Source organism: Girardinichthys multiradiatus, chromosome 10 (assembly GCF_021462225.1).
Source record: "Girardinichthys multiradiatus isolate DD_20200921_A chromosome 10, DD_fGirMul_XY1, whole genome shotgun sequence".
Classification (NCBI taxonomy): domain Eukaryota; kingdom Metazoa; phylum Chordata; class Actinopteri; order Cyprinodontiformes; family Goodeidae; genus Girardinichthys; species Girardinichthys multiradiatus.
In genome coordinates this window covers 23762175-23905077 of record NC_061803.1, presented here as the reverse complement: position 1 = coordinate 23905077, position 142903 = coordinate 23762175, and the positions used below count along the sequence as shown (strand labels likewise).

The window sequence follows — 142903 nt, the reverse complement described above, 5'->3', positions numbered from 1 at the left end:
CACTCAGACGTAGGTGCGGAGACGGTGGTTATCGGGGACGGTTTGGGGCCTCGCAATGCCTGCGAACTTACGATGACCTGAATGACGAAGTCCTTCTGGATCTTAGTGTCCTGTAGCCGCGTCTTATCTGTGAGCAGTTTACCAGAGAAGAACCAGCGCTGGTGGAGCACGTCGATGTCCTCCTGGGTCTGCAGCTGCTTCTTCAGCTGCCCGATGGTGTCAGCCATGCTGGTGCTGAGACGTACATCCTTTCCCGTGGACAGTCGTACCTAAAGAGCAGCGTGGGAGTCAGACAACTGAACAACCACAAATACAAATCTTCTAACATTGTTAGGCCTTATTATACACATTTCATGGATTAACCCAGACACGAGACATTTCATTTTCATTGTAGTTAGTAACCTTGAGCTGAAATTCTTTTTTAGACGCTACGGGGGGTTCAGGGCTGTCACTGGGGTCCTCATCACTGCACTCTGAGATGAGGTTGACAGGGGGCGCTAGGCAGTAAACTGGCAGCTGGTAGCGGTTCCCCAGTTCATCGTAACATTCAGTAAGAGTCCCTGTGAAAGGATGGGAAAACTAATATCAATGTGCAGAAATATGACAAAAATATTTAGATGGAAATCTGAGGATGACTTTCCAGCAAAGTGCTTAGTGTCCTCCTCACCCTGCGGCAGTGTGATATTGGCTCCGTCCACTATAGCCTGGGCCAGCTCATGGTCGTTGGACTCCAAGGCCACGGCGGCGGCTTTCAGGGCATCCCAGATCTCCTTCCGGCCCTCAAAAGCCGGGGCCGTGTCCCAGAACTCATCCCGCTTGCTCCGCAGCTGGCCCTCCGTCATTGGGTAGTCACTCTTCCACTTGAGACGATCTTTTTTCAGCGGCTCGTTACGTCCTGTGATAAAAGCAGGTGTTTTTGTGTTTTTAGAAGAAAACATTGTCAAGAACGAAAGCAAACATCCACAACAAGATAATTGGGTGACATCTGAAGCAAATTTGATGCGATGGATTTTATTATCGGAGTGAATCCATGTCACACTTCAGGTTTGGGGTCACCATTGCCTTCCTTCATACAAACATGCACTACTTTCTTTGGTCAATCACATCAAATCCCAATAAAATAAACTGAGGTTAGCACTTCTAACATGTCAAAATATAAAAAAGTTCAAGAGGTACATATACTTTTCCAAGCCACTCTTTAAAGAGCCTGAATGTGCTCTGTCTAGTTTCCTGAGAACACAATTTGATTGCGTTTGTATTTTAGGAAATAGAAGTCTTAATGTTTGCAATTCAGACATTCACAAAGACAGGAAGCCACTGCTCTGTTGCACCAGTTGTGGTCAAGTGAGTCTGTAAACAGTAAGGGTAAATAATATCCGATAACTGAAAGTGAACCTTTGGTGTACAAGATTTTAGGTTTAATGAACACGGCCATGATTTTTGTTGAGGTTCTTCAACAATATGGAAACATGCTCTTTGATCCGTTTTGACAACACTTCTGTAATTGTCATAACTAAGTTTAAAGGTGTGGGACTGATTGCAGATTATTTGCTGGTTATAACCAGAGCAGAGAAGATATGAAACCACAGAATAAGATTCCAATTTATAAAAGAGAATAATAAAAACAAAAAGTGATAGAGAAATAGGATCTGTCACCAGAGATGGCAAACATTCCCACCTTACACCAACGTGTCACCCCAGTCTAAAATTAGCAGGTGGTGCAGAGTTTGCAATCTACATGAAGCATGTGTAGCCTACGTGTGTCTGAGTAACCTTACCTGCGCTAGCCACCATCCGTATTAAACAAAGCACAGGCAGGACTTGACATTCTGTTGCTTGCAATTGTTTACTTTTTTAGAGAAAGGTTACAGTGATCATATGATTAAAAATGGCAGTGAGTCATTTGGGGGTTTAGTAAACAGTTCCTCAAATGTTTGTCTAAAACCCTCTTTTTGTTTTAAGCAAAATGTTCAGAAAAATGTTCAGGATATATTCGAGTGACACAAAGGTGCTTTCTAATATTCCACTGAATTGATCATATGTAGGTTATATTTTCCTAAGAGGCAAATAGGGCTAGTAGCTCGGTCCAGATTTTGTAATATTTGACTATGATCAGAATAAGGAAGCAGGGACAACATTCAAGATGCACTGAGAAATCATCAATAAGCCAGTTTTCAGCTTGAACGCCACCGACGAGAGAAAAATAGGAACGTTTTTCATCCAGTAAACTCGCCACCAAGAAGAAAACATTCGAATAAAACCATTTTCTACAGACAGAGGCATTTGATGGTTCATAGGGAGCACCTAAGGTCCGGGTTTGTTAAATGAATAATCTCACACTTTCACAACCTCTGCATTAGACAGATGGAGGACAGCAAAACAGCTTCCAACACTTGATTTGGTTTCCAATAAGCTCATGATAAAGGTGCCAGCTTTCTACTCCAGATAAGGGAACTACTACCAATAAGTTCAGAGAACCTCACTTAGACAAAATCCAAACTAACCTTTTAAATTCTCTATAAGGAGCAAAGATGTATATTTTGTTTTGCACACATCTTTGAACTTTGACTCTCTCTCTCTCCATCGTATTTCCATTTAACAAATGAGGAATCTGAGGGTTTTGTTCACAAGAGGTTAGATTTCATTCATTTCAGAACCTAATAAAAACCAGCGCTTATGGAAAAAATTCCTGACATTTAAAGGGTTAAACTTTCTTTTTCCCATGAATGTTTCTTACAGTATAGTCTGCACCTAGTGAGGATGTAATTTAAATTTAAAAAAAGCGTTTTTGGGGTGGATACCGCTTCACAATATGTGAAGTTTGCCTTTCTGAAGACAACCAAAAGGTAACAAAAACAGCTTACAGTTAAATTACACATTCAATCCCCAGAACAATCAACACTTTTCTTTAATGCACAAATGCTAGTAAGAAATGTATTAAAAAACTGGAGGAAGTTGGACAAAATGACTCATTGTAAATCAGAGTGAACAAACAAAAAAAACTTTCCAGACAGCGATTGTGATTTTATTCTATTGTCCTTCAATTTAGAATCACAATAAAAACCAAAACAGTAAGCTAGACTGTGTTAAAATGAGAATTTTAAGTGAAACCACTCGCTTAAAATGTTTTGCTCCCAAAATTACTGAGAAACCTCAGAGAACTCAAGTTGAAGAAACAAAGTTGATGGGAATAATTGTGGTTTTATGTTTGTGTATGGAAAATGGGCAGTAACAAAAGGAAGTGATTTGAAGAACAGCCCCGCAGAACCCAAATAGACCGATGAAGCAATGCATTACAGACAGATGAAGCAATATCAAGCTGTTTTGCTCCTGCTGGGCTTGTAAAAGCAGGGCCCACATGAGGAGGCTGCATTGAAGTGGGCTGTATTCATGAGAACTAATGAACGGTGTCACGAACAAACAAATAACAAGCCTCTCTGGTGCTATATTTCATCAAAACAACACAGATAAAATGAATAATAATAAAATCAACAGGTGGTTGTGACAGAATTATCTGGCTCTGCTGTTACATTATGCAGCTAAAGTTGCTATGGCCTCACAAAGACATGTTTACACATTGTCCTGGATCTGAGGTGATTAATGAATGTTGGTTGATTTTCTCTCAACAGTAAACAGTTACACAGAATAAAGCTAACAACTTGCATTAAAACAAAAGCTCCTGCTATTTTTGGATGTATGGGAAATTTTAAACCACCATAAATAATGCAACTGGTTTACAGCGGCCTTTCAACTGTATTCTTGTCATTTGGTAACAGACAGATGAAATGGAAAACAGCACAGCTGAAATAAACTGCACAACAGCTGAGGAGTACGAGGAGATTTTTCTGTGTTACAATCAACAGACGTTTCCCTAAACAGCACCTGACAGGGCAATATTTTGGTTTGATTTACTCCTAACCAGTCTGCTGGTTTATGACATGGGTAACAGTATTGGTGAGACATCAAAACAAATGTTGGCTGCTGAGAGAAATTGTCACATTAAAGTACGAATTACCCGTCAACATCTTCCTTAGGGATGTAACTGAGCTGGCACCCAGAATACGTGCAGTCCTGAAAAGGTGCATACTCTGAGTGATGCTTTGTGTAGAAACATAGCCGTGGAATATAGGGATATCTTGGTACTGTACTAAAAAAATGCATCTCTTGCTTTTTGGCTATAAATCCATCACTGCATACAGTCAAAAGGTGCAGCTGAAACCCGACTGAACTAAACTTTGCCGTAAAAGTTACATTAAGCAGCATAACTGCTAGTAAACGGTAAACAACTGCATTTTGCTATATTTTGAAACCGAAATCCATTATTTGTTGATTCTATGAAACCAACAGTAAAAAAATAGTACAAACAGCTTAAGTAACCATCCCAGTTATATTCCTGTTTTGTAGTTGGCAAACTTGATCAATTAGAGATTGTTATATCACAGGATGACTCAGTCTTATCACAATACCACTATTTATGATAACGATAAATATTATGATTAGAACCAATCCCTATTGGGATCAGGATGGGGTCCCAATAATGCCATTTTTAAATAATCAGTATACGGGTCCTAATACCTGTTGTTGTACTGGTGTGAGTTTATATTGGCTGCAACCCCATTAAGGCATTTGGGAACAGTTTGTTGTGTAGTCAAGTCACAGGTGGCGGCTTGGAAACCTATTACAAGTCCAACGTATTATTTTCCTGACAAACAATTCTAAATTTTCCTTAATCAAAGACCCAGTTGAGATCCAGTAATAACATATGTTCTGATTAATAAGCAGACCTTGCTGAGAATGAACGATTCACACCAGCCACTAAAATCCATCTCGAGTGGTAAGATATCAGCTGCTTTAAATAAAAATGAACAGGTCGGCACGCCACACAGTGGAGCTGTCAGCTGGGTAATGAGCAATCGTCACAGATCACAATTCAATTAACTTGCATCAAAATATCAAGTTGTGTTTTTTGGACTTTAAAACTGGAAGATCTTCATTTACATTATAACAGAGAGTTTTATTATGAGAGAATTAAAGGACAAATATTGTGTTCCTTCACAAAGCTCTGTATCAGTGCACAGACACTAAAGACTTTAAAAGCTTGAGAAAAATGTCCGACAGCATCAGCTGCTATACGACCCGTCTCCGGGCATGAAGCTCCAGAAACATAGCATGTCCAGATATCTACAGGTCAATAAAATCCCAGGTTGTGATTTTTCTTTTTCGTTTGAAAGGATTTCAATGAGTTTGTAAACTGTGCTGCTTAAGGGGAATGACATCAACGGAGGGTCCTTCAGTGCGTCTTAGAATGGATTGGGTTCAGACTGCTCAACTAATGCACTGTGGGCCCAGTGTGAGCATGTCCAGGAAAAACTTGGGCCCCTAATAGGAGATAGTTGTAAAATCTCTGTGCTTATATGTGACAGAAAAAACAAAGCCAAAAGGATAAGAGACAGTAATAAACAATCAAAAAAAGCCATAAACTGTCAGGTACAACCAGACACAGAATTAATATCAGCAACTAAGTCATATAAACTGGCTTTATTGAACATTAGATCTCTGTCAGGAAAATCATTTTTAATCAATGACTTCATTACTGACCACGATCTTGATGTTAAGTTTTTAACAGAAACATGGTGACATGAATTTAATGAAGCTCCCAGTCTGATAGAGGCGACGCCTCCGAACTACAATTTTCTTTGTGAGAGCAGACAGCAAAGAAAAGGTGGAGGGGTGGCCACTTTGTTTAAAGATTTACTAAAGTGTAAAAAAAGTATTTCTGGGCAAATTTGACTCTTTTGAATATTTGGCTCTCCAGGTAAAGAGTCCGGTCTGAACAATGTTCTTGAATATTTACAGGCCTCCTGAGTCCAAAACAAACTTTTTCAGTGATTTTAATGAGCTTTTATCTGTGATATGTGTTGATTATGACTGTTTAATTATTGTAGGAGACTTCAACATTTACATGGACAATCCTGAAGATAGAAGTGCAATAGATCTATGTGACACTCTTAGAAATGTTGGTTTGACTCAACATGTTAAACAGCAAACGCACAAACAGGGACATATTTTGGACTTGATCATCACTAAGGGTCTAAACATTTCCAAGGTGTCTATGACTGATGTTGCCCTATCTGACCACTTTTCTGTTATTTTTTAAAGCATCATCTCCAATGACTCAGTTTGCCAAAGAGACATGATAAGAAAACGCATCTTTAAGGACGGTGCTGCTGAAACCTTTAACCAGATTTACTCTTCTACCTTCACTTTGCCCTGTAACACTGTAGATGAGTTGGTAGAAAACTTTCATTCTAAAATCTCGGACTTCATTGATTCAATTGCTCCAATTAAAGTGAAAGTTGTTTCTGGGAAGAAAATGTCTCCGTGGAGAAGTGCTCTATCAGTCAGAAGTGAAAAAAGGGAGTGTCAAAAAGCTGAATGCAAGTGGCGAAAGACTGGACTCCAGGTTCACTATATTATCTATAAAGAGTGAATATACAGATATAACCTACAACTGAAAAATGCAAGGGAATCTTTCTTTTCTGAGATCAGCAAAAACATTAACAATGCTCGTCTATTATTTGCCACGGTCGACAGCTTAACAAACCCTCCTATAACTGTAGCATCTGAACTCCACTCTACCAGGGCCTGCAATGAATTTGCTAAATTCTTTACTGAAAAAACCCAAAAGATCAGAGGGGCAGTCAACACATCCACATCAACTCCAGTACCAATGTTGTCTCCAACTAGAACTGATTTTGACAAAATTTCCCAATTTCACCAAATAAACTACTAAAACTTAGAAGAAATCGTACAGCAACTAAGCTCTTCTTCCTGCTGTCTCGATCTTTTACCTACAGCTTTCCTTAAGAAAGCTTTGCTTGTAATAACATCTGATTTAACACAAATAATAAACACGTCCCTTTTGTCTCGTGTTTTCCCCCAGGCCCTAAAAACAGCAATTATCAAACCTCTATTGAAAAAGAGCAACTTGGACAAGCTGCTACTACAGAACTACAAGCCTATATCAAACCTCCCCTTCATCAGTAAGATTATTGAAAAACTGTGTTTCAGCAGTTAAACAACTTCCTAACAATGACCAACCGCTTCGATGTCTTCCAGTCAGACTTCCTGCTCACCACAGTACAGAGACTGCTCTTGTCAAGTTGTTCAATGACAGACTGTGGAAGAACCAGAGTGCTGGTATTATTGGACCTTAGTGCAGCATTCGACACTGTTGATCCCTCCATTTTATTAGAGCGCCTGGAAAACTGGGTCGGCCTTTCTGGTACAGCACTCAATTGGTTTAAATCCTACTTGAAGGACTTTTTTGTGTCAGTAGGTAACTTTACATCAGAGACTGCAAAAATCACATGTGGGGTTCCCCAAGGGTCCATCTTAGGGCCCCTCCTATTCAATATCTACACGCTCCCCCTAACTCAGATTTTAATAAACAACAACGTAAGTTATCATAACTATGCAGACGACACACAGCTATACGTTACCATGTCACCAGGTGACTATGAACCCATTCAAGCGCTGGGTAAATGCTTAGAAGAAATCAATGCATGGATGGGCCAGAATTTTCTTCAGCTCGATCAAAACAAAGCTGAAGTAATAATGTTTGGACCAAAGGAAGAGCGCTTAAAAGTTAGCACACAGCTTCAGTTAATACAGCTAGAAACCACCAGTCAGGCTTGAAACCTGGGTGTAGTGATGGACTCAGACCTGAACCTTCAGAGGCACATAAAGGTAGTAACTGGATCGGCCTTCTATCACCTAAAGAACATCTCCAGGATTAAAGGACTAATGTCTCAGCAGGATCTTGAAAAACTAATTCATGCGTTCATCTTTAGGAGAATTGATTACTGCAACAGTGTCTTCACAGGTCTGCCTAAAAAGTCGATCAGACAGCTGCAGTTGATGCGGAACGCTGCTGCCCGCGTTCTCACTAGAACTAAGAAAGTGGAGCACATCACCCCGGTTCTAAAGTCCCTACACTGGCTCCCTGTAGCTCAGAGAATAGACTTTAAAATACTTCTGTTAGTCTATAAATCACTGAATGGCTTAGCACCAAAATACATTACAGACTTGTTGTCAGTGTATCAACCACCCAGACCTCTCAGGTCTTCTGGCTCAAATCTACTCTGCATACCCAAAACCAGAACCAAACATGGAGAAGCAGCTTTTAGCTCTTATGCTCCACTAATCTGGAATAAACTCCCAGAAAACTGTAAAAGGGCTGAAACTCTAAGTTGCTTTAAATCAAGATTAAAAACATATTTGTTTAGAGTTGCCTTTGACTGTGCCATCTAAGCATAATTAGTTATGTTTTCAGTCCAATTTTACTTTCATTTTCTTATCCATCATTCTATTCTCTTTATTTAATTTTTTTATTACCTCTGTTTGATTTTATCATTTGATTTGTTTTTCTGCGTCTGTATCTGTGTTTATTTTCTTTGTGATTGTTTGTATAGTGCTTTGAGTGTCTCGTTGCTGAAAAGCGCTATATAAATAAACCTACCTTACCATAACTGTTCCAGACCACCAATGAAGATGTTTTTTTCCATTATTTACAATAGCATTACAGGATTCTTTAGTTTACAATCTGTTTGCATCATGTGACGTATTCTGAGCATTGTGCTCACATATCCCCGGAAAGTTGTTTGTAATGTAGTCATTCAATTTTACAACAACCCAAGTAAATAGCTAGATTTAGGAAGCAGAACAACTAGGGACTCTAGGCTCTGACCTTTAAGAACATTCAGCCCCAAGTAAGAAACGGACCGACTCTTCATTAAAGCAAGGTAAACATTTAGTCCAGTTCTAAGATCTTAGGCTAACATGTTCAAACGCAAGAGACGTTCAATCGGATTCAAGTCTGGACTCTGGATAATCAGTTGAAACTGTATCGACCTTGGCTCAATTTTGAGCTTCATGGCAAGGCTGTGAATACTTATGTAAATGTGATTTTTTTTGTTTCTATTTGTAATAAGTGTGCAACAATGTCAAACAAACTTCTTTCATATTGTTATAATGGGGTATTGTGTGTAGAATTTTGAGGAAATAAATTAATTTGATACCATATGGAATAAGGCTGGTACATAACTAAATGTGGAAGTGCAGCGATGTGAATACTTTTGGGCACTGTAAGCACAATTCCCTTTGACTTCAGTAAATACTTGGGAATTTAAGTCATGATAAAATCTCTATATACTGTCCAAATTTTCCTCTTTAGTTTTCCCGGGGTGTGCCCCACTCCGCCCAGTGACAGTTGGAGGTAAGATACCAGCCCCCCGCAACCCTGCGAAGATAAGGGGTTTAAGACAATGGATGGTCGGATGGATGGGTGGGAGCTCAGATAAAATTTAGATAAAATGGTCTAAATTTGCCACTGAGAACAGCCTTTCAGCAAGTTATGTCCACAATTAACTTCAACCACATGTTACAAGCCCAAATTATCAACAAGTCATATTAAAACTGGGTACACATGCTAATATTAGCCTAGTAGTTTAGCAAACTGCCAGCAGGAGGAAGACATGATTTTATTGAAGACTGTAGATCTATGTGTCAAGGCAGAAATATCATGAAAAACAAATGAAAATGACATGCGCATTCTTGTTCTGTTTTGACAGGAAAAAAAACAACAAAAAACTGCAGTTTTCTTAACGGAGGTATCCTTGTGGTGGAGCAGCATATTAAGGCTGACCTGCAGAAACTGGTTGGGACAAAATATCTGTCAATGTCAATAAAAAAAAAAAAAACAGGGAGTGCAGCGTCTGAATGTCATTGGCGAGTGTCCGTGGCACACAATGTAGGACATTAAACCTTAACAAAATGCAGAATGGTATTTGCTGCATTTTACATAGGGTTGCAGGACATGAGCAAACATTACGTAATGTGAAACTTTTGGTGAATGTTGCAAAACTGATATGACTTTCAATAAATAAAACAAATAATTAAAAAGCAATGTCATTCCACTTTGAGTTCATAGCAAACATAGACCCCAGATAATGAGCAGTCTGTCCAGCTATGGAAAAGAAGATTGTTCATTATTTCCATCTAAACAACAAGGGTTTATTGAAAAAGTTGCTTCTGGCTGATTTTAAAACTACTGAGTTTTAAGCAGGAAATAACCTTCAAGGAAGAAGATCCTAATCAGGGCATCCCTTGTTGTTGGAACTACAGTGAAGAGTGTGTTTAGTTGTTTCTGGAAATTGTCAGTTCCTAGCAGGAGGACAAAAAGCATATCACTCCAGCCACAAAAGTCAGCCCGTTACATAATTAAAGAGATAAATTGAACTACTTAAAGAAAGAAAATTCCTTAGAAAACAGCATCAGTAAACAATGAATCATTAAGTCAATATCCAGTGATAAAGAAACGACAACAGAAATTGTAAATTGTTCCTTTGCTTTAGTTGTTATTCATGTTATATTTTTAAAAAACATATGTGGAGAAAACAGACTTTCTTGAAGAAACTTAATTTTATTGGTATAGTTCAAAAAAAGATATTTACAAATGCATATTTGATTTTTCAGAAAGTAAACGGGGTTGCAATTTGATTTTTAAATACTTTTTTTAAAACTTTTTTTTCACAAAAATAAAGAGAAAACAATAAAGTGGTCATTGTAGAAAGTCCCCATACCAAATTAAAGAACCCATTAACCGGAACGGTAAATTATTAAAAGATGCTACATGAGCCATTTAGTGCTTCTGACTGCCTGTGAATCTACATAAGGTGTGCTGAAGGAGTCCCGAAGGACATCTTGTAGTTTTTCTTTTTATAATCAACCTGTTATCAAAAGGAGTGCATGCAGATATGAATCAGCATAAATATCAGCAGAATATTATCTTCAGGCACTGCCATAAACCTGAAGACAACTTTAATTTTAAATAGCTTCTAATTGCCCTCTGTAATCTATATTGGGGCTTTAAAGACATGATGGCAGCGCCCTTGTTTACCTTTTTATGAAGCTGACGGCAAAGATTTAAAAAAAAAAAAACTGCAACGCTGTTTTGAAAATTGGGGGCAACTATTAGCATCTTTAAGAAAACGAAAGGGAAAACAATCTGCATTCACTCATGGCAGACATTGAGATTCTCAGTCACTCCAATTTAACCTTTATATTTAAGTGCAATATAAATGCATAGCTCAAATACTTCAATATGAGTTAATGTGTGAAATCACAGCATCTTTTTCTTAAAAAATGCAGATAAATAAAACTGTCCTGATCAAACAAAACCAAACCCAAATGCACATCTGAGTGAAAAAGCAAAGGCCTCGATTACGCTACTCTGAATTTCTTTTAAACTAATATTTTTCCTGTTTGTATTGTACAAATATCTCCAGTACTATTGAAAATCTCCACTACGGGAAAGGGAACAAAACCAAAACATTTTCCTCACCAAGAATCCAGTTCTGCAAGTAAAAGAGAGATGCAAACAGCCAGGTGCCCCTTATGAACTCATCAAGTTCTCATCCGTAAGTGTGACATCTATAGAAGAGTCTCCAGCTTCTTAAAGGCCAATGTCAAAGATGATGGACATCTGTAATAATCTCAGAAGCATTTAAACTATGCGTGTAACTCCATACAGAGAAAGATTGTTCTTAAATGGAAAACATTCAAGATGACTGCCAATATTCCTAGCAGTAGACATCCCAGCACATTCACCTTCAGGGAAAACAAGCTGGAGCTCAAAAAAATGTCAAACATCCAAGGAAGTACATCTTGGACTCAACATGCCTCAGCTAAGTGAGCTTAAGTCTTACAACTAGACAAATACATGACAGGTATTGCTAGTTTGTCACCAGGATAGAGACTCCTAAAAGAACGCAGAGATCTGCTGGAACCTAATTCAGAAAGAGCAGATCAAACAGGACCATAATGCACTGCTCCGTCAGGTCTTTCAGTCTGTTTAGCAATTTATGCAAGAGTCAAACCTGAATAAGTTAAATCCCAAACCCGAAGCTTGGCTGAAATAGTATTATGATCCAAAACAAACAGACTGAAATGCTGTGGCATCGCCATGCATACATTATTAAATGCATATGTCAACATACTAAAGCAACACTGTCAAATAAATAATAAAGTCAAACAGTGGATGATAGTTTCGACAAAGCTGGTTTTACGCCATTAGACCAAAATACAAACGACATGTTGTGGTACCTCATGGGTTGTTGCTGCTATGAGGTTATATTTACTAAAGTTTAAATTCTAGTTCAGCGGTCAGCAACCCGCAGCTCTTCAGCCTCCTTTTTGTGGCTTCACTGGCTTTGACAAAAGGAAAAAAAACATGTCTACCTGAAGGTGGCTTCTTGAGGTTGCGACCCATGCGGTAAGCCAACAATGAATACATCCCCAACAAACAAAAAAATCTCAGACGCAAACAGTTTAATTCTGCATGTACAGATTCCTTACCCGTCACCGCCAACGACGCTGGCTTACCTGTCCAAAGTCCAAATATAACTCCTGCCTCACAAATGAGAGCCTACAGTCTTGTGTGAAGATCAAAGTCACGTCCTACAGCCCTGACATAGGGAAGATCAGCATGGAGCTTCAGAAACAGAAGTCACATTAAACACATATGAACACTAGCCTTTAATTTGCTATTACTTGAAAAAAGAAAGCTTAGACACGGGGTTGATGTAGTTTTTTAATCGTATGTTCATGTGCTTTGCTTGATTGAGGGTCGCGAATGAAACCCAAAGAGGATGAGCGCATGCTGAAATGGACAAAAAACGTTTCTGTGTGTACGTTTAGTTTATTAAAACAGCTAAGTTGCAACTACGTTTTTAATATCAAATTGGACTATGCTTTATTTAAATTTCATACAAATACCAGAAGGACCTAAAAATGCCTGCATAGTTCAGTGATTAATTTATTTTAAAGTAGACCAACAAATGAACACTGCACTTCTGTTTGTTGAATTCTATTGTTGTAAAAGGTACATTTATATTTAAAAAAAAATTTATTTGAAAGTTTATTAGCTGTGTTATCTTTTGCGGCTCCAGACTATTTTTTCTTTGGTGGTAGAGGAAGCAAAAGGGCTCTTTTGTTAATAAAGATTGCCGACCCGTGTTCCAGTCAGGTAATTATTGTACCCACAACATGTAGAACCCTTAAAACCTAGTTACAAGTTACTGTATAAAGCAAATCTTTGTGCGTATCACTGACACTTGGCTGAAGTGAAAGTTGAGCAGTAAGTCCCACTTTGTTCAGTTCAGCTGTGTGGTTCCTGTGTTTAGTCTAGTTGTAAATATAGCATTTACCCGAAGTGCCGCATCTACAGTCCGGATCCTGATGCCATAAACATGAATGTAAAATAAAGTATGGGAACTCATCTGTGTAGTGCACAAGGATGGACATGAAATCTATATCCTTGTGTGAAAATTTACAGACACTGATTTTTTTTAATGATCTGAATTGCTTATAAAATGTTAAATTGTTGTGTAACTGTCAACAAATTCAACATTTTAGACAATAATCAAACTAATATTGGCTGAAGAGGGGGTTTGGAAAAAGGCCGCTGTAGATCCACCCCTTAAAGCAACAAAATCCTCTCATATTAATATCATGAGGCTATTACAACAACCAGCTCCTACAGAGCCTCAATGTATAAAAGCAGAAAAAAATGCTACAGCATGAAATCCTGGACAATACTTAATCCAATCAGGTTCTCGAACAGGATTTCAAACCAGTGTCATACGTTTCCATTGCAAACAAAATAGGTCCCAGTGCACAAACTATGGTTAAACTGGGGAACCGCAGAGTACTTTGTTTTTCTTCGTGAAACATGACGTAACCTGTGGGTGGGTGAAAGCTGGATAAGATAGAAACAAGTATAGCAGCAAAGACGAAAGATGTACCCTGGTCTGTGGACACTAAAGAATTGCGCGCAGGTCATCAAGCCATCTTGCTACCACGGTTTCTTTGAGCGCTGTGTAACCCACACTGTTGACGCATGCTTGGTCCCCAAAACTGATGGGAACACACATCGGACCTCAACTGAAGGCCAAAGTTCGAAAACACCCAAACCAAACCGGTTCGAGAACAAAAATGCAAAGTGTAAAACTTTCAGGACCCTTCTTCAATAAACCTTTGATGATGTTGTGGCTTTTAAATGAGGCTATACATAAGAACTTTTCCACATTTTGTCATGTTACAACCACAAACGTCAATGCATTGTTTGTGTAATTTAATCCCAACATGAATGCAGCCATTCTGTGAAGGCCTCAGAGGTTTGTTAGAGAACATTAGCGAACAAACAGCATCAAGAGGACCAAGGAACACAGCAGGGAGAAGGTTATAAAGTGGAAAACTGGGTTAAGTTCTAAAGCAATATTCCAAGCTTTGCACAATCAACTACAAAACCGTCTACCTAGACTCTCATACCGAGCAACAAGGGCGTTTATCTGTCAGTGACTGTCGATCACATGTTGGGTAGGACCAGCATCACTAGCCACCGCATACATAATAACCAATTTCTCCAACCACTAAATCGTTGTAAGCTGGGCTTATTGTGTCAATGACCACTAAGGCAAGCTAGCATTAGGTAGCGTTAGCTTACCCTTACACGTTGTCTAGCTCGTATCCCTCAGTTTGATAACACTCCATGGCTTCCCCGTCTTTCCTGTATTTATCCAGAGTATTTCCTCTTGCTGCCCTCAGCCTTCTCTGGCTCTCTTATTTCATTCCAAGTCTGGCAACAGTCATAGACTGAGCAGTCCTCCATTTTTGTTGCGTTTGTGCCATTACAAATCACATCAAGTTACTTTTCCGGACTGGGGGGCTGCCTTGCTGTTGATGATCCCGCCCACATTGAGATAGTACATAATTGTAATAGCAAACAAACCAAACTGTGTAGAGTAAAGCCGAACCGAGATGAACCGTGCTGAGTAAGTACTAGTGGAAAAGGGCCATTTGTCATGCACTCCACAAATCTGGCATTTATGGAACAGTGTCAGGAAGGAGAACCTTATTGTTATTAAATTAGACATGTTGAAAATTTCTCTAAAGTTGCTAGGGAACAGAGAAAATGTGGAAGAAGATCCTCTGGTCAGGCGAGACCAAAATTTGACTTGCTGGGCCAAATGCAAAACTATGTGTGGTGTAAAACTAATGTTAAGTGTCACTCTGAACACACCATCCATGCTGGTGGCAGCATCATGCCCTGGCAGGAGAGCTGATTGGGAAGATGGATGGAGCTAAATAAGGGACAATAGTAGAAGAAAACCTGGTAAAGGCGGCAACAGACTTCAATGGGGTGCGGGTACACCTTCCAACAGAACAACCCAAAGCATGGAGCTGGAGCTACAATAAATTGGATCAAAACCTGATCATGTGTTAGAATGGCACAGTAAAAGTCCAGAACTAAATTTAATTGATCATCTGTTACAGGACTTTAAATGCTCCTTTTCTACTGTTCTGAGGGAGCTTGAGTTATTTGGCAAAAAATGGCTTGCAAAAATTGTAATTTCTACTCGTGCAAAACTGGCAGTGACATATCCCTAAAGATTTGGGGCTGTACTTGCAGCCAGAGCTGGTTTCCCGAAATACCGACTCACTGGGGCTGAATACTAATGCTCACCAGATCTTTTACATTTTTCTTAGAAAATATTGAAAAACATAAATCCTTTTATTCCCTTTTACAATAATGTGCTACAGGGTTGTCTATCACACAAAAATCTCAATAAAGTATGAGCCAAATGTTGAATTAGTTACAGGATTTTCATTACAGCACTATCACAAAGTCAACAGGCACAGTTTTTCAGTGGTGACAGGAGGGAAGCTAACATGCTGTGCAGAAAAGTCCCAACACATTTACAGCAAGTGAAGCGATGAACGGGAAGTACATGCAAAGTAATGAACAAGTATACTAGGAAATTACCTACAGTAAACTGGCAGAAACCTGTTTCAGATCAAAGGTCTGGTTACAATTAATGACGCTGAATCCCAGGAAAGCCATCTCACTCTGTTTACTTATTTACACAAATGCATAATAAAACGGGGCAGATCAGATGTTAGGGGCAAATGGTGACCAATAAGATTGAAAAAGGCCCGTTTTAAGAATAACGTTTATGCATTTCTACATTATAAAAAGTAAGCACAATCAATCTCACCTCCTCTTCCACCGTTCCTGGATGATCCTCGGTTTTGTGAATTTTCCCAGTATCTCCCCACGCATCCTCCCATGGTTGGAGCTCTGCACTTTGCTCCAAGAGTTTTTACTTGATGAACAGGGGACCCATCACAGACCAGGTTGACGAACTGAGTCCGACAGGGAGGGGGAAGGTGGCAGGTAGACCGCTTGAGACTGATATACCATCCGTATCCACAATGTGGGTATCCACCGAAGGCGTCTCAAAGCTCGGAGCCGTTTTTGTAAGGCAGTTAGAGTGCTTCCTCGACTTATAAGCGAACCGTGTTAATGTTTAAACCCGACAACACGTCATTAACAAACCGTTGTTTTAGAGTGTTTGAATCTACGTGTCTATATTCCAGCAAGCGTGACCATTTGAGTTACTTGTGAAACGGTCGCAACACGTAGCTTTCACGCAAGCTAACCGAGCTAACCAGTTAGCCACCACATCAGTAAGCACAAACTTCAACTAACCAGCATCGTTTTGGAAGCTGGAAGTCCTACAAACGCAGGGGAAGTAGTTTTGGTTTCCCCCGAAGTTCAGAGAGACGAGGCACTATAGTCTCTCGAAGATGTCTCAAAAGCACTACCTCATTAAACATAGAAAACATTTCTTCTCGCTGGTGAAAGGTGACTTGAAGCGGTGAGCTAAACGCCACCGAACTTTTTGAAACGCATGCGCATAAGCAGAGGCAGATGGGTTTATTTTTAAAGGTAACTGCTGCGTTCACCTTATAATACAGTTGAACGAACAGAACTTTTGTTTCATTCGGCTTTCACTGTATTTACTACATTTATTCTACAGGTGGGAACTAATAAAGAAAGACGTTGAAGTCATTTCATTTTGTTTTAATGGTTTCTTACCTAATCTCATAAGACACTGGTGAATATTTTTGCCTATTTCTAAATACGAACACGAAGAGCTAAATATAAACAACGGGAAGAAATTAATGCGAAGTTTTTTTTTAAATTTAAAAGTAGCTTTGCATTCTTCCTCAGTTATGTTTTGATTTTAAGCTTTCGAGTTTTTGCTAACATTCCGTTTATTTTGTCAATATTCAGTTTCGTTCTACTTCTGTAAAGCTGCGCTAAAATCGTAATGCACTAAGGTGCTATAGCAAAGGTTTAAATGATAAAACGTCCTTTATGTACTTCCTCGTTAATCTTATTTTGAATTGAAGAAAAGCGTGTAGCAAACAGTGTTTTTCAGATAAGGTATGGGAATACCAAACAATTTTCAGCAACCCTCCAGACATTCTCCGCCCTGACATTTATACAGAATCATGTTGCCCTGTGTAAGTAGCTGACTTCGAATCTGGATCGATTTAATTGGCTTTGTAAAGTGAATTGAGACGACGTGTTGTAAATTGGCGCTTTATAAATAAATTGAACTGAATAGTTATGAGACATAATCTCATAATTATTACAAACCTAAGTGATGATTATGAGACATTTTTTTGTTCATCGTAATAGAGGAAATGAGCTGCTATTTCACTAAATCTGGTGTATGGAATTCGGACAGTAAGTGAATGCATCACCTCTTTCAAAAGATGTTGATACCATCATTTCAGATTTCATAAATACACTTCTTTCTAAAAGATATCAGAACAATTAAAAGCGCGTCTGTCTGTTCATTTAGCCATTTATTTTATTTAATATAAAGTGACGTAGACTTGAGTTGTTCGGCTCGAACTTCTCGCGCATGCGCAGTCCCCAGCGGAGTGGCAGAGGCACGATGGCTGCAGAAAGTCCATTGCTGCTCTCTCTGGTGGAGGAATTTGTCTCCGGACTACAGGACAGCAAGGCAAAGGATGCTGCGACAGGTAAACAAGCCTTCTTTGTACTTCGCATGATGTTACAGCAAAGGAGTCAGTATAAAATCGACGCGAGGGCTGTGCTTAAAGGATGCGCAACACGGCTTGCTGTGTTAACTAGCTAACGTAGCACCACAACATCCTGTGTGGCCATATAGCAGCGTCGTGATACAAAACAAGCTGTTCTTTTCTGTTTTTTCGCACTGAGGCAGCATGCTATAAGGAGTTTTATAGTGTGCTGTCGCTGTTTAACCGCATGCTGCATGCTAGCTGCTGCTGATGTGTTTGTGTCCGCATGAAAAAGAAAAGACATTCTGTCATTGAACCCTCTGAAATTACCTTTGAACCTGCCCGGATTTTCTGTCGTTAACGACAAGAGATAAGTGTGATAGATTTTGAAGTTTGGTGACTTCGGCTGCAGGTTACTAAACTTGGTTTTGTTTGTTCAGGTGTCAAAGATGGACAGTTTACAGTCCTGCAGCTGGTGGAGGCACTCGGGTGAGTTTTCAGCTTATTTACAGAGAACACAAAAAAGACCACGGTCCCACTTTAAAAAATATGTCTAACAATTGTTTTTAGAAATGGCTAAAGTATGCAAATACTGTTTTCACACTGTAATAGTAACATTTCTCCTGCCCTCAGTTTCAGGTAGATGTTTACATACGCTCATGATCATTATTAATGTCATTAATATGGGGCTAGATTGGTGCAAAGTTTACATATATACAAATATATACATACGCTGTAACTATGCCTTTTAAATAATTTGTGAAACTCAGATGATGTCATGGCTTTGTTTTGCTTCAGATAGGTTAATTTACAAAATATTAGGTGAATGGAGGCACACCAGTGGGTGTATTTAAAGGCAGCAGCTCAAACAGATTGCTTCCTTGGGTGACATGATGGAAAAATAAAAACATAAAACATTAGCCAAGACATCACAAAGACAACCATGGAGCTCCACAAGTTTGGGTCTTGTTTCTGCTCAAACAATTGTGTCCACGTATAAACATCATGGGAATGTCCAGCCGTCGTACAATTCAAGAAAAGAGAGTCGTTCTGTGTTCCAGAGATGAATGTGTTTTGGTGTGAAATGTGTGTATCAAGCTCAGAGCCTTTTTAAATGGCTGACTGAAGCTGGGAAGAGAGAGTCCTCATCCACAATGAAATGTGTCGGGTGCAAACAAAGGCTAAAAGTTCACTCGACAAAAAGAAGGTATTACTCCAAACGCAACATAAAAGGGCAGATTACAGTTTGAAAATATACCCAACGACGTAGACAAAATGAAAAGAAATGTAAGATTTTGGTCATAATGACCATTATTACAACTGAAGAAAAAAGACAGATCCTCTCAAGCCTAAGTGAGCAATCCCAACGTGCAGCATGGGGGTGGGAGAATCATGCTATATGGTTGTTTTGCTGCCAGAGGGACTGGTGCATTTAACAAAATGGATGGAATCACAAAAAAAGAACATTATGTGAAAATATTGAAGGAACATCTCACAACATTGGGACAGTGACCCTAAGCATGCCACCAAGTTAATTACAAACGGACTTAAGGACATGTCAGTGTTTCAGAAAATGTGTGGATAGAGCTAAAAGGGTTAGCGAAACCAAGCTTTCCTACAAACCTGATTCAGTTACATCAGAGCTGTCAGAAGGAATGGGCCAAAATTCCAGCTAACTATTGTGAGAAGCTTTTGGAAGGATACCCAAAATCATACAGTCCTATAGTTTAAAAGACAGTTCTACCAAGTACTAAAGAAATAGTTGTAAACTTTTACATTTAAAAAAAGTAAAAAACAAAAAAAACAAACCAGTATTTAAAACTAACTATTCTGTCATTTAGCAAAGAAAACAGTTACCGTATTTTCCGCACTATAAGGCGCACCGGATTATAAGGCGCACCTTCAATGAATGGCCTATTTTAGAACTTTTTTCATATATAGGGCGCACCGGATTATAAGGCGCACCTTCAATGAATGGCCTATTTTAGAACTTTTTTCATATATAGGGCGCACCGGATTATAAGGCGCATAGAATAGAAGCTACTGCAGTCAAACGTTTGACTGGGGTTGCGTTATACATCCACTAGATGGAGCTGTGCTAAAGAGAATGTCAACAGATAAGTCAGATAAGTCAGTCAGTCAAACTTTATTAATACACTACAAACCAGCGTTCTGATAACTCCATTCACTCTCATGGTAAGGTCTCCTCTACATAGAATTCTATTGAATAGAGCCAACCGCACGTTAGGAATGCATTGGAGTCTATGAAGTTGAAATCAAACGTTAGTTAAAACGTGAAAGGGAACTTTTCCCTGATTCAGTAAACACATAAAAGAAACAGTTTGATGCACTAAATCAAACGTTAGTACTGTTAACCTTTCCTGTTTCTGTCCCCTGACCGTAGTCTGATGACACAGGGGAGACGCTTTCTCCAGGGCCGAAGTGACTAGTTTCCTCGGGGTTAACTCCCTCACTCATACGTTGCTGAGTTGAGCATGAAGAAACAGCATCAAAACACTGAGTTGTTGACGAGATTCGGGGTTCTTTTTAATGACTTTGCAGCACGTAAAAACACAGGGCTTACAGACTCATACACAGCTGCTCCGGTCGCCGTCTCTACCCACCCCACACACACAATAATACCGACGTCACTCCTTCACTCTTGATTCTCAGCTACGGCAGCACACAGCGCCACCTCTGTCCGGAGGAGTAATGTCAACATCTTCCATACACACACACGAAACATACACCCCACACACTGTGCTTCTAATCACATATAGTTCAGGCAATTCCTGCAACAGTACATTCAAACGTTATACACACACAAGTGGTGTTGGACTAGGAGTAAGCACAGTACAGGTGTTTACCGCTATTACTTCGGCGACACCCCTGACTACGGTAGCCGTAATGCTGCAAGTGGTGCGGCTTTGTAGTTTACCAGTCGTACTGAAACATTTTGACAGAGCGCCGTGTACAACCAGTATGGATCAACCAATTAACCAATTGATCCATATATAAGGCGCTCTGGATTACAAGGCGCACTGTCATTTTTTGAAAAAATTAAAGGTTTTTAAGTGCGCCTTATAGTGCGGAAAATACGGTATGTATTTTTACACAGTATATGTAAATATTTGGTTCCAACTGTGTATACACACACCCCGGCTATTACTTTGTTTAAAAGTTTGTTTTCTAGTTGCATCTTGAGGCTAAGACTGACCCATGGGCTTAAATTGGCCTGCTGGATCCATTTCAAAGGGACTTTTGATTTGTGTTTTGGGCTCATGGACCAGTTGTACTCTGCGATTGTGTCCAAGTTGCAATTATATCACTGTTGATTTGAGGTGAAAACCTGGTCGCAGTCCTCCTTTTTCATTACTCCATCCACTTTGTGCAATACATCAGTACCACTGGCAACCTCGCAGCCCCACTGCATGATACTGACACTACCATGCTTTGTAGTTGGTCCGGTGTTCTTAGATCTAAAAGCCTCACCTTAACTCAGCCAAACATACTTCTTGTCATTGAGGTCAAACGGCTCAATATTTTTTCCAAATGTTTCGCCTGAAGACATTTTGCTTCTCCATGTCTGCAGCATCAGATTTTGGTCGAGCTTAAAGATGTTAGTTTAGGAGCAGGAGCTTCATTCTTGGTTGACATCTTCTCAGTCCATATTGATGTTAAACTGGTTTCACTGAGGACTGCCACTGGTGTTCCAGCAGTTTCCTGTTATTAAGCAGGCTTGAGCCTTGGTGGTTCTTGGGGTTGTTCCTGAACACCCTAACCAATTTTCTTTCATCTGATGGTAAAAGTTTGGGTATTCTTACAGACCTCGACAAAAATATCTTTATTGTACCATATTGAACCTATGAAGATTTAAAAAATCCATTATAAATATAAAGTATTGCACCCAGTTCTCGCTTTTAAAATTACTGTTGTCATCTTTCCATTCTTTAAAGAGGAATAGTTGAAATGGATCTTTAAAAACTCTAAATGAAAGCCTTTGATACCAGTGATGACTGTAAGTAGATCTTCTGATCAGAACTGTAAGGGCTATAGTTTGGTCTTAAATTGAGGAATAGGCTTTACTTTAAATCAGAATTGCTCCAACATTAATATATTTTCCTTCTTTCCTGATGCAGGCAGAGCCTGACTAGTTCCCAGCCTCTCACTCGAGCTCGAGGGGTGGAGCTGCTCTCTGAAGTTTTACAGGAGAATTATGCAGAGCTAGCAGAGAGAGAAGGTACACATTGTCTGCCTTTACTCTTCCAGTACCATTTAAATCAACAATGTAGGAAAATGCATGAACCTAGGTAGCCATTTTTGTTACACCCAGCAAGTTGATGTGATGAATTTCACTCCTTCTCAGTTGAACTGCTCCTCGCCTTCTACGAAAACCGCCTGAAGGATCATTACGTCATCACACCGCCTGTTTTACGAGGGCTTCAAGTGCTTGTAAGTTTCTGCTGACTGAATTTACTGCATCGACAACGTGTCAGAAATAAATGACAGAAGTGTGAAAGGAGTAACCAACTGCTTTGTGTGGGTTTGGCTTTTTTTTCCCCCAGACAAAATCTAGAAAGTTGCCTCCAGGTTCAGCTGTGTCGATGCTGAGGTCTTTGTTTCAGGATGTTCATGTACAGGTGAGGCTCATGCAGGGCTGCATGATATTAGAAAATCTATACCTATTTTCTTCTTTCCTCTTTTCCTTGTCTGTGGTTCCATCACTCTTTGACCTTTAGTGTTTTGGGCAAGGTTATTAGTGTCTGGTGTGCGGATCCGCTGCAGTGAGACTCTTTCCAACTGGCTAAATATTACATTAGCTTGCAAAATGAAAAGTTTATAACACTTAGAATATGTTCGCCAAGAATTATTGAAATCCAAACACTTTGTAATATGAATATTACACACACTGATATTGTGATATCAGTGTGTGTAATATTTGCCATGTATTGGGCAGTCTCTCTGACATTTCTGCCCATTCTTCTTAGCAAAATAACCCAGACTTAGTCAGATAGGATGAGAAGCATCCATAGACATCAATTTTCAAGTCATGCTTGAGATTTTCAATTGGATTTAAGCCTGAACTTTGACCGGACCATTGAATATAAAAAATAAATCATCTCATGTCTTGCTGGAAGATGAACCTCCACCCACTCTCGAGTAGTTTGCAGCCTTTAACAGTATTTCTTTAAGTCTTTCCCTCCATCCATCTTCTCATCAACTCTGACCAGCTTCCCTTGAGAAAAGAAGCATCCATAGAGCATAACGCTGCCACCTTCATGGCCCGTGGCAAACCTTACACAGCACTTAGTTCTAATACCTTTCTTTTCATCAGTGGCTTTGTTACCTAAGACCGGATTTGTAGACTACATAACTAATAGACGTCCTGTCAGCAGATTCTCCCACCTGAGCTGTGGATCTCTGCTGCTCATCCATAGTTACCATGGGCCTCTTGGTTGCTTGTGGACGATGGCTTGAAAGAGTTGGCAGTTTTATGACAACTCTATGCCGGACTGACTGTATGCAGCATGCTATCCTAATTTACACAAACCCTTTACCCGTGCAATATTGGACCACACTCATTACAGTCTCGGTGATGTTCGTCTTTTGCTTCGCAAGGCACTTCCTCTTGAATGAAATATGTTTTTAAGCTCAACTTAATCTCATCTGATGTTTACTACAGTGTGTCTCTGTTGTCCCCCAGTCACTGATGCTTGCAGAGAGAGCGTGCGTATACAACATGCTCATCAACCTCATGGAAAGCAGGGAAGATGGTAAGGGATAACTGGCTGATGAGTCAAGACAGTAAATTATTACCTGATCAAAGATAGAAATCTGCAAATTAGATATGTTGTCTCCTGGAATGTGGGATCTGGGCTATCAGACCATCTCTTTATGTTGATATATTAATAATGTAGCATGTCTTAGAGGAAAATGCTGTGTAAGATTGGGGAATCATTAACATTGTCTGCCTTTTTGCAAAATTCTCAGATTTCATAGAAAGTATCATGTAATAGTGCTCCAATGTGGGGGTCCCCTAAGAACTGATGAGACTTTCCTATTTTTATGTTCCACAGAACTACAGGGTTTGGGTGCTGATTTCGTATTTGGTTTCGTCCAATCAATGGATGGAGAGAGGGATCCCCGCAACCTCCTGTTAGCCTTCCAGATTGCCAAAAACATTGTTCTCCGGAGATACAATATGGGTAAGAATAGACGGACCCTCCCACCCCACAGTTTTTTCTCTGCTGTGTCTCTCTAAGTGTTCATGTAACTGTTGTGGCTCCTATTATTTTCTATTTCAGGCAAATTCACAGAGGAGCTGTTCGAAGTGACGTCCTGCTACTTCCCCATAGATTTCTCCCCCGTAAGTCCCTGTTTATTTAGCTGGCTAGAAGTCGTAGTTTGTAGAAGAACGGTAGTGTTACAGACAGACATATTATCTGAGACTTCTTGTGGCTTCAGGCAATCTCAGGAGAAAACAAAATAAATTGTTATTGGCTCCAATTCTGCTGGTAGATGATTGCAGCATATGAGCAGATAAGGTCTCCTGTGGTAGGAAAATTTACTGGTGGGATAACGTTCCTCAGTTGCCAGATTGATGTGAAATATAGACTAGTGGAGGGTTGTTAGGTGCTTATCTCTTATTACAGTGTTTAGATACCATTTTCTTGTCAGAATGGCTGTTGTGAAGACACATTGTGGAGTGTGAGGACCATGGGTTAATATAGGTCTGCTCTGGTAAAAAAAAACAACCTTTTTTACTCCGATTTGTCTTCTTCCACTAATCTGGGATCGGGTCACGGGGGTGATGAGCGAGTGTAACTGCGAGTCCTCAGTCTCTGCTTCTACCAGGGAAGGTGTGACAGCAGAATTGAGGAGATCCTTGAAATGCAAGATAATGTCCCCCGTCCAGGTCAGCGGCTCCCCACCCCCACTGTAAACAGTGTTGGCGAAGCACTGCTTCCCTCTCCTCAGGTGCTGGATGGTTTGCCAGAATTCCTTCAAGGCCAACCAATAGTCCATCTCCATGACCTCACCAAACTCATCCCATGCCTGAGTTTTTGCCTCTGCTACAGCATATGCCGCAGCATGCTTGGCCTCACGGTACCCATCAGCTGCCTCAGGAGTCTCACAAGCCAGTACCTGGTTGCTTGTGGTTTTAACTGTTCCGACTCGCATTTAGGAGACTGTCAGTTATTGATTGGTTAGGGGGCGGTGCCACTATTCACAGCATATTTAGGAGTTGAAGTGTGTGTGCATGGTTGTTTGTCCTGTGTATCTCTGTTGCCCTGTGATGGACTGGTGACCTGTCCAAGGTGTACCCTGCCTCTTGCCAATGACAGCTGGAGATAGGCACCAGGCCCCTCAACTAACCCTACACATGTTTGCCTGCATAGTCATTGGATGTATTTTGCCTTTAGATATGAAAATAAGTATTGCTATCATGATGTATGACTCTGAAAACCCTTTAAATGTAAAATGTTTAAAATACATTTTAATTGGACCGTAACCAGTCATTTTGGGAGTTTGATAGTGATTAAGGAGAAAAGAATGTACTCACAGCCAGTTTTAATCATCTGATGTTATTATTACCAAACCCAGAGAATAAATCTGTTACATATTTTCGCAAGTCAAGTGACATAGTGGTACTCAAGCTAGTTCAGAAGGTACCATTAGTTCTCAATATGCATCTGCTGGAAGTAGAGGATACATGTATGAGATCAAAAATACTGAACATGAACAGCAGTTATACAGATGTGTGTTGGTAAATGGGTCATTAGTCAGATCATTGTTAGAGGCAAACTATAATCTGACCAGATCTATGTTTGAGCAGATCTTATGTATTTTGTGTATTTAACATACAAATAGTTAAAGGGCAGGGCAACCAAAAAATCAATTTGATGGGTGTCGGCTGGGCACACCCTGGACAAGGCAACACAGACACACACAGGACCAACAACCACGCACGCACACTTATAGAAAAGATCCATTTAGAGAGACAAATTAACTTAACAGTCATGTTTTTTGGACTGTAAAAACTTAAGCAAATGAAAACTACAAAATATGGCGAACAAATAAGCAATTAGTCCTTTTACAATTAATGACAATCTGTTGTGAAACATCTTTGCAGATATTGCAATAAAACAGATAGAACTGCTAACTAACCTTTCCTATTGTCTTGTTAAATACAGATATTGCTAATCGTTTTCAGGCCGGTTATAAAGAGCCGCAGGCTGCAGAGCCCTGTTCTACATAGTGTAGGGATCCCCCTCGACCCTCGACCCTATCAGCTTCCCTCACTGTTCTCAGCAGGTCTCTTGTCTACCATAGTATATCATCCAGAGATAAATGTTTATTATTGAACAGTCTCAGTCATGGGTTTACATGTTTATGTTTTTTTTTGCATTTATTGTAGTGGGTTTTGAACACTATGACTGAATTTTTCACTAATGAACATAGTTTGATTGTATAGCAAACTACAGCATTTATGAAAAAAAAAATAGCCTCATCAGCAACTGCAGCTAAATTTTGCAGACATATGTGTTTCATAATGCCTTTGTATAACACTCCTATCATCGTGTCCAGCCACCCAATGACCCCCATGGCATCACCAAAGAGGAACTTGTTCAAGCTCTGAGGGCCGTCCTCACTGGAACACCCAAATTCGCAGAGGTAGGAAACCATTATCAAAAAAAATCTGGATTTAATATTGGCCAACATTGAATTTTAAGAATTTCTTGGAGTGCTGGTTGTCTGGGTTTTTTTAAAACTCCTTCAGAACCGTGTACCCCTTCATTCTTCCCGTTTTATTCTGCTTTGGAGTTGCGTGCACTGCCTTCCTTCTTTCATAGGACACCATTATCACACTGACATTAGAGCTGTTGTAGAACCTTTCAGGGTCTGAAGGGGTTCTGTTTTACAGTTTCTGTTACCCCTCATCATCGAGAAGCTGGACTCGGAGGTTCAGAGCGCCAAGCTGGACTCGCTGCAGACTTTGGTGAGAAATGCTCCTTAAACTGTTTTGCTGCATGGAGACCAAAACAGATTTAGTTGGACTGTAAAACAATGTTTTAACAGCTTATCATACTTGCTGTATTTCAGGCTGCTTGTGTGGGACAATATGAACACAAGGACTTAGCTGAATTCCTGGAAGGACTGTGGTCCTCACTGCGCAGAGAGGTTTGTTTCAAACATTTAGATGTAAGCAGAAACAGTCCTTGTGCTTAGGCTATATTTGTATTTATTAGAGTAAAGGATACATTTTTTTAAAGAAAGGAAGAACATATAATCATCATCATGTTTTTTTATCTGTTCTTGCTTGTTTAGTACTTTTTTAACCTATCAGCTTGGATGTAAAACCTGTTTTTTATCATTCAAGCTTCGATCAGTGTTAACAGCATATTTTCTATTGGCTCATTTTACAAAAACTCCATCAGTCTAATGTATGAGATTAAAGTAAACTGTCTGCGTCTGCATCATACACTTGACTCAGTCATTGCTCTTATGGACTCACTGCAGGTGTTTCAGACATCCAGCGAGAAGATTGAGGCGGCAGCCCTCACTGCGCTCACCGCGCTCACTTCCTGTCTGTCTCGCTCTGTGCTCAACTCAGATTCTGAAGACTCCCTCAGCACCTTCCTGGATCTTGTGCTCAGAGGTGAGCTGCAGTATTTTATGTGATGGACAAAAATAAGTTCTGCATAATTGTGAAGTGAGACAAAAAGTCCCAAGGAGTAGTTTGCCTCAAGCCAAGCAGGGAACGTTTGGAAAAATGTGCTCTGGTCAGAAGAGACCAAAATGTAACTTCCTAGGTCTACAATCAAAATCTTTGTGTGACAGAAAGCTAGCGCTGCCCCTCATCTTTAACCACCATCCCTAAGGTGAAACATGGTGGCAGGAGCATCATGCTTTCAGAAAGCTTTTGGCCCACAGACGCTGAGAAGCTGATAGAAGTTGATGGAAGAAAGCTATTTAGGAGCCAAATACAGAGGAACCCTGGTTGCCCTGGAACAAATGAGCAAAGATTTAAGTTTCTAAATGTGCAAACCTGGTATAAAAAACATACCCCTAAAGAGTTGCAGCTCTAGTTGCATCAAAAGAAGGTTCTACAAAATATTGACTGCACACCACTATCTTCAGATTTTTATTTGTGAAAATTTATGAAAATCATACACAGTTTTCCTTCCACTTCACAATGATGTTCTACTTTGTGTTGTGTTGCTTATGGCTTTAATGTGATAAAATGATTTGACAGGCTGAGAATACTTCTGCAAGGCGCTTCATCTGTTTTGAACTAAAACCACATGTCTTTTTCCAGACTGTAAGCACCACCTGTTTGAGCCTGACTTGAAGCTGGTGTGGCCCAGTGCGAAGCTACTTCAGGCCGCCTGTAGCGCCTCCTACAGGGCGGGCCACATTTTAACAACCACCGTCATGCCCCCTCTGGTTGAGCAGTATAGCAGCAGAACAGAGGTATGACCGAAACAAACAGCCTTGTTTGTTAATTAAGCTTCAAAATAAGGGAGGGATATGATGATTAAGTGTTTTTTTTGTTTTTGTTTGTTTGTTTGTGTGATCTGTAATTATTTTCAGGTTTGTATGAAAATTAAATCAGGGTTTTGCTGACATCAGATTAACACACTTGTCTGTGCAGTGTTCCCACAGACGGACCTTGTTGGAAGTTGTGCAGCGATTCATCCAATCAACAGCTTCATGTCAGTCTGTAGATCACGGTGAGTGCTGCTGTGACTGCATGAACAAACGGCGCCTGTTTGCCACCTCATCTCACTTTAGTTTCTGCAAGTGTTTTCCCTTGCATCTGTTCATCTTGTGTTTCGATGTTATTTTGAAATGCACATTTATCTATCTTAGATAGGAACTTGGACTTTTTCTGCAGTACTTTTAGTCGAGTTGAAACCTCTCATATCACACTCGAATATTATTGGTATAATAAATATTCCAAAAATTATTTGGTAACTGCAACAGATTTGCACAAAAGTCCTTGAAATAAATTGATGTGGAGACTCATTGATCCCAAGATGATCCATGTTCAGTTGGTAGAGCTAGAGAGTAGTGATTGTTATTCAGAACGTTGTGGTATTGTTCATCATGCCGTGACAAGGTTCAGAGAGCCTTTGGAAGAGAAACAGGCCCGAAGCATCACAGATTCTCCACCTCACTTGATTGTGAAGATTAGTGTGTCTTTCCTTCATGTACTTATCCTTGTTTTAAGCCAGACCCACATGAAGTGTTTGTTGCCAGAAAGGTCAGTCAGTCTCATCTTACCAAAGCACACAGTTCCACCGAAGTCAGTAGAGTTTGGCACCATAAACGTTAAACACAAGTTTATTGATGTGACACCAGGACAGAAAATGTATTTTCCTACCATATTTTCACAGTTCCACTTGCATTGAACGTTTTAAACTGTAGTTTAGTCAAATAGCTTTTTTCTTTTAGGCATTTCCTATGTTGAAGACCAGTACACATCTGTCTTACGTGAATGGCATGTTCTCGTATATTTTTTTGATGAGTGACTGAGAGAAATGGACCTTTGTGTCACCCCGTGTATACGTCGGGATAACAGGAAGTCAAGGCTTATTAATAAAATGTTCTTAGACACTCATCATCCTGAAGTAATTACAAAAATGTTTCACTTGCATTTATTTTACAGGAATTGTTCGAGATTCAAGTAGGTGTGAAGGGCAATGTGTCTGCATGAAGCGTTGCATTTCTGTTTTTTACACTGTGGTTAGACAAAAAGGCTTTTGATTCTGATTTCTCTTTAAGAAGTGCAATATAAGGAGATGTGGGAACAAAATGAAAGATATTTTTTGCTGCCTTCCTGCCCTCAGTGGCCATTAATTGTTTGTGTTAGGAGCAGAGATGTCACGCTGTGTTAGAGAGCTGTCTCTGTAAAACAGATTTTAAATAGTTTAAAGAAAAGTGGATTTGGAGATTATATTTTGAACTGTCTTTAGCATCTCGTGTTTGAAGTTAGTGTGGTTTAAACAGCTGACATTACAGAAACATCAGCCTCCTTGTGTGTGTATTGTAGATAATGTAGATTCTTACCTTTTTTGATTTTAAAAAAAAAAAACTGCCAACATATGTTTAAAAAGGAAGAAGCAGAGCAAGGTCTTCAGCCTTCCTGTTATCTGTTGAAAGTCTCTCTTTTGCAGCTTGAATGAACCACACGTCTCGACATACAAAATACAGCTTCCTTTATTTTAGCTCCTTTGAGAGCAATCTATGTCCTATCTAACTTTGTTTTAAAGCATCACTGATACGGAAAATGGCTATGCCACATCCACATCAATGTTGTTGCACAATGTTTTGCATGATACCTTTACTGATGGGAAAAACATGAGAATCTGCTAATTCCGGTGACCATCTGATCTCTTGACCCCAACCCCTCCACCCCATCCTTTTAGATGAGAGTTTGTTTTCAGCGTACAAACAATCTCTGTGCAGCATGGTGTTTTCAGGTCTATCTGAAAGCAATTCTAGTCTGCAGATCACAGCTACCTCTGTGCTCACCTCACTGGCCCAACAAACGGGTAAGAAACACAAAAAGAAACCTCCTACATGCCTGTTAATTTGATCAGCAGTGTTTAAAGAAATTGAAATGTTCTCTCCCCTTGTCCTAGGTCTGCTATTAGACTCTGACGTCGAACTTGCTGTGGATCACCTGACCAGTCTGCTGCTGACAGATGAGGATGAAAGAGTCAGGTCAGCTCTTGGTGTTAGTTTTCCCCCATTGGTTTCTCCCAGTTTGATAATTCCTTAACCCAGTCCGTAATGGGTTTGTCCCATCTCTGTGTTCAGTCTTGCTGTGGTGGAATGCGCTGGAGCCTTAGCAGAGCAGTACCCTTCTGCCTTCATCACTAAACTTATCCCAACATTAAAGAAGGAGATGTTTTCTGGTGAACAGATAACAGTTCTAGCACACTGATTGAAATCCACTATCTTTGAATTCTCACAGTTTGCATTAAAACAACTCATTTCCTTTGTTTTAGACCAAAGAGGGGTATCTGAACTACATTCCCATCATCCAGTGCGTCAGCGCTGTCTGTCTGCTCTGGCTGCAGTGTCTATCCGAGCCAGTGTGGTCCAGGAAAGCACACCCGTCCTCCTGGACCTGCTCAGCTCAGCACACATGGGTAATCTGCCTACATAGATGCTTTTCTAGATTCAAGAAAGCTTGAATGAAACACTAATGTCGATCATTTCAGATCACACTCGTTTCTCTGTGGACGAGGTGGTGCATGCCTGCCGGAGCCTTCAGAAGATAGCAGAGCAGGTTCAGGATGACGAGGGGACGAGCCTTTGCTTTCATGACATCATCATCCCACGCCTGCTGTCTCTGGCACTCCAAGCAGCACTGCAGAGTGAGCAGCGGGGTTTCATTAAGACTCAGGCTTAGATAACACAAAGGTATCACGTTGAAATTCAAACATTTGTTTGGAATGTGTGTGTTTGACAGGCGAGGGGTCCTCTGGTCGTAGTAGTCCGCTACTAGAGGAGGTGGTCCTGTCTGCTGTGGTGTCTGTTATCAGTACTGCCTGCTCCCGGCTGCAGACCACGTTAGTACCAACACTTTTGCAAAAGACATTTGACCCGCTTTGTATAACTTTGACCCAATGTGGATAAAAAAAAAATACAATAAGTTTAACAACAATAAATTCTCGTTTTAAGGTAGCTGAAACTACCGTCCTGTTAATTTGCTCTCACTGTTTCCCTCCAGCACATCTCCCTTTGTTATATTTTATTCCCCTTATTAGTAAGCCTTTTTGATTTGTTTGTGCAGTGTGCTGATGTTAGTCAGTTTTCATGTGCGTGTGGTTTCCTGTCGGGCTGTTTCGTGTCACCAGGTTTGCAGAACAGATGGCTTCGAGGGCCGTGTCTCTCTTCCTGGATGGGGACGTCTCGTTTTTACCCGACAACTCCTTCCCCTCACACATTCAGCTCCTACAGGTATGTTACAATCTCCCAAACTGTACAGTTTTATTTGCCTTGAATGTTTCCACATTTTGTCATGTTATAACCACAACCTTTAATGTGTTCTACTAAGGTAAAACACATTAAGGTATATTAGGGTATGTATGTACCAGATTTTAAATTTTAGCCCATTGTTCTTGCAAAAATTGCTCAGACTTAATCAGACTGGATGAAGAGCAACTGTGAGCAGTTATTTTTAAAGCTTGCCTCAGACTCTCAAATGATTTAGGTCTGGACTTTGACTGGGCCATTATAACACATGAATAAGCTTTGACCCATTATACTATATTCTCAAAATATTAGCATATTGTGATAAAGTTCATTATTTTCCATAATGTCATGATGAAAATTTAACATTCATATATTTTAGATTCATTGCACACTAACTGAAATATTTCAGGTCTTTTATTGTTTTAATACGGATGATTTTGGCATACAGCTCATGAAAACCCAAAATTCCTATCTCACAAAATTAGCATATTTCATCCGACCAATAAAAGAAAAGTGTTTTTAATACAAAAAACGTCAACCTTCAAATAATCATGTACAGTTATGCACTCAATACTTGGCCGGGAATTCTTTGGCAGAAATGACTGCTTCAATGCGGCGTGGCATGGAGGCAATCAGCCTGTGGCACTGCTGAGGTCTTATGGAGGCCCAGGATGCTTCGATAGCGACCTTTAGCTCATCCAGAGTGTTGGGTCTTGAGTCTCTCAACGTTCTCTTCACAATATCCCACAGATTCTCTATGGGGTTCAGGTCAGGAGAGTTGGCAGGCCAATTAAGCACAGTGATACCATGGTCAGTAAACCATTTACCAGTGGTTTTGGCACTGTGAGCAGGTGCCAGGTCGTGCTGAAAAATGAAATCTTCATCTCCATAAAGCTTTTCAGCAAATTGAAGCATGAAGTGCTCCAAAATCTCCTGATAGCTAGCTGCATTGACCCTGCCCTTGATAAAACACAGTGGACCAACACCAGCAGCTGACACGGCACCCAGACCATCACTGACTGTGGGTACTTGACATTGGACTTCTGGCATTTTGGCATTTCCTTCTCCCCAGTCTTCCTCCAGACTCTGGCACCTTGATTTCTGAATGACATGCAGAATTTGCTTTCATCCGAAAAAAGTACTTTGGACCACTGAGCAACAGTCCAGTGCTGCTTCTCTGTAGCCCAGGTCTGGGGAATGCGGCACCTGTAGCCCATTTCCTGCACACGCCTGTGCACGGTGGCTCTGGATGTTTCTACTCCAGACTCAGTCCACTGCTTCCGCAGGTCCCCCAAGGTCTGGAATCGGCCCTTCTCCACAATCTTCCTCAGGGTCCGGTCACCTCTTCTCGTTGTGCAGCGTTTTCTGCCACACTTTTTCCTTCCCACAGACTTCCCACTGAGGTGCCTTGATACAGCACTCTGGGAACAGCCTATCCGTTCAGAAATTTCTTTCTGTGTCTTACCCTCTTGCTTGAGGGTGTCAATAGTGGCCTTCTGGACAGCAGTCAGGTCGGCAGTCTTACCCATGATTGGGGTTTTGAGTGATGAACCAGGCTGGGAGTTTTAAAGGCCTCAGGAATCTTTTGCAGGTGTTTAGAGTTAACTCGTTGATTCAGATGATTAGGTTCATAGCTCGTTTAGAGACCCTTTTAATGATATGCTAATTTTGTGAGATAGGAATTTTGGGTTTTCATGAGCTGTATGCCAAAATCATCCGTATTAAGACAATAAAAGACCTGAAATATTTCAGTTAGTGTGCAATGAATCTAAAATATATGAATGTTAAATTTTCATCATGACATTATGGAAAATAATGAACTTTATCACAATATGCTAATATTTTGAGAAGGACCTGTAGCTCTGTTGCTGTGTTTAGCATCGCTGTCTTGATGGAAGGTGGATGCCAGTCTGAACTCTTCTGAAACTTCTAACATGTTTTTCTGACAGGATGGCCTTTAAGGAATCCTCGTTATTCATCTCATAACTGACCGACCTCCCTGTCACTGTTGGGGAAAAAAGCATCCCAAAGCATAATGCCGCCCACTTACCTGTTTCACAGTGCAGATGGTATGTTCAGGGAGATTTGCAGTGCTAGTTTTTCACACAGATGGACCCTATGTTTTAATCACTTGACTTCTGAAGGTAGTAAGTTACAGGTTCTGTTTATGTGTATGAGAGTAAAAGCAGTTGGATACAAATTCATGTCCCAGGTTACAGGTTTTTACCACTTTCTGTTTTTTTTCCACCTGTTTGAACACCTCACATTGTACTTCACCCTGAGTACACCATCCCCACAGCACGAAGCTGCCACCACCATGTTTTACTGTTAGGATGGTATGTTCACTCTGAGGTGCAGTGTTATTATTCCACACAGGGCGACTATATTAACTAAATTGGTAATTTCTTATTCCAGTTGGTTGCGGCGTAATTTATTTTATCTTTATCAGAGTAAAGGCGGCTGAATACAAATACATGACACAGTTTGCATCATTTCCAACTCTGTTCCAGTTGTGTGCTTCTCACATTAAGTTCTAAGAAAATACATTTAGGTTTGTTGTAACAAGACAAAATGTGATCAAGTTTTAAGTGGTAGGAATACTTTTGCAAGGCTCTCTATATGAGGACAAAATATTTTACTGTCTGTATCTGGTTGCAAACTGAGGTTTTTCTCTCTTCATTGTATCCCATTGTTTGAAGTGTGTAACATTTTCCCCAAAAAGCAGCAGGAGGAATCATGGCGTCAGTCCCAGTTGGTGTGTCTGCTCATGGCCTGTGTGTGTTCTTTACCTCGCAGTGTGAGTCTCAAACCAAATTCTGCTTCTGATTTTACTAAGACAAATCTCAAGAAGGTTTCTGTTTTGAATTTTTTGAAGCTGGAAGTGCTCTGTGCATCCTGTAGGTGGAGATTCCCCAGGTGGAGCGGTTGCTGTCCCAGCTGGAGGAGCTGAGCTGCAGATGCAGCCACCCACTCTCGTACACGTCTGCTGCCAAGTGCTTCGCTGGCCTGATTAACAAGAAGCCTCAGGGTGTGTTTTGACTATTTACTCTCAGGTTTTCTATGAAATGATGCGTAGAAATGAATATCCTGTGATGTTAATGTTCTCTCTGTAGGTGGTTCTCTTGACAGCTTAATTCAGAGAACAATAAAAAGAGTGAGCAGTGAGTTGGACTGTCCCTCCTCCCCTTTGCGCACTCAGGCCTTCACACTTCTGATCTGGGTGAGCATTGCTCTGTTCCACCATTTTATTTCTTGTTTTAAATCAGCAGTTCTTACAATCTATAAAGACAATATTTTCTGTTCTTTTTCTATTGAAATTGTGTTTGTGTTCAGGTTGCCAAGGCTCTGCTGCTGCGATACCACCCTTTGTTTTCAGTGCTGACCGACAAGGTTAAATTACTGACCAATGCTTTGTGCCAGTGTTTAATAAAAAATGCACAGGTTTTAAAAAATCCGACCCGTTCTGTGCAGCTCTTCTCTCTGCTTGACGACGCCGACCTCGGCCTGATGGCTGCAGACAGTTTCTTGCTGCTGATGAGCGATTCAGCCAACGTCCTGAACCGCGATTGCCACGCCGACGTCCGCATCATGTACAGACAGCGCTTCTTCAGCGAGAATTCAGCCAGGCTGGTGCAGGGCTTCAACGCTGCGCCACAAGGTAGGAGGCTGGAGCCCTGCAAGGTGGACTCATCTACATAAAGGCACTTGTTAGAGGCATATATGGTATTTTAAGTTGGGCTTTTAATTAAGATTTTGCTTTTATGAATATTTTTTTTGAGGTTGCAACATACAACTTATGGGATTTTTTTAAAAACAACACCTGGATGCTCAAGTTTGAATTTATTCTAGTTTTTTTAATATCCTGCACAGATTCAAACTTATTCATACAGACTGAAATCTATACCAACATCCCCACAACACGGTGAACACTGGTGTTCCGGCACATTTCAGTTCAGAGAAAGGTTGAACTTCGGTCAATTTTCTTTTTTCTTAGGGGAATATTTCTGTCAAACGGTTGAAACTTGGACAAAATTGGGTGTTGTAACTGAATCTTAAACCCAAGCACACATTAAAACTGGTTCTGGAATAGATAAAGTAGGTTAACATATTTTAGGGGTGTATGTACATATTTGAGCCCGTATGAATAATTCTGACCCTGTGTGGATAAGAAGAAAACAATAAATTAACAGTAAAAGTCATTAAAATTCATTAAATTAGTAATATCAGTCCACCTCAAAAAGAAATGGTACAAATAAATGTTTAAAAGCCCCAACTTAATATGACATTCAGGTTAATGTTCAGTGAATGTACATTTGTGACCAGAATTGTATGTTGACTGTTTAAGTCTTTTAACTGGAATGTCTTTTTGCTTCCTTTTTGTTACTTCTGCTGCCTAACAGAGAAGAAACCCAACTACTTGAAGGCTCTGTCTAACATAGTCAATAAGCTACCAAAGCAGGTCCAAGTCGCTGAGCTGCCAGCAGTAAGTGCCATGTGAAAGGTTTATTCCCTGTAAAACAACTAAAGGAGTAGTTGGCATATAGACTAATCTGAAATGTTGGTAATATTAAGTTTTGTTTTTTTTTGTCTTATGCCAATCTAGCTCCTGTCTCTGCTGCTGGAGGCCTTGACGTGTCCTGATGAGGGCGTCCAGCTGTCCACTCTGTCCTGCCTGGATCCTGTTCTCATAAACCCCCCGCAGGTCCTTATACAGCAGCTGGAGGCGTTGGTCAACAGGCTGCTGGCGCTCGTCTGTAGTCCAAACATGGTGAGTCCCAGTCACCGTCCCCTCTGTACGACACACAGTGAAACCACGTTTATTTCCACAAAACGGTTCAGCTTCAGGAAAGCAGTGAAGCTTGATTTACAAATATATAAGGATTATGCCAGAACATGGCCAACTTCTTTGTTTGGTTTGTTTCTTCACAGGAAATACGCATTGCTTCAATTCGATGTATTCTTGCTGTCTCCCATTTCCCTGCACACGAGGTAAAACTCTAAATTTGTTTATGTTTGAGACAACATGTTAATATGACTTGGATTTATTTTAACCAAAACGCAAAGACAAATACAAAAAATAGATATCACATTAGCTTTGAATTATATTAGTCTTTTTTTCCTCCTTAATTTGTATTTGAAAAATACTGAAGCAATTATAGATTGTACAGCACCCTCTGTGGTTATTGGCACCTCTAGTAAAGCTGTGTACAAAAATCATAAAATAGATGATTTGTTATGGAGACCTGGTGACCTGAAGATGCCACCGTTTGCTGAGGTTCACTAACAGTAAGCTTTTTTTATCTTTCTTTGCCTCCTGCTGTGTGTGTGATGGCAGGATAAACTTGGGTCCTCGTCTAGCCTTTATTTTTCACAGCTCCATTTATTGTGAGGGCTTTTTTTGCTGTTAAGAGAGATTCTTATTTAAAATGTGGGATTGAAAAAAGCTAATAAAGCTACTTTCTCTAAAAGGTTCATACGTCTTTGGAAGAGAAACAGGCCCACAGCATTACAGATTCTCCACCATACTTAACAGTAGGCATTAAGGTGCTTTTTTACATATTCATTGTTCAACTCCAAACTCACCTGGATTGTTTGCAGCCAAAATAATTCAATCTTAGTTTCTTTGGGCCAAAGCACACGGCTTGACCTGAAGTCAACCTTTTTTCCCATTTTGAAGGCTAAGAGAAATGGGTGTGTGTCACATCATGTTTATACCCCAGGTACATAGGAAGCATTACTACTTTAAAAAGAAGAACGAATTACAGAAATGTTTTAGTTAGTGGGAATTTTGTGTTAAAAATGCAATTCCTTTTTAACTTGGGATTTTTTTTTTTACCCATTGAATGAATATATTCACATTAGGAATTGAATAGAAATAAAAAAAAACTATATTTAAAAATATGTTTATTCTTGGCCTTTATCAGGGGTGACAATATACACGGAGGGCATTGTATAAACACAGAGACGGCACAAACATCTCGTCTTTGATTTCTTCCAACAAATGATGAAAGTCGCTTAAGGAAATTTTAATAACTTTATTTTTAAAGAAAAAGTCTGTGTTCTGTTCATGGAACTTCTCAGCGGACCTTTGGATTTATACTTTAAAATAAAAGACATGGACTGATAGATAAGGTAGGAAACCTGCTGTCACTTGTTCATCCCCCTATTTAAACTGTCTGTGTGCGATTGAGGTGTTGCCGTTTCGAGCACGCGTGCTGCGAGCGTTGGCTCCGCCCCTGGATGACAAGAAGAGGCTGGTGAGGAGAGAGGCGGTCCAGGCCAGAGGAGAGTGGTGAGGATCACATTCTGATGTTTCTGAAGGATACATTTCCAGTCAGACTTATTGAAAGACTCGATTTGTCACTGAGGTGTTTAATGTTGCCTGCGCTCATAATTTGCAGCTGTACCATTTTAGTTTGTATCTGAATTAATCTTTACTTTTGGGTTAAAGTCTTGTGTAAAAACGTTTGATACATTTTCTTACAGGTTCCTCTTAGGAAGCCCTGGTGGAAGGTGATCTTGCACCTGATCTCTAGTCATATTCACAGGAAATAAGAAACTCCAGAACTATCTCATTTATTCAGAAAGATGCTTGTTGCAGCTGCCTGACTGAACAAAGAGAGCTTAATAGACTGTTTTGTAGATCCATGAGTGTGGCTGAGGGGAGTTCAGTCCAAATAAGAATTATGAAATGTCTGTTTGTTGGTTATTATACCTGAGCTCTCACAGGACACCTCAGAAACCATTCAATCAATCAAAATGCTCCAGACTGAATAATAAATAATTCATTATGCATAGAACCAGGTCACACAGCATCAGCAAGTGTTTTCTGCTCCAAACTGTATCTGTCAGTACTCTAACTTGATCGCCATGGTAACCTTTATTTAAACGGTCAACATTGTGCATTGTTTTTGTTTGTTTTATAAATTAGAACTTATTAAACTGAATACATTTTTAGTGCTGCACTGTGGAACATGGCCAAAGACTTTTTTTAATGAACTAAAAAGCAATAAAAATAATAAAAATGTCAATATGTAGATCCGTTTTGACCTCAAAGACTTTGGCTCCTTTGATGTCCTGATCTGTCAGTAAATAGTATTTTTAGCCACTAATCAGGAATCAGACATTCTGTTTTAGCTCTGTGTGCAGATGAAGGTGAAGATATCACTGGACCTCTAGCACACTGAAAGCCTTCAACGTTCGGGTCTACAGAATGTTTAGATGTGCGGTAAACTCCCAGCAGCAGCTTGAAATGACCTGCACACTGCTGCTGTATGCATCCTCTGACACATCGTTTTGACTTGAGTATTCACACCCCACTTTATCACATCTTTATTGTTGCCTACAGACTAATGTGTTTGTGTCTTAGACCACCATAAAGCAGTACATCTCTCTATCTACCAACTTTTAACATCCAAATAGATATTTTTCCGTGTTTCTTCTTTGCAAATTAGCTCAAACTCAAGTCAGACTGGATGGAGAGAATCTATAGGCAGGAACATTTAACTCTTACCACAGATTGTCATTTGGACTTAAGTCTGGACTTTGACTGGGCCATTTTTGGAATATTGTTGGATATAAAAATTGACTGTGGACTACGAATTGAACTATTGAGTAGTCTTTTGGAGCCTCTAACAGGTCATCTTCCAATCAACTCTGACCAGCTTCCTCATCCCTGAAGAAATATGCTCTACTTTGTGTTGGTCTATCACATAAAATACATTATTTTGTTGTGATTAGAAATTCAGGTACTGTAGGCAAGGTTTAATCTGTCTAATTTAAGATTTTATTAAAAGTGTTCTTTGTAGTTTACCCTATAGCTGTCTTTTTTTTATTTATTAGCCCATAATGAAGAAACTTGAAACTAGAAAATAACAAAACTTGTTTTATTAAAAAAGGGCGAAACTGGAGCACAGCTCCTATTGGTTACTGATTACATCAGAATCCTTTGTCATATCTGTAAGGCAATTACAAATCCAGCTTAAGTTACTAATAGAAGCACTGAAATGAAAGATGCTAATATGAATTCTTTCACAGTGCATCATTTGCTAATTGAAACTGACCGAACAAGCAAAAAAAGACTTGATAAATGAGTCAAAGAATGATGACCAAGTGAGTTGTTTTTGTTCACTCTTCTCCTGAACTGCTGAAATGTATGAAGTTCATCATTTTTTCTTTCTTTGGCACCAGAAGACAATGGGTCAGTAGTGCTAAATAACATTCCATCACTCTCCTCAAAACATACAACAGCAAGTAAACATGATCACGTTTATCACAAGAAACTAAATGAATCTCCCACAAACTTACTAAACACTTGGATCTGCCCCCAGTTCACAACCCACAGTTACAACAAACAAGACATTTAAAATGTGCTTCCTCTGAATAAGCAAACAGTGATGATGCTCTGATTCAGATGCTGGCCAGCAGCAGCTGTGTAGTCTTCAGGCCAGACCAATTGTGACAGGATATGACAACTGATCCTAAATAAATGAGTCACATTTAGTTCCTAGTATTCAGTGCACAGAGCCAAGCTGCACCTTCACCGCCAAACCGTTTCAAGCAAATAGCCTATGGCAGGCCGGGAACTTCTCTCTGAAATGAGCAACCCGTCACTAGTGGGAGTGAGTCATTTCGGATATAGGGGGAACAAAAAGGTTAGATGGCCACAGGGTCGCTTCTGGTGAAGGTGCAGTCCCACGTGATGCCGTCCCCACTGGGAAGATGGCTGGAGGGTAGGAGGACCCGTGTGAGCCAGTGACTGAGGAACAAAAGTAAGATTGAAGTGAAAAATAACAGAAGGTGTTTCATAATGAAACAGAAAATGTCAATAATGATAAAGGTAGGCTTTCAAATTTAGTAAGACTGAAAAGATGTGGCCTAACGAGCAGTATGTGAGGTTGTCACTAATTAAGCATTTTTTACAAGATTGCAAACAGTAGTGTTAACTTTATTTGCATTATTGTCTGGTAGGACTACATTTCGGCACTTTTTTAAACCATTCTGCAAATGGGATTTGTACATCAATATATTTCTAGCTGAGATTTCTTATTAATCCATAATGTCCCCCATTGTTTAGGGGAATTCAGCATTCAGGTTATGAAAATAAATCTCAATGTATTACTTATTTTAAATTGTATTGAAACAGAGACCCTCTTAGAAACTAGACTGCAATGGACCATTTCTTTCTGCCTTTTAAAGATGGTTCAGTTTATCTGTTTATTAATATAATAATAAAATATAAAGATGGGGTAAGGCTGTCTCACCTCCTTGTTTCCACTCCAAAAAATAACTTCCAGTTGTTCAGTCTCCCATGATGGTATGGGTTTCGGAACACCTAAAATGGAAGAAAGGAACAGTTCAAAAACAACAGCGGCCATTATTGTCTTTTTAAGAATATTTTTAAAGCAATCAAAGATAAAAGGTTTGATGAGGAATTAATTTTCACAGAACATCGGACTCATCCTTCATATTAGAGTACCTTCATTTCTGGCTACAGATTTGAAAAACAAAACTAGTTTCAACAATCGGGCTCTGCACTGAAGATCTGAGGTAAGACTTTCCAATCGTTCCGTCTCGATAACGCTGCCCTGACTTCTTTCTCGTGTGCTCCTCCTTGCACCAGTAAAAACGTACCTTCCCCTTTTCCTGAAGCCTTCTGGCCTCCTTGCGGTTAATGTGGCGTTCCACGCTGGTCTCACCTCTGCTGATGAGCTTGGCGTGCCACAGGGTGAGACCTCCAAGAGCGACTGCAACCGAGCTATATGATCACACACGGATAGGAGACACGATCTAAACCCGAGCTAGCTACGTGAGGTCATCAAGGTTTGGTGCAGAGTGTTGCTCACCTGGTCAGAACCCAGAGGAAGATGATGCACTTATAAGCAACACTTTCACGAGGGCTGTGATCTGGAGGAGGAGTCTGAAAGGAAGTCTGAAACGAGTAAAAATTGTTGTATTGCCAAACTAATGTCTAACAGAAGCATATTGTTTTCCTAGATGTATTTCCTCTTGATCCATAAACTTTATATATGATAAGATATAAGAAAAGTAAAACTGAGTGAAAAAGCTTCAAAAGTATAAAGAAAAGCATTCATGACCCTGGAGAACCTCTGATTAATAACATTTTGAATAGATCACAAAACATATTAGAACTAAGAGTCTTAAAACGTGTTGCACACAACTGCACATCATCTGGACCTTTTGCCTGACTCACACAAACAGCTGTTTACCTTTTAGCTGGTGTTCTTTTCAGATCCTTAATTAGATCTAGATATAAGAACAGAGGATCGTTTGCAGGTGTCCTGTTTCCATCTGAGCTCAAATTCTGCCTTCTTACTTCCATCTCACAGATGCTGTTGCTCAAAACATCTCATTAAAGCTCCTCTGTTAAATTGGGCCACACATCAGAGCAGAGGTCGCCACCTTTTACAATCCAGAGCCCTCAGTTTCACTCAGCAGTATCAGTTTTTTTTTTTTTAGATATTTAATGAAATACTTAAAACATACGGAGCCCGCGAGGGAACATGGGGAATTTTTTTGCGTTCGTTCGCAAAAGTTGTTAATCACCTTGAGAAAGCTGTGCATTTTGGAGCAGCAGCACAGATGACAAACTGCTCATAAAACAAACAGCACTGATATGGTTTATTTGTCATATGCAGGTTAACACGCAGTCAACAATACGATTAAATGCTAAGAATAAGAAGAATCGTTCAACTTACTATAAAACAAAAGTGGTGTGCAAAAAAAGTACACATCATGTAGCAGCAATAAGCAAATAAAGTGTCACAGATGTGGTTTCGTGCAGTATTATTGTCCAGAGTTCAGTAGTTTGACAGCTTGTGGATAATAACTGTCTTTAAGTCTGATTGAAAATCCTTTTATTTAAGGTCGATTTTAAAATAAAACTCAATAAATCTCAAAAACGGGCCTCCCACAAAGTATTGCGTGAGAATGCAAAAAGTATAGCGTCGGGACGCAAAAGAAAAAAATTCCCCTGTGTCCCCTCGCGGGCTCTAAAAACACTTGATGAATTTGGTTATTTTCTAAATTTTTACATTTAAAACATTTCTTCGTTCTTTATCGAGTTTGGCCAAAGTTAAGACACACGTTGTAGGACCTAAAATAACCAGAGGCGCTCTGGAACTGCAGGAGGCAGATCTCACCTAGGTGAACCTCAAGACTTTAGTGAATAAATCCAGTTACAGTGTGGCTAACCTTCACTCGCCTCACCTCTATAGCGTTGTAAGCCTCTAGAAACAGGTTCCTGCTGCTGATGCTGCAGTAGATGCAGCCCAGGGTCATGTAGAGGCAGAAGGAGAAGAAGTATCGATGATTCATGTGGCCCACACAGTTGTTCAGCCAGGCTGGGAATGCGTTCAGGTCAAACATGCACAGCAAGTGTAGAAAGTAAGAAATGCTTCACATGTTTCATTCATTCTCCACAGAGTTCTTATGTGCTGAAAGGATACGACAGTGATGATCCATCTTCAGAATACATCTGCAACACAACAAAAAAAGCTCTTCAAAAACAGGTTAATAAGAACACAAGCTGACTCCGTTTAGCAGCCATCTGCTGTAGTAGAAGAAGATGAGCTTACATGTTGCAGATGCTGCAGTGATGGGTCCTTGGTGGTTTGGGTGTAATGCATTTCTTACAGATGGAAACAGAGGGAACATCACATTTATCCTGAAACACGTGGACAAGGAACAGATTTAGCAGAAACAATTATTTAAAAGCACTATTTTTAATTGCACTGCCATAGAATTTAATAGGTAAACGAGTCTCAAACATTTACCTATTAATTAAACAATCTCATTATCAATCTAATATTAATTCGTTCCCTTTACCATTAATAATTATACATTCATCAGAGACCAGGCATTAGCCTATTTCTAAACGCTGTAACTAGTTTCTGTCAGAGATAAGGACACGTCCTGCAAGGCCTAAGAGAAATATCAACAGGACCCACTGCTTGAATCAAAGTAGAAACGTATTAATCAGACTAAAATATAAATTACAGGCCACAAACAGTTCTGCTGAGGTGATTCGGGACTGACAAACATAAGCAACAAACTGGATTGACAAAAGCTACCACAAAAAACAATACTGGTCAAAGGTGATTAAAAGGCTTTGGCGAAAATCTCAACGCAAAACACAGAAATCCTTTTCCTTTAGGATGACGGGGAATGGAGAGCAGAGAGGACTGGCAAACACACAAACCATGTTTTCTCCAAACGATTGTGTGGGAGCAATTGATCAGGAAGCCCCACAGACGGCATGTTCCTGTTGAAGTTGAGAAATCTGTCTCTAATCTTGTCAGTCAGAATAAAAATATTTCTTCCGGACGTCCATATGATGTCAAAAAGAGCCCCACATTACTAACTCACAGATTTCGGATATGTACTGCTTTAAAAAGATTATTTAATTCAGAATCACATCATTAAATAATGTATCAACCAATATTTTCTGTGATCAAACTAATCAAAGTTTCAGCTTGTCATAAAAATCAGAATTCCACATTCTGAATTTGTCAGCTAGGAGGAGAGAGTAGTCCTCGTGGTCTTAGTGTGCAGGAAAACCAAATGTTTTCTGTTGCTGAAACACACTTTACTGGAGGTGACACTGTTCATGACCTGTAAGGTCTAACATCTTAGGCTTCCTCTATACACACAGCTTACAAATTATTTCGTCCAAGCAGTCCTTCATGTTCATATGCCTTAAACAATTTCACATTTTGTCATGTTTTAATTAAACTCAAACACTGGGGTATATCCCTACCAGCTTTGCACATCTAAAGACTGAATTTGTTTTCCATTCTCCTTTGAAAAATGGCTTAAGCTCAGTCAGTTGGGATGGAAAGCGTCTGAACAGCAAATCTTGCCACAAATTCTCAACTGGGTTTTGGTCTGGACTTTGAGGGGAAAATTCTAACACACGACTTTGCTTTGATCCAAATACTGCATCTCCATTGAAGCGGGCTGTATGTTTAGGGTTGTTGTCCTGCTGGACGCTGAACCTCCGCCCCAGTCTGAAGGCTTCTTCTTCAAGTATTATCCTGTATTTAACTCAATCCATCTTCCAATCAGCTCTGACGGCTTTCCTGTCCCTGTGGAACAAAATTATCCCCGCAGCATGATGATGCTGCCGCCACCACCGTGTCTCACTGTGGAATTGCTGTGTTCAATGTAATGTGCAGTGTTAGTTTTCTTGCACACATAATATTTTCCTTATTGATAGGTGATTTGTGAAGGTAACTGACTGCCCTGGATTTTTATTTAAACATATCAAATTAAAGAGGGCTTGCATCCAAATATCCGCACAGACTTTTCAGATGTTACCATTTCCTTCAAGTTGAGCATAATTGTGTTGTTCTTTCAAATGAAAACCTAATAAGATACATTAACGTTTGTGGTTGTATCATAATAAAACATTAAAAGGTATAAATACCTTTGCAAGACACTGTACATTATGCCTTTCTTAGTACCTTGGGTGGGTATCCAGGGGTGGTGGTGGTTGCTTTGTAGTAATGGAAGACCACCAGAATGAGAAGCCAGTGGCCGCAGCAGAGATGCCAGGCGGTCCAGTGCATGGGGTAAGTGGTGAAGATTGTTGGTAGGACAAACAGGTAGACGATGATCACAACGGAGGACGTTAGCAGGACAACTAAGCACACAAACACCTGGCAAAGCAGGAGAAAAGAGAAGTTAAAGAGACACGAAAGAAGAGTTATGGATGAAGGAATCAATTGGAACAGAGAGTTTACCACTCCAAAGCAGTGGGTAACATTGTCCACAATCCAGTACACCGGTTCAAATGCACAGTCCAGCAGCGTGTCAGAGTTGGTGAGGCTGTTGTAATACAGGGAGCGAAGCAGCAGCTTAATGTACATCCAAAGCTTCGACAACCTGTGGCCAATCAGCCCTTTGCTGCCTCCAACCCAGCCACCTTTCTGCAGGCGGCACGGTCGGCACCAGCGCAGCGCCAGTTTCATTGCCCGGGAGAGCAGCCACCTCCAGCTACTGCCCAGACGCATGCCACCGCTGCCCACTCGCCTCCGGAACACTCTGCCTTCCAAGCACACACAGACACACAGGCACACAGACCAGCAGTGAGAAACACAGGCTGCGTAAAACAACAACTCGTCGTACTGAAGCCGGACAGTCACAGAGTTATCCATCTTCTTCCTCAGCTTGAGTCTAAAGAGCTCAGAGTAGATGTAGAAACAGGAGGACTAGTGGACGGTGAAGCAGCAGGAACACAAAGGAACGTTTTACCTTTCCTAAAGAGCACTTGAGTCTAAGAAGCACAGTGAGGGCATTTCCTCTACGACACCTGTCACTTAAAGCTAATAGAGACAGGGGCTATCAAGTGCTGAGGTACGCCAGTCAGCCCCCACAAACGAACTTCTCCTTTTAATAATTCAGAGCCGACCCAGATCTGCACGATTAAACATTCCTACAAATTAGGAGGGGAGAAGCAGAGTGGTAACCCTGTAAGGAGGAGGAAAATGCAACATGATGAAAGTGTCCGGAGGAGCATAAAGTGGCTATGTGATCCTGAGACGTTTCATCAAGGGGAGTACTGATAAGACTTACACAATTAAACTGGCACCGACACAGTGGCTCACAACAATCCATGGCCTTTTTGTCATGTCACAAACACATACTTCTGTGTATTTTTGGGGAGATTTTACATGACAGATTAACACAGAGTAGTGCAGAACCACCATACATGGTTTTCTAAACATTTTACAAAGGGATCACTGAAAGGTCTTGTGTGTATTTGTACTGAACTACATCAGACAATCCTTTGTAGAAACACCTTTCACTGGGATTACAACCTTAAGTCACTACCAGCTCTACACATCTAGAGACTGAAGCTCAGGCTCAGTTAGATTGAACCGAGAACATCTGGGAACAGAACATTTTTAATTTTTCCACTGATTCTCAATTGAACTCAGGTATAAGCTTTGATTGGGCCATTTATACACACAGTTAAGCTTTAATCTAAACCATTGCCCTATAGCTTTGGCTGTATGTTTAGGGTCGCCGCCCTGCTGGAAGGTGAATTTCCACCCCCGTCTCAAGTCTTTCGTAGACTTTAACACGGTTTTCTTCCAGGGTTGGACTTTATTTAGCTCCATCCATCTTCTCATCAACTCTATTGGCTTCCCTGTTTATTCTAATAAAAAACATACCACACAGCATGATGCTGTCACCACCAGAGTGGAGATGTTGTGTTCAGGATGACGTGCAGTCTTACCTTTCCATTACACACCATGTTTTGAACGTAGGGGAAAGCTTTTTGGAGGGGGGGGGGGGGGGGGGGGGGGAATAAACAACGGCACTCTTTAAAAAGGTCTTGTCTGCCAGAACACGAGGTCACAGTGGATTTTTCTTGCTAGTTCTTTTTAGGGACTATTGTATCTTGAGCTCGATGTTGGCAGCATTCGCCACCGGTGAAGCCATTTGGACTGCATGATATAACAGCTCTAAACATAAAGAAGTGAGAGAAATAAACGGGGGCATAAGGAGAGAGAGGTCTGCACAGATGGGATATCAGTAGGATGGAAAACAAAGGTGTTAACAGTCATATTATTTAGGAAGAAGGGACATACAAGGTCACATTGCAACAGAATCTTATATATATATATATTCACTCATACTGTTGTTTATATGATTTTCTGCAACATTCATTTAGCAAATGTGTTGTTGTTTTTTACGCTCAGACATCTGTTCCTGAATATTTGATTTTTTTTTCTCAAATCTGACACTTAAGTAGCCTCTTACTCATAATGGTTGGTTAATGATCTCAGTCTAAATAGATAGAGATATTTTGCCACCTAAATGCAAATGAAATCAAGGACATCTAGTGGTTGAAATATTATAGATTTATCTTTGCTCTAATTGTGTAGGCCTAGGTCAGTGCTTCTGAAATGTTTCAATCCACTTGGTATAACTGCAAAGTACTTTTACATACACTGTTGACATACAACCCTTGGCAGAAACTGTGTAATTACTGCTCTAAGCAGATGTTCAGCAGGAATAGACCAGTCAGAGATAACCCTTGAGTAAGGACCCCCTCAAAAAAATATGTTTCACTATATTTATGTGAAATTTTTAAACAAAAATATATAAAATCTAATCTAAAGCTTTTATTTAAAAGAGAAGAAGAACCATTTTTCACACTGCTGCTAAACTAATTGGATGTATTAATTGCTATTGGTAGAATTCTGTACCATTTATTTATAGTAAAAATTTGGAACAAACAAACATAGAGTAGCAGCCATATATTATCCCTTTTTGTCCTTCAGCTTTTTATAACGTAACAAACGTCTAACAACTATTTGCTGTTGTTTTAATAGCGAACAGTGTTAGCAAAAAAAGAGTATTAGGTGGCCCTCCCTTAATTTCCAAACCACAACTGTCTGTTTTTCATGACTGAAAATATTTCCAAACTGCAAAGTTTTCCCTACTTGTGAACGACTAATGGCTAAATGTAGGTGCCTTCTATCATCCAGCAGATCAGCAATGGGTGGGGGAGGGTTAACGTAGTTGTTTCAGAGGTAATTCAACCGTATCAAAACCAAAATGTTTTGAAATAAAACAGCTTTGAGTCATTTGTGTGATTATTTCTTAATGAACAGCCATCCAACTGACAGAACACCCAAGCAAAAGCAGTTATTCCATATTTTTTGTAAACATGTATATATATTTTTCTATCATTTATCGCCACGCTCATCTTGCATTTCTATCAATAATCAAATGTATATACTATCCCAATAATCACAACATTAGACAGCTGGTTGGGTTAACACGCTTTGTACTAGCATGAAGAGAATAACATGTTCACAGAGCTAATGTTAAGGTCTCTGCTTCTTTCAAACAATGGTATCTATGGGCAGTCTAACGCTGTATGAAGCCAGAAGACCCACTTTAAAGTCATTTAACCTCCTGGCTTGTAAATGTGTAACACTGTTAACCACAGGCATTCCTTCAATTAGTTACAGTAATGTTACATTTGCAAGTTAGCTAGCCATTAGCTGCATGAAACCCCACATTTGTTAATTGTTCAGTTCTGATAAAAATAAAAAATAAAAACATAATACACTTTCTGTAAATACATGAACAATGGCGGACCTTACCTGTTAGGAAGAACTGCAGCGTACTGTGGTCAAGACATGGTTTCATTTAACAGTTACGACGGGATTTTCACTAACTGCAGAAAGACAGTAGAAAGCGGCGAGACGGACAAAGCTCGTCCATTTAACAGATGATTCACTACCTCAGCACGTTCCTTGTGTGAAGGAGGAAACAAAAATGAGAAAAGCTTAAGATAAATTTGCACTAAACACCAAGAACTGCCGCGTGTGCGTAAAATTAGTTAAAGTGAGACTTCTGTCTTTATTGCTATCTGCTCTGTAAAGGAGACTCAGAAGGACACAATGTACCATGGGAAATGGAGTCAAATTTGCAAGATTGGTATTTTACAATATCTCTTAGCTCTTGTAAGCATCGTCCTGAATAACCATTTGAGCCATTATTCTACTGTAACTTTCACTCCGCTGAATTAACAATTACAAGTATGGTATTGGAGCTGATTATACAGATACGAAAGCAAATCGTCACCAAATTTCAGCCTGAACCAGGAAGTGCAGTGTCATGTGATGTAAAAAATGGCTTCGGTGCAGTGGTAAGATGCTTTTTCTTCTGATGAAACCTGTAGTTATAGACACTGAGCTGTTGCTTGCGTATTTGTAACGTGCGACGTTTAATACACATCTAGCGTCAAACTATTAGCGGTGTATTTTTAACCCTGTTCTACAGTTTTTTTTTTAATTATTATTGGCTAAATCACGCTAAAGACATAACACGACAATCCGTAATTCATCGAGGCATCAGGCTTCTACATAGTTTTTTACGTTTCTTTCCGTTTGTGGTTTTAGAGTAAGCTGGCTATTATACATAATCTAATAACCACTGAGTGCATTAACTGTAGTAGTTTTCATTGATGAATGAAGTTGCTCCATCTGTCTTTCTGTTGTGCAAACAGGCGTTCTCGTGGGCGTAACTATGAGGCAGAGCTGCAGAGGTGTCATCATGAGGCGGTCCCTGTCGAGTTCGGAGACTACCATCCTCTTAAACCTATCATGGTATCACTTGCCTCCTACTGTTTAGCCTGTGCGCAGATGAGCTGTACAGTCTAAACCTGTTGGTCTAATCCACGCAGTCCTTTCGTGACATAAGTCATGACCCTTTCTATTTCATCCAGGTCACAGATACCAAGACCCGTCGTGGAACACGTAAAGGCAGCACCTCATCGTCATCCTCCTCCTCCTCTTCAGCACCCGCGGACCCTCTCAGCTCCATGCTGGATGGGACAGACCCCCTGTCCATGTTTGCTGCTGCCTCCTCCGGCGAGACGTCGGCCATGTCCCACAGCAGCTCCACTGGGGTTAGTTCACAAGCTGACCCAGCAGAAGAGGCAGGAGAGGGACATTTTTCATATTCTTATAAGCTCCAAATGACTGGACATATTATGCTTCCAGGATCTTGGGAGGAAGAAAAGAAATAAAGAGGAAGAGGTGCTTGGAGCAGACTTTGAGCCCTGGTCAACAAAACGAGGAGAAATCCTGGCCAGGTTCACCACCACTGAAAAACTCTCAATTGTGAGTCCAAAATATTCAGAACATTAGAAGATTCATAAGTAAAAGCTTCTTGGATGTACTCACACTCTGCTACGGTAACGTTTTAAAGCTAAAACCAAAATGTTTGTCTTTCTCTTTGCAGAATCTCTTTATGGGCTCTGACAAAGGTTAGACTGGCGTCTCTCTCTCTCATCAGCATGTTAACTCTAAACTACAAAGAACGACATTAGATATTTCAAAATACTGATATTAAACTAAACGGGTCCTGCTGACTGACACACACAGTTTTGGAACATTTTGACCACAACAAGCCAAAGGTTGGGGTAGAAAGGAGGCAAAATTTCAAGCAAAGAACTGCTCCAACTGATAAGCATGGGAGAGGATGGATCATGATGTGGGCTTGTGTTGCAGTAATATAGGAAACATGTTGGGCCTTTTCTAATTTTGCAGAAATGCAATATTTGGTTATAGTGGGTAACATCCTGCATTGCATCCATCTGTTGAGCAAACGAAAACACTTTGGGATTTATTCATTTTTACTCATGCTATTCTTTATATAAAGCTGCAAACAATTTTAGATTTCAGTTGAAAGTTGATAAGTGTCTCTTGTCTACAATGAAAAGCTCCCAATCCAGGATCATCGGCTGTTTCAGAGAAAGTTCGCACTCGGTTGGAGGAGCTGGATGACTTGGAGGAGGTTGGTTTGCACGCAACCTCGTAGTAGGCTTTAGTACTCTGGTACTGATAGTACTTTAGTAGTAGTGTGCTTCACCTGCTCATTTTGCTGCTCACAAATGCTTTATCTTTGTCTGTCATTTTGACTAAATATGAGGAACAGAGCTGTGTTAGAGCTGGAATTTGATCATTTAATGTTTGTGCGGCTATCAGGGTTCCCAGAGGCAGCTGCTGAACCTCTCTCAACAGGATTATGCTAATCGAATCGAGGAGCTCAACCAGTCCCTGAAGGAGGCCTGGTCCACTGACCAGAAGGTCAAAGCCCTGAAAATTGTCATCCAGGTAAATGCAAGTGCCGGAAACTCAGACTGATCCTATTCTGGATTAGATACACTGATTTGTGCTCTGTGTTCCAGTGCTCCAAGCTTCTGTCTGACACGTCTGTGATCCAGTTCTACCCCAGCAAGTTTGTCCTCATCACTGATATCCTCGACACTTTTGGTGCGTAAAATTCCTCCCGGCTTCCTTCTTATCAGTTGTTGTTGTCAAGGTTCCAGATAATTTTCTTGTTTGTTCGTAGGTCGCCTTGTGTATGAAAGAATCTGGACAATGTGTTCAGACCCCAAACCTTTGCCAGGTAAGCACACCTCAGCATGAATCAGGACACACATATGTGTGTCCTGCCAGCTTCTGAGGTAAGATTCCCCTTAAACATTTTCAAATTTTTGTCACGTTAATGCCACAGACCTCCATTTATTTTATTGGGATTTTAAATGCTAGACCAACATAAATCACAATCCAAAAGGTGTAGTGTTCATTTGATATCAGACCCCTTTACTTTGATGCCTCCAAATGAAATCCAGTGCATCCAAGTGCCTCCGAAGGTCACCTGCCTACTGTGTGTATTTTAATCTCAGGATAAGCTCAGCTGTTCTGTGGAACCATCAGAGGTTTTGTTTAATAACATTAGAGAACAAACAACATCATAAGGACCAAAGAAGGTAGCAGTCAGCTCAGGGAGAAAGTTTGGGAAAAATTCAAAGAATGGTTGGGGTTTAAAGCAACATTTTTGCCACAAACCATGTTGGGAACAAAGCAAACATGTGAATAAAGGTGCTCTCTTCAGAGGAGACAAAAACCTGTTTGTCCTGCATGGAAAACACTATGCGTGGCAGATAAACCACCCTAAACACACCATCCCCATGGTAACACATGGTGGCGGCAGCATCATGCTGTGGTGATGGTTTAATTCAGCCGGGGCATGGAATCTGGTCATAGTTGATGGGACGAAGAATGGAGCTTCAGGCAAGACAATAACCCTGAACATACAGCCAGAGCAGTGTGGGAATGGTTTAGATTAGGACTGCACAATATATGGAAAAAGACATTGTTATCACATTATCACTGAATGCAATAGTAGTATTGCAAGAACTGCTTGGACTTCAGTAAAGAGTAGTAAAATGTAAATGTTCCATGGATTCAGGCTCTATGCCAGTGGTCTTTTTGGTTATTCATATTGTTTGACAAAGCAGAAAAATGTTTTAGGAGGGCACTGACATGTTCTGTTGTTGTCATTAGGAAACCCTCTACAGTAGATGTAGCAGCTGTGCCCATCATTCTTACCTGCTGCTAACCTCTGAACAGCCGCTCCATCTCTCCTTGGCAGCTGAGCTCCAAGCACACCCCATTACCAACAGGAACATTCACCATTATTGCCACATGTTTTCCTTATATCATACAGTCCTGGTTTAGATCAAAGCATTGTCAGGTGTTAAAATGGCCCAGTCAAAGTATAGATATCAATCCAATTGACAGTCTGACAGTTTGTTCATAGACGCTCTGTATCCAGTCTCTCCACTATTTTGCAAACAAAAATGGGCAAAAAGTGCAACCCGATGGAAACGTACCCCAAAAGACTTGCAGCTGTAATTTTAACGAAAGCGGTTATGACTCAGGTTGGCTGAATACAAATGTACGCCACACTTTTCAGATTCTTATTTGTAAAACGTTTTGGAAACCATGCGTCATTTCCCTTCAAATTCACAATTCTGAAGCACTCTGTGTTGGTATGTCATTTAAACTCCCTATAAAATGCAATCAAGTTGCAGTCTGAACACGCTAAAGGTATGAAGGGGTATAAATACTTTAGGTGGGCACTTGAAGCTTTTCTCATGTACCTCCTGCCTCAGACTCCTTCACAGCTGAAGATGTGAACGATACGGCTAAGGAGACGTGCCTTAACTGGTTCTTCAAGATCGCCTCCATCAGAGAGCTGCTGCCCAGGCTGTATCCATCACCACTTTCTGCTTCCAGGAGCTCTTTTCATACAGTCTGCTTTGATTTCAGATAAAAACCAAACTTCTAGGTCAGAATTTCTGTTTGGGGATATCAGAAAACATGTCCATAGAGTGTGCGGAAGGATCTACATATGGCTTACATAAGAGTTTCTATCACCTGGTTTCTGCTCTTGACAGTTTTATTTACTGATTCACTTGGAAGCAGATGATCCTTGTTTGGGAACCACAGAAAAAGACTCGAACAGTTGTATTAAACTTTTGATCAGTGTGACTCTTTAACCTCTGAGCTTAGATATGTTGAAACTGCTATTCTGAAGTGCAACAATTTCCTCAGCAAATTGTAAGTCTCTTCCAAGATTGCTTCTTTATGAAAACTTATAAAACTTCTGTAATTTGACCTGTTGCTGTTCGTTCACCCTTTCTAGAGGAGTTCAGGAGACCCTTCCTCGGTTGACCGCCATGATCCGTGGAATCGGAGACCCTCTTGTTGCCTCGTATGCCAGAGCTTACCTCTGCAGGGTGAGTCGCCTTTCCACTTCATTTCTTTCCACCCTCTATTCTTCTGCTCAGACCCAATGCCTTTCTAAAATCTAGGTGGGCATGGAGGTGGCCCCACACCTGAAGGAGAGTCTAAACGCAAACTTCTTCGACCTGCTCACCACCTTCCGGCAGATCAGTGGAGACAGCGTCCAGAAGCAGCTGCACATACAGAGGGTGGAAGTACCGGTGTACCTTACGCTCTACTCACCCGCCATTAACTGGATCTTGCAGTGTATCGCATACAGAGCTCCAGAGGTAATTACTTGTTTGTACTCAAACATAACAGCAGCAGATATCGGATAAATAAAAGCCTTTGGCACAAAAAAAAAAAAAAACATTCTTCCCATCTTTTTTACACATCAGCAACTTCTAACAGAGATGATGGAGAGATGCAAGATGATGGCAAATAAGTAAGTACATCCAGCACCAAATGATAAAAAAATGGGTTGCTCTATACCGTCTGTTGTCAGGTTGAGCCATCTGGAGACGTTAGAGAAGCAAGGTGAATACAGTTTGGACATGTTTAGGGGATGGAAGGTGTGTATATTAGACAGATATTGAGCATGGAGCTGCTGGGAAGATAGAGTATGGGAAAACCACAGAGAAGTATCACGGATGAAGTGAGGAAGTATATGCAGAGGGTTGACCTCCTCTGGCGACCCCAAATGGGAGAGAAAAACAAAAACGTTAATATTAAGTTAACTATACAAGTTTCCTGCATGTTTATATATATATATATATATATATGTATATGTATATATATATATGTATATATATATATATATACACATATATATATGTATATATATATATATATATATATATATACATATATATATGTATATATATATATACATATATATGTGTATATATATATATATATACACATATATATACATATATATGTGTGTATATATATATATATATATATATATATATATATATATATATATATATATATATGTAGGAAATCCATAGTAAATTCAAGCTTGTGCACTGACTCTAGATTTTGAAATTCATCAACATTGTTTGTTGTATCATCATTTCAGCCTAAAAAAAACATTTAAATATTTCATTAAAAATTATTTCACGAGTTTCACAGTTTTTTTCCCCCACAGTGCCTTGCTTCTCAACTCAATAATGAGAGCGTTCAGACCAGAGTTTGTTGCAACCAGAGCCACCGATTTCATCAGTATGATCAAGGACTGCGACGAGTCTGGATTTCCAAAGGTCAGAGAGCAGAAATCGTTGAAATATCCTCATCTGTCCTTTTAATGCACATTTAATAAACTTATAAATTAGTTCAAAGTGGGTTAAATTTTTCCTCCTGTCCAAGTTGTGGTCTTTGAACAAACCGTTTTAGTTTGTTTTCCTGTGCAGCATCTGTTGTACAGATCTCTGGGTCGCAGTCTGGCCTGTGCGGATCCTCCAGAGTCTGAGAGGCTGACGATCCTGAACGACGCTTGGAAGGTCATCACCAAAGTCCGAAATCCTCAGGTTCTGTAACTCCTAAGCAAAGAAAGCCCCCAAAACCACTTATGCCAGGTACTTGTTTCAGATCATAACTCACTCATTTTAGTTTTTGTTTCGTAGGATTACATGAACTGTGCTGAGATCTGGGTGGAGTTCACCTGCCGACACTTTACTGTAAGTGAAACTAGGATGGAAATCGATGGCGTCCACTTTTCTAAGTGTTTAAAACCTTTTTACTCTCTTCCTCGCAGAAACGTGAGGTCAACACGGTCCTGGCTGACATCATTAAACACATGACTCCTGACCGAGCGTTCGAGGATGCCTACCCTGAGGTAGGCTGGCTTCAACCGGATGTTTCTTTCCTTTCTATCTTCTTTGTAATCACCATGGTGTGTTCCCGCTCTCCATGCAGCTGCAGTCAGTGATCAGGAAGATCCTCACCTACTTCCACGATTTTTCCACCCTCTTCTCCATGGTTAGTGGTCGGAAACACTAGACAAAACCGTTGGCTCTTACCTTCTCCATTTTTGACTGTTGTTCCCTCCTCCGTCCCCCAGGAGCGCTTCCTGCCGTTCCTCGACATGTTCCAGAAGGACAGCGTGAGGGTGGAGGTCTGCAAATCCATCATGGAGGTCTTCATCAAGTAAGACCAACACATAAATTAACTGGGATAAAGGAATTTATTTAGTTCAGTCAACAAAGTCATTGGATTTGTCTTTATTTTTTCTTGCAGACATCAGCTGGAGCTCACCAGGGACCCGGTCATCCTCAACGCCATGCTGCACATCTGCAAAACCATGCATGACTCTGTTAAGTAGGTTAAACCGTACTTTCCTCTCTAAAGTTTAACTTGTGTGGTTTTTATTTTTACTGTTGAGCCTTTTTTTTTTGTTGTACCTATATTAACAGAAAAATGTGCCCATTTCTCTAATGGCAGATACACTTATTGCCAAAAGTATTTGGTTGCCCAACCAAATAATTGAATTCAGGTGTTCCAACCACTGCCATGGCCACTGATGTTTGAAATCCAGCTCCTAGGCATGCAGACGGCTTCTGCTAACATTGCTCCCAGGAGCTCAGTGAATTCCAGCAACATAGTAAAAGTCCAGCCATTAAATTTTCTTGCTACTAAATATTTCACAGTCAACTGTTAGTGGTATTATGGCAAAATTGGAAGCAACTGGGAATGGCAGCAACTCACCCGTTAATAATTAGTCCATGTATGGTCATTAAGTGGGATCAGAGGATGCTGAGGTACATAGTGCACAATATCACCAACAATATCACTAAGGTGCATTCTGGTTGGCTGCATTGGGTCAATATGGTTCCCGTTACTTTATGGTAACTGTTTGCTCCTTCCTGTTCCAGCATCCTTCAAGCACCAGTGAACACAGTAGGGTCCTTAAAGATGTGGATGAGCGGGTTTAGTATAGAGAAACTTGTAGTTGGCAGCACTAGTGGCCTAGATTTTGTTGTTTTTTTGAAAGTAGGCAGACAGGAAGTGAGGTGAAGAAAAAGGGAAGACATGTAGCACAGGTCGCCGGGGTAGGAACTCGAATCAGGGACGGCTGCTTCGAGGACCAAGGCCTCTGTATATGGGTCGCACACTGCCGCTATGCCTCACGCCGTGCCCCCGGTGTAGAAGAATTTGACTGGCCTGCACAGATTCCTGGTCTGAACCCAACATTGTGGATGAATTTGAGCAGAAATTTAGAGCCAGGCCTAGTGGTCCAACACCAGTGTCTAACCTCACAAATGCACTTGTGAAAGAATTGTCAGTAATTTAAACAAATGCACTCCTAAACCTTGTTATAGCTGCAAATGGTGCCATTCTGGTGAACGTGAGAAACATCCCATTAAGAACACTCAAGTCCATATGTGTGTAAAGGCAGACGAACAATACTTTTGGCAATACAGTGTATTTTATCCCAGTCATCACTCAGTAACGTATTCTCTTTTCTTTTGTTTTTGGTTTTTTTTGTCATGCAGCTCTCTCACTCTTGAAGATGAGAAAAGATTTTTGGCTCTGCTGATCATCGGCTTTGTCCGCATGGTGAGACTTCTCGGCTTTACTTCAGGTTCACTGAATAAAAGTTGTTTTGTAAAGACTACTCAGAATAAGATTTTTCTCAGTGTGTTTAGCAAATTTAATAAGAATAAAAGCATTTCTGTCATTTTTATGGAGTGTGTATGGACCATAGTTTTTGTTACTGGGGCAGCAGGATGTTGACAGTGGTGCTCAGGATATTGTTTTGGCCTCATCTTCATGAAATCAGCACCTCTGATCATAGGAATCTATTTTTATTAAGACACGTCTGTGAACACCAGCAATGCTTTAGTTTAATCAATGGTAACCTTCACATTTATTTTAGAACCCAGGATTGATCCCCAGCAGAATATCACTGGAAACAACAAACTGCCTTAGTTTGTAATCAAAGAGCCACATTATTCACAGGAATGCCAAGTGCACAGAAGTGGCTTTTAACATGATTTACATTTAATCATTAAGGAAAATGCCATGATAAGAAATAACGGTTTTACATAAAATTAGCCGTCTCTCGGAACCCCTTAGTATTCCTAACAGGGATTGTACAAAGTGTTGAGCACAGAGGCACCAACATTGGCACCCCCTATGGTTTTGTTTTAAAAAAATATTTCTTTCTGTTCTGGATAAATGAATACTGAATCAAATAAAAGTTATAATTTATCCAGATTTATTTTAAGGCTTTATACACTTCTTTACAAGGAGAGCTAGTAAATGTGGCCTCTCCTTCTACCCCACTATTCAGGTTTCCTTCGGTCGGGACTTCGAGCAGCAGCTAAGTTTCTGCGTGGAGGCCAGAGCCACATTCTGCAACCTGGAGCCAGTCCTGGTGCAGCTCATTCACGTCAGTAAAGAGTCTCCATCTTCACTCAGCACATACCAATGCCCGCTTTTTCACAGTCAGTATGTGACCTTGTTATTTCCAGACGGTGAACCAGCTGGCCATGGAGACCAGGAGGGTGATGAGAGGGAATCACTCCCGGAAAACCGCAGCTTTTGTCAGGGTGAGTCAGACTCTCGACTCTTGTCTCAGGGTGGTTTACTGTACGTTCTTTTAAGGAAGTTGGATAAAGATTTTTTGTTTTTGTTTATGGGTGTCTGTTTTTATCCCTGCTGTCCAGGCGTGCGCAGCCTACTGCTTCATCAGCATACCGTCTCTTAGCAGCATTTTCAGTCGCCTCAACCTCTACCTGCTGTCTGGTCAGGTCGCATTGGCCAACCAGTGTCTCTCTCAGGGTGAGCAGATCTTCCATTTTGGATTTTAACGCTGGAATGTGAACTCTTTCTGTACTTCAGCTGCATCCTTGTTTTCCATCCAACCTTATTTCAACTTTTCCAAATCTTCTGTCTTCCTTTACAATGCTTTGCTAAAGTATTCATACTATTTTACCGTTTGCACTTGTTGTCATGTTATAATCACAAACCTAAATATATTTTACTTGGATTTTATGTAATAAACCAACACAAAGTAGTGCATTATTGTGAAGTGGAGAGAAGTACTTGTATGATCCTTTGCTGCCAAGCAAGAACGTAACTCTTCCTCCTTTACTTAAGTCTTGCCGGGAGGGATACAAACGAAAGTTTCTAAAGTAGAGATTCAAGATGAGAAATATTTTTAAGCTGAAAAATTAAGCCTGATATTATTTGTAACCCCCTGTAACGTTTCTGTATAAAGAGCTATCAGCTCCAATATGTCAGGAGTAGCAGGGCATCATAAGAAGTGTTTGTGAGCTAAAAATCACCAATAGGGATACCAATAATAGCAGGGTCAGTCTGATAGTCTGTTTCCAAGTAATATATGGGAAAGCTGTGGGCCGTCCGAGAATGGAGGAGAAAAATGTAAAAAGATAAAAAAATATAAAAGATAAACAAAAGATAAAGATACAAAATATATATATATATATATATATATATATATATATATATATATATATATATATATATATATAGATAGTTATAGATATATATATATCTATAACTAAGATATAGTTATAGATATATATATATATATAGATATAGATATATCTATATATATATATCTATATATATAGATATATAGATATATATATATAGATATATATATCTATATATATCTATATATCTATATATATCTATATATAGATATATATGTTAATATAAAATAACAAATACGTAATAATCATATAGGTGACTTGACAACACCAGTAGTGTCCAAAAGTGCAACGTGCAGCTAAACAGAAACAAAATAATTGCATATAATCATATTTTCAAAATAAACACAGTATTTATTGATGGTCCTATGGAACCAGCAGTGGGAACAGTAGTATCTGAACCAAATTAACAGTTTTTTGACATTTACAAACATAATTTATTAGAGTTTATTGGAATTATCACAAGGTGATTAATTAGCATTCCTATCATTTTTTTCCCACAATAATAGTATTGATACAATTTTTGCCCATCCATCATTTAGGGTGATTCTCCTGCTGGAAGGGTAACCTTTCCCCAGCTTCACGTTTCACAGGTTTTTCTTCCAGGACTGCCCAGTATCTAACTTGCCTATCTTTATATCAACTCTGACCAGCTTCCCTTCACATGCTTAATGAATGCATCCCCACAGCATGATGCTACAACCACCATGTTTCATTGTTTGAACTGTGTGTTCAGGGTGAAAGGCAGCATTAGTTTTGCCCTACACCTTGCATTAACCCAGTTTGATTTTGGTCTCCTCTGACCAGAACACCTCCCCTTGCTGTGTCCTCTACATTGTGACATGTGGGATCAGCAATGTTAGTTTTCAACCCCTTTTCTTTGATACCCCTAAAAAAAATGAGTGCAACCTTCGAACCTGTTTTTTGTTGTGACCTGAGCTAACCATCATCAGTTTTATTTGCCTTGTTGGACCTCACGTTCTATATCAAAGTATATAAATTATTTCTTCTTATCAAAATTTCATTCTAAGTTTAAGGAGTACGAACAGTTTTGCAGTTGTTGTGTTTTCCATTTTTGAACCGATTTCCATCCCTGTGTTCCAGCGGATGCGTTCCTAAAGGCAGCAGTCAGTATCCTTCCAGAGGTTCCTCGCTCCATCAGTGTGGAGGGGAAGCTTCGATCCTCTGAGAGCTTCCTGCTGGACTTTATCAACAACTTCTTGGCTACGCTGCTAGTTGTCCCGGTAACACCTTCATTTTATTTATTAACAGAACAAAATTTGGCATCCTCCAAAATCAGGGCATTGACAGCTCATTGAACTGTAGTGGTGAATCAGACGCAAGTCAGATGAATCCTTGCGTGTGCTTCCAGGACCATCCAGAGCACGGGGTGCTCTACTTAGTCCGCGGGCTGCTCAACATGGTCCAGGACTACACCTGGGAGGAAAACAGTGATGCCAAAGTGCGGGTTTACATCAGTGCCCTGCCACTGCTCGCGGCTATGTGTCAGGAAACCTATCTCTATTCCATTCCCAAAGGTAAAAACACACAGACAGAGAATGTCCTGCATTTTAGATAATATCCTTATTGTAATATGCAGACTTCACTGAGGTTAATTTGCACACATAATCAGATCTGCTCATGTCACTTCTAATTCAAACCACCTGTATGGAAAAGCATTATCCAGCTAGAATCTAACTTGTGTTTCCCAGTGGACTCCAATGAGACATTATATGGAGGAGACCCAAAGTTCTTGTCAGAGATCAACAAGCTGTGCGAGACTTTAATTGGACAGATTTTGGACCATCTGAAGGTGCTCACTCGGGATGAAGTAAGATCACACATAGAAGTCACCCACTTCTAGTTTTGCCTTGTTATTTTTCACATACGTGGACAGTGCTAAGTGAAGGTTATTTTGATTGCACTGCCTTCTGGTAGGGGTTTGACAAATCCTCCCCTGTGGCTCTGCAACAGAGCGTGCGACGTCAAAGCGCTCTGGCCTTCTCCCTCTTCGGGGTCCTGTTAGCCCATGGTGATCTGAGGAACAACAAGCTGAGTCAGCTATCCATCAACCTGTGGAACCTGAGCCACAAGCATGGATACTGCGAGGCACGGGTTTCTGTGAGTTTGCATTTTACAAACTGAGCAGCTCTAAAGTTTCTGTACTTTGTTCAGATCATAGAATCATTAAAGTGAACTTAAACTTGCTTTTAAAGCAGCCATAGAGTAATCTTATTCTGACTTATCTTGTCCTTGTGTGTTTGCTCCAGGTTCGGACTCTAGAGTACATCAAACATCAGGCTCAGCAGCCTGACATGGCCCACCTGTCAGACACAATCCAGAGGCTTGTGCTACAGTCACGTACCTGAATGTTTGCGCCGTGAAATGGCTCCTGAAACGATTCAGTTGTTTTCATCAATGTAAATAAAAAGACTGAATCTCAAGAGATTGAGCTCTACTCACAGTGTTGTAACAAACCAAAACAGGTTGAAGCTGCAGTCTCACATTACAACCACAAACATCAAAGAATTATAAATAGATTTTAAGTGATAGATCGGCACAAATTAATGCATAGTTGTGAAGTCAAGCTAAAAGGATATATGGTGTTCTAAACCTGTAAAGTGTGTTGTCTTTGTATTCAGCTCCCTTTACTCTGGGACCCCCAAATAAAATCAAGTGCAAACAGTGGCCTTCAACAGTCACCTAATGAGCAAACAGCCCACCTACTGTATGTGTGGTTGAATCCCAGTATCAGTACAGCTGTTCTGTGAAGACCTCACAGGTTTGTTAGAGCGTACAGCATCATGAAGACCAGGAGAGACCCACAGCTCAGGTGGCAGAATATGTCAATAGAACGACACTATCACTGTCGCACGCCCAAACAAATAACACATTTCTAACCCCCTCCCCATCCCAACACGCCTACACAAATTGGCAGCAACAGTTGTTAAGAGATTACTACCATCAGCTGATACCAATGTTGTGCACATTCATTTTGCATCCCTAATCAAAACTCAGAGGCTGCTGGAAACATCGAGGTAACAGAAAATTGATTGATTGGTACAGATGTTGTGGTAATATTCAATAATAATTTTTTTTAAAGAATTTTTTCAGCACTAGAGGCCTTTATTTTTGATAGTAGGCAGACAGGAAGGAGGGGCAAAGAGAGGGGGAGACATTCGGCAAAGGTCGCCGGGTCCGGGATTCAAACCCGGGACGGCCACTTCGAGAACTATAGCCTCTATATGTGGTCGCGCGCTTAACCCCTACACCACCAGCGCCACACCCAATATTCCAATGATAATTTTGCAGTTGCAGGTTTTCTGGAATGAGCTGTTCAAATATTTTTATCATTTAACTTTTTATTGCCATTTTCCAAAACTGCTTACATACAGAACAAATATGAACAATTCACATTCAACGTTACACTAAACAAAAACAAAAAATCTTGCTTGGGAGTTATTCTTCTAATAATCTTCTTGACCAGTGCTGTTTGTCAAGTTCTTTTCCTATCCTTGGTCGCTGTTTTGCTTTTTAAATAATGTCCATTTCAACCACTTTTCTAACATTTGTGTTTGTTGTAGTCTTAGGCGATGTGTCAATTTTTCCATTGTATAGATTTCTTCTATTATCTCTCTCCATTGTTCGTGGCAAGGGGATCCACCTTTCCCTCATTCCTCGTAACAGCTTTCTTGCCTGCTATTAACATTATCTTGATCAAATACCTTTTACTCTTATCTTTTTTTTAATGTTAAAATTACATATATAGTAACATGCTACTCATAGGGATATCATATCCCAATATTTTCATTACTGTTCCATGTACAGTTTTCCAAAATTGATGAATTTCAAGACAATTCCAAAATAAGTGTGAATGGTCTGCATCCACTGTTCCACAATTCCTGTCTGTGCCCTTATATCTGTTCTTGACTTTAGGTGTGATTAAAAATCAGATTTTTCCAGGCAAACTACCTCCATATCCGCAAACTGGTGGTTGTCTGTGTCTTCCACATATCCTCCCAATCTTGGTCTGTAATTGTCATGTTAAGCTCTGATTCCCATTTTTCTTTTATGTATTTTGTTGAGTGTTTACCTATCATCACTTTTTGATATAAAGTAGATGCGATTTTAATTTTCCTTCCATTGAATGAGTTGATCACAGTTTGAATCACTCCATTCGCTTCTACAGAGGGGTTCCCCCTGATTTCTGCCCTGTAGTAATCTCGCAGTTCTAGGTATCTGTAAAATTCGTGTTTGTCCAAGTCATACTTGTCTTTAATTTCTTGAAAACTCTCCAGTTCCCCATCCTTCTGAAGGATACACCATGCTGTGAGCCCCTTGTTTACCCCTTGTTTAAATCCCTTATATATTGCTGGCTTAAAATCACTATCATAAGCTACTGTGGAAATATAAATGCCTTATCATTAGTAGGTAAAGCTAAGATATATTTGGGATTTGCTGCTTATAGATTGATTATTATTAGGAGTTTTTAGTTATGCTTTTGAGAGTTAGAAAAATCCTTAAACAGTAGCTTCTAGTGTGGTCACACAATGAGTGTTTATTATTCAAGGTTAAAGCTTGCAGGTGTTTTCTGTCTGTATCGTGAGAAGCCGGCAGTATATTAGGGAGGCATGGTACTCCTCCCTGAAGATTCCTGAAGATGTGTGAGAAACGGACCTTCAGCAAAAGAATGTGTGAGAAAACTGAGAAGGGCTGCACAACAAATGTAAAATGTATATTTCTGTAGTATGTGTATGTTCAATAAAAGAACGGTGCAGGGGAGAGAAAAACAGAAGTGTTCCTGACTACACAGAGACAGCACCTCTCTCCCCGGCCGGGTGAATCAGCTTCAACCTCTAGTCCGTGTTTTGTTTTCTTAGACATTTAAGTTTAGTTCTTCTCGCACAGAATTAAGATGCTTTGACCAAATAAACGAACGCGCAGGAGTTTAGAAGGACAACTCCAACACTACCCAACTGAGCAATTTAATTTCTTTATCTTGTGTTTTTTTTTTTGTATTTTGAACCATATTTCCAGTGTAAATTTTGTAATTGGGTCCATGTGCTTTTTTATCTTCTCATATCTATCTTCGTCTCCAATAATGCCATATCCATATCTTTCCATTTCACAGTGTAATCTCGTGTAAACCAGCATATGACATGCCTGAGCTGAGCTGCATAGAAGTACTCCTTTAGTTTTGGGAGGCCCATACCCCCTCTGTCCTTCGGTAACTGGAGAGCTTCATATCTAACTCTAGGCTTTTTGCCACCCCAAATAAATCTTGATATTATCTTGTCCCAGGTCGCAAATTGTCTTTGGGGGACCTCTATTGGTAGTGATTGGAATAAATAAAGAAGTCTTGGCTGCATGTTCATTTTGATAACTTCAATCTTTGAGTTAAGATCTAGGGGTAGTGTTGACTGTCTGTCTGTCTTTTTGTATATTTTGGCTCATTTTATCATAATTTGCTTTGTAAAGTGTAGATAGCCCTTTAGTGATATTAACCCCAGGTATTTAATTTCCTTCATATTCCATTTGATGGGAAATAATTCCTGAATTTCTTTTGATGGAGTATATACTGTAGTTGAGTATTAAAATTTGTGTTTTGGATACATTCATTTTATATCCCGAAAGATATCCATACTTTTCTAGAAGATTTATCAATGCCGGTAGAGATTTATTTGGTTGTTCAAGAAAGGTTATTACATCGTCTGCAAAAAGCCCTATTTTGTGTTCCTCTCCCTTTACTACCACTCCCTTAATTTCTTTTTCTTGCCGGCGATTCGAAAATGTGTGAGTTTAAGGATTTTTTGCTCTGATTTTTTCTGAAATTCCTATAGGTTTTCCATTGAGGGTGTGTTGACTTTGCGCTGCTCCCGGGCGTTTTGCGTGAAATCCATTAGTCCCACATCAATGAGGGTGACATTTTCTGAATCGCGAAAGAGCATCCTACGTTTTGATACATAATTTGCGCCAGTAGAGTGAAAATTGAGCGAGTGAGGAGAGTTTGTTTGTTCTTTCTCAGGTTATCCAACAACCAAGAGCGTACACTCTACCAACTGACGAATTCCACCATAGGCTTACATTATAAAATCAAAAACATCAAAAATCTTGCCTAAAATTTGAATCGCGATTGTAGAAGAACCGTAAAACATATCAAAAAGCTGAATCATTTGAAGATAGCTTAATGTCTTGTGATCATTTTAAAAGTTGAATGGTGTTTCTAGCTGAAAGTATGCAGAAGTAGTAAGCTGTGAAAAAGCGCAAAGTTTTAGCTGAATTTTGCAGAATTTTGCTGAATCTCCATTCATTTCAACGGGACAAAAATTGGCATAAAAAGCTGAATATTTCAAAAATTATAATAGCTAAAGTTACCAACAGTCATGGCATAATTCTCCAGAACGAGCCGAACGTTTTGATACCAAAATAGTTGAAATCGGTTGAAAAATGTAGGACTAGTTACGCGCAGAAAAATGAACGGAAAATATAATAATAAATAAAATAAACAAATAAAGAAAAACAGAAAAACAATAAACTTGTCTTGACTTTAGTATGATCAAGATAATGTGCTCTCTGTGTGCTGAGTTTGATGGGACTACAACATGCTATAGTGAAGGTATTGACCATTTTATACATACTTTAATGGTGGAAAAATGACAAAAAAATCTATTTAAGCACATTTTTCCTACATAAGAGTTGTACTATGATCCAAGAAATGTAGTATGAAAAACGTGAGATCACATACACATAAAATTATTTTAATGACGATACCCCTCTCCTTGGTGACGCTATTGAACATTTCTCCATCATCGCCATGCATTTGAGGAGCAGCGAGCTCTGCATTGAGGCCATTGCATGTCCCCCAGCACAGTTATAGGCTCTTTTTGAGGAAAATACAATTGTAGCTCACTGTCTGCCTTGCTGTGGTTGCAGAGAGGTGTTGGTTTTGTAGAAGCAATGTTCTGCTGATGAGTTATTGACCCGGAAAAGCCGAATCTGTGAATATCTTTCTAACTTTATCGAAGTCTGTGTAGTTGCCTGGCCATGGAAACAAAATTTGGACCCACAATTTTTTTGCGAAAGAAGTTGTGCATCACCATATATATGAAATGATCATTGGGCAAAGTAACCCTTAAAATATGTTTTGAAAGGTTTCAAAATGCTTTACTGTCAGCAAAATGCTGGACCCACTGTAGTGTTCTTTCATTTTTCCAGATGTCTAAAACGCTCTGAAAGGGGCTCATTCAGATAAATCAACTTCACCTCAGTCCGCTGCTGTCCAATCCTGATGCTTCCTGCATAGTCATGGGTCTTTGTTTTGGAAAGAAGTAACTTCTTTGGTGTCCTTCGTGAGCCCTGGCTGAAAGTCTTTACCCACCAAGTCTTTACAGTCACACCTATCTGCTGCCATCCCTCAGAAAGCCCTGCACTGGTGGTGACCCAGTCCCTTGGTAAAGAAGATGGTCCTGGCACTTACTCGAGTTTCTTAGGTGAAGTAAAGCTTTCTTGACAGCAACTAACCTCCAACCCCTCTTTTTTTTTTTACTGATTCAATAACTGGCTGGAATATTCTCACATGTGAAGCCGTTTTAATGCAGAGCCATGATGACATCGTGCGTTTCCTTGGAATTTGAGCAAAATGCCAAGAAATTCCAATTCCTTTTACATCAACCATTCTGCTTTTTTTCAGCTGCCTTGACCTCAGAGCCAACAGTAAGATCATTGAATTTATGCGTTCAGGTCACCTTGTAGTAGGGTTAGCACACAGTGCAAATGAGTGTTATGTGATCAGATTAATCTTAATTTACTTTGTAATTATTTGCATCTGAGCACTCTTCATAACATTCTACATTTAAGGCAAATCGCTGCGACATAAGCTGAAGCAGTGAAGTCGGTCCATCTCCAAACGTTTACCCTCAACTGTGCACTTCTTTTCTGATCTGAACCCAAAAGGAAGCATCAAATAAAAAAGAAAACATATGAGCCAAGTGTGTGACCAACAGCATTTTTGGTGTTTTATTTTACTTCTGAACTCAGAATCTGCTTGCTGTAAATCAAACACTGTTCAAATTTGAGGTTTAGCAAGGTCTGACGAAAAGTTTTCAAGATGGCTTGAAGCAGCTCAGCAAATTGACTCAAACAAAAGGGAACTCAGTTTGAATGTGAGTGAAATGACTTTCTTCTAAAGATGCATTCGATAGATATTCAAGGTGCAACATAATCTCCGGTGTATTCTAGATCCATGAAACTAGAGACGAAACGCTGACACACAGCTGTGGCTATAAGTGTTTTAATTTACATCTGACAGGACAGACATAATGGAATAAAGTTGATGAAAAAAAGTCATCAGCAGCTACACCTTGGTTTGATAGAGCTCTCTGGGGCTGACTGACAAAACATTTTGAAATTTGTAGTGAGCTCATGAAACCCTTATAATGAACAGGTTTGTTGCACTTGTAATGCCATCCTCCCCATGTAGATGCTAATCATTCCCATCTCCTTGGAGCGGGATTGGACAGAGAGAGCACAGTTCACCTGATGATCTTACACACCTAAACAGCAAACAAGAGTCCCAAACTACCAAAAACAAAACAAGATGGTTAAAGATAAACTATATTCGTACAACGGTTCAACAGGAGGAGAAGTTGCAGTCTGGTTTGCTCAGTCCAGAGAGAGCTGATGGGGACGTTTTGATGGAATGACACTCGTTCTAGTTTTGCACTGAACTGTAGGGATGATGGGACAGTTTGTCAAACAGCCTGCCTTTGAAAACACGGACCAGCGCCTCGACTTGACCTTGTTTGTTAAGGGGCAGCATGGAGGCGGGATGGTCTTCCCTCTTTTGATTTTTTTTTCCTCAAGAGTGTTTGTTCTCCCCGTTGTGGTCTGTGGGCTCAGTCCAGTTCTATGGGGCTGCTGTCCTCGTGGGCTTCTTCGGCACCGTCGTCCTCTTCCCCAGAACCCATCAGGCTGTTTAACAGATTTCCTGCCAGATTCAAAGTACCGATCAATATTCTTTCATTAGAAAGATTTTAGCTGAGAGCAGGACCTTTTAAAATATTACATACATTTTTGGTTTTTAGGCTTTATATTGCATATCAACACAGGTCAGTTTCCACTGTGCACTGAAGTGGGGTAAAGTTCAATCCCACCCCTTTCAGTTAGCTTATAATAACCGTGGCAGGAGGAAGGCAGCTAAGGTTGTCCTTTGTAAACTCTTAAAAACAGATAGATGCTGGACCAGAACTATTTGTCTACAAGTCCAACACAGTCAGCGTTTATTTCCTTTATTCTGGGGGATTTTGCCTTTAGATTGAAAGTTGTTTAGTATTACAGGTTCATCCCAGTTTAGAGTACTATTGAAAAAATCATTTATTTAAGTTATATAGTTTAAAAAGTGAATCATTATACAGATTCATTTCACACAGTGATATAATTCAAGCGTTTATTTCTGTTCGTGTTGATGATTATCTTTTCCAGCTAATGAAAACCCTATATTTAGTTTCTCTGCAAATTTAAATATTACATATGACCAATGAAAAGATCTGTAATATAGAAATGTGTTATAGATGCATTATGGCCTGCAAAATCATGGTGAAGACTGTTGATCTAGCAGTTATTAACACCATCCACCATGCTAATGATTACTTCATCCTCAGTAAGTGAGACAGCGCTGGAAGTAACTGTAGAACCGGATCTGTGTTTGAACTGTTCATCTACACCTTCAACTTGTATGTTAGACCCAATCCCAACCAAACTTTGATCACCAGCCTTGCTTTAGATATGATTAATCTATCCTTAGTAAATGGATATCAGTCAGGTTTCAGAGCTCATCATAGCACTGAAACAGCTCTGTTGAAAGTCATTAATGATATTCTTATGGCCTCAGATAATGGACTTGTTTCTGTACTGGTTCTGTTAGATCTCAGTGATGCATTTGATACAGTCGATCACAATATTCTCTTAGAAAGCCTGGAATATGCTGTAGGGATCGGAGAAACAGCACTAGGCTACCTGGCTCTGTGTTTAGCTGTGGCACCTTCCTGGAGGGGGACATTGGCCAAGCTGTTGCTGCTGGCAACAACTTAATGCTCTCCTTATACAGATGATACACTTGGCCCTGTCTTTCAGTGTTAAACCCCATCTCTGCTAGACATAGCTACTGGCTGAGCTTCTACTGGGACTAACTGTATGTGCTCTCTTTCATACTCTAGACTTGAAAACTGACTCAGAGTTCATCTGCTTAGCTGTCTTTTTCTCCAAGAGGAAGCCACTAAAAGAGCTACAACCATTGGCGATTTACTTTTTCCCATAGAAAGTACTCCTGGATCAGTGTTTTTTTTGCCTCTGCTCTATTCTATCAAACCCCCAGTCAGTCGAGGCAGATGAACATTCACACTGCGCCTGGTTCTGCTGGAGGTTTCTTCCTGTTAAAATGGAGTTTTCCTTTCCACTGTCGCTACATGTATGCTCAGTATGAGGGATTGCTGCAGTCAATGCAACTGACCGTCCACTGTCTCTACATGCTCATCCAGGAGGAGTGAATGCTGCAAGTCACTGACTGGATGCAATCTGCTGGGTTTCCTTAGACAAAAAACTTTTTGGTGCAATATAGATAAAACTGAATTGAATGTGGCAGTTCATAAATTGCTGTATCCTGGAATAATATTGAAAAATTGCATGGAGGGAAAAAGTGTGGCATTAAAACCTCACAGTAATAATTGCAGCATGCAGCATTGTGAAGCAAGGCCAGTTGAAACGTTTGGGGGAGATTCCCAAGGCACGGACTGAGGCTGGAGTCAGTGCTTTAATATTCAACACACACGGTATCCAGGACATGGGCTGCAACTGCAATATTCCTTGTGTTAATCTGTGCCATCTGCAGGTGTTAGTCCACTGTGTTTTATCAAAGCGAAAGTCAGAGCAGCTATCTACCAGGAAATTTTAGAACACTTAATATTTCTTCCTGCTGACAAGTTTTATGGAAAAGGTGATTTTATATTCCAGCCAGAACTGGGACCTGTCCACCCAGCTAAACGTAGCAATGCTTGGTTTAATAACCATGATATCTCTGTGCTTCACTGACCTGATCCCCACAAAGAAGCTATTCTCAAGATGAAGATGAGAGACACTGGGACCCAACAATGGCTGACCTAAGGGCAGCTATTAAAGCAATAATAACACCTCAGCAGAGCTAAAGGCTCATCACCTCCGTGCCACGCTGCACTGATGCAGTAATTCATAGAAAAGGAACCCAGGATGGATTTACTTTCAGTAGGCTGACATTTCCCTATTGAACATTTCCTTTTAAATCAGTCTTTTGTTACATTCACTGTGTGTAATGATTCTATATAGAGTTTTCCTTTTTGAACTGAACTTCTGAAGTTAACTTTTTTATTATCCAGTACAACTAGACTTATTATTATTTTGCCATCTTCCTCCTATCATCTCACTTGATTTGGGCTTTGTAATTTTTTGTTTTGGTTTCTTCTCATAGAACAGGTCTGATGTTTGAGGGTTATAAAACTCAGTCAAAGATGACAACATAACTTCAAGGGCATCTTCGCTTGGTTACACTTAATCTCCATTAAGAAAAGCTGAAGTAATGTAGCAGGTAGGCAGCAGTAAAACTATTAATGTGATTGCTTTAATGATTGTGGGTTTAGAAGACCAGTGTGTGCTTTTTTTAGAACGGACATTATATCAAGGTTGAACTAATGTTTAATCTGATGCATAAGTTTAAAATATTAACCAATAAAATGGCAGCACACAGTATGTGATGTCTGAGCCATAAAAAATATTTACAGTGTTAAAGTCAAGCAGAAACCTTGAGCGAAAAAAGAGTTATGGAGACTTTTGCATGGCAATGTATACAGATATTTACAGTAGTTCTTAGCCTCATACAAAGCTTGTTGGCTTATTGTTTGGTGAAGGTACAAACAAACACTCTTCAACTCACCCAGCAGCCCACCGTATGATGGAGACTGTTTAGGTGGGACTCCAAAGAAAAGCTGTCCTATTCTGTCAAGATACTGAGAAGACGGCAGCATGTGCAGAGAGAAAGAGAAATGAGGAAGGGAAAAAAATGCTTTAATATACTGATTTGTTTTAGAATTTTTACCAAACCTTCAGGCCTCGTCCACACAGAGACAAAAAAAGTATCAAAAACGATTTAAATTAAAATGTATGTGAACACTGTAGTATGTAAGGACCCATTGGTGGCGCCAATATACTGCCACAGAAACCGACCAAAAACAGTGGACAGAAACGACGGGCATGAGCAGGCAACTCATGTGAGAGAAACACAGCAACATGGTGGCAAGGGGGGCGAAGGTCAGGTACAGCGAGAGTTGGAGCATGTACACATGAACTGCCGTTTTGAAATCTTTCCACTCTGGAACCTGCTTTCCATGGATCCGTGTGGACAAAATGCCAAAACAAGGAAATATCTTTTTCTTTTTTTGTTTTCCTTTCTTCTCTGTGGATAAATCTAAGCTCATTTCCATGTGAACAGGGCCTAAGTTACATCAGACCAATAATGAAACAACTCATGGGTGTCAAAGCAATACAAAATACCACTCACCTCATTATACATGGGATCCCTCTTCAGGGAAGGTTGATATTGCTCACATAACACTGTAAAAACTGTTAATTTACCCCTGAAGGACAAAAAAGTTCCAATTATTGGACATCAATAGTCAAATCTATTCTAAACAAAGTCTTTATTTAGTCTGACAACAGAATAATTATCAAGAGATTTGTTCTCACCCATCCACTGCCAGCAGCAGAAACCAGATAAAGTTTAGTAGAGGCTGGACGAACGGAGGGCCCTTCTCTATGGATGGGTGTTTCTCTGTGTATGTGCTGAACACCACGGAAGCGCTGTTTTTGTTCTTTAGGCAAAGGAACCTGTAGTGTTCAGCAGTTCAGAGAAGGGAAGGACAGAATTAGGGCTGACACAAATTAAAACAGTGGAGTAACAAACAAAACAAGGCCAGGCCTTTGCAGGTCGGATAAATCCTTCAGCATAATAAAAACAACGATTCTCCAGTTTCGCAGTACGGGTGTCACTGTTAACTTACTGAAGGACGGCTTGCACCACAAACATGTCGACCTCACTGCGATAGCCTCGTGACGATGAATACTCCACCAGCATCTCAGCACAGCCCTCCCCATCGGATGAATGCAGGAAATGATACCGAGACTCACTGTAATTTTGCTCTAAAAATACAAAGCAAGACAAATTAGCTCTTCATCCTAGAGCGATGACGCCGTGTGAAATGTTGTGGGAAATGTAGGAAATCGGTACAATCAACTATGAAGTACATGCACATTACACCCGCCTCTGTGAGAGTCTTAAGACCATTTCAGACCATTATTTTAAATTCTTCATTGGCAAGAATAGACTACAGATAAAGTGCACCTTTATGCAGATGATGTACTATTAATTGTCTATTTGAGGCAGACTGTTGACAAGCTGCAACTTGCCTTCCAGCTGCTGCAGTTATTTGCATTATTCCAAGATCTCTGATATTAAAGCTATTTCTATTCATAGGGAAGACCTTATTAAGAAAGTATCCTCATATAAATATTTGGGTATTTGGCTGGAGTATAGCCAGAGTGCACATTGAACATTATCCAAATTGTCTTAATAGTTCAGTAAATGGGCTTAATTGACCTGTCTTAATTGTTTAGGCTTCATTTCTTTTAGGGCTGCAACAAACGATTATTTTGCTAATCGATTAATCTTTCACTATTTTTTGGATTAATAATCTGACAGCAAAAGGTGCTTGTTAGGAGATTTTTTTTACAGTATTTGAACGAGGTAAAGCTAAAACTATACCACTTGAGGAGTTCTGGATAGAGCATATTTACAAAGGTTTTTCATCTTAAATGCAAAATGTATATATTTGTACAATTTTGGACTAATTACTGATCTGAGAGGGTTGTTCATTTAGAAAATGGTATGTTTTAATACTCCAGTTAATTATTTGATTATTAAATTAGTTCACAATTATTTCATAATGGATTTATCATGATTAATCCAATTAGATGTTTCAGTCCTAATTTAGTTCCATCGTTTTGACTAGAGTGACATCACATGCACGTTGCTCTCACAGCGCTATGATGTTTAGATTCTGTTTATTATAGAGTTGCGAGGTTCACAAACAAACCTAACCTACTGACTCGATCTTCAACAGAAAGATTCATTCTTTTTGATGTCATTTTGTTTTTTTGCCTCCGTTTCCCACAGATACACACAAGCAAATTTTTGCATTAAACAATATTTTTAAGTATGCTGATGTTTCCCCGAGGTCTAATAGATCCAACACAACCAAAAAAGTAACAATCCCAACCATGCTGTGAAACCTGGGTGTTTGCAGACATTGTTAATTAAGACTTTATTGTCACGATAAATCTTAACTCTTATCAGGATAACTTTTTTCCACTAAAAATTGCTCACCCCTAATGCCTTAACACATCACAGCCCAAGGGGGTCAATGGGACGCACCTTATTTGTTGTGAGTTAAAAAGTCAAAACGGCTAGTCTGACCAACAGAGGGCACAGCAACATGAATAAGCCAAGCAGCAGACTTTAAAATCTGTTCATTTCAGATATATAACATCTTAAATAAAATTTCTATCATTTTTTCAGTTTGAATTATTCTAATCTGCATCATTCCTCGCAGAGATTTTTTCCAAAATAATTTGTTTTACCCTGATTTAAAAAAATGAAGCCGGTCTTCAATGGCTCGTAAAAGTAATGGATCAACAAAATTGAGCTCCCTTCAAAGAGCCATCATTCCCATCTCTAACTTATCACTGTTCTTTACATTTTAAAACAAATGCCTTGTACTGAATGGATCACTGTACTCTAGATTCTCCTTTAATACAAACACTCTAGTCTCACTACTGCGTTTCAATTGTATAGCCAAAATCACATTATTAAATACTCATTGACAAACTGCTCACTTAAACAGTGTGATGTTTGATTGACAACAAACCCATTCAATCCTGATACTTTTTTAAAGTTCTACAATTGTATTTGCATTTTCTGCAATTTAAAAATTACACTGAAGCATAGCTGCAACTGAACAGCCAATAGAAAGTTTGAAAAGAGTATTTTAAAATAAAGAGCTCTCCAGAAAATGATCACAAAGGGGTGATATAAGAACCCCAAAAATTCACTTATTTTCTTGACAGTTACTTAGAAAATAAGCCATTTACCTTTCCATAAGATGACAGCAAGCAGCTGGTGGAGTTTTGGGTGACCTAACTTGCCAGATCCTCCTGTGGACCATTTCAAGGCTCTGGAAACAAATGCAACTCTCTCTGGAGAGTTTGGGTCCATCAAGCTGAACAGCTTGGCCAGGTTTTCTGCACCACAATTCACACACACACACACACACACACACACACACACACACACACACACACACGAGTAAAAAGGACTTTCTCTAATTTCACACTATTTAACATTTGAAATCAGAAATGTGGTGACAATGGATCTAAATAATTTAGCCATGTCTGACGCTGATTTGCACATTAGCAACACCAAAACAAAAAGAAATTCTGTTGAAATGAGCTATCTGTAGTAGTGACATTTCTTTAAGATGATGATATTTTTAGCGTACACCTCACTCCCATGACTCTCGCTCATGCGATGAAAGAACAGCAGGTAAAAAATATGCAGACAGCTTGACAAAGAAATCTTACTGGTCGGTGCGTCAAATCTTTGGTATACTGATCAATCTGCAACTCACCTAATATTTCATCCTCTACCTTTGTATCGGACTTCTCCAAAACCTCCAGCACCAGCATGGAGAGATCAGCTGCACTGTTTTGCTGAAAAGCAATAAAACAGGCCACTATATCTTTTGTGCTCTATTTTCATAGAAAGGGTTGTATAAATATGCATCATCAATCTGTGTCTATTCAGGCTGCTGAAAAAGAAGCACAAATACAACTGATATGTGAACTTCACGTTAACAACGTACACATTGCTGGCCACATTATCAGCTAAATATATATACAGAAAATGTTCAAGTAACTCATCTTTTGCTGCAGTAGCATGTCACACAGCACATTAAAAATCTGATCCAACATTGAGAAATACTGTTTTTTATGAAAATAATTTGTGGCACAATTATTGACGCCTCTGCTCTTGACACTGTACAGCCCTCTTTTTCCAACAGGGCAGCCTTTAGTCTTTTTCTGCAACATTTCATAAGGTTGGAGCATACAGAGAGAGGGAGCATTGTATATTCTGTCTGGACTGTCCAGAGTCCTGGTTCCTGATGTACAATCACCCCAAAGGTTTCGCATAGGATTTCGGTTTGGGGACTGAGATGCCATAGAAAAAAAGGTTTTGTGACTGGTGGACCATCTTTTGTTTTTATTTGGCCAGATGTTTCAGATCATGCTGCTAAGAGTCCCATTGCAACCCATTTTCAGTTTACTGGATATGTTCACAAGATTTAGAATAAAACAATCCTGGTATTTCAAAGACCTCATGATGCTATTCATCACAGATCCTTCACCATACTTAACTGAGGGCATAAGATACTTTCCCATATTTCCATCCTGATTTCACACCAAACCCACCTTGAACGTTTTGCAGAAAGGTTTGGTCTTAATCTCATTTTACTAAGAATCACAGCTCCAAAAATATGTCCCAATAGAGTTTATCAAACTCCATTGGTTTATGCTGTGATGTTTTTCTGGCAATACTTGCAAACAACTGGTTGGCATGTAGGTGTTGCCTAATGGTATAAATTAGAATAAAGTCATGAAGACATGTGCGCAAATTAAATTCTTGATTTTTTAAAAATGTTCCAGTGTGAGATTATGCTACTGCAACAAAGACAAATCATTGGTTAGCACAGCAGAATGCCAACTTGAAAACCATAGGTAACCTTTGGTTAACAATAATAATAGTAATAATAATAATAATAATAAAGGAAAAGAATCCTTACAGTTGTTAAGTTGAACATGGACAATTTCAGGCTCATAGTACAAATAGCTAACATTATATGTCCAGATCAAAGTTTAAAATCCCAAAGCTGGCGTTTCCTGTACCTGGTTATAGCTGAAGAAGAGAAGAGCCCCATTGTACATCAACTGTCTGGCTTCAGCATGTTTCCCCTGTGACATATACCTGATGGAGTACAGGAGTAATAATGTTATACATTCTAATTGTTTCAAGCTTTAGTGAACATTTCTGTGTTCTCTGATATAATTTATTGGACATAGTACTAAAATTGTAATGCAACCCATTTCACTTTTACAGTTCGATGAGATCTTGGAGACTTGTGCAAAAGGTCAAGCAAATGAAGAAGGGAAACACCAAACTGCCTTCACATTAGGCTGAAGGAATGGGTTTAAATAAATTGTGTTGAACAAACCAACCAACATGACTAGATCTTTAGAACTAGTACTACTGGATCATAGAGATACTGCGTTAATATTAGACATTTCCAAATAAAATCAAGACAGTTCTAACAGCATACAAATATGATTATTGGCTATTAATTGGGGAACAAGTAGTGTGTAAAGAAAATAAACTAAGCATAAACATGTTTAACTATTATGCTTTATTAAAGGATGTGTAGCTACCTAATCTAGCTAAATGCTAACACTGTTGCCCAACGTCAACAAACCCCCCTTTACGTGTTGGCAACCAAAACATTTTGCCGTTATGTTTTTAAATGTATGTATATTTTTTCAACTGAAACGCAGAAACAGCTGTCTCATGTTCTTATCTCAGTAGTTTAGCTAACACATCTCTGCTATCATCTGCACTCTCACACTTGGTTTGCTAAATAGGTAAACAGCCAATAGCCATAGTCCTACTGGAGAGCGAATGGTCGACCGTCCAACCATGTCTAACGCAAAACAGGAATAGGCGGGTCCAAAAAGAAACCCAGCCAATCACGTGTAAACAGCAGCGAAAGAAAGGTTGACAGCAGAATGATCTGGAATAGGTAGGCCTCGAAGCCGAATGACAATTACAAACTGCAGCTACAAGCCAACACAGCGGCCATACCTACCTAAAAAATAAAGTTCTGTACATTTGGTGCGCTTCATAGTAGTCTCCTTTTTCTACGCTGGCTCGAAGTTTCCCTTCGACTCTCTGAACGCCTCCACGGTTCCTGACGCTGGAGCACCTCAGAGACTCCGGCTCAGCCATGGTCGCACCTCTACCAAAGCGCTGACAGAAAGACCAAACCCTTTTAACCAAACTGTCCCCCTTCGGCTGCCGTAGCCGGCGTATTATTATCGGGCTGGATAGTAAGGTACTGGAACAGTTTTTCGAAATCTTACAACGCTTAAAACTGTCGTTGATAAGACATAGACTGGAAAAAATTCTAATATAGGAACTAGCAAGGTTGTTAAAATACAATTCTCACTAATCCCTCTAAGGAAATACTGCTTTTTATTAACCATCTAGGGGCGAAATATTAGAAGTAAATTAGTGTATCAAGTGTTAAACGGATTTATTCAAACACAAAAGCACTATAATATATATTTCTGGCCAAGCTATATTGATCCAGTTATTGATTTTTTGTCTTCATTTATGACTCTGTTTCTATTGTGATTGTGTTTTTTTTTCTTTTAAAGTTAAACGTAAATCATCCGTTTGTGTCTGTTTTAACATTTTAATAATAGTTAATCAGAAAACGAATGTGAAATTTCCACAGATAAAAACAAGTTTCAAGATTTAAATTAATGTCGGTTTGAGAAGATAAATCAGCACTTGCATGTTAAAATTTAATTTATTTCAGTAACTCAGGTCACTAAGTTATCCATTTAACCATTATATAGATTAAATACACACAAACTGATGTTTTCAAGACTTGATGATTTTCTGCTTACAGCTAATAAAAACATGACATTTAAGATTATAATATTACATCAGACATAAAAAACATTTTTATCACAGAAATGTGAGCATAATGAAAAGTATGTTTAATACTTTCCTTGAAGGTTGTTATTTTCAAAAGGTGCTTTTAGTCTGACAAACGAGCCTAATCTGAGCGCATATTCTAGTTTACTGACATGTACCTGTTTTATGGCTATTACTCCACGGATTATTATGATTATTTTTTTTTATCATTCTTGTTTACTACTTTTGTATGTTCTCCATTATTACTGTTCCTCTTTGCAATTGTTTTGTCTTTTTATGTATTCATGGTTCTTTCTTCACATCCATTCACCAGCATCAACAGAACATAAATCTTGTCTCTCCGGTAAATAACTAGATAAGAAACAGATTTTCCCAGGTTATGTATGAATATATAAATAATGTTTTTATCTTTCTCTCCTTTTTTCTCCTTCTAACATGGTTTTACATCGTTTGTTTGTTGTTTTTGTCTTTTTATGAAAATAATCGTGTTTTCAAAATTTAAACCTCTAGTCTAAATTAAGGCTTGTGTGAATCTAAGGGCAAAGCTAAAGGGGCACTGGGCCCTGCTGAAATTTCACTAGCAAATGAAGTTTCCCTGCCCTGCAACTTGCTGCTTTCCATTTGTCTCAGTCAGATGTCTCAGATTCAGGAGAGCCAGTATGGCTGTGAAACAGTGGGCCAGATCTTTACCCTCAAGGAGTGGCTGTGTGGGTTATCGATGTTTGTTTTTTCTGTCCACTTGTGGATCTGGAGAAAGGCTTTATGGTGTGTATGGACAGGATCTCAAGGCGCACTCATGGATAGAGGGTGTCTGTTTTGGAAACCTCTCAACCTTTCTTTTAATGGGTGATGTGTTCACAGCTGAGTGTTGGGTAGGTGGGATGAGAGTCAGCCCCCTCTAAGTCTGGAGTCATGGTTCTCACCTTGAAAAGGTGGACTGCTCCTTCCAGGTCGCAAGCCAGTCTCTGTCTCAAGTGGAAGATTTATATTTTGCTGTCTTTCTCATCAATGATGGAAGGACGTGCGAAAGATGGATAGACAGTTTGGGGACCTGTCTGCAGTAATGTGGGCATTGATGCAGTGTGTTTTGGTGAAAGAAAAGCTGAGCCAAAAAGCAAAGCTCTTGATTCACTGGTCTACATTCAGATCCTCACCTATAGTCATGGGACATTAATCATGCCAAAATTAGCTTCTTCTGTAAGGTGGGTGGACTCAACTTTAGAGATAAGCTGAGGAACAAGCTCATCTTATAAATGTAACTAGTTACTACCCACCTCTGTCCACATCAACAGGTGCCTGCTCAGATGGTTTGAGAATCTGATCAGGATACCTCGCTTTAGAGGTTCTCTGAAGCTGATCTGAGCTTTGTGACACGGTGCATTGCTGGAAGTATTCATCTGAAGATGAACACAGTGAGGGAATAAAAGGGCAAACATGCTCATCAGCAACAATATTCAGGTAGGCCCTGGCAATTAAATCTATCTATCTATGTCTGCCCGTGCTCACTGTGGCTATGACATTGTATTATTAGCGTTATCTTGCATCTCCACAAGGTATTTTGCTTTTGTCCTGGGGTTGTTGGCCACACATCCATTTCTGGGACACAGAACCCCCCTCCTTTCTAAACTGCATGGTGGCATTCATATCGCTGCCTAATTGTTTGAACTGATAAACATGGCACCTTCAGGTATCTGGAAATTGTAACCAAGATGAACCAGACCACATTGTCTTCTTGGTATATTTTCTGATTTCCTGATTTAATTTAACACCAGACAGTGAAACAAATTTAACAAAATCAACATATTGCACTTGGTTTATGTGAATTAAGTGACATAAGAGCATAACGAAGGTAAATGTTCATTAATAACAGTAATTATTAGGTTACTGAATGTTGATTTGTAACACCGGAAATACTTTTGGCTGCGCTACATCTTGCAGTACGCAGACTTTGACAGTAGGTGGAGACATACGCCGGAAAGATTCAGACAGTTTGTTTTGCCCTCCAAACCTCTCCCCGTTTTCCCCTTCAGGGTACTTATTGCACATATTTAGTAGAGGAAGGTGTTTTCTCCATTCATAGACTCACACTGTAATAACTGTAGTTGCTATAGAGCTGAAGTAAATCTGTGACAATGATGCTGTGAAGGAAGTGGGCCGTGGGCGTCCCACGCAGAGGAGGGTTTTCCGGTTAAAGTTTCCTTTGTGATTCGGAAGTAGCACTGTGATGCTGAAGCTGTTTATCCCCAAACTCAGCACAGAAGTGGCAAACATGATAAGTAAGCATGGATATAAATTTTATGTGTTGACCTTTCGGGTGGCTGGCTGTTGTGTAGAGGAAGGAAAAAGCGTCAGAGGGACAACATGAAGCTGGCGGATAGTGGTAATGTCTGTCTGCCAAGGTGTGCTAGCTGGCTTGCTAACTCGGGCTATCTGTCTGCGGTCTGAGCCTCAGAGATTCAGACGTAGCTGGTTCTGGTATCGGATGCAGTTGTAAGCCTGTATGTTGTTTGCGTGCGGCTTGACTTCAGCGTTTGGCGTATTTGGGTGAACTCCCATCGAGACTGGCTAACAATAGCTTAGCCTCTGTGTGTGTGTGTGTGTGTGTGTGTGTGTGTGTGTGTGTGTGTGTGTGTGTGTGTGTGTTTTGGACAGTGACAGCTGACATCTGTGGCGAGGCCTCCTGAAGCGTGAATTCCTAAAACTCAAGCCAACAGTTGCCATGGTTCTGTTTTTTAAAGGACACTTAAGTACACAGGGAGCTTTTCGCTGCACAGCATGGCCTCACTGCTCCAAATCCAACAGCACATCAGCATCCGTCAAGCAGTGTGGACTTCAGGGGTAAAAGCAAATTGACAAATATTTGATAAATCTTCTCTCGTGTTTTCTCCAGCAAATCGAACCGATTCCTCGTCCTGCTGAAATGGAGAAGCCCGTCTTGATCCTTCTGTAACGCAGGTAAGCAGCAAGCCTGATTGCTGATCTGTTTATCTAAGCCACATCCTTCACTGCGGAGAAGCTGTTGTAATTCGTGGAATTGGGTTTCCTCTGTTTCACATTCAAAGAACCAAAGCTGTCAGGACGTGCTTTTACCTCACAGTTCAATGTGATTGTGATGCATTTTAGAGAGGGACGTGTAGGCGTGTGCAGAGAGGAATGTGGGTCTCTTTCTTCAGTGCTTTGCACCAAGGCATGTTCAGACAGCAGCCTTCTGTTTTTAAGTTGGAAAAATCAGGATGAGGCAACCTGATGTTACACTGAGCCTCTCTAAAAGATCACCTTAAATCCAGCGAGTTAATTAAAACCTCTAACATGTTATGCCAATTAATGGATTGGTTAAAAATGCATTGTTTTGAGGATGTCACCCGTGTACAATGAGTGAAACATTTAATCTGAGATCATTGTGTTAAAAAATGCTATGTCAAACCTGTTTGTTATTATGACTCATTTAAACCCCTGTTACATTTGCTTGTTGTTCTGTTTCTTACCCTTCCACACGTTTCATGTTTGTGTGTGATAGATGCTCCTGCGGACAGTGTATGAGTTACAATAACGCAGTCAACAGAACCTGGGATGCGTCAGTGCATTGGAAAAAATGTTCTTGTCTCTCAAACTTTTTTTTTTTTTTTTTACAATTTGTCAGGTTGGAGGCAACAAACAAAGTAGCTCGTAATTATGAAGTGGAAGGAAAATTATGCACTTTTGTTTTTTAGATTTTGTACAAGAAAAATCAGAAAAATGTGTATTATTTGTATCGAGTCTCTCTAACTCAGTACTTTGTAGAATCATCTTTCTTTTTAATAACAACTGCAAGACTTTTGAGTAAACCCAATCAGGATTATCTGAGGTTATTATTCTGTATTTACTAAGTAGGTGATTTCCAAAAGCAATTGGTTGCACTGGATTTTGTTACGGGGTATTGATTAAAGGGGGGTTGAATACAGTTTTTTGTTTTTTTTTGTAAAAACAAACAAAAAAAACAACTACCTGTACTTTGTGTTGCTTTGTCACATCAAATCCCAATTGAAGTTCATGGTAGTAACTTGATAAAATGTGAAGTCTGCTCTTTGGTCCTGAGAGTTTGTAGTTGTTTCTTTATTGTGTGTTCTCACATGCTGTCTTGTGTGAAATGTAAAGACATATGTATGTATTCATGTATGTCAGAAATACTTCAAACAAAATCCACAACAGGAGTAAGACTGGCTGTTAGTCAGATAGGTAATTTAACATAACTTAACATGATTTCAGTTTAATTCTAACTAATGGTACTTGTTCTATTTTTCTTCATTAGATGTCTTGAGCTGTTAATCATAAGAACGACTAAATGTTTGGAAATGACACTGAAGCTATTGACAGCTTAAAGAAAGGCGTGTAAAACTGCCCTTTGCGAACAGCTGCTACAGCAACAGTTGGAAAAGCTCAAACATGCAAATTCTCTGATGGCGACCGTAGTTCCTAGCCTTACACCTCGCTTCTCTTTTCTGAGTTGTTTTTCATGGAGAGCGTATCATTGGTATTCTAGTTTCCAGGAGCCGTGGGCCAATCATTTTTCTCCTAAAGACTTAACTCTGTTGAAGTAATAACTGTTTGCCTGCTAAGACAAACAAGTGTTTCAGATTGTTCTGATATGTAGTTGTTTGATGGTTTTAGCTTCTTCTGAGCTGATTCAGCAGAGCTTTGATTAAAAACAGTTTTCTTTGTCTGGGTTTGTATGAAAGAATGAAACAGCTGGTGCTAAAGAGGTTTCGCCCAAAGATGCACAATGTGTGTGTTCTAAGATTCCTGGCTATGTTTGTATGCCTTTTTTAAAATAAGCATCATAAATAATAAACTCTATGCTGTTAGGTATATTTTATGTTAGGGCCTGTTTTACGAACTGAACCTAAAAATACAGTGTATTTATTATAATGCCTTTTATAATTAGTTGTTTTTTTTTATCTTTATTTTAACATTACATATTAAAACTAGAGATGCACACTTCAGAGATTTTGTCATTTCAAAAATAAATAAAAGCTTTATTAAACTTAATATATGAGAGGATTAAAGCTCTCATTTGTTGCTATGTGTTAGGTTATTAAAGGTGACCTAATATACTTCCTTTTAAACATTTGGGATAGGTCAATGGGCTATACAAAACATGTTATTTCATTTTTTGCACAAAATCATTCTCAGATAATGAGATGTCACCCCCTCAATTCCCCCTATTTTTTAGCTCCTATCATGATGAGCTGTTTTAGGGCTCTGTCAATCTAATTAATGCAAATTAGCTGTATCTGGCCGCGGCCGCAACTCAATTTGGGGGGCGTGGCCAGGACTTTGTACAAGTGAAAATGGCTGCCAGCAGACTCGCAACAGTACAGCCTTGTATCTCTTTTTTTTTTTTTTAAGATATTTTTTCGGCACTAGTGGACTTTATTTTTGACAGTAGGTAGAGAGAGGGGGAGACATTCGGTAAACGTCGCCGGGTCCGGTGTTACGTCGATTCGCGTTTCCCCATCAAATACGGTTTCCCCAGCGTCTCCTTGCCGCTCACGCGGCAAAAAAGGCGCGTGCTTGTTGCAGGCTCGGAACCGTCGCGCTGTGCTCGCGCCACAGGGGAACTACGGTAACCCTGAAAGCTCAAACATCGTGTTTCTGAGAAGTCGATCTACATTTGTTGATCTAGTGTGTTGTTATTAGATAAACTAATATATCATTCGATAGATAGATAGATAGATAGATAGATAGATAGATAGATAGATAGATGTAAATATAACGACATATTTATATACACACACACACATATATATATATATATATATATATATATATATATATATATATATATATATATATATATATATATATATATGTATATATATGTGTCAGTCATTTTCTACTGATTATTCCATAGTGGGTCATGGGGAAGCTGGTGCCTAACTCCAGCAGTCTATGGGCGAGAGGCGGGGTACACCCTGGACAGGTCGCCAGTCCATCGCAGGGCAACACACAAACAACCATGCACACACTCATTCATACACCTAAGGGCAATTTAGAGTGACCAATTAACCTAACAGGCATGTTTTTGGACTGTGGGAGGAAGCCGGAGTACCCGGTGAGAACCCACGCATGCACGGGGAGAACATGCAAACTCCATGCAGAAAGACCCCTGGCCGGGAAACCATACGAAATCTCCAATATACATTTCTGTCACACCCTCAAAAATAAAATAGAGTCACGCATTTTTGTTATCTGACAGCGGGAGAATGTGCATAGGCACATGTGGTTCTTTGCAGCCAACAACAGAACATCTGCCTTTGAAGGGTAGCCATTGTAAAGCGCGAGTAACCAGCCGGTGACACGGGATCTTCCACAGAAAATCAAGTGGGTGGAGCTCCGCTTCAGTAGCTAGTCAGGCGCAGGACTCAGTTAGCGTTGCTAGGTGCCAGTGTAACAGCTTTTGAAAGAAAAAACAAAACATTAATTTATGGCCAAAAAACAGCTGAATGTTTTTTTTTGCGTTTATAAAAATGATCAAAAAGTGAATTCTGCATCATAGGTCCCCTTCCAATTGTTAATCTATGTATTGTAGAACTATAATTGAGCCCTAAGCGGCCTCTCTGATCAGTCAGTAGTTATTTATGAGTGAAGAAGTGACATCACACACTGTGTGTTGCACAGCTCTGCAAGGAGGTTTTCATGAAAATATTCTAAAACAAAGACAAAATAATTAGTTGACATTTTGAACCTTCCTTAGCATCTTATCTTCGCTATTAGTGCAGATAGTTATGTATCATAACAGCAGTCTCTGTATTTCCTGTAGAGTACTGTAAATACACCCTTACCTATAAATGTGATATTTCCAAAAGATTGCCAACATGGAAAAGGAATCCACCATGTTCCATTACAGATCAAATTTGACAGAACAACAAAGCTACAGTATGTTCAGCGTTCTGATTTTTGCGATATCCAACCATGCCTGATGTCGCAGCTTTAATAAACTGCTGACATGTCTCTGTAGGAAATTAAGATTACTTTTTAGTAGCTTCTAACAGCTTTTGTTTTAAGACAGTACCAATACTGAGAATTGCTCCTTCCTTTACTGTTGTCGGCATAAATTGGTATCTCTTATATATAGGTGCATTCACAGGTTAAAAAAAGATCCGATTATTATTATTATTATTTTTTTGGTTTCTGAATGGCTGATAGCACACCAAGCGTTAAATTCGTATTTCGGCCGATTTCTTGGTGCATCTCTAATTATTAAATCTTTGTTTTATTCTAGTTCTTTGTGTCACTATGGCAACACTTGACCCCCTTAAAGGTGGTGACCCCAGTGCTGGAGCTATGGAGGTCTCAGGGACTTCAGGATCGGCCCCAAGCCCTCAGAGCGAAGCAGTTACCAATGAGCTCCAGGAGCTCTCGCTTCATCCGGCTCCAAATATGCTGCCAATACAGGAGCGCAAGAATGGTGAGTCTGAAATATTTGTTTTAAATTTTCTTTTTGGCTTTTCTTTCATCTAGTAAAAATGTCTAATTTTTGGAGCCCAGGCATTTGAACCTTGAACTGTACAGTCTTACAGACTGGGTCAACACCCATTCTTGATTAGGATGGGATTAATTAAGGATGTCTGAAAACCTCAGTATCTCACAGCATGGCTTGGATTGTTTTATTTTTTGGACTACTATTGCAGTGTTATTTGCACACTGACTATATGCAGGAAAGATGTATTTCAAAATAGATAATGATTATTGTCATTCATTTTGAAACAAACACTTATCACTTTTATCGTTAACACTATAAATGCAAAAAATGATCATGATAAAATTTTAAGTCCATATCTCCCATCACTGTTCCAGATAACTTTAATGTCACTGGTATGAACTGAGTGGCTTGAGAACTTCCTAGACTTGTATAAAAAGCTCTCCTGTATTGTGTCTTCCAAAGAAAAAAAACAACCCTATTTGCTTGTTTTTGTTTTTGCAGAGCTGGTTCCAACCTGAACCGATAGTTATCCAGATAGTTGTTAAGAACAAGATTCCAACTTGATGCTTTTCATTAAGGAGATTCCTGAAAAACAGAAAAATGCTCAGTATTATTTCAACATGTGTAGTCCCCATCACTCTACATCTTTGTAAAGGTAGATTTTACAGACCATCTTCTTTTGTTGCTCTTTAATGATATGGCCTACTCTTCTAGAGCTAATAGGGACTTAGTGTGCCTTATTAGAAAATGTGAAATTGGAAGTGTAAAAAAACAAAGTTTTCTAAAAGGTAGAAAGTAAATGCTACCTGTGCCTTAGTGTGTTATTTGGTTAGTGTTAGTGATTAGCTCACCTCAGAACATCTAGAGACAGGTAAAATAAGAGGGGGTAAAAAATGTATGTACATGGAGGTCTGTGTGGTTTGAAGTCATTAGAAGGAGGGAGCGAAGCAGCTTCTGAAGCTGATTGGCCTGCACCAGTGCGCCAACCTCCTGCTGCAGCAGATTAATGGGTGCTGCGTGTTTGTTCGCTGGACTCGATGCTCTGCAGGCCTGCTTTGTGTTTGGAGATAGCTAAGCTTTGAGGCTGCATACCAGACTCTCACAGAGCCTTGAAGCAGCTTCCTTTGGTCTGAATCATGGTGAAATACTGGGTCAGTTTGATTAATCGATTGACACTTCCAGTTAAAGCCGAGTTTGACAGAAGTCCCTTGTTTTTAGAGGTTTTTATTCCAACACTTGATTAAGTCTAACTATTATTTCTTTTTGATTTGAACATCTTGTATTCGAGTTATGTTGTATGATTTAGGTCATCAATTTATTGACTTGATGTTTGCAAAGCTTTAAAATGTATTTATCTTTTATTGCAGCAGCAGATTCTATTACAGTCAGTTTAGCATTTTATTTAATTTCCTTACCATCCTTTTTAAAAAAGATTTTTTGTGTGGTGATAATAGGAACTTTGTTCCCTGTCCTGCCCTGTTTACCATAGTTGATTTAAAGATTTTAAATATTTCTCTAATTATAGATATAGGCAATTTTTAGGTAAAGAGCTATTTTCATGTTGCCATTTTCTCACTTATTGAGATCAACACTTATCTGCTTTAGTGTTCTGGCATGTTCTCTTATCCTTCCCATTTTGAGGAGTGACTAAAAGAAACGGGCCTTTGTGGCAAAGCATATTTATATTCCAGGGAAACAGGAAGTCATGGATTACTAGTTAAAAGCTCTTTGACATTCTGGTCATCTTATGAAATTAGATTTCTTTTCTAAGAATTAAACGGCACCAATTGTTTTTTAATTTAAATGGGATTTTCTTTCCACTTAATAAATGTACTCAAATTTAATGGTTGAATTTTTCAATTTTTTACAAATGACTACCCAAATGGACACATTTGGGTAGTAAAAATATTGCTGCGCTCTCTGTGATTGTTGCTCGTTTTGTGTGTGGGTTCTTTGGTTGATCGTGCAGCTCTTTGGACGGCTTAGGTCTTAAAGCATCTCCATCACTTGAATAGCTAGATCTGTGGTAGAAATGAAGACATCAGTTTCTGTAGGCAGGAAGGGAAAACGCAAGGATCACAGAACCAGTTGGGCCACCAGTATTTCCAGTTCAGTGTCTTTAGCTTAACAAAGGTCAGTTTCTGCCATAGAGTTTAGATCTTGTCCTGCTGCATGAGCAGAGAGATCAGAAGATTGATTCTAAGCTTAATGTGTAACTTGACCACAGAGACTCACACATCCTTGCATTATAGACGAGCATCGGCCGATGCTACTTGCTGGGCATTGGCTGCCTGTTGTGTTGGAGGCCTGCAGTTGTGTTGATTTATAATTTTTTTTATTAGATGGGGTGAACTAGTTTGTTACATGACAAGTATCTCAGGTAATGTTTCCACTGTTTTGGAAGATTTCAGAATGTGACTACTTCTCACAGGGCCGTATTTGTCTCTTAGACACGATATCTTAGACATCTTAGACACAAAGATATATTTTCCACCAGCCTCAGGCTACCACTCCCAAATTTAAACAACCCCTTCTCTTGTTGGACTATTCCTGAGACTTTACTCTACCAGTCAGAAGCAGACAGGTTGATGCAGGCACTCCTGCAGCTAATCCAGCGAGAAGATGCTGCTGCTCAGAGTGTGGGGTCATTTCTCCAACATACATGATTGTTTGTTTACTCATACAGTTTTTAAGCTTTAAGCTTTTTGACATTTTATCACATTATTGCCACAAACTTCAACGTGTTTTCTTTGTATTTCATTTGACAGAACAACAGAAAGTAGTGCATAAGCGTGGAATTAAACATGACATTTGGCTTTCAAAATGTTTTGCAAATACAAACCTGTAGTGTTGACTTATTTAAATCAAAGCATATATGTGTTACAATGGACCAGTTAGAGTCCAGACCGACCTCCAGTCGAAAATCTGTGGCAACGCTCAAAAATAAAAGTGTGCTTGTATAGTAAAGCTTTTCAATGGTTTATCTTTGACATCAATGTAAGCAGTCTGTTTACTCCAGCAGGTTAGTCCTTCGGTAATGATGAGTGAGCGTAGATTTTTCATCAACCAGACACGTGTGTGTATGTTTGTGTGCCTGGAGGGAGATGCCTTTCACAAAGAGAACGGGACACAGATGTTTTTCGGGATGTCCAAGTGCGTTGATTGAAGACGTGAAAGCAAAGGTTAACATGCTGGTCTGCAAAGCTTTTTACGCTTCCTGTCCTCCCAGTACGAAACCTGCCTCTGAGCCATTCTGCAGCAAAAAATACCAGTCACGCCATGTTAATGGGACTGACATAGTTGAGAACTCTGAGGTGGTAGAGCTGGTCCAAGTGTAGGAGTGCAGGCTGTAGGAGCAGCCTTACCAGCAGGAGGAGGAGGATGAGGAAGTTGAGGGAAGGGGGGAGGTCATGTCTGAAATGGCAGTATTGCATAACGTCTCAGAGGGAACAAAGGGAAAGCGAGCAAAACTGGAAAGCAAGTAAATGATGTGTTACTTAGACTTGGCAACAACTTGTTACAGTTGTTTTTTTGTTTTTTTTTCTTATTCCTGGATTAGGTTAGTGCATTAAGAAGAGCTTGCTAGCCACAAAGAGCATAAGAGAGGAAATGTAAAAGAATGGGAGAGATGGGTGGACCTTGTTGTTACCCAAGGAGCTATAAGGCGCCACTACACACACCCTCTTTGCTGGGACATGCTCACACTTGTAGGTGCAGTCTAGAGAGGAGAGTGTGAAGTGCACAGCTACCTGTGGAAAACCAGCTGATGCCTGCAGGGAAACATTTGGACTCCTCTCTCAGTGGATGGTGTTGAACACTCTGTTTGCTGTCAATGGGAAGCATGCATCGCTAGTCTGGTCAGAAAGGACAAAGATTCTCTTCGGCATGGTGCAGAGGGACATGACCATCCAGTCAGGTAAAGTCTCTTCAACTGCACTTGATCAGGATTGCAAGTTCAGCTTGGTTTTAGTTGCAGCAGGGTTTACAGGCACACATTTCCAAAAAGAATGCAGACTTTATAATGTTCCTTAAAGTGTTGAACACTCTTATAGATGCGTACCTAACCGAAATATTTCATAACGATGAAGTAAACTGCACACTTACAAAATAAATTGGTCTCCTCAGGGCAAAGGAAACAGGTGGGGCTGGAGGGCCAACTTTTCAGGGTCTCTTTAAAGCAGAACTCGGTTGATGAGGTTGTTGGCGGATTAAAAGATGCAGTTAGGACGAGGAAGTTCTTCTGTGTGTCTTAATTCTCTGAAGGATTCGGCTCACTCCCAGCAGCTGTCAACTTTCCTGCCAGTTTCCAACTTCTTCATGGTCTCTGACTTGAGACAACTGAGCAGCTCACAGGCAAATATGACAGAGTTAAAGGTGGAGTAGAGACACTCGGATAGAGACCAAAGCTAGGGTAGGAAAGTAGGTTGGAGCAGTCACCGACTCTGCTCCAGATTTAAGTAGAAATGACCTACTCATTTCAGTCGAAACAGATTGTTCCAGAATCTCATGACAACTGCTGAGCCATATAAACAGGCAAATTCTGCACTGCCTGCAGAAAGCAAGAATGCTGTTTGGGTATGTCTTTAACAAAACCGCAACAGATGATTTCACCAACAATTATGCTGGTATAACCAGTAGGTGCTGCAGGGATTGATGTACATTAAAAGTGTGCAGACACTTGTTTTTTTGGAGCACACAATAGGCCAGTGTCATATTACCAGAAATGTGCAGAGTAGACCCGTCACAATAACAAATCATCACGCAAAGCTAATCAGTTCAAATAATAGCTGTAATATTTTTAATTTTCATATTCTATTACTTTCAAATTTCTTCCCATCATTTAACAGCTGTTACCCTGAACACACCATCCCCACAATAACATATGGTGGTGGCACCATCATGCTGTGGGGATGCTTTTCTTCAGCAGGGACAAGGAACCAGGTTAGAGATGATGGGAAGATGAATGGAGCTAAATAAAGGCCAGGTCTAGAGAAATGTGGAAAGCTGATGCTTTCCACATTTAGACACTGAAATTTGGGAGACAATTCCCAAAAGACGTGCAGCTCTAATCACTGTAAAAGGTGGTTCTACAAATGCGACTTAATACAAATGTACATCAGTTATTCTGTACCTTGTGTTTGTTTCATAAGAAACCAATTAAATGCATTGAATTTTAGGATTGTATACAAAATCAGATACAGATAATATCTCCATACCCCATCTGTGCAAGAGAATTCCCAGGGTTTATTTGATGCTGACTCATACGGCCTCACTTCTGGTTGGTAGGTGGCAGAAGTGATCAGTTTGCTGTCACAAATTAAAAATGCTATCATGTTGAAGACACAAGCGTCTCAGCGCTCTTGCTGTTGGGCACCTTCTGGAGATGCGGTAGCTTAATATGCAGCCTGGCAAAGGCCAATTTAGCCCAGCAGTGATTCAGGGCGCTGATGGTACTGTTATGTAATCGTCTGGAAGACTGCCAGCAACAAAGGCCCGAAAGCACTCTGTCAGGCTGAGACTTGGAGGATAGGAAAGGGGTAAGAGGGAGATCGTGGGATTGATACATGGCAAGAAAGAGGACTGTTGAAGGAGGAGATGATGAAAAATTTTGTATTTAATTTAATAAATAAATAAAAAATGTAAAAAAACAGACATTGGTTGAAAGAGAGGAAAAAAAAGAAAGGAAAGCAGGAAGGAAGGAGGTATTTAAGTCAAAGTAAACAGCTGCTCCAGACACAGTCCAGCTGTAGGTCCAACATAAAAACAGCTTGCTTTGAAAGCAGCACACTATGTTTTAGTGCATATAATTTAGAGATTTTGGATAATAGATGGATGTCCTAAACATTTCCTGCATCTGTCTTACAGATGCAGGAATAAATAACAAGAGTCTTCTTGGTGAACAAAGTAACTGGCTATCCACTACACACACAAACAGAAATACAGGGGTTGGACGATGAAACTGAAACACCTGTCATTTTAGTATGGGAGGTTTCATGGCTAAATTGGACCAGCCTGGTAGCCAGTCTTCATTGATTGCACATTGCACCAGTAAGAGCAGAGTGTGAAGTTTCAATTAGCAGGGTAAGAGCACAGTTTTGCTCAAACTATTGAAATGCCCACAACATTATGGGTGACATACCAGAGTTCAAAAGAGGACAAATTGTTGTATCCAAAAAACATAAAACCACGGCTGCCCAAATCATGGCAGAATTAAATGTGCACCTCAACTCTCCTGTTTCCACCAGAACTGTCCGTCGGGAGCTCCACAGGGTCAATATACACAGCGGGCTGCTATAGCCAAACCTTTGGTCACTCATGCCAATGCCAAACGTCGGTTTCAATGGTGCAAGGAGTGCAAATCTTGGACTGTGGACAATGTGAAACATGTATTGTTCTCTGATGAGTCCAGCCTTACTGTTTTCCCCACATCTGGGAGAGTTACCGTGTGGAGAAGCCCCAAAGAAGCGTACCACCCAGACTGTTGCATGCCCAGAGTGAAGCATGGGGGTGGATCAGTGATGGTTTGGGCTGCCATATCACGGCATTCCCTTGGCCCAATACTTGTGCTAGATGGGCGCGTCACTGCCAAGGTCTACCGAACCATTCTTGAGGATCATGTGCATCCAATGGTTCAAACATTGTATCCTGAAGGCGGTGCCGTGTATCAGGATGACAATGCACCAATACACACAGCAAGACTGGTGAAAGATTGGTTTGATGAACATGAAAGTGAAGTTGAACATCTCCCATGGCCTGCACAGTCACCAGATCTAAATATTATTGAGCCACTTTGGGGTGTTTTGGAGGAGCGAGTCAGGAAACGTTTTCCTCCACCAGTATCACGTAGTGACCTGGCCACTATCCTGCAAGAAGAATGGCTTAAAATCCCTCTGACCACTGTGCAGGACTTGTATATGTCATTCCCAAGACGCATTGATGCTGTATTGGCCGCAAAAGGAGGCCCTACTCCATATTAATAAATTATTGTGGTCTAAAACCAGGTGTTTCAGTTTTATTGTCCAACCCCTGTATATTTAAGCTGTGTAAGAAAGTGTGCAGCATGCTTTACACCATCAGTGTCCATGACTGATCAGTACAGGACACGCTTACACTCGCACACTTCACACCTCGTGCCACTGTCAAGACCTCAACATGCGCTTGCAAGGATTTGGTTGCCTTCCCATTTTCACAGTACATTCTGACAGCGCGGTATTTTTGCAAGGACCAACACAATCCGGGTTTGATTTGTGATCAAGTAAAATCCTGTTGGATAAAAAGGAGAGCCTAACAGAGTAGTCTCGCTGCGATCTTGAGCCTTAAGCCAAAGAAAAAGCACTTTATGAGCTCAGTGAGTCGGCTCGTAGCAGCAGGAACACGACGCCTGCACACCCACAGGTACAAGCCCACTCATGTAGCATGTACTGTATTTTATAGCATGCATTGCAGTTGTGAAATGCAGCCTCTTAGCAGGCAGTGCCGGGAAGAGAAGCACCGATGAACATTTGCCTTGAAAATGTACATCTTGTTTTCTCTAGATTCCAAAACTCATACATGCAGAAATAAACATAAATGTTATAAATAAGAGCAGTTGCCTCTTGGATCTCGTACAAGCTGTATAAGCCACATGCTGTTAAGGGAGTTGATATCAAATAACTTTTGAAACAAATCAGCAAATACAGTCATGATAAAAAAGAAATGAGGACAGCACATTGGATATTTAGTTCTTACAAAATAAATTGTTCCACCCCTACATATAAATGTCTAATATTTTTACCTCTTAAGAAAGTGGGTTAATTACATTAAGCATCGTTTTCTACTCATTAAACAAAAGATAACCACAAAAGTGTGTGTGAAAGAAAAAAAAACAAAAACATAAGGACAACCCTTTGAGTTAATACCTACTTTTTCCCCCTTCGGCTGAAATACCTTCAGTAAGAAGCTTACTGTAGCCATCTGCCGGTGTCTGATATCAGTCTGAGGAAAGTTTGCCCCACTCCTCACTTTCAGCTATGAGATGTTTGAGGAGTCTCCTTTCATGTTCAGCCGGTTTCACCCCACAGCATCTCAATGAGATCAAGGTCAGGGGTTTGACTAGGTCGAGTAATCTACATTTTGTAATTCTTAGCCAGTCCTTGTTGGATTTACTGATATGATTTGGGTCATCGTCATCTTGCTGAGGACAGTTTTTTTTTTTTACAGAAAATCTCACGTTTTGCTCAAGCCCCCTCTGATACACTGTAGAGTTTATGGTGTTTGAACTGGCAAGGTCGTGCTGCAGCCAAACACATCCCCAAACCATGACTCTTCCAACGCTCAGTTCTTTTTGCTGTATCAGGTTTACATAAGAGCATTATTCCAGAAGCTCTGGTCTTTGTCTACATTGTCTCTAGTAAACTTCAGTCTGGCCTTCATGAGTTTCTTAGAGAGCTAAAGGTTTCCTTCTTGCACACCTCACATGAAAGTTCAACTTGGACTTCTCCTTCTGATTCTACAGACACAGACTTTCACATCAACAGCAACAAGAGCCTGCTGTAGGTTCTGTGATTATATTTTAGGGTTTTTAGAGACTTTTTATAGCATCTTGTGGCCTCCTCTCTCAGTACCATAATGTGGCATGGCTGATTCCGTTTTTTTTAGACGTCCTAAAAATGCCTTAACAGACTCATGCTGCAACCTTCTCTCTGAAGGCCTCTGACAGCTCTTTGGGTCTCAACATAGTGTTTATTCTCACTTCGAGTGTCAGGATCACCAAACTAAAAGTTTGAGGTTTAAACAGAGCAAACATCCATCAAACCTCCTGAGTAATGATTCTCTCATCATGTGCACCTTTAAGTAAGTATAAAGGCGGTGCCCTAATTTATGCCTCACCAGAAATGCTGTTTTAGTTACATTTTCCAGAAATTTGGACAAATGTTTGAGCATCGCTTGTAAAACTCTGCAACAGGCTTTGAAACAAAGTCTTTTATTTCAGCAGCATACCCTCATACTGAAAATTTTAAATAATTCTATCTTTTAATTTTAGTATTTTACTTCAGCTTGGAAAAAAACTATATTAGGACTTTTTGTCCCTGGTGGCTCAATTGGTGGAATCCCTGACAATCTCTAAAATAAATCCAACTCAAGCCCTTTTCTAATTTATACTTTACTCTGAAAGTTTTAGGATCTTCTAATTCGTAATTCACAACTTTCTCTTGGATATACATATGTGACTCGTAGGCCAATTTATTTTACTTTTCGGCTGCCTGGCTGGGCTAGGACCCGTATTTAACTTGCATCCACACTCAGTGAGCAGGCAGCTTTTCTAACATCACTCCCAAATGCAAAAGTGGCGTTTCCTAAACTTTACTGGGACTTCTGCTGGAACTTTGAGTTCATCAGACGGAACTAATGCCTTTTCTCTGCTGGTACCTTGGACACTACTCAACCCCATCTTTTAGGGGTTTCCGTTAGGCACTGATGCTTGGTACCAACTCCTTTTACAGTATCCACTCGGTCGAGGTTCCAAGCGAGCCACATCGAGCATCATGTGACATTGGACCATCATGAATTGTTCAAAATAGTGAATCAGAAAAAACTTTATTGCCAAGTAATGTTTCACATGTTCAAGGAATTTGCTTTGGTGGTATGGTGCTACACACAGACAAACATACAGCTGGCATAAATAAGAGAAAGTTGAAAAAAAATCTATTTGGCTCCTCAGGAAAATTGCTACTGATCATTTTGACAGGATACGGATCAAACATTATAGTGATACAAAACAAATTAATACAGAAACAGACTGGAGATCATGCTAATGCAATAAAGGTTGAATTTATTATAATTCTTTTTATACTACAGGTCCTTCTCAAAATATTAGCATATTGTGATAAAGTTCATTATTTTCCATAATGTCATGATGAAAATTTAACATTCATATATTTTAGATTCATTGCACACTAACTGAAATATTTCAGGTCTTTTCTTGTCTTAATACGGATGATTTTGGCATACAGCTCATGAAAACCCAAAATTCCTATCTCACAAAATTAGCATATTTCATCCGACCAATAAAAGAAAAGTGTTTTTAATACAAAAAACGTCAACCTTCCAATAATCATGTACAGTTATGCACTCAATACTTGGTCAGGAATCCTTTGGCAGAAATGACTGCTTCAATGCGGCGTGGCATGGAGGCAATCAGCCTGTGGCACTGCTGAGGTCTTATGGAGGCCCGGGATGCTTCGATAGCGGCCTTTAGCTCATCCAGAGTGTTGGGTCTTGAGTCTCTCAACGTTCTCTTCACAATATCCCACAGATTCTCTATGGGGTTCAGGTCAGGAGAGTTGGCAGGCCAATTGAGCACAGTGATACCATGGTCAGTAAACCATTTACCAGTGGTTTTGGCACTGTGAGCAGGTGCCAGGTCGTGCTGAAAAATGAAATCTTCATCTCCATAAAGCTTTTCAGCAGATGGAAGCATGAAGTGCTCCAAAATCTCCTGATAGCTAGCTGCATTGACCCTGCCCTTGATAAAACACAGTGGACCAACACCAGCAGCTGACACGGCACCCCAGACCATCACTGACTGTGGGTACTTGACACTGGACTTCTGGCATTTTGGCATTTCCTTCTTCCCAGTCTTCCTCCAGACTCTGGCACCTTGATTTCTGAATGACATGCAGAATTTGCTTTCATCCGAAAAAAGTACTTTGGACCACTGAGCAACAGTCCAGTGCTGCTTCTCTGTAGCCCAGGTCAGGCTCTTCTGCCGCTGTTTCTGGTTCAAAAGTGGCTTGACCTGGGGAATGCGGCATCTGTAGCCCATTTCCTGCACACGCCTGTGCACGGTGGCTCTGGATGTTTCTACTCCAGACTCAGTCCACTGCTTCCACAGGTCCCCCAAGGTCTGGAATCGGCCCTTCTCCACAATCTTCCTCAGGGTCCGGTCACCTCTTCTCGTTGTGCAGCGTTTTCTGCCACACTTTTTCCTTCCCACAGACTTCCCACTGAGGTGCCTTGATACAGCACTCTGGGAACAGCCTATTTGTTCTGAAATTTCTTTCTGTGTCTTACCCTCTTGCTTGAGGGTGTCAATAGTGGCCTTCTGGACAGCAGTCAGGTCGGCAGTCTTACCCATGATTGGGGATTTGAGTGATGAACCAGGCTGGGAGTTTTAAAGGCCTCAGGAATCTTTTGCAGGTGTTTAGAGTTAACTCATTGATTCAGATGATTAGGTTCATAGCTCGTTTAGAGACCCTTTTAATGATATGCTAATTTTGTGAGATAGGAATTTTGGGTTTTCATGAGCTGTATGCCAAAATCATCCGTATTAAGACAATAAAAGACCTGAAATATTTCAGTTAGTGTGCAATGAATCTAAAATATATGAATGTTAAATTTTCATCATGACATTATGGAAAATAATGAACTTTATCACAATATGCTAATATTATGAGAAGGACCTGTACATCTTTACCAGGAGTACCAACAAGTGACTTCTTCTTAAAACGGTCTGCTTCTAAAACACATGAATGATGGTTTCAGTTGTAGCATTCATGGTGACAGGCTCACTCACAACGTCCTGCTATTGCAGGTGCAGATACGCTGCTGTGGGAGCGCCTGCCACACAAACAGCATACATTACCTCAGCCCAGCCTGATTTTGCCTCATCTCTCACCCTCTGCTTGTTCTGGTGTTCTGAATAGTACAGCCATTAGCATGTGAGTCACCTGCCAACCAACTGAAAATGTTGCACATTTAATGTTGGCTGATGAGTGTTGCAGAGGTCGCTTTGAACTAATGGGACTCCTGTTTCATATCGATGACTCAGACTCAAGACATGAGACTGGTGTTTACAACAGCAGCAGCTAAACTTGGAGCTGCAGGCTAGACTTTCCCAACCAATCATTGCTGGGCTTCATGTGAAGAGATGTTGAATTCAGTTAAAATTCAAACTCTTTGTTACAGAATTTAATCCTGAAATAAAGTGCAAGCAAGTTCACTTTTTATGCTACTATTTGTCATCTGAGCTTTTGTTGCAACAACCCGGCTCTTCGCACATGGTCTGCAGGGTGTGTGTCCTGTGAAAGGAAACCAAAGAACACAGCTGCCGTTGCTTGGATTCAGTTTCTTATGATCATTTCTTCAAATGCTGTCTTTGTTTTTAGCTTCCATCTTGTTGTAAGTTGGTGTAAACAATCCAACTGTTCATTTTTACAGGGTTGGATCAGTCAGACTCGGTAAGTTAAAGAAATACTGTGTCTTTACAAGCATTAAACTAGATCCATATAAACCCTAATTACACAATTCTTCTGAGAAGTACACTGAAACACCAAAGATATTTACAGAATCATAGTATCTATACTTTGTTTTGTAGCTGTGAGTTACTTGTATGACAAAAATGGAAAGCTGTGACCCTATTGAAGGTCTGTGTCTAATAAAAAACCCTGACGCTTAAGCAAATGAACAGCCAGGCTTTTATTAGATGTTACACTATACAGTAACAGGAAGAGGAGAGCAGGAGGAATAGGAGTACTGTGAAATCTGATTAGCTGAACCAGGAAAAACGGTTGTAATGGAGGGAATAAAGTCATGTTGTTCTGTAAGTTGGGCATGAGGTTAGGGGGTTGCTACAGTAAAAACCATTTTCAGATGTTAGTTATGTAACAAACAGTGGGTTGCAAAGCCGTCATCACTGCAGTGGAAACACCCCCCCTACCCCAAGGCCTTACTTTCCCTCCCTTGGAGACTCCTGTTTAACATCAACTTTTATTCTGCAGTAATTATTTTCCATTCAAGGATTGTGGCGGCAGATACAAACAACTATCTTTCGATGGCTTTAATATTTATGTATTGTTGTGTAGTCACTATTTAATCTTCTATCTAATCTCTAATGTTTGATATCTTTTGGACAACATTGGTTTAGACGATGCCACTGAAAGGATTCCTTTTGCAATCTTTTCCATTGGCCTTGGAGGTCTGAACTCAGAATTACTTTAAACCCAACTTTACTGAACCCAAGTTGAAAATTCAGTGGAATTTTTTCCCTGATGCATTCAGAGATGAAGCTAAGTTGAAAATGTATTTCTCATCATTTTTACATTTGAAACCCTGCAATATGCTCACTAATGGAAGTTGAACAGTTGTAATTGCATGAGATACAATTTACCTGAAGGTTCATATAAACTGGTTATTACTGCCAACTGTTTTATGTGCGACAGCCATATTGGAGTTTAGAGTTGGTGGTTGGTGACAGATTTCCAACTTTACAAGTTAGAATTCATACATCAAGGGCACATTTCCACAGATTGGTTTTATTGTAATTGTTTTAACTTTTTTTTTCCCAGCTTGGACCATACATGTAAGAACTTCCTCATAAAGATTGTGCACAGTCAACTGCTTTGGCGCTGAGATGGCTTTAAAGGATTGTTATTCTTTATCAAGATCCTTATCTAATGTCTTAAATTGTATTGTTAAACTGTAAATTTCATTTTTTTGTTTTTTAGTGATTGTTAAATAAACTCGTTCTGGAATACCCACTACATTGCTAAATGTTCTGCCTGGCTGTGATTGCTGGGTCATTAAGGTTTTTTCAAAAGCTTTAGAAGAGTTTTTGCAGGGTCTCAAAGTATTACATTTAATAACATCAAGTTTAAGCCATACAAAATCCTAAATATTGTACATTCACGTTTTCCATAGTAATTTCTTAAATTTGTATGTTATTAATTTATTGCTTCCTTCATCAACGTTTTTTTTTTTTTTAAAGTAAGCCTGTTTCTGCTTAAACTGGTTTGTTTAGGCAATTGCAGTGGAAAACGTGAAAGAAGATGCAAAGGTTAGGCAGCGTAGTTGTAAAAAGGAGTGGACTGAAATGCCTGCCTGAGTCCAAAAACATCAAATTAATTTAGTTATCATGTAAGTTTATTTACTCAACTTATATTTGTACTTCATGTGGGATTTAAATTTCAATAATTAAGGTCTCAAAATTTTTATTTTGTGGAGCCTTCAGAAGCTCTGCAATAAAACATTTTGCTCTTGGTAAAAACACGTTTTTATTTAACTGACTACTTAAAATGTTTAATTTTCATGTCAGAATGAAATTAGCTTTCCACAACTTGACGTGTTTTCAAAGACTATTTGGATAATCTTTAATAGACTCGATGCCTTTTATACAGATGCTAATCATTCATCTTCCTTGTATACAGACAGGTCCTTCTCATAATATTAGCATATTGTGATAAAGTTCATTATTTTCCATAATGTCATGATGAAAATTTAACATTCATATATTTTAGATTCATTGCACACTAACTGAAATATTTCAGGTCTTTTATTGTCTTAATACGGATGATTTTGGCATACAGCTCATGAAAACCCAAAATTCCTATCTCACAAAATTAGCATATCATTAAAAGGGTCTCTAAACGAGCTATGAACCTAATCATCTGAATCAACGAGTTAACTCTAAACACCTGCAAAATATTCCTGAGGCCTTTAAAACTCCCAGCCTGGTTCATCACTCAAAACCCCAATCATGGGTAAGACTGCCGACCTGACTGCTGTCCAGAAGGCCACTATTGACACCCTCAAGCAAGAGGGTAAGACACAGAAAGAAATTTCAGAACGAATAGGCTGTTCCCAGAGTGCTGTATCAAGGCACCTCAGTGGGAAGTCTGTGGGAAGGAAAAAGTGTGGCAGAAAACGCTGCACAACGAGAAGAGGTGACCGGACCCTGAGGAAGATTGTGGAGAAGGGCCGATTACAGACCTTGGGGGACCTGCGGAAGCAGTGGACTGAGTCTGGAGTAGAAACATCCAGAGCCACCGTGCACAGGCGTGTGCAGGAAATGGGCTACAGGGGCTGCATTCACCAGGTCAAGCCACTTTTGAACCAGAAACAGCGGCAGAAGCGCCTGACCTGAGCTACAGAGAAGCAGCACTGGACTGTTGCTCAGTGGTCCAAAGTACTTTTTTCGGATGAAAACAAATTCTGCATGTCATTCGGAAATCAAGGTGCCAGAGTCTGGAGGAAGACTGGGGAGAAGGAAATGCCAAAATGCCGGAAGTCCAGTGTCAAGTACCCACAGTCAGTGATGGTCTGGGGTGCCGTGTCAGCTGCTGGTGTTGGTCCACTGTGTTTTATCAAGGGCAGGGTCAATGCAGCTAGCTATCAGGAGATTTTGGAGCACTTCATGCTTCCATCTGCTGAAAAACTTTATGGAGATGAAGATTTCCTTTTTCAGCACGACCTGGCACCTGCTCACAGTGCCAAAACCACTGGTAAATGGTTTACTGACCATGGTATCACTGTGCTCAATTGGCCTGCCAACTCTCCTGACCTGAACCCCATAGAGAATCTGTGGGATATTGTGAAGAGAACGTTGAGAGACTCAAGACCCAACACTCTGGATGAGCTAAAGGCCGCTATCGAAGCATCCTGGACCTCCATAAGACCTCAGCAGTGCCACAGGCTGATTGCGTCCATGCCACGCCGCATTGAAGCAGTCATTTCTGCCAAAGGATTCCCGACCAAGTATTGAGTGCATAACTGTACATGATTATTTGAAGGTTGACGTTTTTTGTATTAAAAACACTTTTCTTTTTTTGGTCAGATGAAATATGCTAATTTTGTGAGATAGGAATTTTGGGTTTTCATGAGCTGTATGCCAAAATAATCCGTATTAAGACAATAAAAGACCTGAAATATTTCAGTTAGTGTGCAATGAATCTAAAATATATGTATGTTAAATTTTCATCATGACATTATGGAAAATAATGAACTTTATCACAATATGCTAATATTTTGAAAAGGACCTGTATGTGTTGTCTTTGAAGACAGTGTTTCAACAATTAAAAACACAACTATTCTCTGGGATTTTCCCAGTTTGTCTTTAGTCATGTGGGTATTATGAAAATATCCATATGACTAAATTAAAGTTGTACATTAGAGGACTCCAATAAAAAATATTTGCTATATCCTTCATCACAAAATCACTTATTAGCTTCTTTTTCTGAAGTTCCCTTGCAACCTGGCAGAGTTAAGTCCTCTTGATACAAAAAGCGAGTGTAGAAAGTGATTAATAGCAGTCTTCCTGCTGTGTTCTTTACATATGGGTTTTGTATTAAATTCTACACCCTTTTTCCATAATTACACACATGGCAGCCATGCAACTCCAAGGATCTTCAGTGACATCACATGTGGTTCAGATAATATTACCAAGATCAATTAGACTTTTATCTTTTTGCAGTTCTGAAATGACAGCCCCTAGCCACAGCGAAATCCTGGGTCTGATGTCAGTGTTGAATTCCGGCCAATGTTGGGAGTGCTGGTAAATTCCTGAGCAGAGCTGATTGGGGGAAAAAGGAGGGTGGGATCAGGAAGTGCAGTAAAAAAACACGTTCCGTTTCCAAGGCTGGAATGTTAATGGTTGGTGTAACCTGTGGCAAACTGACACTAGGTTGTTCTTTAGGTTGGTCGCGTTCTTGTTGGGTTCATCTGTTCTGTTTAAATGTTCTGCTGGTAAATTACGTAGTTATTTCAAACTTGCCAAATCTGAACCTAGTACATCCTGAAAAACATTTTTTATAATTAACATTTAGCAATATTTGAATATGTCCCAAATTCCCTGATGCAGTTGTTTTCTGTAAAGTTGGTTACTTAAAATGTAGTTAAGAGTTTTTTTTGTTTAAGTTAGGAAGTATGTGCTCAAGCAACATATTAACATACTGAGGATTCCAGCTACTATCATGGCACCACCTTTATATACCCTACTCTAGTAGGATATCTGTACAAACTGGTTTCCAAGGTATATTTCCTCTTATTGATGCTGCAATAGATAATTTGAAGTAGTTAATCCTAGACTAATTCAAATGTTTTAGTAATAAGTAATATACTATTGGGCACAGTTGCCATTTATCGTCTGTGGTCTTGTGTGAATAATGTAATGTCTTCTTGACACCAAAAAGATAAATCACTCCGGAGCATCTGAACACTTGGTGGAATTATTTAAAGCCACAACTGTCAACACACGCACTTCAACTTGTCTCCCTACTACTACCCCTACTAGCTCTCCTGCTATCTTCTCGTAACCTCTGGTGTTACATTCAAGGTCTCCCCGAGTGTAGGATGTTTCATTCATTGCATCTCCCCCTTTTAAGACAAATTCTTTATATTTTATAACATCAGTCACAATGTACTTTAAGTCTCAAACACACGTGTTGATGTGCGGAAAGATTTATCTTTTTGATGTCAAGAAGACATTACATGTTGTCAAAAGTGACGGAAGAGAACGAACATGTCGAAGTTTCAAACACCAAAGGAGGGGTGTTTACCATCCCCAGGGAATGGCCAGAGTGGAAACAACACTTTTTACGCTTCAGGACAGCCACCAAGCTGAACTAGGAAGGTCGGGATGGTCCAGGTCTGTTCCCTCATTTATGCAATACGTAGTTAAGTGAAAAAAATATTTGGCTCATTTGAGTTTGAGGAGAAAGAACACAGTAAGGACGAGTACTTTGTTCCAAGGCCCAATGTAATTCACGAATGAGCATGCTTCTATCAGTGGAATCTGCTAGCGCGGAAGAGGGCGGAGACCTACATATGACAATTGTGAGTTTGGCGATAAAAGGGATGAACACATCAATGACAGACTGGTTATGGGCATAAGAGACTTAGAGTTGTCCAAAGTTTCAGCTCACAACGGTTTTGATGCTAGCATAAGCAATCCAGCAAGTACAGCACCAGGAGGAGGCTGGTAAACAGTTTAGCCTCCAGTTCAACCCGCCAAAGCTGCAGGTGTGTAACGTCATTGTTGTCAGACGCCATGTCAATTTGTGTAAAAAGTGCAACAAGAGAGGACAATGAGCACACGTGTGTCAAACAAAAACCGTGAATTAAATCACTAAGAGCAAGAAACCGCTTCAGTTCCTAATAGAAGTTGGAAGAAGACGTAGATAACCTCATCCATTTTGTTAGAAGCCTCATGCTTCTATAACAAAAGGCAACTCATGCAGTTGTTAGAAGTAAATAAATGGACTGTCACTCTGAACATTGATAACGCACCCCAGGATTTCAAGATAAACATGGAGCTGATGCAACAGACATAAGTGAAAATATATTTCAGAGACTAACATAGATCTACAGACTGGATCCAGCTGAGACACCATTTGTTGTACATGAAGGTGAACTGAAATGCAAATTTACAACGAACACAGAAAACAATGATGCAGCATACACTTTTCCAGTGTTGAAATGGAATAACAGTTGCATGCTCAGCTGACCAGAGGGAGTAAAAATGGGTTTAGTGAAGAGGGTTATTGTGCAATTATAATTATTCGATTATAAAAAAAATTTTTTATTATCATTGACATAAATAATATTTTTTTAATTCGGAGCCAAAATCATCCACAACTTTTAGAAGCAAAATACACTAGCACTTGAAAATTATAATTATTATTTGGAATGTATAAATATTAACCAGAACCACCAAAATGTGACTGTATTATCAGACAGTTGGCCAAAAAAGGCATAATACGAGTATGGGCCTTTGGACAGCAAATCATTTTCACACAAAAAGAAGCACAGACCACTTCTCTGTAATATGTGTGAATTTACTAACTAAAATATTTCAACCTCACTGTCAAATATGCCAGTTAATGAAATTCTCCACCTAAAACTAAGATAAGATAGACTTTATTGATCTCGCAATGGAGGAAATTTACTTGTTACAGCAGCTCTTAGTAACACACAAGTAGGTGGAGATAGTTAGTTAGGAAAATGTGCAATCAAAGAAGAACAAGGTATGGCATTCCAGGGCTGCTATTTAGTGATAATGATCCTCAGCTCAACTCAGAAAAGTTAAGACAGTTCAGTGAGAGCTACGATTTTATTCATGCAACATCTAGCCCATATTACCCCCAGAGTGTAATGGTCATGCTGAAAGGGCCATACAGTTAGCCAAAGGGATCCTTAGCCAAGAAGAACCCCTCTTAGCACTGTTGGTCTACAGAGTGATCGTCAGCTGCTAATAGGTTAAAAGATTTGCACAACTTTACCCACATTGTCAGAAAATATGGACCTTGGCTGGCCTGAAAAGGAAGAAATTAAATCAAATACAGCAGCAAAACAGAGGCAGTCATATTATTATGATTGCAGAAATGGAGTGTGGGAGCTACCCTTGCTCAATCCAGGAGACACAAGACCAGCAGAGTTTTTACGAAACTGGACAATGAGAAGAAGTGGACCACACCTGGTATTTTACAGGAAACCAGCTCCACTTCCATATCTCATATAGTGGACACAGCTCAATGTGGACAGTATAGTAGGATACAGCACCTGTACCACCAGAGCCAGTTAACGGAGAAGTGACTGAGAATTTTAAGACTGAAATGAACATGCAATGGAGCAGGAGTAGCAGTCCTATCCGCAGCAGGAACAGTGACGGGGACTTGCTCAGCTAGAGTGAGTAAGCCAGCCCCTCAACTGGATTTGTAAAGATGTTCTGTAGTTATGAAACGTGAAGACAAAATTGAGTTAAAAAATGCGAAACAATGTGAGAGAAAACAGAAGGTAATTTGAAATGTTCAGCACTGTTCAGGATAAAAAGAGACAAAAAATTTTCTTTACCATTTGTTGTCATGTGGTCTGTGTAGACTCATAGTAAAAGGAAAATGTCTGTTTAAGAGTTAAAGTACATTCTGACAAGTGGAGTAGTACGGAAAAGCAGGTTGATGTGTGTGTTGAGGGTTGTTGCCTTAAATTGAAATTCCACTACGTGTCTAGAACCTCCTGAGTGATTTATCTTTTTTCATCTTCATCTGTTTTTTATTTTGATGTTCACAAATGTTTTTAAAGTGAGTCATAAGGAAGAGGAAAGCATGCCTCCAGGGTCAAATAGCTTTCCTCTACTTCTCCTGAAGCCAAAACGTTGAAACTTTGTTTTGCCTGCTGACAGTTAAAGTGACCACCAGTCAAATGGTTTATTGGGCCAACTGATTGCAACCTGCATGAAGAAAAGTTCTACAGAAATCACAACCAGATGTTTAGGATTTAATTTGTTGTTACATTGGTCCAATTTTCCTTTATTGTCTTTATTTGCTGTTGTTCTTAGGTGATTAAATGAGGTTAATATTTGTAATTATTAGTAAAACTTCTCTGAAGTTATGTTTTTTAATATACCTTTTGTAGAACAATATCAAAAACAATACTCTCTGCCTCTGCACAATGACATAATTAATGAAACAATCAATATTTTGTTCAAATCAATTATGAAAAGGTCATTTAAAGTCACTAATCTGCTAATCTACCCAGCTTCATGCAGCACCACTGCAGACACTCAGCTATAGACCATTCTAACGATATAAAATGGTGACGTGGTGAAAATGACCAGCACACCCCACCCCATTACGCCTAAGTTCAGCAGTAAAGGAATTAGCAGCTAATGTGGCTAACGATAATCGAAGCTAAATCGCCCACTACTTAATGGTTTTGCCCGAATGAATGCAATGAAATTCTTGTTACACTATAATGCCCCTTTTCCATTGAAGGTACCAGCTCCACACTTCTCTGTTCCACTCGGTCTCACTCTACTCCACACAGAACCTGTCGTGGTTCCATTGGCCCAGTGACGGCAGGAGTTATGGCTTAAGGCCCCGGCTACAGCTGTCAGTGTAGTGATCTTAATGTTACTGTGTGACACTGTCACACTAATGTGTGAAAGGTGAAAAAAAATAAATCAATAAGTAAATAATAAAACATAAAAACAATATACAAATAATGTTTGCATTATTGCATATGCAAGAATGCCTTTTTATGTTTTTTCCATGTATAAAGTGATCCATTGGGAAAATCATCTGGAACACAGCTTAGCCAAAACCTGTAAAATAAAGCACAGGGGTTTTGATGTGAGAGGGTGTGTGGCAGGAAAAGCAGCCAGGAGGAGAAGCTGCTGTCTGGACTGGTAATGCTCCAAAGTTTGCCTGAAGGTGTTAAAATGTTGGGCTTTATGAGGAAGGCTTTGGCTCAGCCAGGGCAATAACGAGGACAAGGACTTTTAAAATGCAAGTCCGTGGAGAAGTTAGTTTTAGGTTGGATATTGAACAGGGGGACTTCCTCCCGTTTGACCCGATGCAGGCAGTCTGATTGCAGGCAGCTGCTCTCTGCCTGCTCCCTTCTCCTGCATGAGGGGGTTCGCTTATGGGCCGTCAATAAGTTTTCAAACCAGACGGTGTTTCGTGGTGTTTCATGGTATTGTTTTGTGTGTTTTGTGGAAAATAGATGTGCATCTGAGCAGCTGATTTAGTTGTTAAATACTGAGCGCCCTGTCTGCGTGTAATTCTTTTTCTTTTCTTTGAGCCTTCAGGCATGGTTTATCATTTGAAAATAGTAAAATTATATTCCGGTTTGACCCGCTCCTGCCATTGTGGTTCCTAATAATTGTAGTTTTAATAATGTTTTTAATAATTGTAGTTTTATCAACTTTTCCCTGCATTTCCTCCCTAAAAAATCTTCAAATTTCTCCCCTCCCATGGACAGTCTGTTCATGTCACATGTAGTCCCTACTCACCCCCAATTGTACCTGCTACTGAGTAGGTCCCATAAAAGCAGGTACCAGGCCAGAAAAGCCGGTAATGGAAATATAATGGATATATTTTTCTACTCTTAATTAGAAAGTACCCTATACTTTCAAAGTTATAGGAAATGATTAAAATGAACTTCCTTTTTAAGATATTTTTTCGGCACTAGTTGCCTTTATTTTTATTTTTTGACAGTAGGCAGACAGGAAAGAGGGGTAGAGAGAGGGGGAGACATTCGGCAAATGTCGCCGGGTCTGGGACTCGAACCCTGGACGGCCGCTTCGAGGACTGTAGCCTCAGTATATGGTCACGCGCTTAACCCCTACACCATCAGCGCCACGCCCCAAATGAACTTCCTTTTCAATGTGGCGGACATAAAACATAACAACAACATCCTGGAATTTTATGCACACATGACAGTAAAGATGTGACTTCAAAAAATGACTGATATTCCTCAATGAAGTAAACTCCCTTAGAGCCAGGGAAGAAACACTCATTGATGATTAAGATGTACTGTCATTAAGACCAAAAAAAGGTTTTGAAATGCTTCAAATATGAGCTGCCTGGTCTCATTGTGTGGGTACTTCCCTAGACAGAGGAAGGGTGGAGGAGGCCATTTTGTTTTGATTGGCCATGATTTACCAAATTGTCTAAGGCCGGTCACGTTTTGTCCACTTGGGTATTTCCCTGCTATTTTCATGTGCCAGTCTTAAATCAGCCCCACCAACTCAACTGTAGTTTTTAACAACATGAAGTATTCGATCATTTCAAAGTTTAGGAAAAGCCAAGACAGATATATCAAACCTTTTGCCTTTTCACTTGGCTACAAGAAATTAAATCCCTGTTCCTTCAGTCTTGAAAGGTTTTAGGCCTGAATAGACATTGAAAAAGAAGATTATGGAAAAATATTTGGAATCCTTGACCGTATTCCTTCTACAATAAACTACATGAAAATATCAGATTTTTTTGGTAACTTTTTATGTTGTTTTTTTTTTTTTTATGAAAGATGAAATTTAAAATAAAAAAGTGTGATAATCTTGTTAGGTGAGACCTACTGAAATAAACACTATTCAAAACCTCTCCTCTGTTTTATATTACCTAGTGGTAAAGTTTCCTGTCGGTATGTAGGGTACTATTAATTAAAGCTGACATTTCTTTATTGGGCCAGGCATTATAATGATCTACTGGCACTGTTGTTCAATTTCTAATGCTGCTCTAAATAATTTCATATGTTTTAGTCTTTTAAGGATATGTTTTTCTTGGCATATTATAGTACATGAAGTTTATTTCAACAATTAAATGTAACAAACATAAAAAAAAAGCCAGAGGTTCCCCACTACATGTCTTAGTTTTGAATCCAGGTGAAATATGGATGGATGTATCGAAGCATATGTGGCTGACCTTCTATTAGAATTTTTACGGAAATTATGACAAGGTGGGGCGCGGCGCTCATGGTGTAGGGGTGAGGTACGCAACCATATGCAGAGGCTATAGTCCTCGAAGCGGCTGTCCCAGGTTCAAGTCCCGGACCCGGCGACGTTTACCAAATGTCTCCCCCTCTCTTTTCCCCTTTCCTGTCTACCTACTGCCAAAAAATACAAAATAAAGGCCACTAGTGCCGAAAAACATATCTTAAAAAAATTATAACAACGTGCATCAAAGAACATGCTGAGAAAGAGAAAACTTGTTGATTTCAATCATTACCCGTTACTCTCTGGTTTCTGTTTCTCTTTGTTCCACTCAAAGGCTCATGGAGGTGATTATGAAAAAAACTTCTGAAATGTAATAAAAAATATATATTTATTGTTTTTTTCTGTTGTTGTTGCAAAAAGATCATGTGTGTACCCCACATGGTTATTTTTATGGGAAGACATTTGAGGAACAAAGACCTGAACCCCTTTGTTTTCTTGCCCCTGTCTGCCCCTGCCTTAATCCCAGTGTGCGTCCTGCTCAGACTGTGAATCATAACAGCAGGTGGACTTTAATCTCACACTCATATAAGAGAGTAATTGTAGCTTCAGACAGTGTTTGTTTTAGGTGTTGCTCCTATGTGTCACCTGTATGAAGCTTATTAGTCAGCTATTAAGACCCAACGGGTTTTGCATATGAAACTTCGGCACTGTTCTATCAATAAACATGCCTTCTTGCCCTCTAATAAAATTGATTTTAGTCTAGGAAAGTGAGGCTTAACCTTCTCTTGTGTGTCTGTTGGCTGTGATGTGTGTGCCTCAGAGTAACATTACCCCATGGGTGCACAGGTGATACCAAGCTGAATATAGCCTACTTATGACCAGCTGGCCTTGCTATTTAAAACAGATCTGAGGTAGGGGGCATGAGGGGTGTTTACTGTCAGCAGTAGAGGCCACAGACTGTTCAGTAGCAAAACTGTACCGTAAAAAAGTCAGAAAATGAGTTGATTTTCCTTTCTTTCCATTTGCTAGTCATTAATCTTGTGATTGTTGTTCTTTTCCAGGTTCCCCCCATTATGTTTCCTGTACTTTCAACTATGTCCTTTATAAATGTCCACTCTGTTGCCTGATTTAGATGCTAATTGTCATATCATAGTAAAAACAATTATGCAACAAGTGAGGTTTTTTTTCTTCACTTTTCAGATAGAGCAAATTTACCCCCACACCTTCAGGCAGCCAGACCCACCCTAGTTTTTGCCCAAGGTGTCAGAATAGGACTTGATTGAAAAAAAATCTACAAAAAAGATTGTTTACATAAGATGAAGATACAAAAACAGATATTCTTTATTTCTTAATGTGAATGATATCCTAATGTTAGTCTGAATTTCAATAAGACGCCCTTACTATATAGTTTTGTGTCTTAACGATGCTTATATGAATCTGTTACTTTAGGCCTGGATGAGATCATCCCTAAAAAAACAGCGTAACTACAGTTTATACTTGACAGCAAAAGCTGCTCCTAGGTTAACTGAGTCGGCGCTTTCAAAGGAGGCTTGGCTTGCGTTGTGTTTCGGAGCACATTATATCAGTCATCAGTGTGAGTTTTAGTCTGTACTGTATGTTTGTGTTGAATAGGAAGGTGGTCTGTATCACCCAGCCCCCCTCCAACACTGAGCTTGAAACAGTAACTGAATGGCAACAGCTGAGCTGGGGAACTTTATCAGCAAGCACTTGCTTGTGTGGGTGTGTGGGTGTGTGGGTGTGTGGGTGTGTGGGTGTGTGTGCTGGATTCAGGAGGAGCTGCAACCAAAGCCGCCTCACTGGGGACTAGCTTTCTCAGTCGAGTTCACTGCTGCCCTGTCTTCCTCAGCCGTTGGCCTCTTTTTCAGTTTTCTCTCCATTCAGCTCTCTCGCCCTTTTCATCCGCGAGTCACCCAGCAGATTTCATCCACCCGGCTTACGGGGGAAACCGCAGGACCGGTGCTGTCGTGACTCGTTGGCTACCACTGCAAAGAAAGGAGAGATCAGTAGGAGGAAGGAAAAAGAGAGAGAGGCTGAGACAGACCAATCGATCACTGTGATACCGAGGAGAGCCAGAGCAGTAGCAGTGATTTTCCTTTGCTGTTACAGTTTAAGAGGAAACCTTCTTTGACTCGGATTAGAGTCTTCTAAAGGATCTGACTTGGCCTGTCTGTTTGACAGAGGGAGGGCTTCTTAAACATCAAGGATTCTTCTCTTCACCCAACATTTGGGACTCCTGGGGAGAACTGGTTCTGAAAGATGTTCACTGCTTGCCAAAGGATCGATCTCTGTTCTGAGTGATAATGTTGGACACCAACTATTGCATGTCTTTTAAACCCTCCCCCCTGGACTCTCCCCCAATGGCAGATGATATGGAGAAGGCATGCTTGAAGATTGATCAGGAGAGACTCGTCTATCACAGCCTGAAAGAAGGTGGGCGATCCGTGGAGTCAGACACACAATATCTGAGACTGTTTGTGTTTATGTGCTTGGTTGTGATATTATCAGTACTTTATGACTTTGCATGAGTAGTTTATGAGATTTTAAAGATAAGGCGCTTGGTTTACTGGCTTGCATAAAACAAAAGACTGTTGAAGAGATTGTTTTCTCTGAAACTCTGTAGAAACTATTTTAGACTCAGATGTTAGCAGCGGTGTGTTTAAATAACGGTGACGCTAAAGTCAGAATATCAAGATTATACACTTTTTGACACATTTTGTCCCATTACAGTCATAGAGTTTCGTCTATTTTATTGGACCTTTGCACAGTTGGCCAAATCAAAGTACATCATAATTGTAAATTGAGAGGCAAAAATACATAATCTTTTAATTTTTATTTGAAATGAAATTTGAAAAATCTGGCTTGCATATTTGGCCCCTTTTACTCTTGATACCCCTAAATAAAATCATTCAACTAATTCCCTTCAGAATGGCAGTCAGTATAAATAAAGTGTAATCTCTGTATAAATACAGCTGTTCTGTTTCTGGCCTCTGAGGTTTGGTAGAAAACAGTATTGAACAAACAACTTCATGGAGACTCAAACAAGGCAGACAAGTCAGGGTAAACCTGGGGAGACGTTTAAAGCATGGCAGGTTATGAAATAATACCGTGGGTTTATACATTTCATGGCGTACTGTTCAGTCCATCAGCTCAGTATGGCCCGACTGCAAACTTACCAGGACATGGGAGTCCGCCTAATACCTTCTGAATATAATTCAGAATAAAATACGTTTCCTCTGGTTAGATTGTGAAAACAGTCTGTCATTGAGGCATTCCTTTCTTTCGAAATTGCGTCCAAAACGTGAATGCCTTAATACTCGGTACTCCGGCAAAGTTTTCTCTCTGTTAGTCAACAGAATACAGTAAACTGTCCCGACTAACAGCAATATCTACTGCCAAATCCACAATGCTCCCAACTTCTTTAGCAACAACATGACAGAAGTTAGCCGCTGCTAGTAGCTGCTTTTCAGAACCTGGCGGTCACAATGAGGCCTAAACTCAGCCAATAGGTGTGAAACTGAGGTGGTGACGCTGTTTCCAAGACTGTTTGTTTCTGTCCCGCCCCCTTTTGTTTTAACATTACCAGCTGCATGTTTAGATGACAAAGACAATGCAGCGACCAAGGAATGTAATAAAGGCTGGAATAAATGGCTCAGGAAAATCTGTAAGAAATCTGTAAAAAAAACAAAACGGGGTTGTATTAGAGGAGAAAATACATCGATGTTTACAATTAAAAGGAAAGTTTGCTGTCCTTTTTATATCATTGGATTTAAATAGAAATATATATTTATATCTGATGAATTGACCAATTAGTGAATAAATCTCTTTTTTTTTATTATTTTGTTGCATTTAATTGCACACTAATTTATATCTAGCTACTTTTTGGCCTAGTAACTATTTTATTGAGTCAATTATTTCCTCATGTATGTATGTATTCTTAATTATGGCAGGACTGGTCCTCCATATCCCCAAGCATGTGGCAGAAGTTTCTTTGGTCAGATGAACTATGTTCAACGCACCATCCTCAACATGAAACAGTGCAGGAAGGCTTTTCTGCAGAAGGGACAGGAAACTGGTCAGACTTCATGGGAAAATGGATGCAGCAAAATACAGGATAATCCTGCCAGAGCTAAACATTTTAACAGCCAAGCCATTTTCTTTCCTCTTCACAATTATGCTTTGCTTGGTGCTGGTCTATCACATGAAATCACAATAGAAATAAAATCAGTTTGTGGTTTTAACATGACAAAATAAAATGAAATTCAATGGGTATGAATAATGTTGTAAGGGACGTCTGAGTTTATTTTTGATCCAGGAAAACACAAAGTTTGTAGCTGTTGTTACACTACATAGCGTTAGTCATCACACATCCATCAGGGAAGTTTGGTAAATGACATTGGTAGGTGCATGGCCTTGCCCATGTGGATGTTTTCTCACAGGAACCTCATCATAAAAACAGAACTCATGCAAATACTCAGACAGAGCTACAAGTGGGTACATAATAGTCATAGAACTGTTTTTTTTTTTTTCAGTTTTAAACATGTAGGGAAGTATCAAACATAATGGTGATACAGTTACTTCCTCTTCATTTGAGTTTAGATATGGTTTGCACTGATGTCACGAAAAAATATGTTCTTTAGCAACAAGATGTCCAACATGCTTCTTTAAAAATAAAAAAATGATTTCATAACACACCCTAATTTGGTAGGATCTGTGTTATTGCTGCAGGAAAAAATTTTTATAACCAACATTTATTACACGCACGAGCCAGAGCCATAGATGACACAAAGCATTCCTGTGAGGTTAGAGGGATTGAGGATGGAGGAGGTTAGAGAGAAGCAAAGTGGAGTAGTGTTTTTCTTTATCTGACATGATGCACTGCCTTTGCAGAAGGCTGAACTAAAATCCTCAGAGGAGACACACATCCCATCCACAGAAAGCATGAGCAAGCTGTACTTTGAACTTTAAGATGATCAGTATTCAGCACGCCTCCTCTTATTGTCATTTGGCTCCTCGCTGTGGTGCAGCAGCATGGCGCAGTAGGAATCATTGAAAGGTGTGAATACCCTTAACCTCGCCTTGCTCCTGCCCTCTAGCCGCTTTCCGCATCCTATGATGTGTGGAACATTTGCTGTGGTCAGGAGCTGTTCAACAGATGGCATCAAACCGTACAACTGATGAGCTCATGCATGGGGACATTTTTCATTGGAATATTTCCAGTGTAGGTGCCAAGTGTCTCACAGCCGATCATAGGCTGAGAGTATCAAATGGCTGGGAATGTATCTATGAAGCTGCGTATACTTCCTGTGTGGTGTGCCCACTTCCTTACCCCTTTTTCATTTTGCATTTATGCTGTTGCTGCTGTGACTGACGTGTGCTGGTGTAGCTGTGTCAAACCAGGGTTTTCTGAGGATAGTGATAAACTCAGACATGTTTAATCAAATCTACTGAGAAATCAGCGCCGCAGGATTACCCAGTTGGCCACGGACAGCTTGGCTATTCCTTTCTGGCCTCCTGCTGCACTAGATAATCTAATGATTATTTATTCTTATGTCTTAATCTTTGACTCCTTATTCCTTGGCTTATTGTGACGCTTTTAGAAGTTCCTGTAGTAATTGCAAATCTCTTCATCCTCCAGTCTCCATGTTCATTTGTTGTTTAATTTTTGCAGTTAAAACTATCTCGGCAAGCTATAGAAAAAGTTAATTTAGTGTGAAAAAGTTGCGTTTTCATTTACTTTCATTGACTCTGGGCAAAGAAAATCTTACATCCTGTTGCTTGTTTCTCAAAGCCTGCAGACTGTGGTCCACAGTTGTTCCCCCTGCATCTGTGAATCAGGCCCTCTGAGCTCCTGTGCTGCAGCTTGTGGTGACTATAGCAGTAAGCATTGCCTGTGCCCCAGAATCCCAATAAAATCACCCTGCCTCTTTGTCCTTTTCTTAATTTAACAAAAATGGCCTTCAAATCTGGTTAAGTCCAAGTCCTAGTCTCATTTTATGTACTCATGAAGCATAAAAAGCAGTTCCTCTGACAAGGGTTATTTTCAGGCTTTGTCCTATAATACTATGGCATGATGTCTTGTGTGTTTGTTGTAACACTGCTATAGACTACTGCAGGAAAAATTATAACATAAATCACATTACCTTACAATTATTATTCGTGCTTTTTAACTTTTCTTAAATGTGTAACTTTATTGGAATGCTGTCAACACAAAGTAGGGCATAGCTGTGAAAGGGAAGGAAAATATATGGTTTTAACATTTTTTTTTTCCCTAAGTAAATCTAAAAGGTGTGCTCATTTGTGTTCAGTCCCCTTTATTCTGACTTTCCTAAATGAACTCCAGTGCTTTAAATAATTTACCAAACTGGTAAATATAGTTTATCTGTGTGTAATTTAATCTAGCTGTTCTGTGAAGGCCTCAGAGGTTTGTTGGAGAACTTTATTGAAGACCAAAGAACACAGCAGACAGGTCAGGAGTAAAGTTAGGCAGATGGGTAATGCAGGGTATGATTAGAAAACTTTATCCTAGGTCTATCTATCATCCAACAATTCAAAGCACACATTCCACACTGTGAAATATGGTGATTATAGTATGTAACATGGTGGGGGTACTATAATGGTGTGGGGATGTTTTTCTTCATGGGAACAGGGGACCTGGTCAGAGTTGAACATGGATAGAGCTAAATACAGGGCAATCCTGGAAGAAAACATGTTAGAGGCTACAAAAGACGTTTAACATACAGTATATTCATGTGTTTAAATGGCCTAGTCAAAGTTGAAATTTAAATTTAATTGACAGTGTGGCAAGACTTGAAATTTAACCTTCAGACACTTTCCGTCCAATCTGACAGAGCTTGAGCTAGTTTGTAAGGAAGAGTGGGCAAAACCTTCCGTTTCTAGATGTTCAAAACTAACAGAGAAAAACTTGCAGATGTAATTGATAGAAAGATGGTTTTAAAAACCGTTGAATCGGGGCACCTGAATACAACTACACACCACATTAGTAAGCAATTTGAAAACCTTTTATAATTTTCCTTCCACAATTATGCACTGCTTTGTGGTGGTCTATCGTATAAAGTCTCAATAAAATACGTTGAAGTTCCAAGTTGTATATTTACAAGATGAGAAAAAGTCCAAGGGGTACCGTACTCCACTGCATGCCAAATACACTATTGTCCAGAATTTGCTTTTGAACTTTTGACTCCCATGTAGAGTTTGTACTAAGATTTAAGGGTAAACACTTTACAGTCTTCACGTGTTCCGTCTTTAATGTTCATGCTCCGTGCTGCAAAATTGGGTGTTCATACTGGATCCTTTTTCCCATTTGTACTTACAGTTGTTTAACCCTACTGTGGCTTCTCACTGTTGATAACTGAGGAGCTACGATTACTTACGGTCGTTTTTTGTTTTTTTTTCGGTTCTTTTTCTATTGCTTCACATTGTCATTGTCAGCCACTTCAAGCAGGTATCACTGGAATAAACAGACATGGCTTTGTCTTGAAGTTCACTCCCGATTAGTTATGAGGGATAAAAAGAGGAACACAACAAAGAGCTGGAGAGGATAAATAAGTTGTTGACTGTAGAGGGATATGGAGTTGTAAGACAAGCCCAGAGGGAAAGTGTAGGATTCTCTTTCCCAGAATAAACCTTTTCACTGGAAGTGCAACGCAGCGTGGCATCTTGTCCACCATGCCACCATCAGTATACACTGATGTGTCAGAGCTCCCATATGCCTTTGTGTGTGAGGGAAGTTTTCACAACCCATTGGTTTGTCACCAAGGTCTGGTGAATCCTCTATTCAAGAGAAACATACTTCCCTGTCCATGTTTAGATCTCTTTTTACATCACCGACATGTTTTGGCCTTTAGAGAGGAGCTTAGGGGACTAATGGCCCAGGATGCATTGCATACACACTTGTAAAACTAACAGAGTGGCGCTGGGATAGCCAGCAATGATTGTAAGAGCCTAGGAATGACATTTAGAAGCCAAGGAACTCAGAGTAATTCATGAGGCTTTCAGTGTTGTTGTCTAGCTCTTTACTGTTGTTATAGCACCAGCTATCTGGTTAGCTAGCCAATGACGTCGCCTTATAAGTGGGAAGGGACAGGTGCAGGGTGTCCTTAAAGTAGCAGACATAACGCCTGAGTGCAAATGCTTGGGAATCTTCAGCAATGTGCTCTTCTGCACAGACACACCCACACACAGACATCTACACAGGTTCCTCCAGCAGGGACAGCTGATACACACAAAACAATGGCTGTTTATTTTGATCAGATGAGTATAACTTATACCAACATTGCCCCTTTTACCTAGCGATGTAAAAATAATTCCAGTTTATAAGACAAAATTATACATGATGATAGGTTCAGGAACAGGAGGAGGTAAAAATATTTGCTTTTCCTTTTTTTATTTTGCTGAAACTAACAATTGGTAATCCATATAGAGTAATTCAGGTTTGCTCTCTTCCTATATTACAGGGTTTCTACTTGTCCAATTGTAAGATGGCTTTAATGCCAACAAAGCATTGAAAATGGAAATGCACCAATCAAACAAAAAGTGATAAGCCAATTTTCCAATGATTGACTTTGATCAGCGATAAGAAATATAACATTTTGTATTCATTGAATGCTATGCTTTAAAACTGAGAAGTTTTCTTTATGTCAACAGATTACCAACAACCTGGTCATCAGTGGAATTTGAATGAAAATCAGATACATTTTGATGGTCCTTTTTGATGCATAAATGGGGTTAACTTTTAAATAAAGCAATTTCTGCTATATAAAAAACTACAACATCTGCCAAAAAATATGCACAAATTTTTCTCTTATGTGATAAAGTCCTTCAAAAGAATCGGAATAAGTTGGAATCAGCAGGTCAGGCCTGAGCAGTGCATCTTTAAATGAAAATGCTAAATTTGTATGTTTTGGTGTGCAATTGTAAAGGTCAGATTTGATGAGTGTAAGTATTTTAGATTTTGAGCTAGAAATGAACAAATGCAGTCCAGTCACATCCAAAAAAGTGTAAAACAGCACCATAGCACCGATGGAAAAATCAGAAGACACTTCAGTTTAGTTCCATTAGCAACAGAAGGTTAGGAGTTGTATTATTATACTGCTTGCAAATCATATCTTGGTGTCCCCTGTCAAAGTTTCTCTTTTCAACTCAAAATGCCGCCACCTTTTCTGTGCTTAAGCAGCTGCTCTTTTGGATCATACCTTCATTCTGTGATCCTCACGTTTCGTATGCCTCACAATCAACTGAAAGGTGCCAACATGGAATGGAGGCCGTTGAAGTCAACCCACTAATATTACGCCCCTCATCCAGGTAGTCATAGACCTGTAACTGCTATGAACTTTATGGGCTAATGTGGGGCTGAAATGAAAGGACAAAATAATCTGTAATGGTGAGTTTGATTGCATTTTTACTTGTATTAGTTAACGCAGCGGTGCAATTAAAGAGCAACTTCAATTTTACCCTAAAATTAGAGTCTTAAAAGTAGATCCAACAGCGTGTCAAGCTTGACACACTCACCTTCACATCTAGGGCTAATAATAGGAGCGTAGACCAGACAAGGTCATACTGACAGCGACTAGATTGTCTGACACATTAGAGGTCACTTGGATGAACAACATTTTGCAGTTTTAATATCATCTCTACCCCTACCTATAATTTTCTGAACGGTGAACTAAAACTTGAATGGTTTAGAACTTAATGCAATTACTCCATCTTAAAAGATAGATAGGATCTCGCCAGGAAACAGAAGTAGTGCATTATTTGTTACTAAAAAACGTCATGTTACTGCTCAACTCAAACAAGTGTCTGCAGTGACTGTTCTGCAGCTTCTCGCCTCATTTCTGTCAGAATTACTTCAGGATCACTTTTCTGTTGTGTATTGCAGTGAAGGATCTAATACAGTTTATATACATGATCAGGTACAGTTCATAAAAAAATTGTTTGTTGTTGTTCCTAACAGTTTTAAGTCATCCATGGTCTTGATGCTGTTCAAATAAAGGTTAAACAAGGTCCAGCTCCTTTTGCCAAGCAATGTATTATCCAAAGCCCTTTTTCTCTTAGCTGTTGAGTTATGTGAAAAGTTCTTCCTGTTTTGAAATGACGTTCCAATCAGCCCACATGCTGTTATTCAAAACTGGTGATATTACCGTCCACCCTGTTATAACATTTTTTGTCCTACCTTGATCTTCTTTTAACCTTTAAGCTGCAGTTAATTTTTGTTTCTTTGCGACCCCGATGAAGGAGTCTCGGGTTTTTTTCACACACAAATATAATTTCTTGATGCAGAGAAAAAAAACTGAAACAGGACGTGCATAGTAGTGTGTCTACACCCACTTTGCCCGCCTTCTGTTTGACTTTAAAAAAAATGAAGAAGGGGGAACTGGGAGAATGAACTGGCTAGCAGAGAGTGCAGGTCCTCATCTCAGTTCGACCACATATATGTGCTTTAATTTGTGTAAATGTGACGGAGGGATTACTGACAACGCTCAGAGCTCCAACTCTGCAGTTTTCTACGTTCACCGACTGTGACTGACTTTCTTCTTCTCTTCTTTCTCTCTTCACCATCTCTGTCCATGCAGTCCTCCAGCTCAAACTTCAGCAGAGACGCACACGAGAGGAGCTGGTCAGTCAAGGGATCATGCCGCGTAAGTCTCAATGCTTTGAATATCTAAACTGCATTTCTTTTGTCTTTGAATATTTGTACCATCACTACGGTTTTTATTTTCACACGTACTTTTAGGCTTTTGATACAGTTTGATTTCTATACCTACTCAGTATTACCCAAAGATAATTTTTTGTACATTTCTGGATAATATTATTTTTATTAACTTCTGATGCAACTTCAGCCGTGTCTCTTTGTATCTAAACTAAGGTCATAGGACTAACCTTTTCTATTTCCTGTATTAGACTGCACTCCTGGCCCTACTACATACTAATGATGTTGAGTTTGTCGGTACATTATAGTTTAATTTGCTCATTTTTTTGGACCTTTGTCTGCTACATACTCCCGTATTTAAGACTCCCAAAATTTGATGACATTAGTGAACGGAAACCTGCCTAGTTGGGTACAGTTTTATGAATGCTCTTAGAATGTTCTCCCTTTCGTTCTCTTCTAAAATGTTTGCCCTTATCTATGTTTTCAATGCATTCTGCATATTATGATGTTAGCCGTGCCTTTTTGCACCAGTTTGTGTTATCAAATAGGGCAGCTTCCTCTTCTTCTCCAGTCACTTCCTGTTTCATGAGTTACACACATCACAAGAGGCAGATGGTTCAGGATTTTTTTTATTTTTCCTGTTAGTTTCAACATAGAAACACCGTTTGTTTTTATTTAGTCAAGCGCTTTAAAGTCAAAGGCAGCATTCACCAAGTATGTGTTAATCGCCACTGCTGTATGTGATCTCCGTAAAGAGAGAAGTACTGAGAAGTTAATATTTAAATTTTAGACACATACTGTATATCAGTGCCTTTATTTAGCTTGACCATACAAAGTGAAACACAGCTGTTTAATGCAGGCTTAAACTAAAGAAAGCTTTTTTTATTTTTGTCTCTATTAAATACCTGTTTGGTCATATTTTAGTACAAAACGATTACAAGGCTTTTTAGCCCTGATGAGGTCAGAGTAAAACAGCAGTGGCTCACTTTTAATCCAAGGCAGCAATCCTGATATTTATATCAGCATTTGACTTTATTTGTTTGCTTTGGATTTTGTTCTGAAGAATACTTATTGTTGGGAAACCTGAAGCAGTCACCGTACTGATCTTCAGATAACTGCTACTCATTTTGAGTTACAGACACCTCTATATAGTCTGACCCAACAGTGGTCATCAGTTTAGCACAGATCCAAGCATTTCAGTGCCCACATTCATCATGCAGCCATGTAGATGTCCTCAACTAGCCTGCATAAAAGTTTTCAATAATCTGCATTCTCATCCAAATTTGCTGATTGCCAATTTTTTAAACTTATTTTGAAGGCATGGTCTTTCGTTTCATGTGTGAAAACCCTCGTACAATCTTCCAGCCGGACGTCATTGTCAGCAGATTCTGCTACAGTAAACATATATGCACATTAGCTTATGAAATTTTAGCTCAGATTATGGACCTAAAGATTTATTTACATAAGTAAAGTGGTGTGCTGAGTTTATGGGAAAGAGTCAGATTTGTCCTGAAGAACTACACCTTGAATTGAAGTGAACAGACGAAACATCCAGAAAGACACGAGATCTTTCTCATTCTTTGCAATTGTTTTCAGAGAACAATTATTTATGTCAAGTAAATGTAAAGTTCCAGTTGCTAGTATTAGTGGGTCACAATCTCTTGTTCAGTAGTAGTGCTTACTGATTCTAAAATAAGATATATATTTACAATTTATTATTTAGTATAAACTTGGAAAATTGGGTTCAGCCAATAGTGTGGCTCTCGACAACAGTCACTGCTGTTTTGGGGGAAGTAATCGCCCAACCCTGGTTTAACATCTCTCTGCCTGCATATCATCACAGCTTTATTGATCCAAGTCCACAAAACTGAACCAAGATTGTCCACAACATTCTGTGATTGTGTCCTGTACACCATCACATCCAAACCAGGCCATGCAGCCTTTTTGAGTACATTTTTCAGGTTGTGTTTTTATTTATTTATGTACAGCATGTCTTGAGTTCTAAAATCTGCAGAAAAAACTTGTTCCCCTGATTATGGGTTGAATAGATAAGCCTTGTTAGTAACTCAGTTAAACCGGTATGGTGAAACAGTATCTACTACTTACGAATAGTTTTTAATTGACTTAAAAGTTGTATTGTTTTATTTCTTGTTGCATTTATATCATAAATATACTTTGTAAATAACCATTGTTGCTATTTTCTTATATTTTTGAAGAGGACCATAAAACCATTTGGGTCCTGACCCTCACTTTAAGCACCACAGTGCTGCTTTATTGGTTTTCCTCTTCTTTCCCAGTTCTGTAATGAGGGTAAACTTTAATTTTTTTGACAGGTTGTTTTATCTAAGCAAGGTGTAGTTTTATACACATTCTCTACACCACAATAGGAAAAGGAAGGAAAAAATGTACAGGTAAACTTTTCTATCAGAATCACCAATAATGTTTTCAGCAATTTCAGCAATAGCTCGTCTGTTGGATCGATCCGCTCAGGCCAGCCTTTGCTCCCTGCAAGCATTAATAAGTCTTGGCAACCCATGAAGGTCTCCCTGGTGTTCCCAGTGTTTCCCTCCTTTGACCATGTAGGAAAGATACTGACCATTGCTGACCAGGGATATTCCACAAGAGCTGCAGTCCTGGAGATGCTCATCTATTCGTTACAACCTCATTCAAATCCTTACGCTGTCTAATCTATCCCACCTGGTGCCATGATGAATGAGTCTTGTTCACAGTACTTGTCGGTGATCATAATATTATGCATAGAAAGACTCAGTTGACTACATAAAAAAGCTATATGATAGGAATACTGTAAATAAAATTTATTTCCTTACATTCTTTAACAAATTGTAATAAAGTGATAAATACAGACTAACAAGGACCAACAGGTTGTAACATTATGACCAATACATACATTTATAGAAATACTTTGTTTCCCGGTGGAAGCTTTAACATTATCTCGTAATGAAGCTCTTGCTTTACAGTAACAATATTTTCATAAGCAGTTGCTGTAGTTGTAACCATTTTCACCTCTGGCTCACTATCTAGAGAAGTGTTTTGTATGTAGTGATAAATTCTGCTTTTTCGTTATCTATTGAGAGGTAAAAATCCCACCACATTTCAGATGAAAAATGTATCACATGTAATCATATCCATGTTTATTGATAAAAAAAAAAAGGAATTAAAGAAAACAAGGTCACATAACTATAACGTGTTGCTTGATAGATTTCAATTATTAAAGCATCAAATTTGTTTGTCTAACAGCTGTTTTAAACTAAAAACAACATGATTTCAGCATTGTTGCATAGTTATGGTAGTAGTTCATGGTGGGAACTGCAGCATCAAACAAGTTTTCACCCTTGGTTTTAACAACCGAGGGTGGTGTGAATGAGTAACTTTCCATTCTCCGTCCCTGTCTGAAGGCTCTAGATACTCTTGACCCAGAATAAAAGTCATTGTGAAGCTTAAAACTAAATTACTGGCAGAAAATTAAAACCACTAGCTGTGTCTGATGTTTCATGATGTACCAACTCACTATCTCTAAGATCTTAAGATGCTCCAAATATTCTATGGTGCTTGTTGGTTCAGTGTAAAGATAGAGAACATTTAAACAAAGTCAAAGCTCCAACTACTTCATGGTCCCCTCTTGTGCCAAAAGGTTTTACTTCTTATTTTCATTTTTAGTTATTTAATCAAGTTGTCCTAAACTGGCAAGGCTTTTAGTTTCTTATTTTGAGTAAACCTGAGTTTCTATTGGTTTTTGTATGTCTTATCTGATTCTGTTTGTTTTTTTTACAAACTTAGATGCACCAATCAAGGATTTGGTGGCCAGATTTCCATCTTAAATTCTGTAAAGTTCTGACCTGATGATCCACATTTCACTCGATTCAGATTTCTCTTTAAGAATTAAAAAAATAAAAAATGTTGTAAATATGGTATTTGTATTCTCAGGAATATAAAAAAATGAACTGTCTAAATAAATGCTATAATATTTCCAACATAATATTTGAGAGGAAAAAAACTTTGATTTAGTTTCAAATGTGTTAAATTGTCAAAACATTTCTTCATTTATCTCAACTATACAGGAGCCTTTCTGTCATTTATCATGAATGATTGTCTGTGGTACACAGCTCCACAGGATTTCATATTTAATCCAACAATAGACTATCTGATTATGTAGTTGGCATTACTAATTTAATTTCATAAATTCCATATTGAGCAAGTAGCTCCATACATTGACTGGTAGATTTCTAAAAAAACATTTTCAAATCCTGCATTTCCCATAGCAGATTGAAGTAGACACTAAATTTAATAAAATATAGTAACTTTGCTGTAATACAGTGAGCCTTCCGGTTATCTCCTGATATCTATGTCCCTTTTTAGCACCCTGAATGGACACTGACATGCCTCTAGTCTTTTAGAGCTTCTAACAGCTTTTGCCTTTCCTCTGACTGAGTTTTAAACACTGCATAGCGACCAATAATCACTACCTTTCACTAACAGTAATTATGGCTGTTTTAAATCCAATTAAAAAAACAGGAATTTAATAAATTGCAGCCTTCAAAACTAAGATTTTTGAGCCAATAACATAACATCTTGCCAATGGTGTAATGAGTTATGTTAGAGCCATAGCATTAAATGTAGAACATGTAGATCACATGATCACGGTTCTCATCCTGGATTCTTGCTTTTTCCACTGAGTAATCTTAGTACCACTTCACAGTTATTATTTCAATAATGTTAATCAGTACATTAAATTATTGATTGATGAATCTAAGGCAATGAAGAACAATCTATATAGGTTTTTGTACAACAGATGATACTTAAATTTGGTCTAACAATCATAGTTGAGGAGAGAGAGCTGAAAAATAACAAATATTCACTTTATAATTGGCTTAAAAACTTTCTTATTACATTAATGTTTTAATTACATATAAAATGGCCATGAAAAAGATTTTTAATTATTTAGTTTTTCCAACTCATCGATCACCAATCAAGGCTGGTCGGCCTCCAATCAGGTCACCAGATATTTTTTTTCTAATTTCAAAAAGATGGGATGTCTATGATAACACTTTCCTTCATTAATTACTGTGCTTTTCATTTGTTTAAAAAATAAAAAGGGGCCTAAGTTGCAAAACAAGATCACTACCTATTATTTATTCACAATGAAAAGCAACACTGCATTATGTCAGTGCAAGAACAAATTCATTTGCTTAGCACATTGAAAGACCCAGTCAGTGTTTGAGTAACGATATCTTGACTTTGTGGCATTTTGACCTCCTGACCCTTTGGTTATATTACAGCCAGTCTGTCAGTGTTTTCGGACCCCGCATCAAGCCATGTGGTGTCTCCCAATCACATCTTTGCGAAATTGCATCATCATAACTGCCACTGACCTCCCAATATCCTTCTATAAGCAAAGTGTCTTTCTTGGTTGCTATGTTTTTCCTTCTCCAAGCCCTGATGTTGAAGTATGGTTTGAGAATGACCAAGAGTTTGGATCTGAATTCAAACCTTCTGCTACTTTGTTCGATGTAAATGCAGTGCCTAACTAAGACTTCTGCAGGAGTAATTCCCTGTTTTAGAGCCACACACTAAATGCTGAGCATGTTAGGCTAAACTAGGGATGCAACCATCCACTTTTTTCACTTCCGATACCGATACAGATATTTGAGGTTTAGTATTGGCCTGTACTAATCCGATACCAATATTGTAATAGTTATAGTATAGTAATAATAATAAAAAGAAGATGATTTACCTAACTATGTCTCATTGTGTGGAAAAGACTGCGATCGTTCTTTTGTATAGCGCAACATCCGACTTGACTTAAACTTGATTTATTTTCTATATTTTTAAAGAAATAATGACACATAAATGTACTGAATTACACTTTGATAACTGTGCATCAGTACACAATCTTGAATAAGCCAATAGCATCACAAGCTTGGTTGAACATGTAAAAATTACAACCAAACCTTCCCTTGTTTAGTTAGTGCAATCAGGAGTATAATGCCCAATGCGAAAATAAATAATAAAGGAATTGAAACTGAGAAACAATACCAGGGCTACCTTGGTCAAACATAAATAAGAAGTTGAAATTGAGTTGAAACAACAGTAGCTTCCCTAGCTTGGTTGGCAGATGGTCAAACAGTCCACTCTTTCCAAGGTGCAGTTGTGCAAATAGAAATTAAACATCCATTATAAAAGCAACTTCATAAAACAATAGTTAACTGACAAATATTTTCAGTGCAGTATTTCATAGAGTGGCTTCAGATGATGCCCAACAACTGAGAGTTGCTGGCAAGTTGGTTGCGATGTAGGCTTTTGCAAGTAGCCGTCAAATGTGTTGGCTGAGGTAGTGTGAAAAAGTTCTACATGATTGATCCTTTTGCTGACTCCATTTTGAAAACAATGTGAGCCTCTGTGCGACGTTTTGCTAGTGCATGACGCCTCTCACAGCGCACAGCTTAGAAATAGACTAATTACATCTACCCCTAGGGATCAGGCCTATTGTCACCAACACCCAATCTAGAATTTTCTTCAGATATACAGATATTGAAATCGGATCGATGCATCTCTAGGCTAAACCAGTTTACATTTGTTTATATTTTAGATGTTAATGTCAATCATCATTTATTTCATTATTTAAAACATTTTAGTAATTTACTGATTAAAAGTATAAAATGGTGTTCATGGCAGCTTCATGCTGTGGGGATACTCTTCCTACCTAACATGCCATCAGTGACATCTTCTAGGTTTCAGCTTGCTGAAATGTCATAAGAGTATGCGGTTTGAATAGCGCTGACCTTCTCATCATCTACTTCTGCTTTGAGTCGCTCTACAACCGTAGCCCTGTTTCTTAATTCATTGTCGCCTGCTGAACCGAGAGCTGCTAGTCATCGCAGTCCAAGTGCCTTCTTCTGTGCTTTTTTAATGTTTGTTTTTGGTTTTTTTCCTCTACCTCTCCATGCAGCCCTGAAGAGCCCTGCAGCCTTTCACGAACAGCGGAGGAGTCTAGAGCGAGCGAGGGTGAGCTTTAAGTGTAGAGAGTTTCTTTCCTTTAGTGAGGCACTTTCTTTATGCAGAAAATGATTTGTTTTGGCAGAATATGTGATTGATTACAGTTGTTGCTGTCTGGATATTAGTGGCATTATCAGTGGGCATTTACTAGGGAGGCTAAATTAGAGTTGTGACAATTTCTGGTTTGTAAAGGTTCATGCAAAAATGTTCAAGAATATGTTTTCTTCTCTGGAGTTACATTTGTTTGTGTTGGTATCTTGTACATTTCTTGTCTTGCTTTCCTTTTAAACCTGCCATTTGCCCGCAGACCGAGGACTACCTGAAGAGGAAGATCCGGAGTCGTCCGGAGCGCTCTGAGCTGGTCAGGATGCACATTCTAGAGGGTGAGCCTATAAGTAAAAATGTTGAGACCAGTCAAGAAAACCTCATAAAATGAAGCAAACTGTTAAGGAAAGCAACCAGCTCTTTGCAATACACTGCTCTAAAAACGCTGCCTGATATTCCTGCATAAACTGACTTGAGCAGTAATTATGTATTAATTCCTAAAAAGTTGAGATTCAATTTGTCTAAAGTTAGTCTTGCATCAGTCCTTTTCCATCCTCCTTATATATGTATATGCAGAATTTAAAACATTTGGTCTAATTCTGCTAATAATGTTTATGGAGTAGAATGGTGCCTATTTCTTTATCAGTTCAAACCATCTGCTTATTTTGTTCTTTTGGTTTTAAACGGAGTTTGAAATCAAATAAAGGAAGTGGCACAGACCCATAGCTCAATATCTGTAATCTTCAGAAAGCAAACTTCCTTTGGCAATGTCTTGAACAAATCCTCGGCAAGAATTTAAAAGAACTCTTTATTTCCTTTTATGCAAGCACAAACTCACTTACCTGGGTGTATCTTGGTCATGCAATAGAACAAAATATCTCAGCTGATGCGTTCTTCTGCACCCTCCACAGAGACGTCGGCAGAGCCGTCCCTACAGGCCAAGCAGCTGAAGCTGAAGCGAGCACGGCTGGCCGACGACCTCAATGACAAGATCTCACACAGGCCGGGTCCCATTGAACTGGTCCACAAGAACATCCTGTCTGTCAGCTGCCCTCTGCAGTCTTCAGTGCTGGGTAACTACCTATGCACACAAAAAATAGTCTTCTTTGCACAGATGTGTGTTAGTCATAGAGGTTAAGTTAAAGTCGCTGCATGCTTGTGGAATACACAAATGAATAGCCTTTAACCTTTTTCCACATTTTGTTATCTTACAACTACAAACCTTGGTGTATCTTATTGGGATTGTATGTACTAAACCAACAAAAAGTTGGGCCTAATTGTTAAGTGAAAAGAAAATGTTAAAACATTTTCAAAATTTTTCATAAAAAAAGTCCTTAAACATTTGGCATGTAATCCCCTTTATTATAACGCCCCGGAATAAAACCCAATACATCCAATTGCCTTCAGACGTCACCTTATTAGTTAGAAAACAAGAGTCCACACCAACCCTACAGTTAAACATGGTGGTGGCAAGTATTGACTTAGGGGAGCTGAAAATCACACCATATCATAAATTATTAGCCCATATGATGGCTGCAGATGTTGCCAGTGTACCAATGATTTCCTGTGCTATTGGACCACAAACTGTCCTCACTCAGCCAGATTTCACATCACAGAAACAATATAAATATCTAGGGAATCTCTCACAGCCACTCCGACAAGTCGATTGCCTGTAGGATTCATCATCTTGCTTAAGTGTTAAAACAAACCGCTTATCTCTTGTAGAGACATTACAACAGTCATTTTGTGTAAAACGAGGCATAGAGCACAACATGTTGTACAACTTCTCTAAATTTACTTATTGCTACATAAGAACAACTTTATTTGAGGAAGACAAACGTTTAGCTGTTGTTTTGTTCGACTTTTCTAGCTGACGACTTAAAGAACTCATTGAGTCTCATTGAGTCTGCAAGATAAAATCAAAAACTGTTGTGTCGCAGATTCCCCGAAGGGAGCTGGAGGGGAGAGCTCATCTTTAGATGAAGACAGCAGTGATGCTCTGTCACCTGACCAGCTAACCAATCACGACTCTCCCCTGAGTGCCGTTACTCAGCTGTCTCCATCCAACGTGGTCTCCCAGAACGGAGACATCTCCCCCACACAGGTATTAAAGCTTGTTCTCTCAGTCAAATCCTGCGAATCAAAAGAAAGATCCCACTGTTGACCAGAACCATATCTTCACAGTTTCTCACACAGCCCCCTCCACCCCCTCCTCTGCCTCCTCCCCCTCTGGTCAGTTTGTCTGACTCCTCTCCACTGCCAAAAATAACAAATGGGTTGGCGCTGACCTCCCGCCCTTGTTCTGGACACCTCAAGGTATGCAGATTTAATCATTTTTGACATAATCTGTATTTTGGAGCAGCTGTAACTGATTCACTCTTCCTCATCTCCTAATTCGCTAACTTTCTCTTCCCACTCCCGTTTCTGCCTGCTGTCCCAGGCTAAGACATGTTCAGACCGTCCCCCACAGAGACCTAAGAAACCAAAGGACAACAAACCCAAGGTCAGCCATGTTTTTTTCCTCATTTTAACACACAGCAACTCAGTATATATGAATCTGATGGAAATACAGAAAACAAGCATACATTTTAGAAAGTGGCCAGTTCTCAGGTTATTTCTTTTGATGGTTTTTCTGTGCCATATTCTGTGCTAAAAGATTGTTTGCCTAATTTATGAAGTTTTTTTTTCAGATTGTTCCTGAAAACGGTGAGAAATACTGAAATAGGAAGGACTCCTTATATTTTCGGTGTCTGTTCCTTTAAAATGAAAGAAAAGGGGTTTTCAGTAAGCTTGAGCCTTTTAGTATGACCTTAAACATTCTTATTCGGAGAAATCTATATTAAAAGCGGAACGAATACCATTTTTGGCTCAACCAGAATAAACTCAACACTGTGACACACAGTTTGACATGTTTGCTTTAAGAGAAATGACCAAATCTCAGTGTTCTTAGTACCGTTACAGCCAATAACTTCAACACATTTTGTTGAGGTTTTATGTGATAGACCAACACAAAGTAGTGCATAATTGGGAAGTGGAAATAATATATTGTGTGAGTGTGCATTTTTAAAAATTGTGTTTTGCTGCAGTTATAGATGCATGTCTGACGCAATTAGAGATGCGCCAGTCTCAATACTGAAAAATCAAATTTTTTTTTTTCAATACATTAAATGCATCCAAACTAAGGACCGATATTTTTTATTTAATTTAATCGTTATTCATTCTGTTTCTGTAGAAATCTAAACTACCACCCAAATCCAAGATGCTGGAGCACATTTTTTTATGTTTTCTATAATTTTTAATGAAAATTTAGAATCAGTCAAAATTGAAATCAGAAGATCAGACCTCAGATCAGCCATTTTCATTTTCAAAATAACTCAAGTTCAGTCAGAATTAATGGAGAGCATCTTTGAACAGCAGTCTTCAGGTTTCTCTCTGTATTTTCTCAATTGGATTTAGGTCTGGATTTTGGGCCATTCTAACTCCCGAATGTGTTTTGACCTAAACCAGTCTGAACTCTCTGCTGTCTCTCTGTCCCTGCTGGAGAAAAGCATCTCAACAGCATGATGCAGACACCAGGCATGGAAAAAGTTCTCATCTGATTCTCATTCTGTGTCCACTACATGGCTGGTGGCCATTTTTTCAGCTCCTTTCCATAAAGGCCATATTTGTTAAGTACACAACTAAGAGTCGTCCTATCAACAGGTTAGCTGTATATCGACAATAAATTACACACAAGTGGACTCTGCTTATTAATTTGGGTACTTCTGAAGGCAATGTTTTTTTAGGTGTATCAGAGTAATGGGCCTGAATACAAATACATAAAAAACACCTCAATTAATTTTGGTAAAAGTGTTAAAAGCCATGTATCACTTTTCTTTGACTTTGTGTAGGTCTATCACAAAAAATCCCAATAAAACAAAGTTTGTTGTAATGAGGCAAATTGTAGAAGAGTTTTTAAGGGGTATGGATACTTCCGCACAACCCTGTGAATTGAGCCCGAAAGAAAAATATCCAACCTTTAAAGATATCTTATCATTGTGTAAGTTGTCCATTTTCCTCCTGTGCTTACAGGTGAAGAAGCTGAAGTACCACCAGTACATCCCTCCAGACCAGAAGGCAGATAAGGAGCGGCCCCCTGAGATGGATTCGTCTTATGCGAAGCTGCTCCACCAGCAGCAGCTCTTCTTGCAGCTGCAGATTCTCAGTCAGCAACAGCAGCACTACAACTACCACACCATTCTGCCTGCCCCTCCCAAGTAATTGTTAAGCATAGCTTTGTGTCTGTTAGTGTGTTTCTGTATTTGTGTTGGTTTACATGACTAATGGGAGTCCCCTCCAGATCATCTATGCTGTGGTTAGCTCATTTCAGAGCGAGTTCATAGAGTGTGTCATTAAAAGCAGAAGTAGGAGTTAAAAAGGATCTCTCACTGTTACATGTCAGTAGACATTTGCTGCTTGTATTAGAGATGGTGCAATGAGAGGCTGAAGGTTCTGTCATGAAATGGGATTTCTAGCTTTGAACTTGTTTTAAAATCTGTTTTAGATTAAACTATGTGCTGTTTTCTTTTTCAACACAGGCCACAAGCTGATCAGGCTCCCACCACCAGCTCAAGCCCCTCCCCATCCCGCACATCTCTCACCACGACCACCGCAGCGCCCCTGTCTCAGAACCCAACAGCCCGTCAGAGCCAGGCTGCAGCGGCTGGAACCAAACCGGCCACTCTTCCAGCCAACCTGGACGAATTCAAAGTAAATTCATCAATTTTACAACATAGTGAAGCTTATTTATCTTGGTGTGATGTAAAAATGTCACTTAGCTTGTCAACTTCTAGATGATGTTCCTACAAGTCTTATCACACATTCAGCTGAACTGAACCTCATTCAGAGTAATGGCTTTCTGTTATACGATTCCTTCTTGGTTCTCCTCCTCCAGGTTGCTGAGTTGAAACAAGAACTGAAATTACGTGGCTTGACTGTCTCTGGAACAAAGAATGATCTCATTGAGAGGCTCCGCAATTACCAAGAACAAAACGACAACGCCACAGCACTTTTTAAGAACGCTATATCGCAGTCAGTGCAGCAGGCCTCCACCTCAGTGGCTAACACCACCACCACATCGGCTTCAAACACAACCTCTCCTTCTGACCACCACCCAGCAGAAGGGGGCTGCTTTAAGCTGGCTTTGTCCTCGCTGGCTCAGGCAGTCCCAGGGCGGATCATGCGGTTTGGCAGCACCAGCTCCAGCCCTCCGGTGTCGCCCACGCCCTCCGAGCGGTCATTGGCCGGGTTGAGTCCAGATGAGGCAAGCTGTAATGGGGACATGTTTGGAGAAATGGTGAGACTTGCATTTATAGAGCATGTACATAATTTGTACGCCTTCAACTGTTTTTATTTATTTATAATTTATCCGGATTTTATGTGATAGACCAACACAATTTAGTGCTTATTTGTGAAATGAATTTAACAGGCATTCACCGAGTACTATCTACTCTGCTAATTAGGCGACTTCTTGAAGCAATTGGTTGAATTGAACTTAATCTAGGGGTTTCAGAGTAAATGCAAGACCTTTCAGATATTTATTCGTAAATACGTTTTTAAAACCATCTTTTCATTTCTGTTCACTTCACACTTATGCTTAACTTTGTGTTCATCTGCCACATAATATCCCTGTAAAATAAACTGAAATGTGTTTGTAATGTGACAAAATATATGAAAATGTAAGCGGTGGGAATACCTCTGCAAGCTACTGTTTCTTTGTCTGTCGCTGACAGTCTTTTTTTTTTTTTTTTCACCCTTTAGGTGACCTCTCCCCTCACCCAGCTAACCCTCCACCCCTCTCCTCAGCACCCATCCCATATTGCTTCACTCCCTCAGCCTTTCTCGGTAGTGAAAGAGGAGGTCCAGAGCTCCTGCAGCCTGTCCAAGTCCTCACCGGTGTTGTTGCAGCCCAAAGAGTCCCTTTCTGCAGGAGCCATGGACACGTCATGTATGGATAAAGACCAGATGCTGCAAGAGAAGGACAAACAAATCGAGGAATTAACCAGGATGCTGCGTCAGAAGCAGAGACTGGTGGAGACTCTAAGGTCCCAGTTAGAGCAGGGCAAGATGGCGGGTGGGGTGGTGGTAAAGAAGGAATGGACTGAGTTGAGCAGAACGTCCTCTGAAGTGAAACTTCAAACTCTAATAAAAGCTTCATCCATTCAGCCACCGATGCTCCCTAATGGCATTGTTCTGACTGTGAAGGAAGAGGTGGAGCCTGAGAAAGGGATGGAGGGAGTTATCAAGGAGGCGCAGGCCAAGAAGCTGACCGAGCCAATGCAGTGCTCTCAGGAGACGCTATTGAGGCTGCAGCAGATTCATCAGCTTCAGCTCCAGCAGGCAGAGCATCAGAAACAGCAGCTGCAGCCCAAACAGCGGCAAGGACAGGTGAAGCTGCAGAAAGACTCAGAGGGTAAATCCAACTCTCAGAAACAACAGCAGAAAAAAGAGGCTCAAATGCTGCTCCATCAGCAGCAGCAACTGCAGCAACTCATTATACAGCAAACCCAACAGAAACAGCTCCAGGCCCAGCAGAGGACAGTCCAGCAGAAACTGGCACAGCAGAAGGTGGTACAACAAAAGCAGGTCAAACAAACTCAAGGGGAGGTTCAAACTCAGCAGAAGAACCAGGTTCAGCTGAAGCAGGTGCAGATTCAGAACCAGACGCTAACGGGCCAGAAGGCCACAATCAGCCAAAGCCAGCAGAGGAAGCAGCAGAGGGCTCAGCAGAGGCTGCAGCAGAAGCAGCAGATGGCAGCACCGAGCACACAACAGGTGAGAGGGTTTGAAAAATGTGATCTATCTGGGATATCATATTTGTATCGTCGGAATTAAATATCAGATAAATAAGAAGAAAAAAAATGTTTTTCCCCCAAAGGTGTCTCCAGTCATCGTCAATCAACAAAATGGCACTCCACTCCACACCCAAGCCATTGCATTAGACCTTAAGGCCAACGGCATGCCAACGCTGGTCACTGACAGCAACGGCAACCACTACCTGATCGCTCTGAGCAGCCACGCCAGAGACAAACCGAACGGGGTGTCCTCATTGGCCAAAATCAATGGACGCATCACTCTGCAGGTACAGGGAGTGTGATACTCTGTGGTGAGCTGCAGCATCCTCTTAATGAAATTACAAAGTCCTTATCTGTCTGCATTTTGGCATTTTCAGAGGCTACAGTCGAGCCCTAGTAAACTTCCAAACGCCGTTAGCCAGTCAAAGGAGCAGGCAGTAGCTGAGTCTGCAAGGCAACCGAACAAAAAGGTAAAATTAATAACTGTGTAACTTCTATTTTTAGCTTAAAAAATTTCTAGTATTTTATTATTTGTCAAAAGATATAAATAAAGATGAGGCAACATCTAGTATGTTCATGCAGTGCTATAATCTGTCCACAAGGTGTCATTGCTGATAAAGTATTTACAGTTGCATCTCAATAATTTCAAATATCAAAAAGTTCATAATATTAGTTATTTAGTTTAACAGTTTGTAACTCATACCGTAAAGATTAATTCCACACAAACTGGTTTTAATGCACTGTTTATTTCTGTTAATTTTGATAAATGTGGTTTATTTATTAAAAAGGATTTTTAAATACAGAAATGTTGCCCCGCTGAAAAGTCTGTCTGTGCTCTGTATACATCCTCAATACTCGTTTGAGGCTCATTCTGCATGAAATACTCCATCAATGCAGCTTGGCGTGAAGGTGATCAGGCTGCTATTATTCCTGTCGCTTTTGGAGCATTTTTGACACACCTTCTTCCCTCCACTTAATGTTCCATTAATATGCCTGGATACAGCACTCTGTGACCTGCCAACTGTACCTTCTGTGGCTTACCCTCCTTGCAGGGGCCAGTCAACTTTCTTCCTCATGATGGTTTAGCTCTTTTGGTCACAACAGATCTGTATTTTAAAAATCCTTTTTATCGGTCCAATTTAATATTCAAACCTTCGGATGAACTGAAATTTGGTTTTTCATGACTATATAATATGAGTTTGCATTTTTTGGAGTGCTGAAATTAATATCATTAATATCATTGATGTTTTAATTTGAGATGAATAAATATTTTCCATAAAAACAGTATTACCATGGAAACATGGTACTTTTACTCAATGTTATGATGCTGATGATCTCCTAGCAGCCCATACTTGCTCTACAGTATAAATCTTGTGTTTCCCACTCTTCTCCCTCTGGAACAGAAGGCAGGTTTGCACTTAGACACCAACGGGACTCCACAACCGAGCCTGTCCCATACGGCCCCTCCCAGCCTGCAACCATTCTTTGAAGACATGTCAGACACTGAAAGCCAAAGCAACCTAATGTCCTCACTAAAGGTACCTTGTCCACCTCCATTCCCATCAGAGATCCCATCAGCATGCAGTCTCTGTCGCTCAGTTTTCACTTGTTGTAAAGTTTTCTTTCCTTGTTTCTTCTTGTCTCTTCATCATCCTGCCTCGGCAGAGAGAGGAAGTATGTTTGCCTTATGACCGGCACACACTATTCACCCCTCCCTCCCCTAAACCCAACACCTCCCTTCCTCCTCAGCGCTCTAAAGTATGTCCCGCTGCATGTCTTTTCTTTCCATCCTTCTTGCACTTATTGATCTTTTTTTTTCTCTGTCTGCATTTTCCATCCTCTCAATTGAGCTGTGTGTTCATGTTGCTGAACTTGAAGGGCAAATATGTTTGTGCGCCTGCATCTGCATGGTGTTGTGTGGGTTTATAATGTAAACGGGTCACACTGTAGTCTTGTTTTCGTCCTATCAACTCTTGGCACCTGTAATACCAACTCACAGTTTATCTGTTGTTTGTTTCGTGCTTTCCTTTTTTTTTGACAGATTTACTTCTGCTTTGTTTATTATGTTGTTCACTCAGTGGTTCTGGTAGCTGTTTAAAGATGGCATATCTGCAGAAAGACAAAAGTGACTGTCACTGGTCAAGTGTTACCAGTCATGGGAAAAGGAGAACTGTATCTGTTGCTGTAACCATAACACATTATTCTCCTCGTAGTTTTTCTTCTTCCCCTAATTTTGGATGAGAAGTGACTCATAACAAAACCTCATCTAGTTTTGTTTGCATAAAACATATTTAGCAGCTCCAATCAAGCAGAGCAAAAACAGATGTTCTTTTTTTTTTTTTTTAAATGTTTCCATCCATCCATCCATCGTCTTCTGCTTATCTGGGGTCGGGTCACAGAGGCAGCAGCCTAAGCAGAGAGACCCAGACTTCCCACTCCCCAGCCACTTGGGCCAGCTCTTCCGGGGGGAGCCCAAGGCGTTCCCAGGCCAGGCGAGAAACATAGTCCCTCCAGCGTGTCCTGGGTCGTCCTCTCGGCCTCCTCCCTGTGGGACATGCCTGGAACACTTCACCAGGGAGGCGTCCAGGAGGCATCCTAACCAGATGCCCGGAGAAGCAGCGGCTTTACTCTGAGCGCCTCCCGGATGACCGAGCTTCTCACCCCATCTCTAAGGGAGAGCCCAGACACCCTGCGGAGGAAACTCATTTTGGCCGCTTGTATCCGTGATCTCGTTCTTTCAGTCATGACCATAGATGAGGGTAGGAACGTAGATCGACCGGTAAATCGAGAGCTTCGCTTGATATGTTTCCAGATACTGTGAAATAGTTTATTTTTATTTTTACGCCTTCAGAAAATATTGAGTTTAAAAAGATGTTACTGTGCTAATTTGACATTCAGTGTTTTGCAAAATAACACAGAACTTTGATTGCAAATAATTCAGTTATTTGGTTTTAATTTGTCTTTATTCAAAACAGTGTTTTCTTGTTTTTTGGTAAAATTATATGCACTGAAACCAAAGCAGTTTTTTAAATAATGTTTGTCCATGCATGTTACCTGGCTCCAGATGGATGACCTCTTCAGCTAAAAATCTAAATCTGGTTCACAGAACCATGTTTGCACCAGTGTGAAATAAAGCAACATGCATGTGGTTTGGTGATTATTAAATGTTTCAGTCTGGTTAATCTTCTAACTGCAACACCCAGGCTCCTTTTGCACTAGTCCCTACTCAGTGCAGTTTGGTACTTTTTATGCTTTTCCATTAGCAACCGTTACACGGAACCATTTTTAGCACCTGCTTGCTTGCGGTACCAAGCGAGCCAACCTTTGCTGAAAACACGATGTCAGAAGACTGTCGGTCACTGATTAGGTAGGGGGCAGCGTCACCGATCACAGCGTATTTTAGTAATTAAAATCTTCAACCATTAAATTGTTGTACGCTGGGTTTATTGTGTATATGACCAGTATAGCAAGCTAGCGATAGGTAGCGTTAGCTGATCATCCTCTAGCTTGTATCCTTCAGTTTGATGCCGCTCCATGGTTTTCTCCTCTCTCCGGTATTTATCCAGAGTGCTTGCTCTTGCTGCCCGCAGCCTTCTCTGGCTCTCTTCTTTCACTCAGAATCTGACAACAGTCAAAGACTGAGCAGTAGTTAAGGCTGTTGTTGTTTATGTCACTATAAATCACATCCTGTTGGTTTTTCAGACTCTGAGGCCACCTTGCTATTGACAGTCCTGCCCACAATGAGATGGTACTCGATTGTAATAGAAAAAAAATAACCAAACCAGAATCAAGTAGAGTACTAATGGAAAAGGGGCATTACAGTATTTACTGGTCCTGAGTCTGTACTAGGGTTGGACACCTAAATAACAATATCAGTTATAATTAGCCACATTTTCGTCCTTACTCACTATCTTTTCTATCACCGCAGTGTCTGCATCTCCTCGTATGAGGTTAAACATTTAGATCAGATTTGGGCATAAAGGACACTGAAAGTCTGCCGATATTTACCAAACATATTATTGGCAAGCAGAATTTGAATGCATGATACCTGAAATAATACAGCGCACAAAATATTCCAACCAAGCAGTCTTTTGCGATTGCAGTATTGCACACATTGTTGTTGCTATGAGTGTGGTTGAGTATATCTTGCGACTGTACTTTCTCGAACTACTTTCCTCTGCAATTACAGCTGCAAGTCTCTTAGGGTCTGTCTCCACCAGATAGGTACGTCTAGAGACTTAATTTGTTGCCTATTATTCTCGAGAAACCATCTCAAACTCCTTCAGATTGGATGGAGAGCATCTGTGAGCTCTTGTCACTGATTCTCAACAGTCTCAACTTTAACTAGGCCACTCTAACGCATGAAAATATTGAGCTAGATCATTCCTTTGTAGTTCTGGTTGTACGTTTAGGGCCATTGTTCCACTGAAAGGTGAACCTCCAACCCAAATCCCGAGTCTTTTGCAGCCTCTGGCAGGTATTTAGCTCCATCCATCTTCCCATCGACTGTGAACATGATCCTCCTGAAGAAAAGCACCAATGCAGCATAATGCTGCTACCATGTGTGCAGCCAGAGATACTGTTTTTCATGTCACCTATAACTTTCCGTTTTGGAACTGCTAACCAGAGCACCTTGCAGATTTCTCATGGCTTTTTCTTAATATTGTCTTTCTTCTTACCACTCTGCCGAAGAGGGTGGATTTGTGGAGAATTTTCAAGGCCTTTGGATGCACTGGATTTATTTAAAGGTATTAGGGAAAAGGGGGCTAAAAACAATAGGCCTTTTTTTAATTTTTATTTGAAGAAAGGTTTGAAAACCAGATTCTTTTCCTTCCACTTGACAGTTTTGGACTTCTTTGTGTTTGTGGTCTATCACATAAAATCTCATAAAAATTCTATAATGTTTGTGGCCTAAAGTGAATATTTCCAAAGAAGGAATATTTTTCCAAGGCACTGTTGTTATTTAACTAATTACAAACTCAACTTACCATGAAGGCCAAGCTTTAGTTTGAGTTGTTTTGTAGCTCCAGCTGTTTTCTTTTCCTGCTGTAATTGGTGTTTAATGGAGATTTGTCTGTTTTTCAGGAAAACGGTGTGAACAGCCAGCAGATGGACGATCTGTTTGACATCCTGCTCAAGAGTGGAGGTATTAGTCTTCGTTGATGAACCTGAGAGGACACTCATGACATCATCTGTATTGATTATCTTTATCTCTGTCCTCCCTCAGAAATCCCAGGTTTCAAGCCCAACCCGGACCCTTCCCTTGCACCTCTCAACTCTGACCCACCTTCCCCGTGTGTTCCCGCATCCCCACTCCACCTGTCTTCACCCACCCCCACAGAGCCCCTCTCCTCTCAGCTGCGTGCAGGAGAGCACTGCACTGGCAACGGGCGGCTGGAGGACTTCCTGGAGAGCACCACGGGGACCCCGCTACTGTGTATGGAGCCCGATGGTGGCCTGACACTGATCGACGACCTGCACAGCCAGATGCTAAGCACGCAAAGCATTCTGGACCACCCTCCCTCTCCCATGGACACATCGGACCTGGGCTTCTCCCCTCACTCTACGGGGCTGGACTTTGGCGACCCCACCCTCGACAGCATGGATTGGCTGGATATCTCTATGGGGACCGGAGGTGGAGGGAACGTGGAAAACGGGGGAGTCAGAGGAAGTGGAGCGGCGTGCGAAAGAGATGGAGGAACGAGTCTAACCCCTCTGGCGCCCCACACTCCACCAAGCGTGTTCTCAGCCGACTTTCTGGACAGCACAGACCTGCAGCTTCACTGGGAGTCGTGTCTGTAGCCACATATGGACATGTTGTCACTCACACTGTGTATAGGCTCCTTCTTTATTTCATGCACACGTTTCTATGTGCTGTTTCCACCACTGCGGGGGTTACTGGCACATGCAAACACACGGTTTGTCGCTGGCTGTTACTGAATGTGAGCTGTGATGAAATATGCAACAAACAGAGAAGTTAAATTCATAAAAAGAACCCAAACTTGATGCAAGTGAGGTGAACTTTTGTTAATTTAAATTCCATGGGAATCCAAGCAGCTGATTGGTTACAGCCACACAAAAGAAACCTTGATTGTAACCTGGTTCAAATGAACCTGTCAGAAGCACGACAGATCAGAAACGAAAATGAGCTGTCAGGAACGTTTACGCTGCCTCTTAAGGCTGCAGAGTGTGTCAGTGCCTCCTTAAACTTTGCACTTATGCTCAATCTGATTGGTTTAAAGGAGATGTTCAGGTCAGTAGCTGAATCTTAGCACTGGGTGGCCTGTTTGAGCAGAATCCGTCATGTGTTTTGATCAGCTGATGGTATGTAAAGCAAAGGCAGCTGTTACTGGCCTCGTCTCCCCAACATGGCAACCTGATACTTGCCCACTAGTCAAAGAAAAAATCATCATTGGTTGCTATTGAATTGAACCATATCAGTGGCAACCATTTGAACTGAAGCCTCAGTGGAGGCTGTGTATTGTTGGTAACATTATGGTAGACCACTATGTATTGCTGTATATGGGGTGTATATTATATCAATTGTTCATAAGACTATTTTTCTTTGCTGGTTGCTTTAGAGTCGAGTGAGCCGGCTGTGGAACATAATGAGAGGGTGGGGCTTCTAAAACACTCGGTCCTTGTCATTTTATATATAAAATAAATAAACAAAATAAAAACACAAAGATGTTTGCTTGTGTTATTTTCCGTCACAAAATTCTTAAATAAACTTTCTCCATAAAATTGGGCCGAGGCATCTTGAGAAAATGAAGGCCACAAGAGGGCGCCAAAATAAAGAAACCACTCGCCACTGAACGCAGCTATCATGAGTTGAATTTTAATGCGCTAATAATAAAATATATCATAAAAAAATCTTTAATTAAATCGTAAAGCCTTTGTGCATTTTTCTAAAGAAACAAAGGGTCATTTGAGAATGCATCATCTAACAGCTTTTTTTGACGTAAAAGCCAGAAGCCTTTTTTGTTTGATTTGGAATTTTCCTAAGAATTATTTAACAATTTTTTGTTGCTGTTTTTATTTTTAATCTTCATCTTCATCAGTGTCCTTGTTCTATGGTTTAGGTTTAAAATTGCACCGAATACCCTTAAATCTCCTGGGTTATTGAAACAAATATATATGCTTCACTGGAATACCACATGCAGCTTTCTACACACTTCTTGGCACACCTGCTAAATATGTGTAACAGGGTAAATTCAGATTGTGTTGCATAAGAAATAAAACATTCCCTGTACCTCAGAAGTAAGGAAGAGGGAAGGAGTGGAGGAACAAGCCTGAAAGAAATTAGTTCCAAAGAATGTCCGGAAAAGTCTTTTGGGACTGCAGTCTTGTTGTATTTTAGGACACCATGAAGTGGTGTTTATATTCATTCCATGGCCTGCGAAATTATTCCCACCCCTTAAACTTTTACCATAATATTTATGTTACAACTACAAACCTAGTTGTGTTTTAATTGGGATTTTACATGATAAACGAACACAAAGTAGTGCTGAATTGTGACTTGAAAGAAAAAGTGTGTCTCATAAATCTGAAAAGTGTGGCATGCATTTGTATTCATTACCCTAGAGCCAATATTTTGTGGTACTGTCTTCCATTGCAGCTACAATAGCAGACATATAGATACTGAAATATTTGTTCATTCTTTCTTGTAAAGTAGTTTAAGCTCATAAGATTGGATTTAGACAAATTTTCGATTAGATTTAGTTCTGGACTTTGACTGGGCCTCCCCATCACATTAAAATATTTTTATCTATGCTTTTCCACAGGAGTTTTTGCTCTCTATTTAGGGTTGTTGGCCCTCGGGAAAGTGATCCTCCATCTGCGTCTTAAGTCTTTTGCGTCTAACAGGTTTTCCTTCTGGATTTTCCTGTATTTGGCTCCACCCATCAACTCTGACAAGCTTCTCTGTTCCTGCTGAAACAAGCAAAACTTTTCACAGCATGATGCTGCCTCCGTGATGTTAGGGATGGTATTATCGGTTTGACAAGCTGGGCTGTTTTTTTTGCCACATACAGTGGTTTGCATGTTGGCCAAAAAGTTTTAGTCTTATCTAACCAAAGATCTTTTGTTTTGCTGTGTTTTCCCTGGATGGTTTATGGCAAACTGCGATCTGGACTTCTTATGACCTTATTCCATAACGGCCAGATTTGTACATTGTCTGGCTAATAGCCTGAGAACAGATTCTCGCTCCTTTTCAGCCTCCACTTTAGGACACATAAGTATTCCTTTGCCTGATCTTCCTTTTTATTAGATTTGGGAAAAAAATTTTGAATAAAATCTCTAAACCACAACCTTCAGTAGAGAGTAACCAATGAACAAAACGGCAGAAATCAGAAAGTTAAGCAACCTCTTCTTCAGCCCCTTCTCCTTCCTCTCAAACAGCACACCTATTGAGTTCTAATACAAAGTCTACCTAAGCCTCACACTCCTTCACCATCCCTCCAAGACCCTGGTGAGCTCTCTGAATCTGAAACACAGATTGCCCCATGTACAACAAGCTCACATAGAGTCCCTTCACATCCACAAACACAAAGGTCACAGCAGCTCCCTGATGCAGCGTCAGTGATGTGTCTCTCTCATTCACAGAGCAGATAAAAGTCCGGAGGCCATGGCATTAATTAACTGCAGTGAGCTCCAAAATGCTGCAGCGCCACAAGGGCTAAAGATCTTCTCTGTATTCTACCTCCCACTGTCAGGAGCCCGTCACCCTGCAGCAAACAGGCGTGCATGCTGTTTAATCTCACATGATCGGGAAAGCATTTATTATGAGTGAGAAATGTAGTAATAATAAAGAATAGCAGCATTGATTTCAATTATTAAAGAAAATCGTAATTCTTAGGTTTTTTTTTTACTTTAGCTTGACTGATTTAACTAGCAATACCTTTTCCACTCCCTGAGCTGCTTTCTGCATAAGAAAACACATCAACAATTTGATAAACACAATAACATAACATCTTGCCAGGAGCCAGAAAAGAAGAAGCTGCAGAGGCAACCATTTTGGTTTGGCGTGAACAAGATTACAAAGAATTCAGCCCCATCGGAAACAGGGTTCAAAGAAATTAGGGTTAGTTTAGAACCTTTGCACATTACAGTTGTAAATGCTTACAGTTCTTTCATAATATTTTCGTAGAGGCTTTGTTTTGTATGTTGAAACACTTTTTCGTTGTGGATTTCATGTGTTTTGGGGTTCATTGTACAGTTCAAACAACTAACCATGGAATTTGATTTTGGTTTCAAGTGCTCACAACATAAGACATTAAGTATAGATATATAAACTTTAGAGGAAATAAAATAAAGGATAAAAGGACATTATGTGCATGTATGTGTATGTACAGCCAATTTTATAATATAAAAAAAAAGAAAAAAAAGGCAGGTTGTGGTAGGTCAAATATGCTTATTTAGTTTCACAGCTGAGCAGCTGGTTACTCTAGCTGT

General features: G+C 39.8%; 6 protein-coding genes across 17 annotated transcripts in view; 3 read left to right on the top strand and 3 right to left on the bottom strand.

Moving 5' to 3' along the window:
- The window catches only part of ubtd1b (ubiquitin domain containing 1b), a 16952-nt gene extending 137 nt beyond the window's left edge, over positions 1-16815 (bottom strand). Inside the window, exons 1-5 of one of the 2 annotated variants that reach the window (XM_047377084.1) lie at positions 16119-16136; positions 12445-12527; positions 668-895; positions 403-560; positions 1-269 (exon numbers count right to left, since the gene is read on the bottom strand). The exon at positions 1-269 is cut by the window's left edge and continues 137 nt beyond it. In XM_047377084.1, coding sequence (XP_047233040.1) covers positions 1-269; positions 403-560; positions 668-842 — 602 coding nt within the window. In that variant the 5' untranslated portion in view covers positions 843-895; positions 12445-12527; positions 16119-16136. Of the gene's footprint in view, positions 270-402; positions 561-667; positions 896-12444; positions 12528-16118 lie in introns of both variants that reach the window. The other variant, XM_047377083.1, reaches the window with a different exon arrangement.
- A 1012-nt stretch (positions 16816-17827) lies between these two features.
- Positions 17828-39765, top strand: mms19 (MMS19 homolog, cytosolic iron-sulfur assembly component). Its single transcript, XM_047377076.1, has 31 exons — positions 17828-17961; positions 18402-18450; positions 22101-22201; positions 22328-22413; positions 22527-22601; positions 23666-23735; positions 24039-24167; positions 24267-24328; positions 26551-26637; positions 26888-26962; positions 27067-27144; positions 27484-27622; positions 28283-28437; positions 28619-28697; positions 30396-30521; positions 30612-30693; positions 30790-30887; positions 30981-31124; positions 31197-31352; positions 31448-31547; positions 31836-31938; positions 34676-34750; positions 34855-34981; positions 35067-35173; positions 35287-35343; positions 35425-35611; positions 36354-36436; positions 36557-36721; positions 36883-36942; positions 38145-38245; positions 38440-39765. The coding sequence occupies exons 1-31, from the start codon at positions 17841-17843 to the stop codon at positions 38468-38470; spliced, it is 3108 nt and encodes a 1035-aa protein (XP_047233032.1). The 5' UTR covers positions 17828-17840; the 3' UTR covers positions 38471-39765.
- Positions 39766-39825: 60 nt separating this feature from the next.
- On the bottom strand, positions 39826-49347 carry zdhhc16b (zinc finger DHHC-type palmitoyltransferase 16b). 3 transcript variants are annotated; one of them, XM_047377081.1, is made up of 10 exons: positions 49098-49347; positions 45717-46021; positions 45438-45632; positions 43551-43639; positions 43422-43450; positions 43183-43316; positions 41799-41872; positions 41587-41710; positions 41217-41287; positions 39826-40711 (listed from the first exon to the last, which is right to left on the bottom strand). In XM_047377081.1, exons 1-10 carry the CDS (start codon positions 49141-49143, stop codon positions 40609-40611), a joined length of 1170 nt encoding a protein of 389 aa, XP_047233037.1. In that variant the 5' UTR covers positions 49144-49347; the 3' UTR covers positions 39826-40608. The 3 variants fall into 3 exon arrangements, with proteins under 3 accessions (XP_047233037.1, XP_047233038.1, XP_047233036.1); XM_047377082.1 differs by having other exon boundaries at positions 41799-41884; positions 45717-46017; positions 49098-49344; XM_047377080.1 differs by having other exon boundaries at positions 41799-41884; positions 49098-49343.
- A 244-nt stretch (positions 49348-49591) lies between these two features.
- Positions 49592-61983, top strand: vps35l (VPS35 endosomal protein sorting factor like). 2 transcript variants are annotated; one of them, XM_047377079.1, is made up of 30 exons: positions 49592-49645; positions 50006-50105; positions 50225-50407; positions 50502-50621; positions 50743-50767; positions 51224-51297; positions 51489-51617; positions 51692-51776; positions 51856-51912; positions 53465-53561; positions 53865-53912; positions 53998-54091; positions 54167-54367; positions 54476-54522; positions 55231-55342; positions 55493-55609; positions 55706-55759; positions 55837-55917; positions 55998-56060; positions 56143-56228; positions 56319-56399; positions 57575-57638; positions 58375-58473; positions 58556-58633; positions 58751-58865; positions 60644-60783; positions 60912-61077; positions 61252-61370; positions 61514-61660; positions 61810-61983. In XM_047377079.1, the coding sequence occupies exons 1-30, from the start codon at positions 49629-49631 to the stop codon at positions 61906-61908; spliced, it is 2898 nt and encodes a 965-aa protein (XP_047233035.1). In that variant the 5' UTR covers positions 49592-49628; the 3' UTR covers positions 61909-61983. The 2 variants fall into 2 exon arrangements, with proteins under 2 accessions (XP_047233035.1, XP_047233033.1); XM_047377077.1 differs by having other exon boundaries at positions 61478-61660.
- Positions 61984-67813: 5830 nt separating this feature from the next.
- On the bottom strand, positions 67814-77780 carry get4 (guided entry of tail-anchored proteins factor 4). The gene is made up of 9 exons (XM_047378007.1): positions 77590-77780; positions 76619-76697; positions 75304-75385; positions 74768-74917; positions 72622-72760; positions 72308-72448; positions 72123-72198; positions 71499-71571; positions 67814-68525 (listed from the first exon to the last, which is right to left on the bottom strand). The coding sequence occupies exons 1-9, from the start codon at positions 77727-77729 to the stop codon at positions 68434-68436; spliced, it is 972 nt and encodes a 323-aa protein (XP_047233963.1). The 5' UTR covers positions 77730-77780; the 3' UTR covers positions 67814-68433.
- Positions 77781-80506: 2726 nt separating this feature from the next.
- Positions 80507-140136, top strand: mrtfab (myocardin related transcription factor Ab). 8 transcript variants are annotated; one of them, XR_007040102.1, is made up of 21 exons: positions 80507-80722; positions 81337-81401; positions 85708-85893; positions 119482-119547; positions 126526-126581; positions 126880-126955; positions 127529-127690; positions 128558-128721; positions 128802-128933; positions 129058-129120; positions 130689-130873; positions 131195-131366; positions 131551-131952; positions 132417-133430; positions 133534-133737; positions 133828-133920; positions 134854-134988; positions 135116-135124; positions 138143-138198; positions 138536-138596; positions 138678-138730. XR_007040102.1 is itself a non-coding variant. In XM_047378001.1 (20 exons), the coding sequence occupies exons 3-20, from the start codon at positions 85722-85724 to the stop codon at positions 139250-139252; spliced, it is 3822 nt and encodes a 1273-aa protein (XP_047233957.1). In that variant the 5' UTR covers positions 80509-80722; positions 81337-81401; positions 85708-85721; the 3' UTR covers positions 139253-140136. The 8 variants fall into 8 exon arrangements, 7 of the variants coding, with proteins under 7 accessions (XP_047233957.1, XP_047233959.1, XP_047233956.1 ...); XM_047378001.1 differs by lacking the exon at positions 138143-138198 and having other exon boundaries at positions 80509-80722; positions 134857-134988; positions 135116-135208; positions 138678-140136; XM_047378003.1 differs by lacking the exon at positions 138143-138198 and having other exon boundaries at positions 80510-80722; positions 85747-85893; positions 135116-135208; positions 138678-140136.
- The last annotated feature ends 2767 nt before the right edge of the window (positions 140137-142903 follow it).

Bases quoted from the DNA above. Each gene is read 5' to 3' on its own strand.
- vps35l (XM_047377077.1), top strand. The intron at 50,768-51,223 runs GTTAGACTGGCG...TACAATGAAAAG, and splicing joins CTTTATGGGCTCTGACAAAG to CTCCCAATCCAGGATCATCG. The intron at 54,368-54,475 runs GTAATTACTTGT...TTTACACATCAG, and splicing joins TCGCATACAGAGCTCCAGAG to CAACTTCTAACAGAGATGAT.
- mrtfab (XM_047378000.1), top strand. From the start codon at position 85,722: ATGGCAACACTTGACCCCCTTAAAGGTGGTGACCCCAGTGCTGGAGCT. The intron at 129,121-130,688 runs GTCAGCCATGTT...CTGTGCTTACAG, and splicing joins CAAAGGACAACAAACCCAAG to GTGAAGAAGCTGAAGTACCA. The intron at 138,597-138,677 runs GTATTAGTCTTC...GTCCTCCCTCAG, and splicing joins CATCCTGCTCAAGAGTGGAG to AAATCCCAGGTTTCAAGCCC.
- zdhhc16b (XM_047377080.1), bottom strand. From the start codon at position 49,143: ATGAAACCATGTCTTGACCACAGTACGCTGCAGTTCTTCCTAACAG. The intron at 45,633-45,716 runs GTAAACTCTCTG...CTGCTTTGCCAG, and splicing joins TTACCCACTGCTTTGGAGTG to GTGTTTGTGTGCTTAGTTGT. The intron at 41,711-41,798 runs GTGAGCAACACT...GTGATCATATAG, and splicing joins TTCCTCTGGGTTCTGACCAG to CTCGGTTGCAGTCGCTCTTG.
- get4 (XM_047378007.1), bottom strand. From the start codon at position 77,729: ATGGCTGAGCCGGAGTCTCTGAGGTGCTCCAGCGTCAGGAACCGTGGA. The intron at 71,572-72,122 runs GTGAGTGGTATT...CCGTCTTCTCAG, and splicing joins GGGATCCCATGTATAATGAG to TATCTTGACAGAATAGGACA. The intron at 68,526-71,498 runs GTGAGTTGAAGA...TGAATCTGGCAG, and splicing joins ATCATACGGTGGGCTGCTGG to GAAATCTGTTAAACAGCCTG.
- mms19 (XM_047377076.1), top strand. From the start codon at position 17,841: ATGCGCAGTCCCCAGCGGAGTGGCAGAGGCACGATGGCTGCAGAAAGT. The intron at 31,353-31,447 runs GTGAGCAGCGGG...TGTGTTTGACAG, and splicing joins ACTCCAAGCAGCACTGCAGA to GCGAGGGGTCCTCTGGTCGT. The intron at 38,246-38,439 runs GTGAGGATCACA...ATTTTCTTACAG, and splicing joins GTCCAGGCCAGAGGAGAGTG to GTTCCTCTTAGGAAGCCCTG.